At 41.2% G+C, this 105906-nt stretch overlaps 1 protein-coding gene across 8 annotated transcripts; it reads right to left on the bottom strand.

Moving 5' to 3' along the window:
- Positions 1 to 2412: 2412 nt before the first annotated feature.
- On the bottom strand, positions 2413 to 68225 carry USP28 (ubiquitin specific peptidase 28). 8 transcript variants are annotated; one of them, XM_044929733.1, is made up of 27 exons: positions 67956 to 68225; positions 52144 to 52189; positions 49372 to 49449; positions 48309 to 48438; positions 38578 to 38683; positions 37515 to 37674; positions 32223 to 32309; positions 31386 to 31523; positions 30416 to 30489; positions 29416 to 29495; positions 28102 to 28250; positions 25968 to 26095; positions 23134 to 23229; positions 18798 to 18977; positions 16042 to 16262; positions 15135 to 15205; positions 14056 to 14284; positions 11891 to 12085; positions 11162 to 11301; positions 10819 to 11004; positions 9757 to 9852; positions 8702 to 8880; positions 8527 to 8605; positions 7037 to 7116; positions 6380 to 6503; positions 4764 to 4959; positions 2413 to 3639 (listed from the first exon to the last, which is right to left on the bottom strand). In XM_044929733.1, exons 2-27 carry the CDS (start codon positions 52144 to 52146, stop codon positions 3464 to 3466), a joined length of 3381 nt encoding a protein of 1126 aa, XP_044785668.1. In that variant the 5' UTR covers positions 52147 to 52189; positions 67956 to 68225; the 3' UTR covers positions 2413 to 3463. The 8 variants fall into 8 exon arrangements, with proteins under 8 accessions (XP_044785668.1, XP_006060258.2, XP_025122653.1 ...); XM_006060196.3 differs by lacking the exon at positions 52144 to 52189; XM_025266868.2 differs by lacking the exon at positions 52144 to 52189 and having other exon boundaries at positions 29416 to 29492.
- Positions 68226 to 105906: the final 37681 nt, after the last annotated feature.

Genomic DNA, 105906 nt, shown 5'->3' with positions numbered 1-105906 from the left:
GCTTGGGTGGAGCGAGGCAGCAGCACCAGTCCCCCTGCCTTTGACTGGTGCATGGATGGCTAAGTTTTCTGTAACCTGAATGGGTGCCGGGGAAGGCAGTCTGGGTGGCACTGTCCGGAGCACTGCTGGAAGTGGGAGTGGCAAGAGCAGGAACTGAGAGGAGAGGTCAGTCAGAAAGTCCCAAAGCTGCACCAGGGAATGATGTGGAGGTTTTGCACAGGGTTCTCTGAAGACCCGTAAAATACCCCACACAAGAGCTAGTAACTGGATTCCTGCCATAAAAGAGCCAAGAAATTATTTTTTAAAACATTGATTGATTTGCTGTAGTGGGTCTTGGTTGTGGCATGTGGCCTCTAATTGTCCAACCCAATCAGGGAATTGATGTTTTCAAACTGTGGCACTGGAGAAGACTGTAGAGAGTCCCTTGGACTGCACGGAGATCAAACCAGTCCATCCTAAAGGAAATCAACACTGAATATTCATTGGAAGGACTGATGCTGAAGCTGAAGCTCCAATACTTTGGCCACCTGATGCGAAGAGCCGACTCATTGGAAAAGACCCTGATGCTGGGAAAGATTGAAGGCAGGAGGAGATGACAGAGGATGAGATGGTTGGACTGCATCCCCAACTCAATGGACATGAGTCTGAGCAAACTCCAGGAGATGGTGAAGGACAGGGAATCCTGATGTGCTGTAGTCCATGGGGTCGCAGCGTCGGACATGACTGAGTGACTGAACAATAGTTCTTAAAAGAGCTAACAAACCCCAACAGAAAAGGATTGCAATGCCAGTTAACCAGGGAGAGGCGAATCCCAGTCTCCAGGGAAGTCATGGAGAAGTCACGTAACCTGCCCAAACTCTTGAATCATTCCAGGTCAAGGGTCAGGTTGGTTCTTTTCCCACCTTGTCCCCAACATCCCTTCCGCTCATCCTTCTTTTTCACAACCCTTGAAATAAGTAAAACCATTCTTAGCCTGAGGCACTTTCCTGACCCTAAAAGAAATCAAGCAATACCTAAGGCAGCCCCAGCACCCCGCTGGGTGGTCTGAGCAGGTCCATCTCTACAGATGTCCACCTGTTCCTTTCTTCACCAACTACAGATTTTCAAAAGCTGATCAGGAAATAACTAATGTGAAAAGGCACAAAGCAAAAGATCTTACAAGACTTCCAAGGGCAGTCGAGTAGTTGTTAATAGCACAGGTTATGACATGAGACACACCGAAGACAAGTGTCCTGGCTCCACCACCTAGGACACCTGAGACCTTGGGCAAGCCAACAGTCATTATCATCCCAGGGCTGTTACATAACTGTGCACAGCACTCAGTAATGACAGGGATTTCACAGCAAAAGGCAAATGGTAAATAGTAAAAGGCTTCCCAGGTGGCACTAACGGTAAAGAACCCACCTGCCAATGCCAAGAGACACAGGTTTGCTCCCTACATTGGGAAGATCCCCTGGAGGAGGAAATGGCAACCCACTCCAGTATTCTTGCCTGGAGAATCCCATGGACAGAGGAGTCTGGAGGGTTACAGTCCATGGGGTCGCAAAGAGTCAGACATGACTGAAGCGACTTAGCACACACACAATCAATGAGTAAGAAAATCAATCAATTCCCCATGAAAAAAATCTTTGCAGTGAGCTTTAAAACACAAAAGCACCTCTGAATGTCTGTAAAAGACGGCTTAACCATTCATTTGACCAAAATATAAAATATTCAGCTTCAAGAAAATAACTTTTTTTGCCTTCTGAATCAAATTACAATGTGAATACACTTACATGCAATGCAACTAGCAAATGAGAGGAAATCAGACACCACTAGGTGTTGCTCAAGAAGTGACTTGCCTTTGTGAAATGGAGTATCCCCTGCCATATCTAGAAAGGAGGTCACAGCCAGCTGTGATTCAGGGCCTCCAAATGTTCATTTCTGAGCCCAGAGGACCCGAACAGGGAGAACAATGCCCCCAGATAGCTGAGATGCATAGGAAAGGAATGAGTTCAGTGAGCCCAGATGCTTGCACCTTCCCATAGAGAAGAGCGCTGAACTTCTTGTGATAGCTGGTTTTCCTTAATTATCAGTAATCTTTGATGTTCAGACTATCTACCTCTCTTTGCTACAAACTTCTATATACCTGACTCCTTTCCCCATTGCCTCCTTGGAGCAGTTTCTCGGGGCTACTTGAGAGGCTGCCTCCCAGGCTTGAAGTTCTAAAAATTCCCAAGGAATAAAACCACTCTCTGCTTTCAGGTTGTGACTATTTTTAGTTGACACTTTTCATTCCCATCAAGCTTCTTAACCCTTTTATCTGCCCTTTTCTCTGTAAGAAGAAAAAAACTGAAACATGACAAATGCTTACTGAGTCCATCCATTTCCAAAATAGAACATATATAAACAAAGGCCATACTGCATACCAAATGTAAAACAAACACTTTTATTGCACGTTTATAAAATCTGCATAGTTGTAGCAAGCCTTTGACCCTCCCACAATTCCCCTGGTAATCTTTAAAATTTGGTTAAAACACAATACCCAATCTGCAGCGTTTTAAAAATGGTCAACGGGATATTTCTCTCTCTACATATACATATATATATTCTTTTTCTTTTTACAAACCCACATCCCCTATTTCTTAAAAGGAAAAAAGGGGGTGGGGTGTCAAAATGTTCTTCTGGACCAGCAGCAGCCTTAGCCATGTGTTTTAGCCATTTTCAGATGCTAGAAAAATTTACCTTTAAATAGTTAACAACTCTGAAAATGTGATCTTTAGTCAAGTTTCACAATGCTGCTCTTCCATCTGATGTCCTTAATGCTTTCTCCTTTCTTTCACTCGGGACTGAGTATGAGGTTTTCTGGTTTATTTAAAAATATAAAATAAAATAGAAGGAAGAAAGGAGAGGCAGCCTTCTTTTGACTTTTCAGCCTCTTACTGCCACATGACCTTATGTTCTACCCACATGTGAAAGGGTGGTGGCTCACGAACAACCTATTTTTTCATCTCCTGTCAAGAGCCAGGCAACAACCCATTTTTTCATCTCCTCCCTTACAGCTAATTTTTTTTAATGTCATCTGTATCTGATAAAATAATGAGTAGCTGTTCATACAGTTCAGGTCCTGATGAATCACCCTTTTAGTCTGCTGTCAAAAATACTTATGCCTGAAGGATACTCTGAGGCTCAGAAAAACCCAGGCTGTCTTGCAGGGACAAGAGACATTTCAGGGCTTCTGCCACAAATCAACGCCTTAATACACCGGTTCCTGCCTTTTTTCGTGAAATCGCTTCTATGATTCTGTACCTAAAAAGTGGAGTTTTATTTTCAACCCTTCTTTACACACACAGCATAGTTAGGATCTGGATCTGAGTCTCACTTTCCCACCTAATCCCTTTCCCAGGGTAAACACTGTGACAACAGACTTCTGTGCAACAGACGGTCAACCAAAGACCAGGCTGGGTCTTGAACACGTGGGGGCTTATTTCACTGTCACAGCTGACACTCCTTGAATTGACTCCATGACAGCTGCAAATCGGCTACAAAGGTCATAGGGAGAATTGGGCCGAATAGTTGGAGGCTCCTTTAAGACAATGATTTCTGCAGAAGGATCTAGAAGTCTGGGTAGAAACTCCCCTAAGCACAGCTGCAGATTTTCTGTGGAGGGAAAATGGATGGTTAGCATACAGCTAAATAAATCTCTTGAGTTAAAACTAGTAAGTCTGCAACAACCTCCAAGTTCAAAGCATTGTTCTGGCCAGCTAATGACAAATGACGATTCCTTCAGACCAAATCAAGAGCAAAGACCTATTTGCCGACTAGAGCAAAGTTTTAGGTTGTTGTTTTAAGTCATCTGACATGCGGCAGGATAACACTATATACTCACTTCATTATGGACGTGTCTTCTAATCAATCATCCTTTAAAATTTGAGAAAGTACCATAAATATAATGTGCTGTGAACATACTACTGCCATAAAGAGAACGCTGGTCTTACCCTTCAATTAAAATGTACCAGTGTGTACACGGCATTAAGTAAAGCTGTAACGTCACACATAGTTTCAACAAAAACTGAAAACATTAAAATGAAATTCTTAGCTACTAATTATTATAGATTTTTTCAATAAATATCATAAACTTGAACACTTTGACAAATCAACAGAATATCTTTACATCAGCGAGCAACAAAGAGGCTTCATATTAGGACACATAACAACTTTCTAAGTCAACTAAACTCGCCTAAAAATATCTAGTTTTAGGCTCTCTCTCCAAAATGCTCTGGACAGGCATTAGTAAAACAGATTAGTAAAACATCCCATTTACTAATTTATTAACCTGGAAGGCATCACAGTTAATGAAATGTTTGTCTTGCAACTTCAAGTCACAGGGAAATTTAATTATGGCACCGACAGGTAATCAAGCAGCATAAACAGATTTTTTTTTTTATATTTAAACTACAAAGTTCAAGTTCAGATTTTGGCAGATGGAAAAGTAACAGCAGTCTAACATTGCTGGAGAGCAGTGATTTTTTTTTTCTAATAGTGCTGTGTGGCTGGCTGTGGAGGTGATTCAGCAACCAAGAGGAGGTAAGGGGAGGCTAAGGACAGGGGTTCAGGGTCCTGTTCCTTGTTTCAATACAACAGATGTAATTTTCATGCATTTATATGCTCGGGGATTCCAATCCCTTAAAAAGGGTTGACAACCAGTGCTCTAGAGTCCAACTGTCATTTCTAGAACTCTCAGGGGTCTTAGGAATTATTAGCAATGGCAACAAACAACACACCTGCGATATCTTGCCCAAGGTAAGAGCACCAGTGGTTTCTCATGACCTCAATGGCATCCAGGTCATCCTTGGAGATGTCATTATTAATGATAAGGTGAATACAGGGAATGATCAGCTCATTCATCACATTAATACCCTCTGTTACAGAGTGCTCATCGTTTGTTTCAAAGAGAGAAGCTGCTTTGGCATTCAGCTCCTATGGATAAAAAACAGTGGGGAAAAAAGTCTCAAAAAGAAGATAAATATTTAAACAAATAGTTCCCAAACTTCACTGTACATTGGAATTGCCCAGGATCCTTAAAAACCACAGACACCCTAACACACTCATGTCGATTTGATTGGTATTTGGCTGACCTAGGCACTGGGATTTTTTTTTTAATATGTCCCCAAGGTGATCCAAATGCAGCAAAGCCTCTTATCAAGTGGCCTAAACTTATAAGTCAAGGTCATACTTAACACCTGCTTCTATCAAAAGACCTATTTGATGGTTCTAACTCTTCACCAAAAATCAAAAATCACCTGCAGAAGACAAGGTGGTGCCCAGGCCCCTCACCAGGAGACTGGTTTAATCGTCTGGGGGAGGCCTGGGCACCAACATGTGAAAGCCCCTTAGGTGATTCTGACACACACCGGGAGCTGAGAGCCAGAGACGGAAAGAAGCCAAATCCTTATTACTGCCTTCCTGTGGCAGCTGAGCAGGACGTTCAAAACGTAATCTCTGGTGATTTAAAAAATAAAAGCATTTGCAGTCCATCAAATCTACAAGGCTCCCTTTTCAGCTTCAAAGTGCCCTGCCATATCTACAACTGACACAGGAATCCAAGTATAATAAGAAAACGAAGCTTCTGAGATGCATACATGTCACAACTTAATCTCTTCCATTTGGCATTAACAAGAGGTAGTGGCAGAAATGCAGGCCTGACTCCTCCTTGGTGGAGGGTGATCCTGCTGGGTGGCAGGGAGGCCCAATGCAAGCTTAGCCTGAGGTTAAGCCGTCTCTGCAGTTTTCTTAAGACAAGTACCTGGAGGGACCCCTGGGGAGGCAGACAGATTATGGGTGCACCTTCCCACGCAGCAGCCAAGTGCAAAATGACCGGGTTAGATCTCCTGTGGTTTATGACAAAAATGTTAACAGAACGGCAGGACCAATCCTTATGGTTCAAACCTTTTAAAAACTGGAGTCTCTTTAGACACCACTAAAGCTTCTCATCTACTAGCTTATTAGTTAGGGAACACAGAAAACACATGTTTATTAGATGCTTACTGTGTGCCAGGCACAGAGAAAAAGGCTGACTAAGAAGAGGGTCTATGCTCAAGGAACTCACAACCTAGCAGAGAGGCGTGTGATATATAAGCTGTGATGTGGCACACATGAAGAGCACCAAAAAGGGGAGATGCGGTTCTCACCTAACTTCTATCAGGGGCGGAAGAAGAATGATGTTCACTGAAGTAACTTATAATCTGTTTCAATGCAGAACTACTCTTGAGGGTTTAGAACAATCTAAAACCTGCAGGAGGTTATTTTTTTATGTTATATTTCTTCCTGGCTTCTAGGAACAGAGGTAAATAAATACAATAAAACACAAAAATCGTCAGGCTTTATAAAGAGTACACACCAGAAGGCATTTTCTTCGGTATAAAGCGATCACCGACTCCTTTACACCCCGCTGGGGCCCCTTCATCAGCAGAGTGGCATTACTTTGGTAGGCGTACACCAGGTAGGAAAGCGCTTCTTGGTACCTGAGAAAGTTATTGATGAAAAACAGTTCAGTGCTCCTTTCCCATACCCAGGGCTTAGTCCCCATCGCTCTCTAATACAAGAATGGAACCGGCTACAGGGATGGGAAAGTCTTAAGCATGGAGGCAGCATGGTGCAGGTGGAAAAGAGGGCCAAAGACCACAGCCAGCCTCAGCTCCTCTGCAAACTGGCCAAGAAGCTCAAGGCAGATCATGGCACTTCCCTGGACTTCTGTTTCTCCCAACTCTACAACAAGGAAGTGGACGAGAGGCTCACTGCGGTCCACACTGACTCTAAAATTCATTTTCTGAGTTCATTTTCATTTATCACAAAGAAAATTGGCCATTATATCTCTCAACCATGAAATCTATCATTATATAAAAGATGGAGACACATGTGTGATGTTCAGTGCAAACGTGAAGCAGAACACTGAGCAAGGTAGAGACACAGGGTGCGTGTGGAAGGGGCTGTGGTCCTTAGAGTTCCTGGTGGGCATCCACAACCAGTATGCTTGGCAACATGAGACGCCACTTACTTTCCTTTCTGATAGAGTTCCAGGCCTGTCAGCAGATACACAGACACCTTTCGGAACAAACTGTAATCTTCATGCCACTTCTGAAAAGGAATGACAGCCATTCGTGATTATGACCAAAACTACTTCTACCCTTTTCCCCACAGCAAGTTTCAAACTCAGTACTAATACTTACGGAGCTCATATGGCCCAGCACAAAAACAGGAGACACAAAAGCTTTCAGATAATAAAGTTCTGGACATTTATGATAAAAGTCTACCGCTGACCTTAATTTTCCATGTCCTGTTCCTGCCGCCGAGGAACAGAAATATTCACTTCACATGAGCTTTAGAATTTCAGATCTTAACTTCCAACACCCACGCCAAAGTCATTCAGCTCTGGTCTGAATGAATGGCCTCCCGAGTTCTGAGGAAGCCATTCAGACGAGGCAAGACAGAAGGTCAAGGCTGCTCCAATCTCAGGAACAACACTAACCTTGCCTGGGGGGGTGGGGGGTGGGGGCCAGGGGCGATGAGTAGGGCACACCGAGGCGGCGCACAACAGTGTCGGTACCTACATGATGTGTTTTGTTTCTGGAAATCTGTAGTTAAGCATGTATTTTAATGCATAAAAATTTAGTTTTGAATACAGAAATATTAGAAAACTGTATTATTTAAAGCAAACCAAAACCATGAAGTCACGAATTATATTGCCTAGGATAAGGCTGCTGCTGCTGCTAAGTCGCTTCAGTCATGTCCAACCCTGTGCGACCCCATAGACAGCAGCCCACCAGGCTCCCCCGTCCCTGGGATTCTCCAGGCAAGAACACTGGAGCGGGTTGCCATTTCCTTCTCCAAAGCATGAAAGTGAAAAGTGAAAGTGAAGTCGCTCAGTCCTGTCTGACTCTTGGCGACCCCATGGACTGCAGCCTACAGGCTCCTCCGTCCATGGGATTTTCCAGGCAAGCGTACTGGAGTGGGGTGCTACTGCCTTCTCTAAAGTGAGTATTTAAGGGAAATGAAGTGCTGATCAGCTGAAGAGAAGAATGGCATAAAGAAACTGGCCATTCAAAGGGTTAAGAAAAGATCATTCATTCTGACTCAGCTTTTTTTGAGAGGTGGTGGGAGTCTTGGTGATAATATAAAATTGTTTGCTTTATAGCTTATAAAGTTTATTAATATTACTACAAGTTGTACAAATTGGATTATAAATATATTGGTGCATATGTATAATTTACTATACGAGGAGGAACATATTGGAAAAGGAAATGGCAACCCACTCCAGTATTCTTGCCTGGAGAATCCCATGGACAGAGGAGTTTGGCAGGCTACAGTCCGTACGGTCCAAAGAGTTGGACACCACTGAAGTGACTTAGCACGCACGAGAAGAACACATAAATGACAGCCCCAAATGTTTCAACAGCTTGGCCTCCTTACCTTTTTATTTGTTTTTTAATTGTTAGGGTTGCCTTAGAAATTTATGTTTGCTTTGTAGATGTAAAGAGAAGACCTCACCTTGTACTCTTCCATATTCATGTCATCTGGACCAATCTCCTTCAGTTTTGCTTGAGCCACCTTCATAATACTGATCGATCTGTGGACAAAGTTAAGAAAGTAATGACCGTTTCCCCTTCAGAGGACTTAGTCAACATAGAAGGAAGGGTGGTTCACCGAAGTACTCCCTTCTCACCTTTCATCATAGCTAAGATTTTTATCGGCAAATTGTTCCAGAAGGGTCCGCTCTACTACCCTTTTAGGCGCTTCATTTTGGAAGAAGTAGATGAGCACGTGCTGAAGACGAGGATCACTGTGAGAGGTGGGGGTCTCCTTGGCGAGCTGATAAAGCCTGGAGTACTCTTCATGGAATGCCTATTGAAGACAGAATTGGTAGTCAGAAAGGGGGGCATGGTGGGCTTGTACACACAGAAACCGCTGCCTAAGGAGGTTTTCATCACTCTAAGAAGACTTCTAAGAAGTTCTTATTGAGGAATGACAGAGGCAACTGGAACCTATAATCTCTTTGCCTTTCAAAAGGACAAAACTCCTCTGGCACCAGAGACATCCTGTACTCACAAGAAAATCATTTTCCTCATACAGTGCTCAGAAGAACAAAAGTTTTAATTGTTTCAGGCGTTTATGAGTACCAAGGACCTGAAATTTAAAAATCCAAATGTATTTCTTTAAGAATCTTAAATTTTATTCAAGCACCTTAAAAAGCATGGCCTACTTTCTTATATTACGGCCTCCAAATTACAAAGGCAAGGTCTCACTCAGAGCTTTATTGATAGGCACCTGCTAAGAACCAGGCGGTTACCCCAGGCCAGGTGTGGCCTGAGCACCGAGGCTGTGTTAGCGCCACGAGAGGAGGCGTCAGTGCCGTGGACGGCTGGGCTGCTGGGCGGTTACCCCAGGCCAGGTGTGAGCTGAGCACCGAGGCCGTGCTAGCGCCACGAGAGGAGGCGCCGTCAGTGCCGTGGGACGGCCGGGCTGCTGGCCGGTTACCCCAGGCCAGCTGTGGCCTGAGTACCGAGGCCGTGCTAGCGCCACGAGAGGCGCCGTCAGTGCCGTGGACGGCTGGGCTGCTGGGCGGGCAGCGAAGGCAGTTTTACGTTTTACTTCAATGAAAGACATTGTTTTAGCATCTGATATAATCACTGCCCCATGATTATGATCCCTGTGGTATAAGGATTAAAATTTAATCCTAATTAAATGAGAATTTAAAAAACAAGACAAAACAAGAGATACCTTAATAAGCCCTGCTTCAGACCCATCTCGGTCAAAGGTCTGACGGGCTTTAGCTATGGCCAGGATGACCCCTTGCATGGCAGGGCTCAGCATCACCTACCACAAGAGGGCACAAAACACAGAGAGAAAGCAGAGAAGAAGGGTTCAGAAGAAGACTGTGAAAGAAAGGCGAACAGACCGCCGCAGGGAAGCGGGGCGGCGCGCTCCCCGGCTAGCAGCCACTGCAGGGGCAGGCTCGCACACCCCGCTCCACACCAGCGGCCCCTGGCCCTCTGCACGACCACAGACCTTGCCCATGACAAGCTATTCCTACAGACTCTCTCTAATTTAGCAGATGAATAAAGAGACATGTCTAAAAATACCTACGATGTGGCACTGCCTCACAATCAAGGGAAGTTACAGCTCTCAGAGGGGAAAGGTCTGAGGTGAGAATTCCACCTGAGTTCTGAGGTTTGGGTGTCCATCCTAAATACATCAGTCTTTCAGAGGTTTTATCTGGGTGAACAGCACATTTGAAACAGCCTGAAACTAGCAGGTGCACAAATAGGACTTCATAATGTGAAATCCTTGCAATGATTAAAAAAAAAAAAAAGCACCCCACAGAAAGCTGAGGCCAGGGTTCAGGACTGTCCGTGTGTGGCAACAGCTGCGAGGAGGCGGACAGCGAGCAGCCCAGCATCTGCAGCGCCTCCCGAGCTTCCGAGTTAGAACCAGGTCGACTCACGCTCGACCTGCTCACTAGACAACTGCAATTTTCATATTTGGAGGAAATGCAATGGACTAATATTACCAAAGACTCCTAATTTAAAAGGCAATTTTGTGTTCAGGATATGATGCATGGAACTAAACTCTACCTTTCTGAGCCACCTGGACTCCACGGTGGCCTTATAAGGACAGGTCTGAGTAGACCTGCTGGCAGCGGTGTGACTAAGGCCCTCTCGCCCACCACCTGTGTCTAGGAGAAAACACTGTTGCCACACACCTTACACAGCTATGCTCAGTCACGTGAGAAGGAAATACAAGACTGACAACAGACAGCTAGACCCTGACTCATCTCTGTACCTCCTCATCATATCCATCTGCATCAGATCTAACCAGAATCCTTCCCACACTGGGAATCTCGACTTCAGAGACCTCAGCGTTAGGCTGGGCGGCAGGCTCTGCGTCACGAGCCTGTGGGGGCTGCTCTGACTGCTCTGCAAGGTTTGCTTCCGGGGGCATAGGCTTCTTGGGTTCAGCTTCCTTAAGCTGTGGCAGCAGAATGGAGAGAAAGAGTAAGAAAAAAACAGAAATAAAGAGGGATTGGTTAAATGCAGCAGACACAGAATAACAGAAAAGTGAGAAAACTGTGGCAGTTATTGCTGAAAGCCCACCCTTCCGGATTCTGGGCTTCCCGGCCCCTCACCTCGCTCAGTGCAGCTTCTACGCCACTGTTCTCATAGGCATGCGCGGTGTTTGCAATCGCCTGGGCAGTCTGCTCCTTCACGATCACAGCATGCTCAGAGGACAGGCACCGAGCCCCGTGGGAAGAGGCTGCTGAAGATTCTGAGAAAGAACAGCAGGTACCAATCAGCAGCTGGTAGTAAAACCACTAGAACACTCTACAAGGCAAGCAGGACTGGATACAAAGTTTAATGTGCACGCCTTCTAACTAACCTTTTGAAAAAATTATGTAAATTTCCCCTAGAAACAAGTAGCTAAAAGAAACAGCTACTTCAGCAAGGAGTCACTGATGACTCTGTAAAGTTTAATGTGTTCCCGACGTTGTCGTATTGCTTCATGGCAAAAAGGCTTCCTATAAACAACTATCCGTTAGGAAGATCACTTTACAGAATAGTTTTCATAAAATCTACCTATTAATCTTACCATAGTTTCTCCTGCAACCTGGGAAACGAGCAAACACTAAACAGAGTGAAAGTCCAGGTAGCTAGCTGCTAATCCTTCTGCTATTACCTCTGCTCAGCAGAACTGACTGTCTAGAGCCACAAGCTAGGCTGTCAGGCTGTGCAACACCAACTCTGATCACACTCTGCAGAGTGTGGCATGGCTCACTCAGAGGACGCGCACGGGGCTGGCTACAGGAGTGCAGCGTGAACTCCCCGAAGTCACTGGCATAAACGGCCTGCTCAGATACCTTGAGATGGAGAGAAGTCCTGTGATGCTGAGCTGCTGGAAGAGGCCATCTGAGGAATTTTACAAGACTGCTCTTCTTCCCATTCCTCCACTTCCTGCTCAAACCTCCAGTTATCTTCCTGAATGTAATGCTTAAGTTCAACAGACAGGGCTTCCACTTCTCCTGACATCTGATCTAATTCATTTGGGGCCGCCTCTGAGGAAGAACAAAGACACAGTTAAAACAGAGTCCCACCAAGCAAAAGGTCTCAAGGAAACCAAAGCTCCTTTCCAGAAAAAAAGAAAGTAAGACACTTTGTCTTTTTTCTTACTTTTAATGAAAAATATGCACATAACCCATCCATTGTCCGGAGTACTGACAGTATCAGGCCAATGGTCGCAGTACCCCAGAAACAGTGGCTGGCATGTTGGAAGCGAGGGACACTGAATATTTGTTAAATGAATCAATCAATGGTAACAAGAGAGGATTTGGAATAGAGGCCAATCACAGACAAAGTAGCAAGAACAAACCAAACATTTCTTGGGAATTCAGAAAATCATTAGATTCAATGGAAATTTCAAGTTAAACAGTTTTATCAGTGTAAACAATGCCCCTATTACTGTTAAGAATATCCATCTCCAGGACTTCCCTGGTGGTGCAGTGGTTGGGACTCTGAGCTTCCACTGTAGGGGACATGGGTTTGATCCCTGGTGAGGGAAATAAGATCTCACGTGCAATATAGTGTGGTCAAAAAATAACAATAATAAACTGAATTAAATAACAAAGTATATCCATCTCAAGATGGTTGAAAATGAAAACGAAGACATTTATACTGCCTTAAAGTTCACATAATCAAGTGCTACCACAAAGCAAAGGGATACAAAGGTTAGATCAATAGGTCAATAATACCTGGGGTTCACTAAAGGCTATGATGAAAAATGACAAGGCTATCAATGACATATTCAATCTCATTTCCAACCTTACAACCGAAACAAATCATAAAAACATACAGAAGAGTAGCACATCCACATACTGGTTGCTGTTAACTAGTGTTTCAGTAAATGACAGCTCCCGCTTTTTGTCTATTTCTATAGATGAGCCGTACCCGTTATAACAAGGCCCCTATATACCACCCACAGCCAGCACAATCGTTTGTACAGAAACTCCCACGAGCAGCTGTTCCTGCCCTCACACTGCAAACACGCAATTAGGACGATCAGTTACTGTGAAGTGAGCATTCTCTCCATCCCCTACCCACCAAGCCCAAGAGAAAGATCACTTGCTGCCCAGACAAAATGCCTTGTATGTTTCCTTACTTATGCAGCACAGTGAAGTTTGAACATTAAAAGAAGACGCCTTGTATGATCTCAGATGTTAAAGAAGAAAGAAAGAGTAATATACATGGAAAACAGCACAGAATCTGGAACCAGAATATTTACTGGCTGTATGACAAGTACAGAACCTCAGCTGGAAAATGTGGGGGATAAGAATTTCTGCTCTGCCTCCTCTGTGTTAAGAGTTAATAAGTTATTAGAGAAATAAAGCTTGAAAGCATGCAGTAAGGAGGAAAGTACCAGCATAAATGATAATTATGATTACTGTTAGCATTAGTAGCAGTATTAGAAGTCTGAAAGCGCTGAGGCAAATCCACTTGTAAAATCTAGCTATTCTCCAAAAGGTGCAAAAAACACACACAAGAATGTCACTAAAAAAGGGAAAAACTAGAGGCAGCTTAAAAGTCTATCAACAGGAGGCTGGTTTAATAAATTATATATATATATCTTCCATGCAATGGAATTATTTTATAGTTGTTAATAGGAATAACTTGGTTCTATTTATAAAAATAGAGATTGCTAAGAAAAACAGTGAAAGAGATGCCAAACAGAATGGAAAAATATCCCATTTGGTGGGAAAAAATGGGGTGTACGTGAGATATCAATAAATAAAACCTAGCATCTGCACAGAACATTTCTAGAAGACTACCTTAGGAGCCTAAGAATGGATACTTATTAGGAAAGCAAACTTATTTTTCCTTTTTATTCTCTTTTATACAATTTGTATTTCTTAAACACATCATTACTTTCTAATAAATCCGAGTTTCTTTTTTTTTTAAACTGTAAGACTGTTCCCTTCCCTGAGAAGAACAACATCTCCCCAAGCCTGGCCTCTGCTTATAGTGTTTTTACCTGCATTGAAGTGGGGCAGCTTGTCGTTAATGTACATCAGGCAGTAAGCACTAACATTTCTCTGGCCTCCATAGGAATCTCTTTCAAGTTCTTCCCAGGAAGACTCGGTAACAGAGATGTCGTTGTACTTGAGCCAGACTTGTCGCGGCTGATTATAGACGTAGGCCCAGTAGTGCCCCGCGTTTGCCTGTCCTTCGTGAACAAGGACTGCGTGCAAGCGATAAGGCACCTGCAAGTCAGAAAGCGTTCACCGTGTTAGGTTAAAGCAAAGTCATCCGACAGGGGTTTACGTGACGAGAATTCCAGAGTGTACCCAACCATAAGACCTAAGAAAACTACCCATTTACACGTGTGTTTGATGTAGGGTTCACATCAACAAAACATCTTGTTGATTCAAGATGAACTAAAAAAAACACAGTAAATTTTTTTAAAGAATAGAAAAGAGAAAACGGTCAACACCCAAGATTCACATGGTGCATAACTATGGTTTCCCGTGACCCTAGAAACAGGGCTCTGCTCCCACGGTCACTCATTTACACAGAAGCCCGTGGAGGGCAGTCCCCTAACTGCAGCCTCTTTCCCGTCTATGCCCAGAATGTTTTTCTAAATAAAAACATATGTGGAAAGTAAGAATTTCTAGCATGCCTACCTCTTTTGGAATTAAGAGAGACATAAAGGTTAAAAATCATACTGCTAAATGAAGAATCATGAAGGATCATGGTACTTTGCAAAGGATGGGGAACCAGCCCCTGGTCAGGTTTCCTCCACTGTACTGCTTAATTACCATTTTATGAGAAATTTTATTAATATTTAACAACAAACCTTTCCAATACATGGAAAAAATACCATGTGGCACACTCAAGACAACTACATTTTACGTCCTGTTGGTGGTAGAAGGAAGATACACTGCTCTTTTTTAGCCTAAAATATAGAATACTACATATTTCTTTCCAAAATTAATTTTTATATCTTAGGGAAGTTTCCATTCAGTTTCAAAGAAAACCATCAACTTCTCTGTCTGTATCCCATTAGCACCATTAGAACATGCCTTGACTACTTCCCATCAATTTTCATTCTACCTGACGGAGGAGAGGATCACAGTACATCTGCTCAATAGTCTGGGTAGTGCTTGCAATACCGTTCTTTAAGTCTGTTAAAAAAGAAAACTCAGTTATACTGATTTCATCCCATGTCACACATGCAACTTTAGCTCTGCAAAGACTACAGCTTCTCTGTACCTGAGGTTTTCACCCTTTCAGCTTCTATGAACCATAAGGAAGCATGCAGTTTTAAAGCAGCTAGTCCTTTAGGTTACAAAGGCTTATAGTTTAATATAACTACATTAAGATTTCTAAAAAAAACTAGAGAGGAATCTAGATTTGTATCATTTACTTATTTATTGCTCCTAGATAAAAGGAGAAAGAAGGGGAGGACGAGAAACAAGACAAGACCAAAGGATTTTAGGAACAAAATACTGAATAATGTGATTTTACACTGCATGCATTAATTGAATATTCTTTGCCTCCTTAACTGTCAATAAAGCATACTGTATGTAGAAAAAATTTTTAAAGTGGAAATTCAGGAAACTGCAATTCTAAGTTTGGGTCAACTGAAGTCAGAGTTCAGATAAACTATAAGAAAAGAAATCCAGCAGACACAGAAAATTCTCTAAGATGAGTGGCATTGTATATCCAAGATACCCAGGAATTCCCAGAAAATTTGAGGAAGGAATCTAGGGAAGAACTTTTCATGGTTATATTACTAAAGCAAAGTGTCTGACACTCATTGTAATGTGTAATTACACTTTGTAATTACACATTACAAAGTGTAATCTCACAGGGAACAAAAAGTACCAAAGAGGTCAAATTCCTCAATTCAACAGAATCCATGGCCATGACAGGATGTGTCTCCAGGTGCCTAACTTGCATGCATTCACACAAACAGAAAAGGCAAAGAGTAACCCTCTGACAAGCAGAAAGAGCCAACCTTGTATATCCTGTTCAATCTCGTTCCTCCACCTCTGCAGGCAGGTCTTAACAAAGTTTATCTCCTCATCTGTGACTGTTCGAGGAGCTGGGTGTGCGGGCATTTCCATGGAAGAACGGGGAGGTGTAAGTGGCTGCTCTGCCATCCTAGACTTGTGTAGAGAATCTTCAGAGGAAGAAAAGGTTCCTTCAGCTTCCTGAGATGTGCTCTCTTCACTTGTACTGAAGGAAGATCAAAAAAAAAAGCTGAGATGATAACTTCCGAACTATGCGTGTGTGCTCAGTCGCTAAATTATGTCCGATTCTTTGGGACCTCATGGACTATAGCTCTGGAAGAGGACATGGCAACCCACTCCAGTATTCCTGCCTGGAGCATCCCATGGACAGAGGAGCCTGGCGGGCTACAGTCTATATGGTCACAAAGAATTGGTCAGATATGACTGAGGCGACTTAGCATACATGCATGGACTGTAGCCTGCCTGGCTCCTCTGTCCATGGGGTTTCCCAGGCAAGAATACAGGAGCAGGTTGCCATTTTCTCCTCCATTTCCAAAATACATCTTTGCCTAAATTAATGGACTCTGTAAAGCGAGCTGCTCTGTGGGAAAGCACAGCTACAATTTAGTGAGTGTTTACTCTATAAAGTTACTGAGCCAAACCTTTCCTTTACAGGCATCATCTCCTTTAACACAGCTTGCTGACGAGGCAGGTACTATCACCATTCCTATTTTACCAACTTTCAAACCTAAGATTCAGAGAAATAAAGCAGCGTTCCCAAGTTCACCCAGCTAGTAAAGGACAGGGAGGGATTACTCCCTGCCTCTCCCCCATATACAAAATCACGGAGCAAACCTCTTTTCCCTGAGGACCTATACATATGGGAAAACAAAGCCAATGTAAGCAAAAGAGGAAATGTTTCACTCTCAAAAAAGATTACACACATACACACACACAGATCAACTTTAAAATCTAATATCAGTATCATTTCATATTATTAAACAGATAAAACCACTTTTTAAAAATTAAAATCATTTCTATTTTACAATACTCACATCCACCTGAGTTTACAAGTCTATGGTACCTGCTCTCTAACCACTTGTAACAATGAACCTTCTTCTCAAGAAGAAAGGATGAGAAGGAACATGGAAAAGAGGAGATGGGGAGTGGAGTAGTTAAGGGATCAACTATTGTGTTTCCAAGAGGTAACTGACCAAAGTGAGATGGACAGGTGGATCCAGGAACAAAATACACAGAAGAAAAACAGCATCAGCTGTATACCCAACATGCAGGAACACAAACTAGGTGGCACTCTGGGAAAGCACAGGGTGCAGAACTTACAGGCAGACATAGCTCCACCGCATCTCAGCTAAACACCCAAGGAGACGGTAGCAGCCTCGGGTAAAGAATCTAACACCTCAGCTGAAAGAGGTGGATGTCAACCACTTTACACCATTGTTATAAACTGAGAATACTGTATGTAAAGTAACTGTTAATTTATCTACTAATTAACTACCGCCAAAAAAAACTGCACACAGACAAATCAGCAGGAATACAAACAAATCTAACGGTACTTAGGTTTCTGTTTCACACCAAAACTGAAGAACATAAACTTCCCAGTTCTGACTTAAACTCTCACTCCCCTTCCTCCCTGCCTCTCTCCCATATACAAAATAACGGAGCAAACCTCTTTTCCCTGAGGACCTATACATATGGGAAAACAAAGCCAATGTAAGCAAAAGAGGAAATGTCTCACTCTCAAAAAAGATTACACACATACACACACAGATCAACTTTAAAATCTAATATCAGTATCATTTCATATTATTAAACAGATAAAACCACTTTTTAAAAATTAAAATCATTTATATTTTACAAAGGACATGAAAACAGTCTACAAAAATCCAAACACACACACATAAGTAGAGTACAAAAGTAAAGGAACCCTCCCTCCACCCCATGCCTAGCGCCATCTCCTAGAGATAACTGCTATTACCATTTGGTAAGTTCTATCCAAATAGGCACTCTGCACACACGTGAATGAATGAATAGTAACACGTGTATGTGTGGGAGGGGCGGCAAAGCAATGATTGGGTTTCTTTTAAAAACATAAAAAAGTCTAAACTCTTCTATAGGCTCTAGTGTTTTTGCTAGCCAGGACACACAGATCACATTTGATTCGAGCTGGCCCCAATGGCTCCTCCAGACCACAAAGGCTGTTGCACGCAGCTGAGTCAGAAGAGAACCAAGGCTCGCGTGCCATGGCCTCTCTCTTTGCTGGATAAGCCGCTGGAGGTTGTCCTCTTCAATTTCTAGCCAGTTCTTTCTCTTATTCCAATTTTCTGCTTGTAAATAAGTTTCCCTTTGCTTGGTGTTTACTTAGACATGCAGACTCCTTCAGCAGACGAGTGAATGCCATGTTTTAGAAAATCAGCGGCTGACTTTTCCTCTGGGCAAGGCGTTTCATGGCAGTTAGCTTATAGCGACCTCCGAGCCAGGTGGGCCTGGCAGAGAATGAACACTGTTCCAGACAGTTCAAGACGTGTCTGTAAATTCCAACTATCCCTTGGGTGAGACGAATACACGGGTGGCAATAATTACAAACAGTTCACTTAAGTGGCAAAACCCTTCCGTGTAAGACAAAGAGCCCGTGGCCTGTGAGCTCTCACGGGGAGAGTGTTCGTCAGGTGGAGACATGGCACACGGCTCAGAGTAAGCCAAAATCACCAATATACACTATTTTAAAACTTGTTTCTGTTACCTTTCCTTGGATGTCAGGTCAGAAGTCAGGCAGTGTGCTGAAGAAAGTGGTTCTGTCATGCACGCATCACTTTGAGATGCAGAGCTCTCTGAGGCAGGTTTTGTACTAGCAAATTCAATTACGTATTTCAACATGTCTGGAAGCGGGAACCGGGCTGGGCCTGAGCCATACTTCACATACCTACGAGGCAGAGAAGATAGTACTCTAGTGCCAAGGCATCTTGTTCCTTCAGGCTCACTGCATTATTATATGGGGAGTCAACGGAAAGGCTTATCCCTAAAGGCTATACAATATTTAATACATTAATCTACAGAGCAAAAGTTTTCTAACTACGAAAGTGAAAACTGACAACAATCTGAATCTTTACACTTGACAGAAAGCATTTCAGGTGGGCTCCTATTCAAAGTCACACCAATGGTGCTTTCTCTTAATTCAAATCACATTTAGGCTCTACTCATAAAAGTAAACTCTATTTTTTAAAGGAAGAGAGATATATTATCATTACTCAAATCTGAAAATAATGCTGTTGAACTATCAGGTTGGTGCAAAAGTAACTGCAGTTTTGAGTTGCTGAAATTTGCCATTTGACGTTGGAATATATTCTTAAATAAACGTGGTTATGTTATACATTTTAATGTGCATTTCTTGCTTTATGTTTTTTTGCTAATGGCTTATTACTTGCTGTTTATTTTATATGTGTTTTAGACCATGGAAATGATGTTAGTCAGAAAGCAAATTCAAGCGATTTTCTTATTCGAGTTCAAAATAGGTCATAGAGCAGCTGAGACAACTCACAACATCAACAATGCATTTGGCCCAGGAATTTCTAACGAATGTACAGTGCAGTGGTGGTTCTAGAAGTCTGGCAAAGGAGACCAGAGCCTGAAAGATGAAGGACATAGTGGCCGGTCACCAGAAGTTGACAATGACCAATTGAGAGCATCACTGAAGCTGATTCTCTTACAACTACAGGGTAAGCTGCCCAAGAACTCAGTGTTGACCATTCGATGACTGTTTGGCATTTGAAGCAAATTAAAAAGGTAAAAAAGCTCAGAAAGTGGGTACCCTCATGAGCTGACTGAAAATCAAAAAACTTGTCACTCTCAAGTGTCATCTTCTCTTATTCTGCACAACAAACCATTTCCTACGGTTTGTGATGTGCAACAAAAAGTGGATTATACATGACAACCAGCGACAACCAGCTCAGTGGCTGGACAGAGAAGCAGCTCCAAAGCACTTTCCAAAGCCAAACTTGCACCAAAAAAGGTCATGGTCACTGGTGGTCTGCTGCCAATCTGATCCACTATAGCTTTCTGAATCCCAGTGAAACCATCACATCTGAGAAGCATGTTCAGCAAATGGATAAGATGAACTGGAAAGTGCAACGTCTGCAGCCAGCACTGGTCAACAGAACGGGCCCAATTCTTCTCCATGACAATGCCCAACCAAACGTCACACAAACAATGCTTCAAAGGCTGAACAAACTGGGCTACAAAGTTTTGCCTCATCTGCCATATTCACCTGACCTCTCGCCAACTGACAACCACTTCTTCAAGCATCTCAACAACATTTTGCAGGGAAAATGCTTCCACAACCAGCAGGATGCAGAAAATGCTTTCCAAGAGTTCATCGAATCCCAAGGTACAGATTTTTATGTTACGGGAATAAGCATACTTTTTTCTCGTTGGCAAAAATGTGTTGATTGTAATGGTTCCTACTTTGACTAATAAAGATGTGTTTGAGCCTAGTTATACTGATTTAAAATTCAGTGTCTGAAACCACAAATACTTTTGTACCAATCCAATGTACCCAAGGTTTTTTTTCTTTGCTGCGTTTTAGATCAAGTAATCTGCAATTAGGAAAAATGAGAGAGATAAAGCTGGAAATGGGAAGTAGGTGTTGACAAAGGTCAGAGTTTAAGTCCTATGTACACTATGATTCATGTACTCATTTAACAGTGCAGGCCAGGCATAAATTACTGAAGATTTCTTTGGAATCAGTAAATAATAAATGTCTTCAATATGTAATCAAAATAACTAATTATTTTAGTAATACCCAGTGTTCTGCCATTACTAGCACATGTTACACTAAGAAAAGAGATTTACTTTAGTGACTTCTCCAGCTCACTGCAGTACGTAAGGTGACTCGCTGGTACAGGTAAACTCTAATTCTGGGATTCCATTTACAAAAGGGGAGAGTCACTTCACATTTTTCTTCTCTGAATAAACTGAAAGAAACAGCCACAGAACTAGGGAGAAGTAAAATTGTCTGTTTCTATATCAAAAAGGACATTGTGAAATGAAAAATAAAATATAATGCAACTCAAAATCAACCACATGTTAGAGGATATGTAGCAAAGACACTTCATCCTCTCTAATTTAAAAGAGAAACAATGATTTCTCCTGTGGACGTGCCTGCCACAGAGAGTTTTGGCTTTCAAAGAAAAGGATGTTAAATATATAAAGCTAGAGGAACTTTAAATAACTGCTTCTAGTCCTTAGATGTGTATCTTTGGCTTAATTTCAGCTATCAACTTATCTAAACTTGACTGATCTTTCAAGATCTATTTTCTCCATGGTCTTCTTTCAGCATGTCGTTCCCTTTAACACTGAAGGAACATCTCCCATGTCTGAACTCCTTGTCTATCCCACAGACATGGTAAATGTCTTCTTAAGCAGTGTTTGTTGAAAGAATTTATTAATACATGACTGCCTTGGACCAAAGGAAACATCTTTCTAGTAGAATTGCAGCACTGATAATCTGTCATAAGATTTTAAGCCCTCATTTTACACCTCTAACTCTTCCCAGGTTTGTTGTATTTTTAACATGATATTTATACAAAATTTCAGGAACAAATTTTCCTTGAGAAACTTACCTTCAATTCTATGACATAATCATTTTCCAATTCTTCTAATGAATTCCTTTAGACCAACTACTTTATATAATGTATTAATTCAGTAGAATTAGAATGAAAGTGGTTTCAAAAAAGATGTCTACACTGTACACAAGAAATTCTATTTTTAATATGATATCAAGATACTTTTACAGAAGAAATGGTGAAGTTTTTTTTAAATAATAAAAGTAATACATATACCTAGTAAGAAAACTCAAATTCAAAAAAGGATAAAATAAACCATAAAAGCCATCCATTGCCACCTCAGTTCTACTACCTAATGGTATCCATTAGCAAGTTCCTTGCAAAGATTCCCAGAACTGTGTCACACATAGACAAGCAATTTTTCAAAAATAATTACTCAAGTAAAATTATCCAAAAATTTAAGTCACTTTATTTTAAAAAGAAAATCGTATTCATACTACAGAAAATACTCCTGTACGCTATTCAGAATGCCTAGCTCATTACTGGCAAATTGAGTATTTTTCAGCTAAAATACATCTGATATACCAGGTATGTTGTATGAAAACAATTATAACTTTCCAATCTTATAAAGTATCACTCAAACTTTTAAAGTAAAATATTGCTATAGGTATAAAGTACTGTAAATCACTTCCAAGAGTATCTGAGGACTCAATTTCCAGCTTAAGTCTATATTAAGACAACGAGATGATGGATCATAACAAGTCTTGGGTAAATTCTTCCTAAGTGAGAGGGAGGGAGCTGGTAAGTGGCACCCAGAGGTGCAGGGTCTTTCTCAGGCTAATATAGCAGGGTTTGCCTCTCAGGGAAATTACTGAGCTAGCAATGAAGCAGTCAGAGGTGGAGCAGTGGTAGCAGCAAAAATAATAAGTAGATAAAGGCAAAAAAAAAAAAAAAAGCCACTGACATTGTATGGAGTCTCCTTTCTAAAGACTAAATTAATAGTCTCTGACTAGAGAGAAGTTACACTGATTCCTTCTTAGGAAGTCATAGGGTGACTTCACAAAAGCAGTCAGCAAAAAGATGAACAATGACTTCTCCACAGGAGAAAGGACTTCGTATGTGTCAACAATACAAGCCCTCTCTCTGAGTCAGCGCTGCTGACGCGTTCTTCCCTTACCAGGCACTTCAAAAGCTGCTTTCTCACGACAACGGGGTTAGAGCTTTGTCCTAGTTACCTCTCCTGTGTTTGTGAACGAGACGGCAAGGAGAGCAGAAAAGGCAAGGAGCTATGAAGTCAGAGCTTGGCTTCTCTTCAGTATACTGTCAATAACGCACCATGTGACTTGGGTCAAAGGTGTCCTGGGACCACACTGCCCATCTTAAAGACTGTTCCACCTTTTCCTTATCCATTTAATGAAATATATTAGTTAATACTTAAACTCTGAATTAGTTTTTAGATAAAAGCAACTTATCCAATTTTAATACCCCATTCTAAGTACAAAGGTGTCTATGACTCACCTTTCCAGTTTCTGCTGCAGAATTTTTATTTCTTCTTTGAGTTTTCGAATACACTCTCGCTTACTTCGAACAAGCTCTTTGCTCCTGTACATATACCTAAGCAAATAATAATCCCACAAACACAACTTATATTTAAAAACATTAATAACACAAAGTTTCAGCAAACTTTGGATACAAGGAAACTACCTTAATCAGACACAGGGTTAGTTCTATGTTAGCTCTATGACAATACAGAGCTAACATCATATTTAATGATGAAAGACTAAAAGTCTTCCCCCCTAAGATCAGGATCAATCCAAGAAGGACCATTCTTGCCTCTTCTATTCAGTGTTTTTACTGGAGGCATAGTCAGTGCAATAAGGTGAAAAAAAAGAAATAAAAGTCATATAGATAGAAAAAGAAGTGAAACTGCCTTCATTTGCAGATAATAGGATCATGTACATAGGAAATCTCAAGGAATTTACAAAAATGTATCAGAACTAATAACTGAATTTATTAGTAATGCCAAAAGACATAAAGTCAATTAAAAAAGAAACAGAAAAAAATCTATTGCATTTCTATATACCTGTAAAGGACAAATGGAAAGTAAACTTTTTTTCCAAAGCCTTATAACATCAAAAGCAATAATTATTTAGGAATAAACAACCAGATATGTGCAAGAACTATACACAAAAAAATTATAAATCACTGCTGAGAGAAATTAACAAAGAGTTGAATAAATGAAGCTATACCATGCTCATGGACTAGAGGACTAAAAATTGCTAAAATGTCAATTTCCCCAAATTGATCTTTACATTCAACACAGTCTCAAATAGAATCCCAGTAGCTACCAGGGGTTTTGACAAGATGATTTTAATACTTAGATAGAAATGAACTGAGAATAGCCAACACATTGAAAAAAAAAAAAAAAACCACAGTAACACAGTAGGATATCTGATGTCAAGATTTATAATAAAATCACAGTAGCTAAGAGAGTGTGGCACCGGCATAAGATTACACAAGAGACAGAATAAAACCTCCAGAAAAAGACCCACAAATGTAAGTCCAACTAATTTTTTAAAAAAGTATCAAGGTAATTCAGTGGGGAAAAGGGAGCTGTTTAAACAAATGATGCTGATATATCTGGATATCCACATGCCGCCTGACTGCCTCCTGCAAAAATATCCCCTTACCTCATACCATATGTGAAAATAAACTCTAAATGGTCATAAACATGAACTTAAGAGTAAAGGTCACAAAATTTCTAGAAAAAAAGTATCAAAGACCTTTGTGACCCTGGGTTGGAAGACTTCTTATTTAGAATACAAAGAAGGCAACTGATATATTAGACTTCATCAAAAGTAAAAACTCCTGCTCTTCTAAAAATACTAGTAAAGAAATGGAAGAGACAAAGATAGATTTAAATTCCTATCTAAAATATATAAAGAAGTCTTACAACTCAGTATGAACACAATCAGCCAAACTAAAAAGTGGACAGAAGACACCTCCCCTAAGAAAACATATAAATGACCATTAATTACGCACACAAAAAGATGCTCAGTGTCATTACCATGGAAATACAAGTCAGAAGAAAAATAAAGATATTCCTATAAACCCAATGAACAGTGAAAATGAAAGTCGCTCAGTCATGTCTGACTCTGTGCAACCCCATGGACTAGCCCACTAGGCTCCTTTGTGCAGGGAGTTCTCCAGGCCAGAATACTGGAGTGGGTGCCAGCCATTCCCTTCTCCAGGAGATCTTCCTGACCCAGGGACTGAATCCAGGTCTCTCGCATTGCAGGTGGATTCTTTACCATCTGAGCCACCAAGAAAAGCCCCAACAAACCCAACAGAATGGCTAAAATTTTAAAGACTGATAATTCCAAATTCTGGTGAGGACTTAGAGCAAATGTAGCTTTCATACCCTGCTGATAAGGAACACAAAATTGTATAGCCACTTTAGAGAACAGTTTAGAAATTTCTTATAAAGTTAAAAACATACTTTTCATACAACCACCAGGAATCTCACTCCCAGGTATCTTACCCAGAAGCACTAAAAGCCACACCAAAACTTTTATGTGAAAATTCATATTCATAATAGCCTAAAACTGGATACATCTGAAATGTCCCTAAACTAGTTAATGGAAAAAATATTGTGGTACATCCATACAATGCAATACTACTCAATATTAAGAAAGAAATCACTGATGCATGCAACCACACACAATGAATTCCAAAAACATTATTCTAAGTGAAAGACAATGACCACAACAGGGTGCATAATGAATATTAATGTCCCTAATTGCAACACTTTATAAATGACAAAACTAGAGGGCCAGAGAATAAGTCAGTGGTTGCCTGAGGGTAGAGGGAAGGGACTGACTGTAAAGGGCATGGGTGATGGAAATAGTCTGTATCTTGACTGTGGTACTGGTTACTTGACTGCATATACTCATCAAAACTCATTGGCTGTACACTTAAGAATAGTAACATTTCTTTGTATGTAAACTATATGTTGATAAAACAGACTTAAAATTGTGTCTGTCTAGTATTTTTTTCAGGAATACAAATAGCATTCAGATGAGAAAGAAATACACGGCAGCTACTCCACATACTGTCCACCATCGCAGAGAGCAGCGCTTTCACCTAAAGCCTAGCTACTCAGATTGTGGTCCAGAGATCAGACAATAGCATCACCCTGAGGACTTCTTGGAAAGGCAAACTCTTGGGCCCCCACCTAGATCCACTGAATCCAAATTTGCATATTATCAAGACCTCCAGAAGAGTACTACGGACATTACATTAGCTTACTTCTGCTACAGCACATCAAGAAGACAATCAACCACAGAACTCACCTGTCCATATAAATGATCTGAGGAAATTCAAGCTTATTGTGAATTTTCTCTGGCTGACCCAGGGACTGATTGAACTCAAATCTTGAGAGTTCAAAGGTCAACACTGGAGGTAGCTTTGTAAACCAACGCTAAATCAAGAGTAGAAATACAGGAGATAAAAGTTTAGGAAACAGCAATAGCCAGATTTAAACTATCCCTCATTAGACTCTCTTTTGGTATAGAATTTATATTCAAATCAAACTCATACTGAAATTTTTTTTTTAATCCCAAATAGTTAAAACGCCCACACAGAATCATGCCTTCTTACAGAATATGGTTAAATGCTCAAGACCCCGAACTTACAAACCAGTGAACAAAATTTTAATTCAACTATTATCATCAGAAATAATGACCTTTAAATATGTGAACTGCACCAAAAATCTACATATCATTCACTACATCATCAGCATTTAAGAGGCTTAAAACCTGGAGAAAATAGCTAGCCCAACCAATGAATTCAAAATTGTCTAAAAAGACTAACATGTGTACACATCCTCTATACTACTTATTCACACACAATTTGAATCCCCTTTACTACTAAAAACAAAATTTGAAATAGCCTCATGATTCTGAGAGTTCTGAAAAAAATCTCTGAATTCCAAGAATTTATGGATATCACAAAGGACTTTGTCAAATCAACCTATTAAGTTAGCTTGAGTTTCAAGAAAAGAAAAGTACTGAGTTATTAAAAAAAGATCTCAACTGTCACTGATCATAGATGAGGAAAGACTAAACCAGGAAAGGCATTTCTGTTCAATTCACCTGTGTGGCAGAGGTTCATACCAATAACTTTAAAATGTTCCCTTTACCAAAGATGCAAAACAGCTATACTCCCTCCACGTACCCTTGTCGGCATGAGGTGAACCAGACAGTCTGCCTGACCTCCTCAGAGATAAATCTAAACAGGCACTGCTGCTAAGTCACTTCAGTCATGTTTGACTCTGTGCAACCCCAAAGATGGCAGCCCACCAGGCTCCCCAGTCCCTGGGATTCTCCAGGCAAGAACGCTGGAGCGGTTGCCATTTCCTTCTCCAATGCATGAAAGTGAAAAGTGAAAGGGAAGTCGCTCAGTCGTGTCCGACTCTTCGCAACCCCATGGACTGCAGCCCACCAGGCTCCTCCGTCCATGGGATTTTCCAGGCAAGAGTACTGGAGTGGGGTGCCATTGCCTTCTCCATCTATTTTTTTTAATAGAGAGGTCCGATTCTTGAATAAAAGTCTCCAGAGGTCCAAGCTGTGAATAAACACTCTTTCTCTTTTGTAAGAGCATGCGTCAGCGCTGTACAGATGGCACAGGTGTTATGCTTCCCAATCAGGAATCAACACGCTCCTTGAAAAGCCAGGGAGGCAATAGTTCTCTCCCTGTTCTAACACTGCTCTACAGCTAACGTACTTTGACAAGGCTTATGTTAGGCTCCCTGTTAAATTCGAGAAAGATTTTCCTCCTCTTATAAGTAATTACTGGACTGGACTCATAAAAACCACAATTCTGTTTCAAAATGTATGATGAAAGGAGAATAATTCAAGCTGTGTGGTGCTGGCAATTATGCTACAATGTAACTCACTAATTCTTAACCCAATGGGAATGTTGAGATATTAATTACCCTTACCCATCCTTCACCTTCCCCCTTTCTTTCCAACCCACAAAAACAAATAAATGAATCTTAAATTAAAAAAAATTTAAAGCAAAGGCAGAATTTACAACTGAGAACAGTAAATACTATAATAGGGAAGATATTCTAAATGGCATACCATAGGAATTAATCACTGTACTTTTACCCTCCGAAAATATGGAGGCAGTGGGTTCTCCCTACTCAGGTACAGGTAGGCTTCAACAGAAAGAGAGAAACTTGATCATACTTAAAACATCAGAGGCAGCATACAACCTTTATATGATTAACTCAAATTATACAAGAATTTAATTATCAAACACTAAGACTCACTACTCTTACCAACTCATGAGACACTTCAGACTAGTACAAGTCCTGCTAAGTGTAAAAAGTTATTTAATACATAATGTGAAAACAGTCTGCCCAAAAGCTCAGTCCTATTTAACTGGCTTTGTCATTGGCAAAAGCAAAAATATCCAACTCACCTCTTGTCCGTACTTCACTGAATGATCGGAAGGAAGCAGCTCAATGTCACCCTCCACCATGGCCCCTTCTAAACATTCGTCTAAGTTACGATAACCGTTTACCTGAAGGGGATACTGGCCGAAGGTCTCATTGTTACAAAAGGGCTTTCCTAGGCAAAGAGACAGATTGCTTTTTTAAAGGCATCACTACTGCTTTCTAAAGCTTTTTTCCTGGCACCACAGAAACAGTATCTTCTTAATTCAGCAATTTGCTGAAAACAGGTTAGAAGTATACATGGCCTTGATGAACCAGTGGATCCATTCACAGATCACTGACAACTGCTAACCTCACAAAAAAGAAAGACAACCAGAGGTAACATGCCTCCTAATCAAAGACCATCCCACCATCTACAGATTAGTCTCGACTAATTAAAAAGCCTTACCTGAATCTGGCCAAACTCTAGATCCAACTATCAATTTATGAAATGATGAGCAGAGAGGAATATGCTAAACTATATCACAGATAAGTGAGCAGCAAAATTTTAGACTGTAGAGAATATAAGAGAACAACCCAATTTCTTTAAAAAAAAAAAAAAAAAAATGTATTTCGAGGAAGAAAGAATGGGAGGACGGGATAGTCTGCAGATTCTGGAAAAAACTGAAAAGACAAATATCACCAGTCACAAACGAACCATATTTGATCCTGATTAACACAAACTGTAAAAAAGTATACACATAGGGAAGTGCACGTATCTTTACATACGTAAAATTATTTATTTATATACACAAAAAATTATAAAACAAATAGGGTATTTGAACACTTGGCTAGTTGTATACGACAGTAAAAAATGCTGTTTTGGGGAAGTGATGATAGTGGATTAGATTGTTTTAAGGAGGCTATCAGAAGGGTAAAAGATGACAAGGGTTAGATGCGGAATGACTGGCCATGTGTCCAATGTGCAGCTAGATAAGCCACTAGAAGAGATACACATTTTTTGGCAGTCTGACTCAATGGAACTTTGAGCTTAGGTATTATGTCTGAAAAAAACAGAGAAAACTGATAAATATCAGTGTACGTCTGATATTAATACCAGGTTTGGGCTGGGCAATATTATACAATTCAATATAACATCTCTGCAACAAACACTGTGCCCATTTTGCAGATGAAGAGACTGAGGATTCATGATCCAGGATCATGGAGCTTGTCCATGGTCACACACATCAAAGAGGCAGAACTAGTATTCAGACCTGCATTTGTCTGACTCTCAAGCCTCTCCACAGTAAATACACATGTGGTCACAAGTTGAGAATTAACATTTAGAGCGGAGGATTTACCTTCACGAATCCCTTCAGTGAGGAAAGTACCATAGAACAGCTGCACCATTGGATTTTCAGATTTGTTCCTGGGATTGCTACTTTTAAAACAAGGAAACAATTCTGTATCATTTGGATGAGGTAAGCAATATACTAAACCAAACAATCATTCAAAAACAAAAATAAAACATTTTCATTAACAGCCAGGTGTGGTCTAAAGGATTAGTTACCCACTGAACAAGTTTAGTTCAAAAACTCACTGATCAAGTATATGCCCAGCACTGTACTAAATTCTGGAGACACAAAGGCAAAGGCATGACTGCTGGTCTTAAGGAGCTGAAAGTCTAATAAGGAAGTCATACATGCAAATACATGTATGTGTGTCTACTCAGTAGATAACATCCATATCCAGGGACAGAAGTATATAAGGTGTAGAAGTTGTACAAAAGCCAAGAATGAGCCCCCTTGTGCAGTTTTTCAAATGAAAAAGTTTTCCTGGTGGCACAATAGAAATGGAAAGAGAAGTTTATTTCTATAATCCCTTCTTAAATGTACTGGAAAGCTGTTTTATGATACATACTTCTTCCATGTAGAGTTTAAAAAAAAAAAAGCTTAGGAAACAAATACCTCTGCATCTATATTTGGTAAGAGGTATTTATTTTCTTTGCCTTGAATTTTACTTCTGTCAGTGACTGAAACAATTAAATTCAATGTATTCATATTACAGCTCCATTCTCACATCAAGGATTGATTTGACCTTTCAATACATTTTACAGCACAGGTGTTGACTTTTGAAAGTTAATAGCTATGGCCCTTTTAGTAAAAAGTTACAGGTTAATGTGATTATCTATAGAGGGGAAAACCAAAGGCAAGGGGGATAAACAATGACAAATATGGGTGGTTACCCCATGGGGTTTGGTAAAAATCAGTAATTTCTACTTGAGAAGAATAGTCTTCTCCTGTATCATCACTCTCAGTGAACTGCTACGAGTAGGAGAATGCACAAATCCGCCGCACTCACTTAACATTAACAGCTAGCTGGAAGGCGTCCTCCAGCCAATCCAGGAGCTTGTGTGTGAACTCACTCACATCTTGCTGTAAGAGAGGCACAAAGTGCAGAAGAGTTAGACTCAACACTGTATGTGGGCAAATGAAACTCTGCCCTTACCCCACCGATGAGTAAGGCTCTATTACTGTGCAAGATTTTTTGTTCAGGTCCAAATATCATGAAGATACAAGAACACTGGAGCCCAAGGCTGCAGAGAGCACACAGGGTGAGCTAGGATCTCTGACTAGAAGGAAATGGAACGCAGCCCCTTCCAGCCACATCTATTTGTAACAAACTATCAAACACTTCCAGCTAGGCCTTTTAGAAAGGTTCAAAGAACAGACTGTAGTCCTCTAGAATGGGAGATCTGTGGGGAGAAAGGAAACATTTTCAAATGTTCTGAGAATTCTGTAGAACTGTAGGACCTTTAGACAGAGGGAAAAAAAAGTAATTGTATCAACAGTGCTAGTTTTGATTTTAATAGGAGAGAGGGAAAGGAATAGACTTGTGACTAGACAAGAAAGATTGCTCAGAAAAGCTACTGAACTCGGGTTTAGACAGTTTTAAAATGAGGATTTCGATCTGGGCTATTCCAAGACAAAGGTGCAGAAAAAGGACGGACTTTCTTTTCCTCGGTGACCCTTTGCCATGGCTCACTGAGGTATCTTCCAAACTCCTCCTTTCTAATTCAACAGTCCCTGGAAAACTCTCTTCTTTCTCCTACTTCTTTCCTTCAGCACTGCCAGCAAACTGTGCACAACACACACGTGCATGTACATTCTTCTTACCACCTGTTCCTTAAGCATTATAAAGGGCAAAAAAAGCAGGCACTGAAGTCCCACACCATCATGTTCACAGCTTATTCTACAGCGGAGACAAAGCAGCATCACAGTGATGGTCACAAGGCATCACTGCAAGCTCCAGGACTAGAGGCTTCCTGTACCTGCTGTTCCTCAGGTGATCGGAACGCTCCCTTTAAGAGGTCCAGGGCTGCTGAAGGGTCGACAAACTTGCGATTTGATCCCATCATCAGAGCAAACAAATATTGAAGCTCCTGCATAAACACGATATTTCTCTTTTCCTGCAGAAAAGATAGCCATATGTACTTATAACCTCGTATGTGGAAAATCAGAACGCGTAAAGAGAAAAGTTGTTAACAATCACTCCCTAATTTATATTTATGAAGATCTGGATCAGCGTCAGGTCTCAAATTGTTACCGGCATTCTGATAAGGGCTGTGGTGGGGACTGCCCTAAACTCAAGACTACCTGTGTACTGACAGCAGCCAGAGACAGAACACTGTCAGAAAGCAAAAGTGCTCCCTTTCTAAAGCCGCTGCCCTCCCTCCTGCTGGGAACAGCATCACCACGGTGAAACCTTGGCGGGGCAGGGTTGATCTGGGCAGGAGGCTACCCCCTTTGGCAAGAATGAGCTGAAATCTCTTCTATGATGGTCCAGGCCTCCAACGTCACGTCATCCACTCTGCATCACTCAGTGCAAATGGCTGAAGGAGCCTGAAGGAGACCCAGCGGCAGAAAAGCTAAGGTCACCAGAGTGACTCGTTGCTTTCTTAGAACTATTTTTCTCATTTTATTCCTGCTTAACTTCACGTTTTTGTAAATCCTTATTTCTTGTCACAAAGAAATAAAAGGGGTCATCAGGAAATGGAAACAAATGTTGCAGAAGCCAGAGAACATCACAGTCACCAGCTTTAACCAAAATCTAAAGGCCTTTGGGATGAAAGGGGCTGAACAGTGAAGACTCCTCAACACCAATTTACCGTGTGACTTGGACAATTTTCAAGTACGTTCTGTGGTAGACTATAGCTGAGGACAAGTCTTCGGAATTCAGGCAACTGAAACAGAGACTGAAATAAAGAAGGAAATGGATTAATAGCCTTTCTTTCAAAATAACTGCAGCAAAAAAATATTTTGTATCTTAAAAATATGTGTATAACCCATTAACTTGGTAATTCTATTCTAAGGAAATAATGGCTATGTATAAAAATTTAGCAGGAAGAATATTAATCCTTTTTAGAGAAAAACTAGAAGCAACCTAATGGCTAATAGGAAAAGATTAAATAAACTATAGCACACCTGCACAGCAGATTATTGCTGCTGCTGCTAAGACACTTCAGTCGTGTCCAACTCTGTGTGACCCCATAGACGGCAGCCCACCAGGCTCTCCCGTTCCTGGGATTCTCCAGGCAAGAATACTGGAGTGGGTTGCCATTTCCTTCTCCAATGCATGAAAGTGAAAAGTGAAAGGGAAGTCGCTCAGTTGTGTCCGACCCTCAGCGACCCCATGGACTGCAGCCCTCCAGGCTCCTCCGTCCATGGGATTTTCCAGGCAAGAGTACTGGAGTGGGTTGCCGTTGCCTTCTCCACAGCAGATTATTATACAGTCATTAATACTGTAGAAACAATGTTTTCATAAAATGGACAAGTACACAGTAAAAACAAAGTCTCCAAAGTGACATATATCAACATGGATGCATCTCAGAAACATTCAGTGTAGAAAAGTAAGAGTACTATGCTGTGTACATGAAGTTTAATCATATAAAACAACACGGTACACTATTAGGGTTACATACCCCTGTGGGTGTATCTAGGAAGGCGTGGAATGGGCACAACAGGGACTCAATAGTACAGGGATTTGAAACATTTCTTTCTAAAATTGGGTGGTGAGTACAGAGCTGTGTTCATTATTCTCCACTCTGTCTTAAGTACTGTATTTTAAGAAATTATAATAGTAGATATCTTGGACTGGCAGAATTAGGGAAAGGAATTCCTTTTTATTGCTTGTAAATTACACATTTTTCCAACTATGACTAACTCTATTTTCAAAGTTGATGTTTTAAAAAACCTCTTGTGTGGCCCTAACTCCTCATCCCAACATACTCCTCCAGTGAAAAAGCCTTCCAGCCCATAGACCGGAACTCTTGAAGGGGCAGCCTGGGTGGACAACAGGCCTCCAACCTCCCACACTCCATCACAAGCTCTACAGGTTTCAGCCAGTAGTACACCTGGACTGGGAACATCACAAGCTCTACTGGGATTCAGCCAACAGGAGGCGTGGACACCTGGCCTGGCAACTTCAGTCAGGTGAGGCTGGGATGGCAAAGTTCTGTCTGGAGCCAGGGCTCGGGAATGCTCAGCTCTGCCTGCCACCTGCTCTCTTCTCTTCCCACCTCCCCTGTCTACCTAGCCCATCTCCACTCCTTTCAGTTTCATCCCTGTTCTGCTAACAGGAAAGTTCCAGGAGTTCTCTTCCACCGTGAGAAAAAATGGTTTTACATTCCCAAGTCTCCTCACTGCACCTCTGCAGCTTCACCGAAGTCTGGTGTCCCGCAAAGATGCTGTGATTCTTAAAAACAACAACAGTGTGAGTTAACGTTGCTCACATTTCCCAATCCAATACTGACTGGCCGTCCACCATCTGCTGCTTCTCCTGAAGTCTTTCTAGCACTAATTACATCCTCCTCCTCCAGGCATCAGAGTTTAGAACTTCAGAATAATCTTTTGACTCCTTTCTTTTTACTAACCATTGACATCCAGTAAGAAGGCCGTTGCACTCTGCCTCTGGGGCACTATTTTATTCATAACCACCTCCTCTCCCTCAGTCCCAAGCACCTAATCCAACTCCCTGCTCTGCACACATCGTCTCCCTGCCTCCAGAACCTCCTCTCTACCAGCCCACTCTCCACACAGGTCCTTCTCACTATCTTTCTAATATGTGTGACCAAAACAGAGCTCCCGAGTCACTGAAGACTGTCACGTGGTGAGAGGTCTTCTGACTACCCCAAGTCCGCCATCCTTCCTAGGTGACTTTGGTCAACATCCAACCCATGGGACACCCTCTCAGCTCTGCCTTGGGAATAAATCAAGGTTCCAACCTCTCCTCCACTCCCACGGCCACCAGCCTGGCCCCGGCCAGCACGCCTCGTGGTGATGACTGCGGCAACCCCCTTCACACGTCTCAACACCTGCATCCTCACCCCTCCATTCTGCTCTCCTCAGGGGCCAGCGGGAGCCTTTGAAAACTCAAGCCCGAGTCCATCACTCCTCTGCTCAGAACCCGCATGACGCCGCCCCATGTCACTCAGAACAAAAGTCAAGTTACCTCTCCAGCAACACCTCCAATGACTCTCACCTCTACTCCGAGCATTTCAGCCACTCAGGACTCTGAAGTCCCCTGAACATGCCAAGCTCGCGCCCATGCTGGGGCCCTACGAGGAAGGTCCCATAGCCTGGAACACCCCCAACCCCTGCCCCCGCCCCCGGCAGCTATGGGCTCTCCCCCTTGCCTGCTGCCCAGGCATGTTCTCCAGTCTCAGCCCCTCAAGAGTCCTGGCCTGACCTCGCAGTCGATGTGGGAAACTCCTCCCGCCCTCCCAAGGCAGCTCCAGTCTCCCTCACCCTCCTCTCTTTCCCACCACACCGACCACAGTTTAACATAGTATAGAAACTTAGCTATCTAGTTACCTAGTTAAGTTTTCCAGCTATTTATTATTTTCTATTTACTGTTCCTTGTCCATCTTGCCTCATAAGAATCTACCTTCCTAAGGACAAGGCTCAGTCTGGGTTTGGTTCAATTCTGTATCTCAAGTGCTCAGAACAGCACTAGGCACACAGCAGCTGTCTGGCTTATATTCATGGAGGGAACACAGGTACTTTTGTTCAGCCCGGGGACCTCCGGCTGGCTCCCTGAGCATCTCACCTCTCATGACCTACTCCTCGGCTTCATCTCTACACCCTCATCCACACCCAGGATATGTCAGTACCTGAAACAACTGCCAGAGGTCAGACCACAAATTCAGAACACCCCCCTCCAGAACCATAACCTGTCCTCTGGCTCACGTGTTCAGTGGCCCACAGGACATCTGTGCTTTGACGTCTTCAGGAACCCAAGCAAGTAAGTATCTTCCTTGTCTCCCCAGTCATTACCTCCTTCCTGTCATCATTCTGCCCTCTCCCCAGCTTTGATCCCATGATCTCTAACCACCTTCATTAAATTCTCAAACTGCCCTTTCATTCTTTCATCTAACCCAGCAAATCCTCCAACGTAGATGAACTTAATTTTCCACTTAAGCAGTGTGGAGCACTGCCAAGAGAAAAAGTCTCGATAAAGCAGGGCACACTGATACCACTATGCGTTTAAGTCTATAAGCTCAAGCAGAGCTTCATATTTTTAGAAATTCTACTACTGTGGTCTGGTGCCAACTGGTTTCCCGCTGTTGCCAACTCTTTTAAACTTTCACCCTCTTAAAGAGATTCTGTCAACTTTTCCACGCTGTCTCAGAAAGTGGTGCTTATTTCAGAGGAAAAAATGACTATTTAGGAACCATTTCAACTTGAGTTAGCAGTCATCACTTCTTCCTTGTCCTCTGCTATTACTCTGCTGCCCTCTTGCTACTGGAGGCCAAGCCCTCCCCACACGCTCCTTGTCCCATCTTCCCATGCTTTCTCTGAAACTTTTCTCAGTTGTCTCCTCATCATCATCTCTCACAGGAGGGACGTCAACTCAGGCCAGGGTCTCAGTCTTGGTCAATCTCTCTCCCTCTCTCTCAAAAGGCAAGAACTGACTGGCATCCCTGATTCCCAATGAACGCCCTATAGCCTATTCTCAACACAGAAGCCAGTGAGCCACTTAAAGTGGAAGCAGACTCACAGGACTTGTCTGCTCCAAACCTTCCGACACCTACCACCTCTCATACTTCCCGAGTCCTCGCATGACCCCCAGCTTCCCCCGTACCCCCCACCACTGTCGTCACTGCTGTCTGTTCCTCCCCCTTGGTCACACTCAGTCCCAGCTTTCTCCCTATTTCTCAACGTACTAAGCTCCTGACCCTGAGTCTTTGTACTTGCCGTCCGCTCCGTCTGCAGCATTCTTTATGTCATCATAAGAAACGTTCTTCATGTAACTACATGGCCCATCCAATGCCTCGCCCAAGTCCAGCCTCTGCTCGGATGCTCACCGTGGCAGAAAGGCGTTACCCAAACCCCTTGAATGAACAGCACCCCTTTCCTCTCTAGTCCCTCTTACTCTCTTTCATCTCTATAGTCCTCAGCACCACCTGATGTGTAATTTGTATCCTGGATGTCCCACTCTCTTCAAACTCCCTGGGAGTGTGGGCCTTGTTTTATCTACTGCTGTTTCCCCAGCGCTACAACAGTGCCAGGCAAGGAGTCAGCTGAAGGAGCCCATGGGTTTTATGCGTGGAAGCAGAGGATTCAGTTTTTGCTGAGCAGTTGGGTTGCCGTCAAGTACTATGAAGGAGAAGCTTGCAGGATGGGGTCACGTGCTGCACTGCAGCCACGTTAAGTTTAAGAGGCAACACACTCCCCAGGGTAATTCATCCATCCATCCACGGGGCTTGATCACCAACTACAGGCTACTGATTCCCAGAATTTTATCTGCAGCCCAGGTCCTTTTACTGAACAACAGATTCACAAAGATAACTGCCTACCCAGTAGTTCCATGTGGACCCTACAACTCTGCATGTTTTAAAACTAACCAAACCCCACGTTTAACACACATGCAAATTATTCCTCCTCTGGTGTCAGATGGCGCTGCTGCCCACCTGGTAGCTCAAGTCAGAAATCTGGTCTCCCTCAGCCCTTCCTGCACATATCCCTGCTAGGCTGCCTGCCATGCCCTACACATCTGATCTCCTGAACACCTTGAGAATGTTTTTATTCCCACCTTTCACAGTTTATGCCACTTTTCCATTCCAGGCCGCGACCATTTCCTTCCTGCTTGGTCCCTTACAATAGCCTCTCAAAGACTGGTTTCTCCTTGTTAATTAACTCGTGCTCTGCTGTAATACACCACTCACTCAACCTATTTAAAAGCACAGAAGACTTTGTTTTCAGTACTGCCCACTTTAGACACCAGAGCATCTAGGTCCAAAACATAAGAAAGTAACCGAAATACAATCATACCATGGGGAAAATGCTCCAGTTTTATTTATCTTTCTCCATTTTTTTCAAAGCTGTTTTTCTCATATTTCAGCTTAATACATTACAAAACTGTCTCCAGAAGACACAGTTGTCTCTTAAAAATTTCATACCTGAATAACAGCACTAAACCAACATGTATTGCCAACATTTTTCAGCCCAACTGGCCAACCATCAACTCGTCTCCAGTCATTGGGATTGGGATTCTCTCCCCAGACTTCACAGCGTTTTCTCTTTGAGCGTTTAGTTTCTGCAGAGGTTGCCTCGTGCATCCTATATTGTGCCAACATACCACACATCAAAAAGAAAAGAGTTAAACAACAATAAGGAGGCTGTAGATAAGCTTTCATAGGAAATTCAAAATGCCAGGTATACTACTAACTGGGGTATCACTGGGCATATCATAACTTTAGTTTTACCATAAATGAAAAGTAAGGTTTAAACATAAAGTTGTCAAAATTCTTCCTAGCAGAGATTATTACCAGTAAGGCCCCTGATGGAACTGAGTTGAGACTCAAGACTATTAAAAGTTTTACATTTCAATGAAAGTGCCTTATTTCAGACTTGCCATTGAAAGAGGTAAGAGAGACACTCTGCGGAAGATAAGCGCCTCCAAACTGTTTAACACACATATCATGGTCCTAAGCAACTCAGCAACAGGAGGTGATCAACGTGTCTACAAACTAACATGCCACCCCTGAACTGGGTATTTGTGAACAATACCAACACTAAATCAGTACCAATTCAAAAAATACATCCCTCTAGTCACTTCTGAGACAGGGGAGTTAATGATAACTTTCATTTTCAAATAGCCAACAATGTAACTCTCAAAGTTTACAAAGGCTCAAGGTTTATGAACAGAATACCAACTCATAGACATCTTAAAAAAAAGAGAATATGTATTTATCAGATATTTGCACTAGCTTGGTTTCCATCCTATCAACTGAAAACTACAATACCTTGCAGTTTATACTCAACTCAAAGACGGCAGGCTGCAGTAAGACTCTTATCATATTTAGCTTCTTGAAAAGTGAACCAAAGAGTAAGTAAGCTAACATGAATTTAAATTTTCTAGTAAAAGAAGTTTCATTTAGGTGCAATTAAAGAAGTCTGGCAGAACTGTCTTTGACCTACACACTAAGGCGTGGAGCAAAGATTATAAATTAAGTCAATAACCTGTTAAGATCTCTTCCATCAGCTTGAATTTTGGGGGACTCCAGCAGACTCAAAGCAATGGCAGCCTGAAGATCATCCTTGCTATCGTGAGTAAGGTCTATCACTTCTGTAAGATAAACAGAAATTTAATTAGTCTACATGCAGGAAACACTGCCTTTCTGTCTATATTGTCTATATTGAAGGCAAAAAGGTAAAAGCAGTCACAAAATTAGGTCTCACTACAACGGCTCATCTGTGAAAAAACAACTTTATTACTCCTTGCCAGAGTCAAAGTAATAACTTACTGCCACACTGTAACCTTAAGATTAGCTCACAGTACAGTAATAACAAGCTGCTGAAGTGCAATGAATCAAATACCCCCTTTTGCAGCCTTACTTCACAGGGTCAGAAATATATCCCATACCTGTAGGTTAAATAGTGTACTTGTTGTAAAGTAGCAGCTAAAAGTTAAACATTCAAAAAAGGGGTACTTTCAATCTCACACAAACTACTCTAGAGAATAGGGAATATACTCCTCAACCCACTTTACACAGTCAGCATAACACCTTGTTACATCCCAAGCCAATCAAGGACAGAAGAGAAAGGCAAAATGGCAAGCTCACGCATGATCACAGATGTAAAAAGCCTAAATATAAGCAAACAGAATCCAGCTAACACACCACAAAAGATTATATATTAAGACCAAGCTGAATTCACTGTAGAAATGAAATACTGAGCTAATGTTAGAAAAGAGACCGGTAAAATTCATCATCTAAACAATTAAAGGAAAAAATGATCATCTCAATAGATACAGAAAAAAGTATTTGATAACATTCAACCTCTATCAAGGAATAAAAACTCCAAGCCAAGCAGGAAGAGAAAAAGTATTTTTAGACTGAGAAAGAATTATCCATGGAAAACCCACAGCAGACTTTATACTGAAATGTGAAATTTCCTTTAAAACCAAGAGTAAGATGAAGATGTCTCTTGTGAGGGCTTTTACTCACTGTGGCTCTCAAAGTTCCAGGTAGTGTGATAAGAAAATAAAAGTTTATGATAAAAAAATAAAAGAATGCAAAGTAAGAAACAAAACTCGTAATTCACATATACAATGAAGCCCAAAATAATCTATGGAAAATGGGCATAATGAATAATAAGAGGTGGTTAGATAAGCAATCAATGAACAAAAGTTAAATGAATTTCTATACATGAGCAATGAAATAATTTATAAAGAAAAAAATCACAAAGAACACAAAACTAATAATCAAGACCTTGTCTAGCAGCCTAAGAATAAATGTATGGATCAATGGAACAGAATTAGTGGAACCTAACTGACGGTCCAGGAATAAACTTCACGGTTGTAGTCAACTGATTTTCAACACAGGTACCAAGGCAATTCAACAGAGAAAAAAATATCTTTTTAACAAAAGGTGCTGGGACAATTGGATATCCACAGGCAAAAAAATGACTTTTAACTCTTTCCTCACATCATTTACAAAAATGAACTCAAAGAGTGGATCAAGCCCTCAAGATAAGAGGTAAAACAAAAGTCTTAAAATAGGTGAATCTTCATGACCTTGGATTAGACAATGGCATCTTCCAGATGACACTAAAAGTACAAGAGTTAAAGAAAAAACTGATAAATTTGACATCATCAAATAAATATCTTTGGGCTTCAAAGGATACCATCAGGATAGTGAAAAGACAACCCACTAAATAAGAGAAAAATTTTGCAAATCGTCTATCTGGTAAGGGAACTATGTACAGAATACATTAATTCCTGCAACTGAAAAATAAAAAGACCAACTTTAATATAATAAAATAATACATAATTTTAAAAAAAACTTTAAAAATGGGCAAAGAATTTCAATGGACAATTCTCCAAAGGAGATACACAAATGGCCAATAAGCACATGAAAAGATGTTTCACATCATTAGCCATTAGGAAATTCAAATCAAAACCACAATGAGATTAACATTTCACACCCACTTGGAAGGCTAAATAACAAGTGTCAGTGAAGATGTGGAGAAGTTAGAACCCTGTGTAGTGCCAGGGGGAATGTAAAGTCATGCAGTTGCTGGGGGAGCTAGAGGAATGGAGTTTGTCAGTTCTTCAAAACGTTAAACACAGAAAGTTTCCTGACATTGATTTTTTTGGATATGACACCAAAAAGCATAGACAAAAACAAAAATCAACAAACAGAGCTAAATCAAGCTTTGTAAAAAACTTTAAAAGCATGAAAGGACACAATCAAAAGAGGGAAAAGACAATCTACAGAATGGAAGAAAATATCTGCCTATCATATATCTGATAAAGAGTTAATATCCAGAATATATACAGAACTTTTACAACTCGACAACAGTAAAAACTCAACTAATCTGATTGTAAAATAGGCAACAGAGCTGAATAGACGTTTCTCTAAAGATGATGTAAGATGGCTAACAGGCATAGGAAAACATGCTCAGTGTCACTATCATCAGAGAAAGTGCACCGTAAAACCTCAATGTGCTGCTATCGCCCCACGTCCATTAGAATGGCCATCAAAAAACCAACCGAAAACTGGAAAATAACAAGTATTAGCGAGGATTTGGAGAAGCTGGAACTCTTCTGCAATGCTGGTAGGATTATAAAACAGTGCAAATGCTACGGGAAACAGTACAGAGGCTCCTCAAACAATTAAAAGTCGACTCCCATATGGTCTAGCGATCTCACTTCTGGGTACACATCGGGGTCTCAGAGCTATCTGCACATCCAAGTTCAAATGGCTCTACTCACACGAGTCAAGAGGTAGAGCAACCTCAATATCCATTGGCAGATAAATGGATAAACCAAATCTGGTATACACATAGAATTGAGTATTATTCAACCTGAAACAGAAAGGACATTCTAACATGCTACAATCTGAATGAGCATTAAAGACCTTATACTAAGTGAAACAAGCCAGGCACAAAAGGACAAATACTCTACGATCCCACTTATAAAAGGTACTTAAGAGTAGTCAAAATCATGGAAAACAGAAAGAACAGAGGTTGCTAGGAGAGGGAGTCATAGGGAATTGCTGTTGAATGGGTAGAGGTTTCAGTCTCACAAGACAGAGCACGAGCCGTGGAGGTGGATGGCGCTGACAGCTGCAGAATGACGCGATGCACATAATGCCAGTGAGCCGCACGCTCAAGCCGCTACGACAGGAGCGCTCGTGCTGTGCAATTTACCACAGGGAAAAACATTTGACAGAAAAGGAAGGAAATCCTGTCATATGCCATTGCATCGATGAACGTTGACAACAGTATGTTAAATGAGATAAGCTAGTCATAAAAACATAAATACTATATGATTCCACTTATACGAGGTATTTAAAGTAGTCCAATTCATAGAAGTAAAAAGCAGAAGGCTGTTACCAGGGGTGGGCTAGAGAGAGAAAAGAGTTGCTTAATGGGAATGAAGTGTCAGATTTACAAGATAGCTCTGGACATCTTTTACACAATAATGTGAATATACTTAACACTACTGAAATATACACTTAAAAATGCTTAAAATGTAAATTTTGTTAATGTGCTTTTACCACAACTGAAAAAAAGAATTCTAACTAATAAATTACAAGGTAATGATATATAAAATATTATCATTTTGAAATCTCCAATAAAATAAAGAATCTAAGCAATAATCACCAATGGTGGCTGGAAACACTAGGTGGGGAATTTTATGATAAACGAATCAAGCTGACAACCTGAACACACTAACAATTTTAACAACACAAAAAGGGGGTGACCAGACATTATTTGCTTCTTGATATGACAAAACAGGAGAAATATACACAATACTACCTATGACACTGTCATGCCAGATAAGCACCTAAATTAACAGGAAAGACAGAGGACATAAAACTTCAGTCAAGTACACCACAGGAATGCAAACAGCAAATTCCAGAATGTATGAAATACGACAAAAAAAGAGATGGGGAATTTATAGATAAAAGGAACCTTAAAATCATTTCAAACATATTTTAACATATATTTTTTATGGAAGTATAGTTGACTTACAATGTTTCAGGTGCACAGCAAGACGATTCAGTTATACAAATATACATACATTATTTTTGAAATTATTTTCCATCATAGGCTATTACAGGATATAGACTATAGCCCCCTGTGCCATAGAGTAAACCTTTGTTGCTTCATGCATTATCTGTTTTTTAATTAGAAATCAAGCATTCTATTCATATTAAGTCAAACAAGTGGAATCAAAATGTCATAATTTTTTTAGTTAGGCAAAAATTCATCCGTTTTTTAAAATATATATAATACATGTTTATATATATGTATACAAAAGATGTTCTACTACACCTGATAAAAGCTTGAGAAAGAAAATTTTAAAAAGAGATGGAAAAGTTGGAGAACATAAACTAAATGAAATGGGAGTACTGAATATGAAATAGAAAAAGTGAAACAAACTAGATAAAAGGCCATCACATAGTCCAGTTGTTTTTAATTTTAATTTTTTTTTTTACTTTCTTTCTTTTTTAACTTTACAATATTGTATTGGTTTTGCCATATATCAACATGAATCCACCACAGGTATACACGTGTTCCCCATCCTGAACCCTCCTTCCTCCTCCCTCCCTGTACCATCCCTCTGGGTCGTCCCAGTGCACCAGGTCTTTTGGACTCTGTGGGAGAAGGAGAGGGTGGGATGATTTGGGAGAATGGCATTGAAACATGTATAATATCATATATGAAACAAGTCGCCAGTCCAGGTTCGATGCACAATACTGGATGCTTGGGCTGGTGCACTGGGACGACCCAGAGTCCAGTTGTTTTTAAACATGACTGCTCATGAGAAACATATCTGGAGCTCTGGAGAAAATAAGCAATACCTGAGCATTTGTATTTTTCAAAAAATTTCAAGATAATTCTGGTATGCACCCGGATTTTAAAAACTGATTTTTTTCAAAGGTTTTTCTATTATATCCTAGTTTTGGTGATATCGAGCTCTACTATTTTTCTGTTGCCAATCATGATATAATGGTATTAAACGAGTTATAGTTACATAATCACAATAAAAGATGTTTATCTGTTTTCACAATCAATAGCCAGAAAAAGAAAAAAAAAAGATAATTACAATTGCAAGCCTTAATGGGAACATGATTAACTGAGTAATATAAAATAATTACATACAATTTGGGGGGTGGGGGTCAAAGCCGAGTGATGTGGTAAATGAAAGTGCATACAGGCACATGTTTTCATCTCTCCAGCAAGTCTATGTCTTTTGGTTGATGCATTTAATCCATTTACATTTAAGGTAATTATCGATATGTATGATCCTATTACCGTTTTCTTAATTGTTTTGGGTTTATTTTCTGTAGGTCTTTTCCTTCTCTTGTGTTTCCTGCCTAGAGAAGTTTCTTTAGCATTTGTTGTAAGGCTGGTTTGGTGGTGTTGAATTCTCTTAACTTTTGCTTGTTTGGAAAGCTTTTGATTTCTCCATTAAATCTGAAGGACAGTCTTGCTGAGTAGAGTATTCTTGGTTGTAGGTTTTTCCCTTTCATCACTTTAAATTTATCATGCCATTCCCTTCTGGCTTGCAGAGCTTCTGTTGAGAAATCAGCTGACAGCCTGATGAGAGTTCCCTTATAGTATTTTATTTGTCTTTAATTTTGTCAGTTTGATTACTATGTGTCTTGGTGTGTTCCTCCCTGGGTTTATCCTACCTGGGACACTCTGTGCTTCCTGGGCTTAGCTATTTCCTTTCCCATGCTCAGGAAGTTTTCAGCTATTATCTCTTTAAGTATTTTCTCAGATCCTTTCTCTCTTTTCTCCTTCGGAACCCCTATAATGTGAATGTTGGTGTGTTTAACATTGTCCCAGAGCTCTCTTAGGCTCTCTTCATTTCTTTTCTTTCTTTTTTCTATATTCTGTTCTGTGGCAGTGATTTCCACGACTCTGTCCTCCAGGTCTTTTATCCATTCTTCTGCCTCAGTTATTCTGCTGCTGATTCCTTCTAGTGTATTACTCATCTCTATTTGTCTGCTCTTTAGTTCTTTTAGGTCTCTGGTAAACATTTCTCGCATCTTCTCAATCTTTGTGTCCACTCTTTTCTGAGATCCTGGATCATCTTCATTATCATTATTCCGAATTATTTTTCTGGAAGGCTGCCTATCTCCGATCATTTAATTGTTTTTCTGAGATTCTATCTTGTCCCTTCACCTAAGACATAACTTTCTGCTTTTTCATCATGATTAACTTTCTGTAATATGGTTTTTGTTTTGGCCATCTGTGAGACTGTGCTACTTCTTGCTTCTTCTGTCCCCCCTCTGATGGCTGAGGCTTATGTAAGCTTCTTGATGGGAGAGTCTGGTGAAAAACTTGATGGGAAAAACTGGGTCTTGCTCTGTTGGGCAGGGCCTTGCTCTGTTGGGCAGGGCCTTGCTCAGTAAAGCTTTAATCCAATTATCTGCTGATGGCTGGGGTTGCACTCCCTCCCTTGTAGTTGTTTGGCCTGAGGTGACCCAGCCCTGGGGTCTACGGGCTCTACAGTAGGGATAATGGCAACCTCCAAGAGGGTTTACGCCAAGGGGGCCACTGGTGAGCCCCTGCCGACCCACGCCTCCACAGGAGGCCCTCCAACCCCAGCAGGGAGTTTTGGTTCAGCCTCCGGTGGGGTCACTGCTCCTCTTCTCTGGTCATGGTGTGCACAAAATTTTGTTTATGTCCTCCAAGACTGGAGTCTTTTTTTCCCCTCAGTCCTCTGGAAGTCCTATAATCAAATCCTGTTGGCCTTCAGGGTCAGATTCCCTGGCCTTCCAGTCCCTTTGTCAGATCCTATGGCTGGGAAGCCTGACAGGGGGTTCAGAACCTTCACAACACTGAGAGAACTTCTTTGGCATTATTGTTCTCCAGCCTGTGGGTCACCCACCCAGAAGATATGGGATTTGATTTTTTTCATGACTGTATGCCTCCTGCTGTCTAACCTTGGCTTCTTCTTTTTCTCTGGATGTGGAGTATGTTCTTTTGGTGGGTTCCAGTGTCATCCTGTCTGGCTGCAAATTTTTGCAGGTTGTCCTCCTGCAAAGCTAGTTGCAATTTTGGTCCTCTCACAGGAGGAGGATGAGTACACATCCTTCTATTATCTGCCATCTTGAACTAGACTTCAAACATAGCTTAATGTTTTATTTTATGTGGGTCATTATACTCTCAAACCAACTACCAACATATTGTTCATGAGACAAGCAGGGAAATTTCTACAATAGTATTTGATGAGATTAAGAAATTGTTATAATTTTTAAGTGTGATAATGTAGTAGTCATGGAAAAAAAGGTATTCTAGAATTTTTTTTAACTTAAGCACAAATTGTTATATGATCTAGCAATTCCACTCCTAGGTATATACCGCAAAGAATTAAAAACAAATGAAGAAAAATGGAAAACACAAAAATAATGTACAGAGCTAATACTGTACATCAGTGGTAAGTACTACCTTTTCAATAAAAGGTCCTGGGTAGTGAGGGGAGGTGCTGGGGGCAGTGATGGATCTAACTATATTTCTATCTTATTTCTTACCAAAATAATCCATTTCAGATGAATTAAATATTTAAATGTGAAAAGCAAAACATTACAATTTTAGAAGAAAATATAACAGAATATCCTATGATGTCATGGTATAGGAGCTCTTAAACAAAAAGCATAAACCACAACAGAAGATTAATAAATGAAAGCTATTTATTAGCTCATCACCACAGAGGAAAAACACAGGTCATCAACAAGAAGGTATTTGCAAAGCCCAAGTCCAGAAAGATGGATTCATATCAAGAAAATAAGGTCACTATCACTAAGAATATCAAGAATCAATACAAAGAAACAAACAGAAAAACCATAAGATACTAAGAGAAATGTCACATGAAGAAACATGAATGGTCAAAAGGGAAAAGATGACCAGTATCATTATTTAAGTTTTTAAAATTCTAGTTAATAACAAGAAAATCATTTTCTATCAAAAACACAAGCAACAATTTTATAATCTAACAATCCTAAGAGCAAGAGTTACCCTCAAACTCTATTCGTAGGAATATACATAGGTTAAAAAATCATTTCGGAAACTAATGTCACCAGCGCTGTGTGCTTAGTCGCTCAGTGCTCAGTTGTGTCCGACCCTTTGTGTCCCCACAGAACCAGGCCCCTCTGTCCACGGGGATTCTCCAGGCAAGAATACTGGAGTGCATTGCCTTTCCCTCCAGGGGATCCTCCCAACCCAGGGGTCAAACCCAGGATTTCCGCATTACAGGCGGATTCCTTACCATCTGAGACACCAAATACCTACTAAGATGAAGACTGGCATGTTTCAGTACTCACCGATTACATCGCGAGTTTTTAAACACTAAAGAAACTCTTGCATACATGCACCAAAGAACGCGAATCAAAATAGCTCACAGTAGATTTGTTCATAATGGCAAAAAAATTCAAAACAACTCCAAAGTCAAAACAAATATATCAATTCTCTTGTGTATTCAGACCAAGAAATACTACACATGAAAAGAAATAACTACAGGTATAGCCAACATGGATGCATCTCAACAAGAAAAATATGGATTGAAATAAGTCACTGTGCATTAAAAGACATATAAGAATGTTCACAGCAGCAGCACTCAGAATAGCTCGAAACTGCCCAAATATCCATTAATACCACCTGACCTAGCTGACAGATCCTCCTCCCAGAAGCCTCTCTGGTCTCCAGAGTACCACTCTCTGGGTCTTCCTGCTATGCCTCCATATACTCCTTCACTGCCCCCTCCACCTTCCCCAGACATCTCAACGTCGGAAGTACCTACTGCTGAGACACGAAACCTTTTCTCTTTTCTATATCCGCTCCCTAGGAGAGCTCATCCTTTCCCATAACTTTATGTACCATTTACAAGTTTATGATTTCAAGTTTTATCCAGGTCCAGCCCAGCTCTCTCCCTTAAATGGCACACTTGGATCTCCACTGTCTTTCTGACACTCCACCTTGATGTCTAACAGGCCTCTCAAATTTAATATTGCCAAAATCGATCTTCTCATTTTCCACCCCACATCTGCTCAGCGGTAATTATTCCCGTGTCAGTTAGGTACAACTCCACCCCTCCAGCTGCTTAGGAAACACCTGGAGTCATCTTTAACCCTTCTCTTTTTTGTCACAGCCCTCATCTCCTTTGTAAGCAGATCCTGTGCAGCGAGCACTGTCAGCCTTCCACCACCGCATCCTGGCCCACACTGCCCTCATCAGCAACAGCTTCCTGAATGGTGCTGGGCTCCTTCTCTGCCCCATGCTCACTACTCCCTCCCACAGTTCTGTTCTCAACATAGCAGCCAGAATCCTTAGGGAGTGGAAACCAGTTTACAGCATTCCTCTGCAGCAAACTCTCCAATGGCTGGTCCTCCAGCTCAGAGTACAAGCCAAGCAGCTATGAAGCCTCTGCATAATCTGCCTCCCGTTCACTCCCTCCATGGCCTCATCTCTCACAAGGCAGCAATTCTTGTTCCTTTTGTTCATCTCCAGTGCCTAAAAGAGTGCTTGGCACCTAACAGGGGCTCATTAAATAACTGCTGAATGAATGGAACCATTTAAGTGCTGAGAATTGTGCCTGGCACCTCATTATGGCTCAGTAATTAGCCATGATTACCATTATTTCCGAAGGGTTGATGTGATGGAAAGGACACTCACAGAAACTCATCTCTTAATTTCTGCTAGTTCAGAAAAGGGCCCAGCCAGGATATACCTACTTGCTAATTCCTCTTTGCTGGCAGCACTCCCCTCTTCTTCAGATGGTTCTGCAGCAGTCTCTTGGCTGGGCTCTTTAACTCTTTCATCAGTGAGAAGGCTGACGGCCTGGGTGATGTCACCATTACTGGCCTAAGTGGAGGGAAAAAAACAAATTTCAAAAGTCAAACATCACGGCATTTAAAATAAACAGCAGGTGAGTTTGGGGTTATAACTCCTTACTACCCTGGGGACATACTAAATCTAGGCATAATTCTAGGACATACGCTAGGAAACGTGAAGCGATGCCATCACACTCCCAGGTACAGGACGGGAGTGCCATGTGCTGATTTCCCACAACATGCAAACAAGAATGAAACCTCACTGCTTTGGATTCTTCTCCTCCCAGTTGCACAATGGCTAAGGCATATGTATCAGACTCCAAATGAAGTCAGCCCCTACAATAAAGGTGCCAAACAGTCATCATATTCTCTAGTGGTGACCATATTTCTATTTTGTTTCAACTTTTTAAACTTTCCTTAGGTAAAAATTCTAACGTATACAACAGAAGTGGGAACGTATAACTGAATCCCAAGTGCCCATCACTTGACTTCGATAGTCACTGACCCACAATCAATCTTATTTTATCTCTTCTGCCTCCTCTCCCCCAGATATTCTGAAGCAAATCCTAAGCATCTTATTACATTATCATCATTCAACATTTCAGAATGTATCTTAAAAAAAATATACAACCCACAGTGTTATCCTCACACAAATCACCAGTTTAAACTGCCCTGACTCATTTATTTTTTAGTTTGAATCAGGATCCATAAAAGGTCCATACAGGGCAGTTAGTTGATATGTATCTCAAATCTCTGCAGAGTTCCCTGCACTGTCTCTTCCATCCTCAACTTCTTCTTGCTCTTATAATTTATAGGTTGAAGATACTGGGTCATTTGACCTCTAGAACTTCTGTCCCTATACATGTGCACTTTCATTTTGGCATAAAAATAGCTTCGACTGACATAACTATGATATGAACAACTGTTCTAAAACCTGTTGACCCATAGAGGCCTTGAAACTAACCTTCAGAGCTTCATGAAGAAAAGAAGGGTCCTGAATGCCTGTGATTTCTCTCAGTTGATTTAACAGCATCTGGCAGCTCTGTATTTCAGAAACAAAATGAACACAAGACATGTGTCAATCAGAAAGCAAACCTGGATACATGTAACGAAGAGACATGAACATCTAGGGTAAACAGGCTTGAGAACTGCATTTCTTACTTTAAAAACCCAACAAGCTCCAAGCAACAAGGTACTGACTGTCAGACACACTGTGAAATGTCAAATGTAGTACTCTTTTAAAAGCTTAATCAGAAAATGCTTTTGATACTTGTGGAAGAAATACAAGAAACGAGTAAAACTACAAATGCATAAAACATTTAAATGTAATATCCTAGGCTTAATGGACACTTAAAGTGCCTCCTGTTTCTCTGTGAGCAGTGTGTAAGTAGGTCACTATAAGGAGTCCAGGGAATCTGCATGGATGTGAAGATGTGCTATTTTAAGCTGCACTGCACATGCCATTTGTGTGTGTCATTTTTCACTGACAATAAGTTTCCGATCATGTAATTAACAAACAACACCAACAACGTCACATTTGAAACTTTAGGTCTGATTGATTAAAAAGAAGTATAGATAAAGCCGGAATTTTCTGAATTATAAATAAAATTCCAGAGAGAATAAAGTATGGAGTGTTTTCTCTTCATTAATCTGAATCATGGCAAAACCTTCCGTGCTACAAGATCAGTTTATAACCCCTTTCAGCCTCAAAGTCTTCACTAAGCATTTGGTCCAGTTTTGCACAAAGACAAAAGTTAACATAAAACACCTATTTACAAGTAAGCTCAACTTAAACAGTCGGTTGGCCCAAGTGAAGACACAGTGATCTTTCAGATGAATACTAAAAACGAAATAGTTCAAATTTAGTCCAGCCAGCAGAAATCTAATTTATACTATTCTTAAGGTTATCCTAGAATGAAGCCCCGAATCAACAGCTGACGTTGACCACTAACTATCTTTCGGTTAGTGCTGTGTCTCCAAGAGGCAGTCTAGTTCCCTGCCAGCTGTAAGAGAAACAGTATCCTCTGTTCTTCAACAGCTGAGGGCCCAATGCAACACTGAAGTATCACGCACTAGAAAAAAACGAACTGAAACACCCCTGTGCAGTCCTCAGAAAAGCATTAACAGTCTTTCTGTTCTAGTCACAGGCCATGGTCATAGGCTTGAAATGGAACCCTACCCTGCTGAGCCCAGCAGTCCTGGAGGCTGGGCATCTGTCTCAGGCAGTCACTGCCTGGGCACTGGGAGAAGGACCTTCGCACTAAGAAGTGTCCAAAGCTAACCTTGGAAAACACTGAAAACACCCACCCAGCATGTGATGTTTAGAAAAGTAATGCATCAAAAACTCTGTTTTCAAATGAATCCTAATTCCGTGATCATATTGTGTAAAAGTGTGCAAATCTATATAGCTCAATCATACCCAATTTTCTAAAAAGTCCAAAATGACGTATCCAAAAAAGGATGGAAAAACAACTGGGAAGGGGAAATGGGTAGTGTATCAGCCTTGAACTGGAACCAAGAAGGGAAGAGTGGGATAGACAGACACACCTTCACCTCAGACCACTCGGTGTTTCAACAAAAGACAATGCCAGGTAGAATAACAGCTCACGCACACTGCTTACTTCCCACCAGGTGCTGTTCAAAGCACTTCAGAGGTATTAACTCATTTATCTCTCAGAACAAACCTGTGGGAGAGACACTGCGGCCGCCTGACAGAAGACTGAGGCACAGAGAGGTTGAGTAACTTACAGAAAGTTACTGCTAGTAAGGGTTGGAGCTGGGACTGGACCCCAGGCTGCCCGACCCCAGAGTCTGCACCCTAACCTCTATGCCATGCTGTATCTGAGAAGACGAAGAAAACAGGCAAAAACGCCGACTTAATGCAAAACAATGCAAGTATTTTATTCTTAAATTTTGACCTTGATCTTAGCAAGTTTCCTATTTTTATTTTAGCTGCCTTTATAGAAGCACAGTTTTGATTACTTAGTAGAACAATCAGTTCCAAATAAGCTACCATCAGGAGCTAGAGATGTAAACACTAGAGGAGACTGAATCTAAGGTGCCATCAGTTATAAAATGGTGCCACCAAAGAGAAAAACTGCTGCTAAACTATGACACAATACCTTCACGACAGTCCTAGGAGACACATGAACTGGTCACATCAGCTTCTTGTAGCTCCAAAATGTCTCATTTATGTTGAGAAACAGAACAAGTCACCCTGCTTCCAGGTGCATAGCCTGGCATGCGTTAGGTAATTCTTTTGCATATTTCTCAGCAGCAACATCAAAAAAGGCTTAAAACACCTACAGTATCTTCCTTTCTGAGGTCCCATGATGCATTCGATTGTAGTTTTGCAAGAAAATCTGAACTTGCAATCATTCCTCCAAAGACAAATATTTTACTTCACATAAAATCAAATCTGTTACCCTGCTGTTCTGTTTCTATGCTTTTCTTCATAGTTTTTGTTTCACTGTTGAATCATAGTGTTATCTTTTTAAAGTCGTTTTAGACAGCAAGTAAACTAACCATGCAGCACCAACAGGGTGTGTAAGCTGGCGTCCATGGTGGCAGGAACAGCTATGACCAAGCCCACATGTGTGTAGACCATGAAAACTACACCACATGTGCTATGTGGAGGACAGTAAATTAAGGAGCATCTCAATTTCAGAGATCTCAGAATGCCAAATAAGTGCTAATCAACGAAATATGGTATTCAAATGATTAGTAACTTACTAACCATTACATGTGGCCACAGGTTAAAGTCCCACTCCTCTGTCTCCACGCTGAAAGAGGTAGCAGCAGACATTAACACATCTAGAATACACTCAGGAAAGGAAACTCAGGTTCCCTTTTCTTTAAAGCTATTGGGCAGAGAGGACAATGACATAAAATCATTCTGTGCAGCTCCAAGAACAGTGTTATACTCATCTCATCTCCCTCAGGAACCCTGTGTGTGTGCTAAGTCACTTCAGTCTGACTCTGTGTGACCCTATGGACTGTAACCTGCCAGGCTCCTCTGTCCTCGGGGATTCTCCAGGCAAGAATATCGGAGTGGGTTGCTCTGCCTCCGCCAGGGGATCGTCCTGACCCGGGGATCAACCCGCGTCTCCCACGTCTCCTGCACTGGCAGGCAGGTTCTTGACCACTAGCGCCACCTGGGAAGCCCCATACTATTCAAGGACTCCAGCCCCTTACTATTCTCTGCCCTTTCTAACCTCCCATGCTGACGGAACAAACAAGCCTGTAAAGGAACGGGACCTACTCTCTTTACCTGCTATTTCTCACCATGTGGATCTGTTTATATGTGAAATTCCTGCCTCCATAAAGACAAGAATCACACAACACACTACCTAATGTGAATTACCCACAGGACCGTGCTGTTCACAGTTGTAACCAACACTTATTGAACGCCTTTCTGTCAGGAACTTTGGATGCCTCATACATCATGTAATCCCTGGAACAACCCTAAAATAGTCAAGGATCGTCTTCATTGTGCAAATTAGAAAACTACAGTTTATAAAATCAGTTTTGTCATCAAATATCTTAATTAAATGATTACTCAAAAATAACCATTAAGATTCTGAACAGCACATTTCACAAGGAATAAGCTATGCTATTGGCACACATGAACAACTGCTATTACATGACTCAGTCCTATAAATATTTAGCTGAACCTAAACTCTCAGTAGCACCCACAACCCAAATCCTGATCAGGGCTTCCCGGGTACAGACAGTAAGGAATCCACTGCAATGTAGGAGACTCAGGTGCGATCCCTGGGCCAGGAAGATCCCCTGGAGTAGGAAAAGGCAACCCACTCCAGTATTCTGACCTGTAGAATTCCATGGACAGAGGGGCCTGGTGGTGTATCTGACATTTTAATTTTACGACAACAGACAAGCTAAGCTCATTGTGCATAGATAACTCACAGTTTCTCCTCAACTTCACACGAAATTGATTTAAATATTAACTTCACCATAACTATGATGCTACAAATAAAGCACACACGCAAGAAGAGACAAGACAAAGCCTGTGCTCTAGTCATAATGAAGTCAAATAACTGGCAAGAGCCAACAGGTTTGCATTTCCTTAACTAAATACAGATTATTTTCATAAAACAAAGAGCACTCTCTTTTCTTGCCCAGAGGCAGTCAAGAAAGACAGGCACACACAAATCTCTAGAAAGAGCTCAGCTACTCCATGGTTTTGGTGCAAAGCTTCTCTCTACTGAGGTTCTCTTACAGCAAAGATGGCAACTCACCTCATCATAAACAATAAATAGGATTATTTGCATGTAAAAACATTAAGTTATCAAGTTTTGTAATAAACAACTGGCCTAATCCTACTGCAACTAAATTAAAACTCCTTGATGAGCAAACTACTGCGATTACTAATCTCACAATCTTCAAAATACCCAGTTTAGCACTGTGACAAGGGTGCTTTCTAGATGATTCCATTCCTTCAAACAGGAATGCTATTTTCACCATTCTGATGCACACATTTACTGATCTCGATTATCTATTTTTACAAGGACATTTCTAAATTTAAAACTAAGTAACTGATAAATGCTACTTTACTTCAAAGAAATACCAAGGTGTGCCTAATAAAATTCTCTAAAAAGTCAAAGATCTGGTTTTCTAATTTTAAAATAAACCTTAAATATCCAAGGAAAGCAAAGGGTAACTCTAGGAGTCAAAGAAAATACACAGCAGCAACTCCAGAAACCCAGGCTATATAACAGAGTCTTAACACAGTCTGAGACTGTCGCTAACCTTTCCAACTTCCACGGAAAAAGTCCGCAAAAGCCCTGCTATTTTTTCAGTTTTTATTCCAGTAAAAACTCTATGTTGGTACAATTTACTCATAATATGGAAATCTAAAGTGCCTTATGACTCCACAAATGACAAACAGCCATTTTTTTCCGGATAAAACTGGATCCCCTGAAATCGGTAACTTATTTTAATGGTGCACAACTTAGGTACATGATGAAAATCACTGTTTCAGTTCATCAACTGGCTTAAAGTTTTTAAAAAGCATTAAAAGCTTTTAAAAGTTAGTCAATCCTAAATGGTTTAGAGGGGTCTGAACTAATATTGAAAGCAAGGAAAAAGAACTAATCATTATTTACTCAAACTTTTTCATCTCTTTTGTCCACATTCACTGAGTAGAAAATTCTAACAGCACAACACAATATAAAATGAAAGGGAAATTTCCCTGGTCCTTCCATCCCGTTCCATGTCCCAGGAGTAATCACTATTAATAGTTTCTGACATCTTTCAGAAACGGTCTATGCACATGAATGTCTTCTTTCATACTATACATGAAGTCCTGCACCTATTTTTTCCCTTACTTTAGAATACACTAAGACAATATTTTTTCATTTCTTTAAATACATATATGCCTCAACCAAATACAAGAAACAGGTCCAGGAAACTAATGACAAGGTCTTATGAAATGCATCTTCAAAAATTTAAGAAAATGCCATTTAGCAATCTATTTGCTAAATGAGAAACTAAGAAAATACAGGAAAAGATATAAAACCAAGTTTACACACTTACAGTTTTAGAAACAAAATTCTATGTTATTATTAGATGGGCCTCAGTGTGTAGTTTCCATCTTTTATAAATAACAGGGACCAGAGAGGTGATGGAGAAGGCAATGGCAACCCACTCCAGCACTCTTGCCTGGAAAATCCCACGGACGGAGGAGCCTGGTGGGCTGCAGTCCATGGGGTCGCTAGGAGTCGGACACGACTGGGCGACTTCACTTTCACTTTTCACTTTCATGCATTGGAGAAGGAAATGGCAACCCACTCCAGTGTTCTTGCCTGGAGAATCCCAGGGACGGGGAAGCCGTCTATGGGGTCGCACAGAGTCAGACACAACTGAAGCGACTTAACAGCAGCAGCAGAGAGGTGATGTGGGATGGGATTATGAACAGCTCTAAATGTCAGGATGAGTTTAGACTTGATCTAATGAACAACATAAAATCATTACAGGCTCTTCAGCAGGGAAGAAATCTGAGGGGCAAAAAAGGCATTTTAAAGGGATTAATCTAGCACATGTTAACAGCTAGTTTAAAAGTGGTTAAAACTAGGAAAAGAAAGCTTAACCATGAGTTACAGAGCTACTGAATAAACCAAAGATGATGAAAGCAGTTGGAAGCTAGTAGGAAAAGCGGAATGGTAGAGTACAGTCTATGGGTTTTTCCAACGGCTCAGTGAGTAAATACACCTGCAATGCTGGAGACACAGGAGATGCAGGTTCGACCCCTGGGTTGGGAAGATCCCCTGGAGGAGAAACCCACTCCAGAATTCTTGCTGAAAAATCCAATGGACAGACGAGCCTGGCAGGCTACAGGCCATGGGGTCACAGGGCTAGACACAATTGAGCGACTAAGCACTAAGAGTATACTCTGTACATCTCAAAGAGTGAAGAGATGAAGCTTAGTCAAGTATTTGAAAATGGATGCCTAAGAGAATGTGACTGACAAAGACATAAAAAGAAACCATAAAAAAAATAATGTAGTACACCATAGTAACAGAATGAAGAGGGGGGGGAAAAGTCATCTTGATCAATGCAGAAAAAATACAACACATTTGATGATATAAATAATTGGGAAACTAGGAAAAGAACGGCATTTCCTCAATATGATGAAGGACCTGTATTTGAAAAAGAAACTCACAGTTAACATCATGCACAGTAGTGCAAGACTGAAAGAGTCCCCCTTAAAATCAGTATTAATACAAAGAAGCCCATTTTCACCAGTGTTATTCAACATTATACTAGAAGTTCTAGCCAGAACAATTAGGCAAGAAAAATAAATAAAAGACACCTACACTGGAAAGGAAAAAGCAAATCTCTATTTACAGATGACATGATATATAAAACACCAAAAAAATCCACTAGAGCTAATAAATAAATTCAGCAAAGTTGAAGAGCATAGGATCTATAGAAAAAAATCAGCTGTGTTTCTATACAGTAACAGTGTACAATCTAAACAGGAAATTAACAATTCCATTCATAATAGTTTCCAAAAGAACAACATACTTCGGAATAAATTTAACCAACTAGGTGAAAGATCTGTATACTAAAAACTACATAACACTGAGAAAAAACGTAAAGGAAACTTTCATAAATGGAAAAACATCCAAGGTAATGGACGGGAAGACCGTATTAAGGTTCTCCAGAAAAACAGAACCAACAGGGCGTGAGTGTGTGTGTGTGAAGAAATCCTGTGTTCATAGTTTCCAGTATATGTGAGTTAAGAAATTTATTATTACAAATTGGCTCTTGGGATTTTGGAAGCTGAGAAGTTCCAAGATCTACACTGGCTGGAGAACCAGCCAATGGGGTCATTTTAACCTGAGTTGGAAGCCTGAGAACCAGGAAAGCTGATGACATAACTTTCAGTCTGAGGGCAAGAGAAGACCTGCACCCAATTAGGTAGGTAATGTTTCCTCTTTATCAGCCTTTTCTGTTTAGGCTTTCAGTAGCTGGGATGAGGTCCAAAGACATCAGAGAGAGCAATCAGCTTTATTCACCCTACCGATTCAAATGCTAATCTCATCCAGAAGCACCCTCATAGACATAACCAGAATGTTTGACAAAACGTCTGGACACCTCCTGGTCTAGTCAAGCTGACACATAAAATGAACTATCACAAAGACTTAATATTAATACATCAATACTACCCAAAGTGATCTACAGATTCGATGCAATGTAAAAAAGATCAATTCCCATGATCATTTTTACAGAAATTAAACCGCTGACCCTCAAATCCATATGGAATTTCACAAGACGCTGAATAGCCAAAACAATATTGAACAAAGAGGACTCACACTCTAAGATTTCAAAAGTGACTGTGAAACGAGAGTACTCACAACAGTATAGTTCTGGCATAAGGACAAGCAGATAGGCAAATGAATTGGAACTGGGAGTCCAGAAGAGTGTCATAATCTCTGGTCAACTGATTTTTAAATTAAAAAAAAAATTCTATTATCTATTTATTGATTTAACTTCTGGCTGTGCTAGGTCTTCACTGCTGCACACAGGCCTTCTCTAGTTGCGGCAGATGGGGGCTACTTCTCGTTGCAGCGTGCAGGTTTCTCTCCGTGGTGGCTCCTCGTGCTGCGGGGCACGGGCTCTAGGCGCGGGGCCTCAGTAGTTGTGGCGTGTGGGCTTAGTTGCCCTGTGATATATGGGATCTTCCAGGACCACAGATGGGACCTGTGTCCCCTGCACTGGCAGGCAGACTGTTAACAACTGGACAACCAGGTAAGTCCTGGTCAACTGATTTTTGATAAGGATGTCAAGACTATTTGATGGGGAGAAAAAGCCTCTTCAAAAAATGGCATTCAGGATGGTATAAGGATAAGATTGACAGTATTTAAGAGCAAAATTTGCAACAAGTACTAAAATAGCCATAGAGATTTAATGTAAGGTTTACAGAACATCATCATAATGCACTATAGGTATGTGATGTGATAAATATCAGAAGAGCAAACATATTGTAATATATACACTTACCAAAGGAACATGATGTACACTTTATATTTACACACTCCACAAACAAAAATGGTGGTAGAACAACTAGATATACACTTGCAAAAGAATAAAGTTTGACCCCTACTTCACACAATATTCAAAAACTAACTCAAAATGGATCAACATCTAAAGTTTAAGAGTTAAAATTACAAAACTCTAACAAGAAAGTTAGAGGTAAATCTTCAGTATCTTGAATTTGACAATGGATTCTTTTTATATTATCCCCAAAGCACAAGTGACAGAAGAAAAAATAGGTAAGTGGCATTTCATCAAAATTAAAAACTTTTATGCAACAAAGGACATTATCAAGAAAGTGAAATGACAACCTACAGGATGAGAGTAAATATTTTCAAAACATAATTCTGATAAGGGTCTAGTATTTCAGATTATATTAAAATTCTTACAATTCAAAAACCAAAGACAAATAAACCCAATTCAAAAACGGGAAAAGGACCGAAACAGACATTTCCCCAAAGAAGAGATACAAATGATCAATAAGCATAAGAAAAGATGCTTAACAATAACTGCCATTAGGAAAATGCAAATCAAAACTAAACGAGATACCACTTCATAGGCAAAGATGACTCCTATAAAACGAAATAAAGCAAAAATGGAAAATTACAAGTTTGGGGAGGATATGGAGAAACTGGCACTTTGTGTGCTGCTGGTGGGAATGTAAAACAGTAAAGATGCTGTGGAAAAGTCTGACGGTTCTTCAAAACGTTATATATAGAATTACCCTATGAGCCAGCAATTCTACACTTAGGTATATACCCAAAATAACTGGAAGCAGGTATTCAAATATTTAGGGCTTTACATGTGGCTCAGTGGTAAAGAATCCACCTGCAATGCAGGAGACACAGGTTTGATCCCTGGGTCAGGGAGATGCCCTGGAGGAGAGCATGGCAACCCACTCCAGTATTCTTGGCTGGAGAATCCCAAGGACAGAGGAGCCTGGTGGCTACAGACCACGGAGTCACAAAGAGTCAGACATGACTGAAGTGACTTAGCATACACTCAAATATTTGAACATGAATGTTCACAGAAGTACTATTTGCAAAAGCCAAAAGGTGGGAAAAACTCAAATGTCCACCAATGGAAAAATTACATCTTACATCAGGTAGGGTGTAACAGATATATCTGTTATTCAGTCACTCAGTCGTGTTCAATTCTTTGCAACCTCATGGACTGCAGTATGCCAGGCTCCCCTGTCCTTCACTATCTCCTGGAATTCACTCAAACTCATGTCTATTCATGATGGCAATGCCATCCAACCCATCTCATTCTCTGCCAACCCCTTCTCCTGCTTTCAATCTTTCCCAGCATCATAGTCTTTTCCAATGAGTCAGCTATTCACATCAGGTGGACAAAGTATTAGAGCTTCAGCATCAGTCCTTCCAATGAATATTCAGGGTTGATTTCCTTTAGGACTGACTGGTTTGATCTCTATGCTATCCGAGGGACTCGCAAGATCTTCTCCAGCACCACAGTTCAAAAGCATCAATTCTATCCAAGGGACTCTCAAGAGTCTTCTCTGGTACCACGGTGCAAAGCATCAATCCTTCAGTGCTCAGTCTTTTTTACGGTCCAACTCTCACATCTGTACATGACTACTGAGGTTATTGATATTACTTCCTGCACTCTTGGTTCCAGTTTGTGCTTCATCCAGTCCGGCATTTCACATCATGTACTCTTCATATAAGTTAAATAAGCAGGGTGACAATATACAGCTTTGATGTACTCCTTTCCCAATTTGGAACCACTCCATTGTTCCATGTTTGGTTCTAGAGCTGAGTATTAGCCATTATTGAAAGGAATGAAGTACTGATACATGCTATAACTTGGATAAACTTCAATAAACTAAGTGAAAGACACAAGACACAAAAGGTCACATATTATACGATTCCATTTACATGAACTATCCAGAACAGGTAAAACGCAGAGACAGAAAGCAGATCAGTGTGGCCAGCGGGGAGAGTGGAGGGGAAACGGGGAGGGACTGCTTAGTAGAATATGGTTTTCTTTTGGGGTGATAAAAATATTTTGGACCCAGACAGAAGTGGTGGTTGTGCAATGTTGTGAATATACTAAATGTATACTTTAAAATATGTAATTTATATTATATGAATTTTACCTCAACTGAATAAAAACTGAGCTTTGCGTATGTACATGCATACACACAACAAAAAAGAAAAAAGACACCAGGAAAGTACTAACTTGGGCAGGAATATTGGAAAAAGGAAATATTTTCTTAGGATATCTCAAATTTAACCCACCAACCATCATGTAGCAGCTGCTAGCATCTGTTCACACAGATCTTTAATCTGGCTATGAATGTCTGGCATTTTGACCTCTGTTTTTATTAGAAAGCCTTGGTGGTGGAAATAGCACCAGGTAGCCCCGACTGCACCACACATTAGCCTCTGGGTAAATTTCAACTTTCTTGAGCATCAATTTCTACAGCTGGAAAATAAAGTATACCATAAGCTTTGACAGCACAGGTGTGACTGTGAAATGAAGTAATGCATACAGGAATTGTTATTAAAATGAAAAAATGAGTTTTTAAATGTAAAATACTGTGATCTGTCCATCTTAACAAAATTCATCTACAGATTGTAGTAAAAATACTGATATCCTAGAAAAATAATTGCCTTTGCCAGGGTTTTAGTTTTATTACTTACTAGTTGGGTCACTTTGCAAATTCTGCTTCACACTAAATTTTATTTCATAGGGTTGCTATATGGGTTCAATGAGAAATATATGTTAAAGTGCTCCATAAATTGTCAAGGTAGTCAAAAAGTTTGGTTCTAGAGAGACATGTACTGCAGCAGGCAAAGTCAGAATGGCATGAAGTCTTACCTGTGCCATGCTGCATGTGCTCAGCTGCTAAGCCATCTGACTCTGCCACCCTATGGACTGTAGCCTGTAGTCCCGCCAGGCTCCTCTGTCTGCGGGACTTTTCAGGCAAGAATACTGGAATGGGTAGCCATTACCTTCTTCAGGGGATCTTCCCGATCCAAGGCAGGAACGCTGCTTCTTCTGCCTTCATCTCCTGCATTCGCAGGTTGATTCTTTATCATTTGAGCCACCTGGGAAGCCCCTCAAACATGCTACTTAGAATTTATTCTTGAGTAAGTCATTTTTTCAAATGCAATACAGAGACAGACTTTGGTTTAAAATTTTCTTATTAGGACCTTGTAAGTTATATTAATATCTGAGGCTGAGTTTTCCCACAGTAATAAGACATAATAATTCATACCTTATAGGGTTTTTATAAAGATTAAAAATGTACCAAAAACTGGCATATGGCAGATGCTATGATTGTAAGTATGTATTTACAGGGCTGGTATAGTAACTGTGGGAAAAGGAGTGAGGCAGCACATGTTTATCTCAAGTAGAAATGCTCAAAAAGCATTCGGAAAAGGAGGTGTTGAAGTCGTCTGCAATTTGGGATCAGACATTGCAGATCTGGAAGCAGTTAATAAAAGGACAGTAACAACACAGAAAGCAAAGGTTCGCCCCGAGCAGAGAAGAAATGTAGAAAAGCCAGAAAAATAAAGGCCTCAGGGCCTTCCTTGGGGGTGCAGTGGCTGGGACTCTGAGCTTCCAATGCAAGTGGCCCAGGTTCTACCCTTGGTCAGAGAACCAGATCCCACATGCTGCATGTCACAACTAAAGATCCTGCGTGCGGCTAAGACCCAGTGCAGCCAAATACACACACACATACATACAAACAAACATACATAAAGCACAGGCCCCAAAGGTCCCAGGGCAGAGGGCTCAGGAAGTACAGTAGCGGCAACACTGGGCACACTTAACAGGACACGGAACCAAAGTCTGAGGCCAGGGTTCTGCCACAGACTGTGATCACAAATAAATCAACTCCCTAAACCAGTTACTATATTTGCAAAACCAAGAAAGCTGTAGTAAGGGATTTCCCTGGTGATGCAGTGGATAAAAATCACCTGCCAATGCAGGGGACAGAGGTTTGATCCCTGGCTCAACAAGATCCCACATGCCACTGAGTAGCTAAGCCCGAGTGCCACAACTACTGAAGCCCTCGCACTCTAGAGCAAAGGTGCAGTATGGAATTCCTTGGTGGTCCGATGGCGAGGACTTGGCACTTTCACTGTTAAGGGCACAGATTCAATCCTTGGTTGGGAACTGCTGCTGCTGCTAAGTCGCTTCAGTCGTGTCCGACTATGTGCGACCCCATAGACGGCACTGGAGTGGGTTGCCATTTCCTTCTCCAATGCATGAAAGTGAAAAGGGAAAGTGAAGTCACTCAGTCATGTCCGACTCTTCATAACCCCATGGACTGCAGCCTTCCAGGCTCCTCCGTCCATGGGATTTTCCAGGCAAGAGTACTGGAGTGGGGTGCCATTGCCTTCTCCATGGTTGGGAACTAAGATCCTACAAACTTGTGCAGCACGACTCCATCCCTCCACACAAAAAAGAGAAAGCTGTAGTACATAAATTCAAACATCTTTTCCAGGGCTAGTTTTCATAAGAAAGTTATAAAATGATGTCATCAGTTCAGAACTGAGGGCTTACTGTGGTACATCTGTGATGAGACCATGGTGAATGATTCAAGAAAACACGCTGGAATTTTTTTGTAAAAAGCAGAACAGTTGGTAATAACTAGCAACAAAATCAAGAGCCAAAATAACTATCAACCAAAAAGTGGCCATGAAAAATCATCACAAATCAAACCATGAAAATGGGACTTGAGAAAGAATTTAAATAAGCAAGGATGTAGAAAGAACTAGAACTGAAAGGTCACTGACCTGACCAGAAGGTGATTAGTCACTGGTCACCTCCAAGAGATCCATTTCACTTGCTACTAATACTAAAAGCCTACTGCTGGCAAGGCTCTCATTGGGTGCCCTCGGAGATGCTGATCACATAAAACCACTCACTGCCCTACAATCTAATCTTCTGTTGCCTGGTCAGCCTCTCTGTAGGCCTGTGGGCAATCAGCCCTCATCCTGCTGGAGCCTAAGTGATCCCCAGAGTCACCTGCTAACTTGACTTTTGCAAAGTTGCTGCTGCACCTCAAGTAAAATCTGGGAACCAACTCACTTCAGCCTGGGGAGGGGGGCCTCCCACCAGCCAAGAGCTAAACCTTGCCTGGGTCTGTATTTTTCAAATTACCCACAAGGAGCTGGAATTACATTGTAACTAGAAAACTGTTTTAGAGAAGAAACAGGTGGACTTACAAGAAAGTAAACAAAATGAAAGACAGTAAACAAAATTAAAGAACAAGGCAGAGACGATTTTGCTATTGTTGCTATTTTGTTTGAGGATTGAGGAGAAGTGTGCATAGCTGAAGGGAAAATGGGAATCCTTTGGAGGAGAAAATTGATCACTTTCACAAAGTTTATCACCCAGGGATCTTGTCAAAAAGCGATTCTGATTCTGCAGGTCTAGGGTGGAGGCCCAGACAGTGGTATGTTGATTTGTCCAGCCTACTTATTGCCTTAGTAGAAATATTTCAACTGAGATTTCAAGCTACTAACATGAGGTCACTGAACAGAGAGTTGGGAAGAAATGTATACAGTCACCTGGAGAGGCAGTACAAGTACAAGCTGGCTCCAGCACACCCAAATTTCTACATTTCTGACAAACTCTTAGGTGATATGGATGCTACTGGTCCATGGACCATATCCTGAGTCTCAAGGGCGCAGAAGGCAGTGAAGGTACCTGGGAATTAGGCTAGGATAAAGATCAAAGAAAACTTAGGCAAATGAGGAGAAACATCATCTAAACCAGGGTTTCTTAAGCCCCATTGACATTCTGGGCCAGACAACTTCTTGTTTTGGGGAAGGGGGGGCTCTCTGTACACTGCAGGATATTTAGCAGCATTCTTGGCTTCCACTCACTAGATGACAGGAGTATTCTTCCCTAGGAGTCACAATCAAAAAGGTTTCTAGACACCACTGATTTAGATTCATCTCTAAAAGAGGGGAGAAGGGAAGAGTACATCTTCCACTAAGAGAAAAAAGATTCTGAAGTGGGGAGGACCCCAAGCACGAGACAGAGAGCTCTTTAGGTATCAGTTAGCTCATTCAAGTAGAAAGGAAGGTAATCTACTGAGAAAGACTGCAATGAGAACTGAAAATTTAAAACATCAGGAAGAGAGTTCTACAGAGTAATAGGTTCTGACCCAAGACCATGGGTCCATCAACTAAGTAGGATCAGAGATTTCTTGAGCTCTTGGGAGTTAGAAGTCCCTGGGTTCAACCTTGGCTGTACCCTTTACTAGGTAAGTAACCTTGTGCAAATTATTTAACAAGAAATAAGAAAACTTCCTGAAGCTGTCCTAAGTACCGAGATAATATGTTAAGTTGTGAGCACAGTCTGGCATATAGTACATGATCAATCAAGGTTATCTACTACATATTATAAGCATCATTATTCTCCTTGAAAAATATGTTTCATCTGGCTATTGCTTTCTCTGATGAAAGAAAACACATGGCAAGATCTTGCCTAGTGAGGTGTTACTTGTCAATGAGTTTTATAAATTTACTAAAAGTACTGTGTGAGTAGGAACTGTTTGTAGCTGGAGGCATGAGAGCTGTGGATGCCAACCAAGCACTCACTTACTGATGTTCCAAAAATTACAAGTAATGAGACAAGATAAAAGAGAGTGTAAAACCAATAAATCAAAAGAAGGCACTAAATTTTCTCAGAAACAGGTTTTCATAGGGCTTCCGTTAGCAGGATGTATGATGAGCCTTAGTATAGCTGCCAAGGTTGACAGGTTTATAAGAGCCAATCTGACTTCAAATTACATGTCCTACTGAGGTAGGAGACCGAGGGTCTCTGGGCCAGACACCTGGTGGTTGTCAAGTGGAGTAAAACTAAGCCTTTGTTCTCAACCAGACACTCTAAGGACAAAGCTAGTGGTAAAAGCTGAGTGCTGCTAAAGCAGGGATAAGGTGCCCACTCCTGAGGTCAAGGAAGACTTCCCTGTCTGCACATGAGAAGGAATGCTTTTGGGGGTTGAAAAGGGAGGGGACCCCATTCCATAGTAAGTGTGGACATGCACCCACAGGCCTCTACAGTGGGAACCGTCTCAGCAAAAAGTTGCACACGCATCTTGGGCAGGATCCATGGGCCAGTCAGGCATGGACAGAGAAACAAGATAATCGGTCAGAGGTAAACAAAGACCTGGAAGGACAGTCCTACATAAATGATTTATATCACCTCCTCACTGCTCCTCCTCATCCCGGACGGCCGCACATCTCTCTGGGTGTGTCTCTGAACGCCTGCACTCCTCTGCAGGTGTGCATCGCTGCCTGACTTCTGACTTACCGCACAGCTCCTCATTAGAGAGGATGCCCGCACGCTGTCCGGTGTGTATCTCCGCCCTGATTCTGAGCTGGATAAACAAGCTGTTTTCCTGTGTGCTCTCCCATATACTGTGCTGTGTCTCTAATATTAAACTTTGTATCTGTTTTTATATGTTTTGCCTCCTTGAAATATTCTTGCTTCAAACAGGGGCAAGAGCCAGCGCCACTTTGACTCTAGCCTCTAGCCCTTGGTGGTCCAGTGGCTAGGACTCTTGGTTTTCATCCAGGTTACCCAGGTTTAATTCCTAAGCAGAGAACTAAGATCTCTCTTCAGGACTGCTCAATGCTCTCCCTCCGAGAGCACTACAGTAACATTAAACGCTGCTGCTGGGTTTTCATCTAAGTCAAGAACTGATTTAAATGGTGCATGCTAACTCGCTTCAGTCTCGTCTGACTCTTTGTGATCCCATGGACTGTAGCCCGCCGGGCTCCTCTGTCCATGAGATTCTCCAGGCAAGAATACTGGAGTGGGCTGTCATGCTCTCCTCCAGACAATTTTCCCAACCCAGGGATCGAACCTGCATCTCTCAAGACTCCTGCATTAGCAGGTGGATTCTTTACCACTAGCGCCACCTGGGAAGCTGCGATTTAAATGGCACCTACCTCTTTTAGACTCAAGTGCAGACTGAAAACAGATTTCAAGAGTACTGAGTTTTCGTCCCACTCAAGTTCTTTGAGGCTGTAACAGATTCTGCCTGTACCATGTACGCTGACCAATAAGGGAAAGGAAGCACTCTAAGTTTTAAATAGCTGCTGAGTGTCAGGGGAGGAGAGCTCCCCTCAATTAGAACCTTTTTTCTAGAACCTCTAGAAATTCAAGATCCTTTAAGGACAATGAAGAATTGCTTCACAGAATTTAAAATAGAGTTCATTCTAACATGAAACTTAAGATGAAGAAAATACCAAAATTTTTCCTCAGAGATGAGAAAGGTACTTCTCATATAAGACTCCTTCATTCTAGCCTGCTAACTTCGGGCATTTTACATTAGAAAAAACCAAAAGGGCAAACATTATCAAGCATTCCAAGCTTATCATCTGTCTGTATGGGGCGAATCGCTGGGAAGAACAGTAAATGTCACCACTCTGCAGGTTGCCAGGAATCAGGTCCTCCAGCCAGCCACAGCCACTGGAGTTCCAAAGCTTTCCCAAAATAGCTATGACTTATATACAAGTGTTCATCAAACACCTCACACATGAACGCTTAAACCGAGAAGGCTGAGACAGTGGTCATCTCTCAAACTGCGGCAGAGGTAAATGCAGTTGCTGCTGACCAAAAGGCACATGGTCTCAACCAACTAATTTAAATATGACTTGCTCTCCCTTAAAATAGTCTCTTCTCTAAATCAACATGAGGATCTCAAAACTAAGACTTTCCCACCTGCTTTTAAGTCACTGTCCTTTAAACAAACAGAACTGATTTGTGAAAGGAGAGAAAATCCTGACTCACATTCCAAGGGTCATTTGTAAACGCCTAACAATATTTCTATTAGAAATCAGCACATGAAACACCATGCCTACTTTCATTTTGGAGCCCAGGACCTGGAGGTATCTTTTACTACAGGAATTTAAAAAGGAAGTGCGGTCACTTTATACTCTATTGGTCTCTTGAGTGATCGAAGAGGGTGGAAAAAAGGGGCGTAAAAGGTTTCTCACATGGAGGTATCTGACAGCTCTGTACTGTAAATAGATAGTTGATGAAATTCCTCACTTCCAAACTCGCATTTAAATACTTGGTACAAGTTTCCCATTCTGTCTTGAAAAAGTGCATCGCTTGAGGGGTGACGGGCTAGTGTTAAGTTAGAACATTCCAAAGTAACATTAGAAGACATTCTCAAATTGCCCACTTCCCAAGGTTTTTTTTTTTTTTTTTCCACAGACATTAGCCTTTTTTCTCTCAAACCAGTGTTCTTTTCCTCTCACCTTCTTAGCCCAGAATCCCTGTATTGATTTCAATCTTCTTAGATACTAGGACTAGGAAAGCATTATCAGCATACCTTCTATTCATCACGGTGTTCCTCCCCCTTCCTTAAAAATCTACAGTGATGAATGCAGTAATGGGGAGGCTGCTTTCTGCTTAAAAATATGGGGGTTGGGGAGGGAAATGTAGAAGGTAGGAAGTGGTAACAAGGACCCTTGGTCTTTCACAAGGTGTAGATAAAATCCTCGCTTTAACTTAGATAACTTCGGTCTACTTTCGACTCTTAAAACAACACTGCCCTAAAACGGATTCGAAAAAAAAAAAAAAAAAATCCAGCAAAGCTGCCCCTTTCCGAAGTTTCGCGGGGGCCAGGAGCGCTCTCTTTAGAGATCCCTGATGCAGACAGCAGCCCACGTCCAGCCCTTTATTTTTGATATCCCAAATTAGCTAATCTCCCTCGAACTTCAGCCCGTCTCCGGACCCCAAGAAGAGTCCTCAATCTCTGCGAGCGAGCCTTGCAGAGACTTCAGCTTCCTCCCGGAGCCCGGTGCTCACTCCGGCCGGAGCGCTGCCCTCGCCCCCGCCGGGCCCGGGCGCCCTCCGCAGCCCCGCGCCCCATCTCCGCAGGCCCTCCCGCCTGCGCCCCGCGCAGCTCCCGCCTGGGCCCCGCACCCCTACCCCGTGGGACCCGGAGCCCGCCCCCCGGTTCGCGCTCGCCGCCGCGAGGCCCACCGAGCCGTGGCGGTCGGTCGCTCCGGCCGCGTCGTCCTGCTGCAGCTCCGCAGTCATGGCCGAGACGCCCCTCCGTGGGTCACCCTCCTCCCGCCGCCGCTGCCGCCGGCCCAGCCTCGCCGGAGGAGGAGGAGGAGGTGAAGGAGGAGGCTCCGCCTCCGCCCTCCACCCCACTCGAGCCCCGCCTCCGCCCCGCCGCGCGCCGGAGGCTCAGCCCACACGCTCTGCCCCCGGCCTGCGCGCGCACGCGAGGCGCGCGGCTGCGGGCCGAGCCGCTCTGCGTGCTCCCGCGTACGCCGGGCTCTGACCCCGCGCAGGTCACGTGACCCCGGCCCCGCCCGCGCCTAATGGGCAACTTGTACGTCGGTCGGGCCGTCTGCGGCCCGGAAGTGGTGGTGCCGAGCTGGGACCCTCCTTTCCGAAGTCTCTTTCTCCGATGTCCGCCCTCAAAATCTCCTCCTTTTTCGGACTCACCGCCGGCTCAAGACTCCTCACAGACGAGTTAACGCTGCTCCCTGTTTTGGGAACCTGTCTTAGGGAACGGGTAATAGAGGATGTCCTACCTCACGGTGGAGTCGTTTACAAGTCCAGTGACACGAAAAATGTTTCGTCCTGAAGAAAAGGGAAGACTGAGACTCGACGGAGTGGGCAGACGTCTAAAGTTAACCGAACGGACCAGAACTTGTGTTCACTGATGATTGGGGAGGTACCCTGACACCGACCTGGGCGTGGGGAGCAAGAATCGCCACATTGTCCCATTTTAGATTTTCTGACTTTCAAACTAAAATTTTGTAGTATTTTGTTAAGCTTGAGCCGGATACATATGATGGCATATAAAGAGCTAAGGTGCCCTCAATTTATTTTGCAACAATTTGGAAATGGTAACTGCTAAACCCTACTTCACATTCAGATGTACCACTTGGCTGTTCCAAATCTGTGTGGAGGCTGGGTAGGGAAGGATCTCTTTTAGAGCGTACAGCTGATATCGTTGCCCTGGTCAAAGCCCTTGGGCAGCACCTTCAGTGTGAATTTTATGTGGATGGTGGCCTTTCCTGTGCCCCTGGCATTGTTGTTCATGTGATTGTGATGTTTCACCAGTAGGCCTTCCTAGTCTGCATGTGAGCAGTTTGAGGCAAAAGGAAACAGGTACAGATCAGGTGCGTCTCCCATGGGAGACCCGATTATTCTCAGGAGCCTGGGCCATGACTGCTGCTACTTCCTTCACCTGGAGATTCAGGGGGTCCCCATTCCTGGCAGGTAAAAACTTGCAGCGTAATCCTAATCTTCCACATAAAACGGGTGTGTATTTATGTCTGATGGTTGTAGGACTTTTTATGCTTGTGGCTTTGTCTCTTTTTTTTTTTTTTTTTTTTCCCCTCGTGTAATCCTGTATTCCTGGCCTCAACTTGGAGAAGAGGGGGTCACTGCAAAACAAACTGATTTCTCAGTCCAGTTTATTTGCAGCATTGGGTACTTCTGCATTGCTCCTAGAGCAGCTCCTATGTGCCTTTGCAATTTTTAGGAAATTTCTTATTTAATGTGTTTAAATGAGCTGGAAACTTATAAATCTTGTTAATGAAAATTTCCTTAAAAGACCACCAGAGATCTATACTCCTATATCTGAAAGATGTATGTACAGCCGTTTGGTAAATAGAGGTCTCTTTTTGAGTTTTGAGTAAACGTCTTTGTGCTATATGGTTCTAAACAGTTCTCCAGATGTAATAAATTTGATAGAATCTGAGAGCTGTATGTGTGGTAAATCCTCTTAGCCCCCTTGGGTTTAACTGCCACCTGATCCCAGACATGGTAATCAGCTAGAGACACCCTGTCCAACCAGAGTATTTCATGACCACTGTATATCATCGCTTTGCCATGAGTTGTCAATCTTTATGGTGATCATATATCAAAAGTAGGTATCTTGGAAAGTGCTGTCACTGCAGAAAACCCCTTCTCATTTTCCCTTAAACCCATACTTGAAGCTCCAGATTAATTGCATTATTATATTCAGGAAAAAAAGAAATAATAACAAGCAATAGCAAATACTTGTTTAAAAAGGGAATCATTTCCAGAGTATTTTCCCAAAGGAAAAAATTGAAAAAAAAATGTTCCTTTCCTGGAAAAGTTTTTGTCCCAGTGCTGAATTATTTTCTGAATCAGTGGATTTATACTTCTGCTTCTGATTTACCTCAATTCCAAGGTATAGTTTCTTTTAATAAAATGATCCCACTGCGGTGTTACTGACTACTAGTTTGGAGCTTGTGTGGGCTAAATGAGAATGAAGGGGAAATGTTAGAAAAAGAAAAGCGAAAAGGAAACAAAGATGTTTACATATATTTCGTCTCTGCTTCACCCTGTGAATAGTTTTGCCACTGGCTTCAGAGCAACTGGATTTGAAAGCTGCTGGCTGAGGCTGATTGACAGGTGTGAATGTTTTTTGAGCTATGAATTCCTTTCCAGGAATGATCTGGTGGGGAAGAGCCAGCTTCTCAGCAGTTAGGAAATGGTCTTTCTTACTATGGAGGAAAGAATATGGATATTTCTGTTACAACCCCTAGATAAAAGAGTTGGATGATGTATAAGGTTAAATATAGATGTTAAAAAATATTTGAGGAAAGGCTTTCATTTTGCCAGTCAATAAATGGGTTTCCAACCTTTGTGAAATGTATCCTGTAGGCAGTGTAGTTTGTGGAGAAGTCAAACAACTTTCAGTGAAATTAATGAGTTCATTTTATAATAATTTGAGAAGTATTTGGTCTTGGTATTCAAAATAACATCAAATTTCCTTCTTTTTGTATCTCTAGAAAAGACAGAGAAACACTTTTAAAAAAAGCTTCTAAAATCTATTTTCATGAAATTTATGAAAACCTTAAACTCTTGGGATTCAGTTTTTCTAAGAAAGTAAAAACAACTTTAGTCTCCAGATAAAAAGATAAAAATAGACAACTAGAAATAAGTCCATTTTTGCAAACTTCAGTTTTGACAGCATTGTAACCCAGTGGGGATAAGATGGATTTTAAATAAATAGTCCTCATTTCTTCATATAAAAGTTAGTTTTGGACTCTTAGGTTATAAACAAATGTAATCAAAGGCTTAAATATAAAAAAGCAAAATTTAAAACTTATGAAACATTTCATTGGAAAATCTCTATCCTTAAGGCATGGGGAACTTTCTTAAATCAGAGACAAAAGCATAGTCCATAAAAGAAAAGATTGATAGCTTAAATATATTAAAATTAAGAATTTCTTATCAAAAAGTACCACAGGAAAAATGAAGATACCAACAAACTGGGAAAAATATTTACAACACATATAATTGATAACATATTGGGGCTAGGACAAATCTCTAGTTTCATTTGACATGATTAACATATTGGGCCCGATAATTCTTTACTGTGGAGACTGCTTTATAGGATGCTTTAGCATCATCTCTGATCTCAACCTGTTACAAGCTTCCCCTGCCAAGTTGTATGACCATTAAAAATGTCTCCAGACATTGCCTAATGTTTCCTAAGGGGCAATTTCTCCTCCATTTGAGAATCACATATTTAAACTACATGAAAAATGATATGTCAGACAAAGACAAATATTCTACATAATGTGGAATCTAAAAAATAAATGAATGAATATGACAAAACAAACAGATTCAGATATAGAGAACAAATCTAGTGTTGCCAGTGGAGGGAAGAAAAGAGGGGCAAGATAGGGGTAGGGGATTAAGAGAGAACACTATGTATAAAATATATAAGCAACAAGGATATATTATACAACAGGGAAATATAGCCATTATTTTGTAATGACTTTTTTATAGTTTTTTAATTATATTTTTAATTGAAGGATAATTACAATATTGTGTTTCTGCCATACATCGACATGAATCAGTCATAGGTGTACCGATGTCTCCTCCCTCTTGAACCTCCTTTCCACCTCTCATCCCATCCCACCCCTCTAGGTTGTCACAGAACACCAAGTGTGAGATCCCTGCATCATATGCAAGTTCCCATGGCTATTTCACATGTGGTAATGTATTTGTTTCACTGTTACTCTGTCAATTTGTCCTTCCCTCTCACTCCCCTCCAGCGTCCACAAGTCTTCTTTATGTCTGCGTCTCCATTGCTGCCCTGCAAATAGGTTCATCAGTACCATCTTTCTAGATTCCATATATATGTCTTTATAGACATTTGTTTCTCTGAATTAATTCACATTGTATAATAAGTTCATCTACCTTATTAGAACTGACTCAAATGTGTTCCTTTTTATGGCTAAGTAATATTCCATTGTATATAAGCATCACAACTTCTTTATTCATTCATCTGTTGATGGACATCTAGGTTGCTTCCATGTCCTAGCTATTGTAAATAGTGCTGCAGTGAACATTGGGGTACATATGTCTTTTTCATTTATGGTTTCCTCAGGGTATATGCCTAGTAGTGGGATTGTTGGATCATATGGTAGTTTTCTTCCTGGTTTCTTAAGGAATCTCCATAGTGTTCTCTATAGTGGCTGTGTCAATTTACAGTCCCACCAACAGTGCAAGAGGGTTGCCTTTATTCCACACCCTCTCCAGCATTATTGTTTGTAGATTTTCTGCTGATGACCATTCTGACCAGTGCAAGGTGACACCACTGAAGTTTAGATCTGCATTTCTCTAATAATGAGTGATACTGAGCATCTTTCCATGTGTGTGTTAGCCATTTGTATGTCTTTGGAAAATGTCTGTTCAAGTCTTCTGCCCACCTTTTGACTGGATGAGCTGCTTGTATATTTTGGAGATTAATCCTTTGTTGTAATAACTTGAAATAGAGTGAAGTCTATTAAAATATTGAATTACTATGCTGTAAACCTGAAACTAATATAATATTGTAAATCAACTATATTTTAATTAAAGATAAGTAAATTAAGTGAAAAACTCGTACAAATTAAAAGACAATGCAATAGAAAAAAAAAAATGCTAAAGGCCTAAGCCAAGCATTTCACAGAAAAGGAAATAGAATCATACAAAAAGGAGCTGAGGACTTCCCTGGTGGGTGCTTCTACTGCAGGGGGTACAAATTCTATCTCTGGTTGAGTAAGTAAGATTCTGCATGCCATGCAGGGCGTGACCAAAAATAAATTTTTAAAGGTTCTAAACTCACTGGTAATCAGGAGCACATGAATTAAAATGCATCATTTCATGCATTCAACTGAAAAAATACTTTAAGTCCACATTAACAAGTGTTGGTGAGAATGCAGAGCAATGGAAGAACACGTTACACTGTTTAGTAGTGTAAAATAGCACAACCACTTTGGAAAACACTTTGACATTAGCTACTAAAATTGGACTTCCCTAGTGGCTCAGCGGTAAAGAATCCATCTGCTGATGCAGGAGTCACAGGTTTGATTTCTGGGTCAGAAAGATCTCTTGGGGAAGAAAACGTCATCCCACTCCAGTATTCTTGCCTGGGAAATCCCATGGACAGAGGAGCCTGGCAGGCTACAGTCTGTAGGGTGGCAGAGAGTTGGACACAACTTAGCAATTAAATAACAACTAAACTTTGAAGTCATGCGTGGCTCATGGCCAACCGTTCCTCCCCTAAATAAGTATCCTAGAAAGATTCTTGAACATTTTTACCAAAATATATGTACAAAAATGTTCATAACACTTTGAACAGCAGGCAAAACAGGAAACAACCTAAAAAAATCAACAGTATATAAGTATATAAATTGCTCAAATCTTGTATAGACATTCAGTGGAACATCATACAACATCAAAAAGGAATGAATGATAGCCATGCAATAACATGAATGAAGCTCAGGATCATGGTCTTGTGGATGAAAAGCAAAGCGCAGACGATGACATACAGTATGACTCCATTTATACAAATTTTTTAAATGTTAATATTTTGTCTATGGAGACAAACATGATTAAACTACAAATAAAAGCAAGAACACTATAAACCCAAAATTCAGAATAGAAGTTGAGACAGAAGTGATGGGATGGGGAAGAGTCATATAAGGACCTTCAAAGATACTGATAATGTTCTATTTTCATAAGTCAGGTGGTAGATACATGAGTATTCATTAAATCATTTTATATGTGTTCTATAACAATGAAAGATCAGAAGTACACTAATCAAAAAATAAAGCTCAAAAGCAAACCATCCTCATTCTCTAATAGCATTTCTGTGGTCCTCACAAAACTGACAAAAATCTCAAATTTACAGAAAATAAAAATATTATGTGATTGATAAGGCAGTCTTGCCTAATAAGTAGAAATTGTAAGTTGACTATCTTCAAGATAAACAAAAATTACCATTCCATTTTATGTAGGATGTGCCAAAAATCCAGATTATAGATTTTAGCAAGTCTACATTGTAAAATATTTTCCCTTTTAGCTCCCAGCTCTTTGCAAAAGATGTCTGTGGGTTGACTGAAAAACAAAACACACAGGTGCAGTTGAGAATTGTGTTTAATTCTGTAGCTTTAATGAGAGCTATAGCCTAGGATACAGCCATGTTCTGAGGAATTGTTCCAAGGACGTAAGGGAAAAGGATATATAGGATTTTTTGCAAAAAGGAAAAAGTAGTCAAGCATTGAAAGATTACTGCTAATCACAAAAAAAGACATCTCAAGATGATTTTAGTATTTTTCTATGTAGGAAAGATATAAGAGTCCGGGCTTACTGAAATTATTCCTTTGATATACATCTTATCAACAACCTCAGATATGCAGATGATACCGGTCTAATGGCAGAAAGTGAAGTACTAAATTGCCCCTTGATGAGGGTGAAAGTGGAGAGTGAAAAAGCTGGCTTGAAAGTCAACATTCAAAAAACTAAGATCATGGCACCCAGTCCCATCACTTCATGGCAAATAGAAGAGGAAAAAGTGGAAGCAGTGACATTTTACTTTCTTGGGCTCCAGAATCATTGTGGATCATGACTACAGCCATGAAATTAAGACACTTGCTCCTTGGAAGGAAAGCTATGACAAGCCTAGACTATATTATAAAAGCAGAGACATCACTTTGCTGACAAATGCCCATATATTCAAAGCTTTGGTTTTTCCAGTAGTCATGTACAGATGTGAGAGTTGGACCATGACGACTGAGCACCAAAAAACTGATGCTTTCCAATTGTGGTGCAGTAGAAGACTCTTTTAGAGTCCCTTGGACTGTAAGGAGATCAAACCAGTCAATCCTAAAGGAAATCAACCCTGAATATTCTTTGGAAGGACTGGTGCTAGAGCTGAAGCACCAGTAGTTTGGCCATCTGATGCGAAGAGCCGACTCATTAGAAAGACCCCAGGAAATGATGCTAGGAAAGATTGAAGGCAGAAAGAGAAGGGGGCGGCAGAGATTGAGATAGATAGTATCACCAACTCACTCAGTGGACATGAATTTGAGCAAACTCTGGAAATAGTGGAGGAGTGAGGAGCCTGGTGTGCTACAGTCCATGGGGTCACAAGTCAAACACCACTTAGTGACTGAACAACAACATGTGTGCTATCGAGGGTCAGAATCTTTTCTCTGCCTAAAATTCCCCTCAGGGCACAACAGGTGGCTTTATGGCCGCTACATACTTTGTTTACTGAAATGGCAGGCGGAGGGAGGAGGGAGGAGGGTTCAGGATGGGGAACACATGTATACCTGTGGCGGATTCATTTTGATATTTGGCAAAATTAATACAATTATGTAAAGTTTAAAAATAAAAAAATGCAGGTGGGACCTACTTTGTCCACATGTGTCATAGTTGGGACCTTGCTTCAAAAACAAAAACATGACTTGGGATAAAAACCAGAAAGCTACCACCCAGGAAAAGCAAATAGAAACTTCTATAATGCAGCAAGTACTGTGATATAAATTTGGGCTCCAGGTGACTTAATTTTTTTTCACTCAGGATCACTATTAAAGTAAAAAATATTCCTCTTCAAAATATCAGAATGGAAAGAATGGATGAGGCAGAAGTGACATATAAATTTTGCTTTTTTTTTTTAATGATCAGATACTTGACTCTTGAAGTAGGGGGCATTTTTAAAGGAAGTGATAGCTAACTTTACTGAGCACTATGGACTAGGTGATGTTCTGAGTGCTTTGCGTGTGTTACTCATTTCATCCTCCCAAGTAAGTTCGATTGTTTTTTTTTAATACCTGCTTCACAAGTGAGTAAACCACCACAGAAAGGTTTATTTACCCAAAGACTCTACTAATAAAGGTAGAGACAGGATTTTAAGCTAAGCAATCTCTTTCTCTATCTATAGCCTGAGGTGAGATATAAAGATTCTGGTTTAGAGAAACCCTAGCTTCGAAAGATGAACAATTAAGAGAACAAAAAGCCTTCAAAGACTTCTCTGAGGAGGTGCTATTTGAGTTGAGAAAGACAATGGGGATCTTGGCACACAGAAGACCATTTGCTGTTGGGGTGACCACAGGTCCCAGATTGCTGGTGCAATTCTAATTTAACCCTATTTTCCAAGCATGATTGTTAGTAGCTCCACCTTTCTCAAATGTATAGGTTTGGGTGATAAATTATATATTCTATCTATTTATGGAGCATTTTAACCTGAATTTAAGCAGTGATCCTAGGGAATCTTAACCATAGTATTTCCCGAAGTATTTCTGAGCGTGTATCATTCACAGCTAGAAGGAATAGAGGGTAGCCTGCTGCTGCTGCTAAGTCACTTCAGTCGTGTCCGACTCTGTGCGACCCCATAGATGGCAGCCCACTGGGCTCCCCCATCCCTGGGATTCTCCAGGCAAGAACACTGGAGTGGGTTGCCATTTCCTTCTCCAATGCATGAAAGTGAAAAGTGCAAGTGAAGTCGTTCAGTCGTGTCCGACTCTTAGCAACCCCATGGACTGCAGCCCACCAGGCTCCTCTGTCCATGGGATTTTCCAGGCAAGAGTACTGGAGTAGGGTGCCATCGCTTTCTCCGGAGGGTAGCCTAGAGTGAGTGAATTCCCTGCCTGGAGTCCCATGCCCTTAAGGGGCTGTAACTCTTTCACTTTTGTAAGCTAACCTTTATTGGCAAGGGCTAGATGGCCTCAAGGCCAGCCCTGAAGAGATGGAGACATTGTGGAGTTGGGGAGAGGGTGGATAAATAAATGGTCTCTGCCTCAGGGGTAAAAGCTAAGGGCAGAAATTAAATGGGGCTTTCAGCCCCAGGGGTTCACTGGTGGCTCAGGCAGTAAGGAATCTGCCTGCAATGCAGAAGACCTGGGTTTGATCCCTGCGTCAGGAAAATCCCCTGGAGGAGGGCATGACAACCTGTTCCAGTATTCTTGCCTGGAGAATCCCATGGACTGAGGAGGCTTGGAGGGCTACAGTTCATAGGGTAGCAAAGAGTCGGACACAAGTGAGCAACTAACACTTTTCAGCTCCCATTGGAGAGGAAAGTTTAGAATTTCAGACCTGAGGAGGCAAAGGTGAGAACACTGGAGGCTCTGAAACAATTATTTGTTGTACTTATTGTCTCTAACACTTCTCCAGAGTAATCCCTAGCAAGCAGCTTAAAACCAAAGGAACAGGGTGCTGAATAGACTGGAACCCAGCCGTTTTTGTGAGGAACTGCAGCACTATAGAATGGGTATCAGTGGCTTCAGGGAGTTCACGTATTGTCTTCCTGGGGCCACCAGATTAGAGAGGTGATCTCTGCAAATCAAGGAGCTCTTGTACCAAGGAGTAAAAAGCTTTGGGAAAGTATTTCCACTTAAAATTGTTAGTCATGTTGGGACTTTAGTGGTCCTCAGGTTAAGAATCTGCCTTCCAGGGCAGGGGATGCAAGTTCAGTCCCTCGTCAGAGAACTAAGATCCCACATGCCAGGGGGTAACTAGGCTAGTGTGCCAGAAGTAGAGAGCCCGCCCATGCAGGCAAAATTAAAGATAAAATCGTCAGTCTTGTTATTTGAAGAAGAGGATTCTCAATTTTTGTTCCCTCAACTTCATGAAAAGATGAGCAGTGATCCTAGTAACTTATTTTATGCTAAATCGTTATTTTGATGGCAAGTCAAGGAGAATGGGCAGAGGGCAAACCAACGCTGTGATTTGTTTCTGAGCTCATCTGATGAACATGAAAATACTGTGACATGAACTGACACTTGAAAAAGTTTTTATTTTTACAAATGCTAAATATGCATTGTTCAAACTAGATAGGGTAAAGAGCCCCTACTCCATTCGCCTGCAGACATTACCGAGTAAGTCTGCACAATCAGAGCAGATTCTAGAGATTTCCTGAAGCAGAAGTTTGTTAGAGTGACATTTGTGTTTCCTTTCTTGGTTAGCTGTATTTAGTCATGCTAGAAAAACTATGGTACATCTTATGCCTTTTCCATTCTCGTTCACGTGTTCGTTGGGAATCTCTATTGGTAAAATCTAAAAAACTGAACCATTCAAGGATAAGATATCTTTATCTTAAACTAACCTACTAGAGCTATTGTCTCTTTTACAAATGACATTAAAAGTAGTTTTATTTTTCTCACCAAAGAATTTATATTTTAAATTTTTACTTATTATAGTTCTTATCTATTTTTACTTTCAGGTTTGAAAATTCATAATAATGAATCATTATTTTATGATTATATTCAGTTCACAGCAAGTGATACTTTCCTTCTGTATTACTGATAGAGAGTTGACTTTTTTTTTTGGCTGCACTGGATCCTCTTTGCTGCCTGCAGGCTTTCTCTGGTTGCAGTGAGCCGGGGCCTCTCTCCAGTTGCAGGGCATCAGCTCTCACTGTGGTCGCTTCCGTCGTTAGGGAGAACAGACTCTAGGCTTTAGGAACACGGTCTCTGGAGTTGTGCCTCATGACTTAGTTGCCCTATGGCACGTGGGATCTTCCTGGACCAGAGATCCAACCTGTGTCTCTTGCATTGGCAGATGGATTCTTAAGCACTGAACCACTAGGGAAGTCCTAGACTTTTCAAATAAACGTAAATGAAAGTGTAGCAATCAAGAGTACTGCTTTTGACACAGAGGAATAAAATCTTAACAAACCTACCCTCCAACAGATAACAACTCTAAACTCTGGACAAAAAACAACCACTTGAAGGATCTGAGCATTAAATATAGGTCTTAAAAGGGAATCAAAACGTGAAAGAAAGTTCTGAGAAAGGGTGTGTGCCCCATTAGGCAGCATTATCCTAACAACAGGCTATAATTTCAGCATGACACAGGGTGGTTGAAGCACTTACAGAAAACCAATCAGATTTCTGGCCTGATGAACCATAAACTAGAGCTTGGGATATTTAAATACAGCCACTCAAAAGCGAGAAAGGGAATTGTGAGAAGGAGAAAAGTAGAGTATTCTTGGGTTTTTGTGTAGATTCTGCCCAGGTCTCTGGCTGACTCTTCTCCCATAGACACTAAGCGCCTCAAAAAGGACAAAAAAAAAAAAAAAAAAAAAAAAAATCAGCTGAGCTTTGAGCTGTTACCCACCCTAGAAGAAATAGTTTAAAGTTTGAATATAACCAAATCAATTTCACTGCTAAAACAAACATGTTAACACATACACATCTTTTCTTCCTTTTAAATATAACAGAATCTAGTCTGAACAATATAACAATGTGTAGCATACAATTAAAAAGTACCAGATATATAAAGAACCAGGAAAATGTGACCCATTCCCAAAAGACAGTCAGTTCAGATCAAGATGTTAGAATTATCAGATAAATGTTCAATGAAGTAAAGGAAAACAAACATAATAAATAAAAAATTAGAAAACCCCAACAGATAACAAAATATAAACAAGACCAAAATGAAAAATTTAGAATTTAAAACATTCAGTATTTGAAATAAAAGAGTAATTGAATTGGCTTTATAACATGCTACATATTTATGTAAAGGAAAAAGTATAATATTTTATTATAGTGTATATAATATGTGTAGATGGAATACATATGACAATAACAGGAGCTAATAAATTGAACTAAGTGATTACAAAGTTACTACATTTCATGGGAAGAAACAGTCCTAACTCTAAAAGTGGACTGTGGAAATTTAAGAATGGATATTTTAATCCCTAGTGCAATCACTAAGAAAATTAATTAAAAGGCATAGCTAAAATGTCAATTGTAATTCAGTTGCTCAGTCATGTACCACTCTGTGACCCCATGGACTGCAGCATGCCAGGCCTCCCTGCCCTCACCATCTCCCGGAGTTTGCTCAAGCTCATGTCCACTGCATTGGTGATACCATCCAGCCATCTCATCCTCTGATGCCCTCTTCTGCCCTCAGTCTTTCCCAGCATCAGGGACTTTTCCAGTGAGTTGGCTGTTCAAATCAGGAGACCAAAATGCTGGAGCTTCAGCTTCAGCATCAGTCCTTCCAATGAGTATTCAGGGAAGATTTCCTTTAAGATTGACTGGTTTGATCTTGTTGTCCAAGGGACTTTTAGGAGTCTTCTCCAGCACCACATTTCAAAGGCATCAGTTCTTTGGTGCTCTGCCTTCTTTATGGTCCAGCTCTCACAACCGTACGTGACAACTGGGAAGACCATAGCCTTGACTACACGGGCCTTTGTCGGCAGAGTGATGTCTCTGCTTTTCAACACACTGTCTAGATTTGTCACAGCTTTCCTGCCAAGAAGCAATCGTCTTCTGATTTTATGGCTGCAGTCACCATCCACAGTGATTTCAGAGCCCAAGAAGAGGAAATCTGTCACTGCTTCCACTGTTTCCCCTTCTATTTGCTATGAAGTAGTGGTGAAGAGGAATAAAAAACTTGCACCCACTAGAAATAACCTCATGCTCCTTCTGCTTCTGCAACTAAGCTAACTCCTTGCAAAGTCATGTAAGTTCCATAGTTTTGGGGGAAACAAACTTACAACAATACTAGGAGCTGAACCTTACCTCACTCACCCTTGTCAATTACCCAGCCCCTGTAATCCTGCTTAACAATGTTTATTTGTGTAAAGGTCAGGCATCCCCTCTGCTCTCTCCTAACCCGCTGTTCCCACCTGCATGAAACCCCTAGTTTGAACTAGCGTATTAACAGTCAACACTGCCCACTAAAGTCTGGGATCATGCACTGTCTATTAAAACTCTAACTCCTTTGTTCCGGGCTCAGAGATGGAAGTGTTATGCCTCTGGGCCCACCGGTGTAATAAACCTGAGTTCTCCAACTCTTCAAGTTGGTTTCTAGGTTTCTAGATCAACTCTGCAAGAATGAGGCCGGATGCTGGGATCTTAGCTTTTTTTTTTTTTTTTTTTTTTGCTTTTTTTTTTCACTCTCCTCTTTCACCCTCATCAAGAGGTTTTTTAGTTCCACTTCACTTTCTGCCACTAGAGTGGTATCATCTAATATCTGAGGTTGTTGATGTTTCTCCCACCTATCTTGATTCCAGTTTGTAACTCATCCAGCCTGGCATTTCTCATGATGTGTTCAGTGTACAGGTTAAATAAACAGGAAGACAACAGACAGCCCTGTCATACTCCTTTATCAATCCTAAACCAATCAGTTGTTCTATACAGGGTTCTAACTGCTGCATCTTGACCCTCATGCAGGTTTCTCAGGAGACAGGTGAGATGGTCTGGTATTTTCATCTCTTTAAGAGCTTTCCACAGTTTGTTATGATCCATGCAATCAAAGGCTTTAGCATAGTCAATGAAACAGGTAGATGTTTTTCTTGAGTTCCCTTGCTTCCTCTATGATCCAACAAATGCTTGCAATTTGATCTCTGGTTCCTCTGCCTTTTCTAAACCCAGCTTTAATACCTGGAAGCTCTTGGTTCATGTAACACTGAAGCCTAGAATGCAAAATTTTAAGCATGACCTTACTAGCATGGAGATGAGTGCAATTGTCTGATGGTTTGAACATTCTTATATGTCCCTGGTAGCTCAAAAAGCCAACAGGTATCTTAAACAGGAGTTTTAAAAGTAAAAAACTGAAAAAGAAGGCAGAAAAGGAGGAACAATAAATGAGACAAATATAGAAAGCAAGTCATAAAATGGGAGACCTAAATCCAACTGAATCAATAATTACTTAAAATGTTAATGGAGCAAACATAACAATCAAAGACATAAATTAACAAAATGTAATTAAAAGCAAGACCCAACTAAGCTTTACACAAGAGATGTACTTTAAATATAAAAACATATGTAAATGGATGGAAAAAGAAGAGATATACCAATATACCATGTGCAATGGGCTAAATGTTTTTGTCCCCTTTAAAATTCATATGCTGTTAACCCCCAGTGTAATGGTATTGGGAAGTGGGACCTCTGGGAAAGTAATTAAGTCATGAGGGTAGCACTGTCATGAATGAAATTAGTGCCCTTATAAAAGAGGCTGTAGAGCACTCTCTAGTCCTCTTTCAACTATATAAGGATACAAGTAGTCTGCCACCCAGAAGAGGGCCTTCACCAAAGCTTGACCATGTTGGCACCCTGATCTGGACATTGATCCTTTAAAACTGAGAAATAGGTTTCTATTGTTTATAAGCCACCTAGTCTATGGTATTCTATCATAGCAGCTCAAAATGATGAAAGACATCCTGCAACATAACCATAGGAAGGCTAGAGTGGCTATTAATATTGGACAAAATAGATCTTATGACACAGAGGGTCATTTTATACTGGAGAAAGCATCAAACTAATCAGGAAGCTGTGAAAGTGAAAGTGTGAGTCGCTCAGTCGTGTCTGACTCTCTGCCACCCCTGGACTGTAACCTGCCAGGCTCCTCAGTCCATGGAATTCTCCAGGCAAGCATACCAGGGTGGGTAGCCATTCCCTTCTCCAGAGGATCTTCCCAACCCAGGGATTGAACCCAGTTTTCCTGCATTGTAGGCAGATTCTTTACCATCTGAGTCATCAGGGAAACATATAATAATCATAAATGGGTATGTGCCTAATAACAGAGCTTCAGAAATACATGAAACAAAAATTGAAAGAACAAAAGGGTGGAGGAACATACAATTCTACAATAGTGGTAGGAGATTTTAACATCTTATAGGAAGAGGTAGAACAAGAGACTCCCCCCAAAAAATCAGCAAAAATATAATCTGAACATACTGTCAACCACCTTGATCTAATTGATGTTCATAGAATGCTACATCCAACCAGAGAATACACATTCCTTTCTAGAGGTGCTTTCACAACAGTAAATCATATGCTATGCATTAAAAAAACTCTCAAAATGAAATTATTATAATCATATAAGGTGTGATCTTTGACCAAAACAAGAACTAGAAATCATAAGCAGTAAAAAATTTAGAAAACATCCAAAAATTTTAAACCAGCAACATTTTATTTATTTTTTATTTTTATTTATTTTTTAATACAGCAACTCATTTTAAATGATACATGGCTCAAGAAATAAATCACAAGAGAAATTAGAAAATATTTAAAACTTAAAAATAGTAAATCCACAGTCTATCAAAATTTGTACGATGCCATTTATACGGTGCCAAGAGGAAATGTATGGTTTTAAATGCTCATGTTAGAAAAAGGAAAAAGGTCTTAAATCAATGACCTAATGTTCCACTATAAAACTGTGAGACAGTCAAAAAAGAAGAGCAAAATAAACTCAAAGTAAGTGTAAGGAAGGAAATAATAAAGATAAGAGGATAAGACAATGAAATAGAAAACAGACAAAAGAAAGAAAATAGCGAAGCCAAAACTCTGGCTCATTGAAACCAGGCATAGAACGAACATACCTCAACATAATAAAAGCCATATATGAGAAACCCACAGCAAACATTTATCCTCAATTGTGAAAAATTGAAAGCATTTCCTCTAAAATCAAGAACAAGACAAGGGTGCCCATGCTCACCACTACTATTAAACATAGTTTTGGAAGTCCTAGCCACAGCAATCAGAGAAGAAAAAAATAAAAGGAATTCAGATTGGAAAAGAAGAAGTAAAACTCTCACTGTTTTCAGATGACATGATCTTTATCTAGAAAGAAAACCCCAAAGACACCACCAGAAAATTACTAGAGCTAATCAATGATATAGTAAAGTTGCAGGATATAAAATTGACACAGAAATCCCTTGCATTCCTATACACTAGCAATGAGAAAACAGAAAGAGAAATTAAGGAAACAATCCAATTCACCATTGCAATGAAAAGAATAAAATACTTAGGAATAAATTTACCTAAAGAAACAAAAAACCTATATATAGAAAACTATAAAACACTGATGAAAGAAATCAAAGATGACACAATTATATGGAAAAATATACCATGTTTGTGGATTGGAAGAATCAATATAGTGAAAATGAATATACCACCCAAAGCAGTCTATAGATTCAATGCAATCCCTATCAAGCTACCAATGGTATTTTTCACAGAACTAGAACGACTATTTTCACAGTTTGTATGGAAACACAAAAAACCTCGAATAGCCAAAGCAATCTTGAGAAAAAAAGAATGGAACTGGAGGAATCAACCCACATGACTACAGACTATACTACAAAGTTATAATTATCAAGACAGCATGGTACTGGCACAAAGACAGAAATATAGATCAATGGAACAAAATAGAAAGTCCATAGATAAATCCACAAACCTAAAGACACTCTATCTTTGACAAAGGAGGCAAAAATATACAATGGAGAAAACTGGCCAACCACCAATAAAAGAATGAAACTAGAACACTTTATAACACCATATACAAAAATAAACTCAAAATGGATTAAAGATCTAAATGTAAGATAAGAAACTCTTAGAGGAAAATATAGGCAGAACACTCTTTGACAAAAATCACAGCAAGATCCTCTATGACCCACCTCCCAGGGTAATGGAAATAAAGACAAAAATAAATAAATGGGACCTAATTAAACTTAAGCTTTTGCATAATGAAGGAAACTATAAGCAAGGTGTAAAGGCAGTCATGAGAATGGGAGAAAATAATAGCTGCTGCTGCTGCTAGGTCACTTCAGTTGTGTCCGACTCTGTGCGACCCCATAGACGGCAGCCTACCAGGCTCCCCCATCCCTAGGATTCTCCAGGCAAGAACACTGGAGTGGGTTGCCATTTCCTTCTCCAATGCATGAAAGTGAAAAGTGAAAGCGAAGTCGCTCAGTCGTGTCCGACTCTTAGCGACCCCATGGACTGCAGCCTACCAGGCTGCTCCGTCCATGGGATTTTCCAGGCAAGAGTACTGGAGTGGGGTGCCATTGCCTTCTCCAAAATAATAGCAGATGAAACAACTGATAAAGAATTAATCTCCAAGCAGCTCCAATGAACTAATCTCCAATTAATATACAAGTAGCTCATGCAGCTCAATACCAGAAAAATAAATGACCCAATCAAAAAGTGGGCCAAAGAACTAAACAGACATTTCTCCAAAGAAGACATACAGATGGTTAACAAACACATGAAAAGATGCTCAACATAACTCATTACCAGAGAAATGCAAATCAAAACCACAATGAGGTACCATCTCAGGCTGATTAGAATGGCGGCCATCAAAGAGTCTACAGACAATAAGTGCTGGAGAGGTTGTGGAGAAAAGGGAACCCTGTTACACTGTTGGTGGGAATGCAAACCAGTATAGCCACAATGGGGAGAAGTGTGGAGATTCCTTAAAAAACTGGAGCTAGAACTGCCATCAGTTCAGTTCAGTTCTGTTGCTCAGTCGTGTCCAACTCTTTGCAACCCCATGGATTGCAGCACACCAGGCTTCCCTGTCCATCAGCAACTCCCAAAGCTTGCTCAAACTCACGTCCATTGAGTCAATAATGCTGTCCAACCATCTCATCCTCTGTCATCCCCTTCTTCTCCTGCCCTCAATCTTTCCCAGCATCAGGGTCTTTTCCAGTGAGTCAGTTCTCCACATCAGGTGGCCAAAGTATTGGAGTTTCAGCTTCAGCATCATTCCTTCCAATGAATATTCAGGACTGATTTCCTTTAGGATTGACTGGTTTGATCTCCTTGCAGTCCAAGGAACTCTCAAGAGTCTTCTCTAACACCATGGTTCAAAAGCATCAATTTGGAACTGCCATATGACCCAGCAGTCCCACTGCTGGGCATACACACCAAGGAAACCAGACTGAAAGAGACACATGTACCCCAATGTTCATTGCAGCACTGTTTACAATGGCTAAGACATGGAAGCAACCTGGATGTACATTGGCAGACGAATGGATAAGGAAGTTGTGGTACATATACACAATGGAATATTAGTCAGCTATAAAAAATAACACGTTTGAGTCAGTTCTAATGAGGTGGACGAAACTGGAGCCTATTATACAGAGTGAAGTAAGCCAGAAAGAAAAACACCAATACAGTATATTAACACGTATATATGGAATTTAGAAAGATGGTAATGACGACCCTATATGCAGGACAGCAAAACAGACACAGATGTAAAGAACAGACTTTTGGACTATGTGGGAGAAGACGAGGGCGGGACGATATGAGAGATTAGCATTGAAACATGTATATTACCATAGGTAAATAGATAACCAGTGCAAGTTCGATACATGAAGCAGGGCACTCAAAGCTGGTGCTCTGGGACAACCCAGAGGGAAGGGGTGGGGAGGGAGGTAAGAGGGGGGTTCAGGATGGGGGAACACATGTATACCCGTGGCTGATTCATGTCGATGTATGGCAAAAAACCAAAACAATTTTGTAAAGTAATTAGCCTCCAATTAATTAATTTGTTTGAAAAAAAGGAAGCATACGTTGGAAATTTGATAACCCTCATGAATTGTGTTCCCCTCAAATTTACACATTGAGGCTCTAATCTGTAGTGTGACTGTATTTGAAGATAGGGCATGGAAGGAAATAATTAAATGAGGTCATAAGAGTGGAGCCCTAATCCTATGACTGGTATCCTCATAAGAAGAGGAGGAGACACCAATGGCGTGTGTGTACAGAGAAAGGGTCATGTGAGAACAGAGTAAGAAGGAGGCAATCTACAGACCAAGGAGTGAGGCCTTAGGAGAAACAAACTAGGCATACCTTGATACTGCACTTACAGATTACAAAAATAGAAGAAAATAAATTTCTGTTGTTTAAACCACTCCGTCTGTAATAAGGGCTATATAATGACATGAGACAGTGGTTATATGCAATGCAGAAAGTGAGCGCCAGGAATAAATCACTTTGATCTTGGATTTCACAGCCTCTAGAGTTATGAGAAATAAACCTCTAAGTCACCAAGTCCATGATATTTTTATTATATCATGAAATAATAAAGTCAGCCTAAGCTAAGACAGATAGAAAGATTCAGTAATTGTTATATTCTTTTCAAATTCATCTATGGATTCAACATAATTTCATCAAAATCTCTGGAGGTATTTTTTGGTGGAAATTGATAAGCTGATTCTAAAACTTGCACAAGCATACCTTATTTTATTGCTCTTACCTTTATTGTGCTTTGCAAATACTGTGTTTTTATAAGTTGAATCTGTGGCAACCCTGCATCCAGCAAATCTATTGATGCCATTTTTCCAACAGCGTTGGCTCCCTTCATGTCTCTGTGTCACATCCGGGTAATTCTCACAATAGTGCAAAGTTTTTCATTATTATTATATTTGTTATGTGATCTCTAATGTTACTATTGCAAAAAGATTACTACTAACTGAAAATTGAGATGATGGTTACCAATTTTTTTTAGCAATTAAGAATTTTAAAATTAATATGTATACTTTTTTTTTTAGAAATAATGCTACTGCACACTTAATGGTCTATAGTATAGTGCAAACAAAGTTTGCATGTGCCCTGGGAAACCAAAAAATTCATGTGACTTTCTTTATTATGATAGTCACTTTGTTGCAGTGGTCTGGAACTAAAGCCACATATCTCTGAGTTATGCCTATATAGAAACATGGAGGAGATAGAATAACTAATACAGTCTTGAAAAAGAATAACAAATTGGAGACCTTATACTATGTAATTTCAAGTCATGTGGTGTTGGCAAAAGGATATGCCAGTGACTCTCCCCAGGGACAATTTTGTCCCCCAGGAGACATTTGACAATACGTGGAGACATTTTTATTTGTCACAATTAGGGAATGGGTACTACAGGCATCTAATGAGCAGAGAGGTCAGGGACACTGCTAAATATCCTATTACATAATGCACGAGGGGCTTCCCAGATGGTGTTAGTGGTAAAGAACCCACCTGCCAATGCAGGAGATGCAAGAGATGCAGGTTTGACCCGTGGGTTTGGAAGATCCCCTGGAGGAGGGCATGGCAACCCACTTCAGTATTCTTGCCTGGAAAATCCCACTCAAGCAGAGGAGCCTGGCTGGCTGTAGTCCATGGGGTTGCAAAGAGTTGGCCACAACTGTGCACGCGCACACACACAGTAGCTACATGTCACACTTGAAGTGTGACTAGTACAGGGCCCTGACTTTTAAATTTTATTTCATCTACAGTTCAGTTCAGTTCAGTTCAGTCGCTCAGTCATGTCTGACTCTTTGCGACCCCATGAAGTGCAGCACGCCAGGCCTCCCTGTCCATCACCAACTCCTGGAGTTTACCCAGACTCATGTCCATCGAGTCGGTGATGCCGTCCTGCCATCTCATCCTCTGTCGTCCCCTTCTCCTCCTGCCCCCAATCCCTCCCAGCATCAGGGTCTTTTCCAATGAGTCAACTCTTCGCATGAAGTGGCCTAAGTATTGGAGTTTCAGCTTCAGCATCAGTCCTTCCAAAGAACACCCAGGACGGTCTCCTTTAGAATGGACTGGTTGGATCTCTTGCAGTCCAAGGGACTCTCAAGAGTCTTCTCCAACACCACAGTTCAAAAGCATCAATTCTTCGGCACTTAGCTTTCTTCACAGTCCAACTCTCACATCCATACATAACCACTGGAAAAACCATAGCCTTGACTAGATGGACCTTTGTTGGCAAAGTGATGTCTCTGCTTTTGAATATGCTATCTAGGTTGGTTATAACTTTCCTTCCAAGGAGCAAGCGTCTTTTAATTTCATGGCTGCAGTCACCATCTGCAGTGATTTTGGAGCCCCCCCAAAAAATAAAGCCAGCCACTGTTTCCACTGTTTCCCCATATATTTCCCATGACATGATGGGACCAGATGCCATGACCTTCATTTTCTGAATGTTGAGCTTTAGGCCAACTTTTTCACTCTCACTTTCCTCAAGAGGCTTTTGAGTTCCTCTTCACTTTCTGCCATAAGGGTGGTGTCATCTGCATATCTGAGGTCATTGATATTTCTCCCAGCAAACTTGATTCCAGCTTGTGTTTCTTCCAGTCCAGCATTTCTCATGATGTACTCTGCATATAAGTTAAATAAGCAGGGTGACAATATACAGCCTTGACGTACTCCTTTTCCTATTTGGAACCAGTCTGTTGTTCCATGTCCATGTTGCTTCCTGACCTGCATATAGGTTTCTCAAGAGGCAGGTCAAGTGGTCTGGTATTCCCATCTCTTTCAGAATTTTCCAGTTTATTGTTATCCACACAGTCAAAGGCTTTGGCATAGTCAATAAAGCAGAAATAGATGTTTTTCTGGAACTCTCTTGCTTTTTCCATGACCCAGCAGATGTTGCCAATTTGATCTCTTGTTCCACTGCCTTTTCTAAAACCAGCTTGAACATCTGGAAGTTCACGGTTCACGTATTGCTGAAGCCTGGCTTGGAGAATTTTGAGCATTACTTTACTAGCGTGTGAGATGAATGCAATTGTGTGGTAATTTGAGCATTCTTTGACATTGCTTTTCTTTGGGATTGGAACGAAAACTGACCTTTTCCAGTCCTGTGGCCACTTGCTGAGTTTTCCAAATTTGCTGGCATATTGAGTGCAGCATGTTCACAACATCATCTTTCAGGATTTGAACTAGCTCAACTGTAATTCCATCACCTCCACTAGCTTTGTTCATAGTGATGCTTCCTAAGGCCCACTTGACTTCACATTCCAGGATGTCTGGCTCTAGGTGAGTGATCACACCATCATGATTATCTGGGTCATGAAGATCTTTTTTGTACAGTTCTTCTGTGTATTCTTGCCATCTCTTAATATCTTCTGATTTTGTTAGGTCCATACTATTTCTGTCCTTTATCAAGCCCATCTTTGCATGAAATGTTCCCTTGGTACCACATAGAAGTGCCCGGGCTGTGACAGACCACACAGAAGCGTGGCCAAGAGGAGCTACCCCACACCTGAGGTCAGGGGCGGCTGCCGAGAGGAGCAACCCCACGTCCAAGGAGCGGCGGCTGCGTGGGCGCAGGAGGGCCGAGAGGAGCTACTCCACGTTCAAGGTCAGGAGGGGCGGCCATGAGAAGATACCCCCCGTCCAAGGTAAGGAGCAGCGGCTGCGCTTTGCTGGAGCAGCCGTGAAGAGATACCCCATGTCCAAGGTAAGAGAAACCCAAGTAAGACGGTAGGTGTTGTGAGAGGGCATCAGAGGGCAGACACGCTGAAACCATAATCACAGAAAACTAGCCGGTCTGATCACACGGACCATAGCCTTGTCTAACTCAATGAAACTAAGCCATGCCTTGTGGTGCCACCCAAGATGGGCGGGTCATGGTGGAGACATCTGACAGAATGTGGTCCACTGGAGAAGGGAATGGCAAACCACTTCAGTATTCTTGCCTTGAGAACCCCATGAGCAGTATGAAAAGGCAAAATGATAGGATACTGAAAGAGGAACTCCCCAGGTCAGTAGGTGCCCAATATGCTATCAGTGGAGATCAGTGGAGAAATGACTCCAGAAAGAATAAAGGAATGGAGCCAAAGCAAAAACAATACCCAGTTGTGGATGTGACTGGTGATAGAAGCAAGGTCTGATTTGTAAAGAGCAATATGGTATAGGAACCTGGAATATTAGGTCCATGAATCAAGGCAAATTGAAAGTGGTCAAACAAGAGATGGCAAGAGTGAACATCGACATTCTAGGAATCAGCGAACTAAGAGGGACTGGAATGGGTGAATTTAATTCAGATGACCATTATATCTACTACTGTGGGCAGGAATCCCTTAGGAGAATTGGAGTAGCCATTATGGTCAACAAAAGAATCTGAATTGTAGTACTTGGATGCAATCTCAAAAACGACAGAATGATCTCTGTTCGTTTCCAAGGCAAACCATTCAATATCACAGTAATCCAAGCCTATGCCCCAACCAGTAATGCTGAAGAAGCTGAAGTTGAATGGTTCTATGAAGACCTACAAGACCTTTTAGAACTAACACCCAAAAAAGATGTCCTTTTTATTATAGGGGACTGCAGTGCAAAAGTAGGAAGTCAAGAAACACCTGGAGTAACAGGCAAATTTGGCCTTGGAGTACAGAATGAAGCAGGGCAAAGACTAAGAGTTCTGCCAAGAGAACACACTGGTCATAGCAAATACCCTCTTCCAACAACACAAGAGAAGACTCTACACATGGACATCACCAGATGGTCAACACCGAAATCAGGTTGATTATATTCTTTGCAGCCCAAGATGGAGAAGCTTTATACAGTCAGCAAAAACAAGACCGGGAGCTGACTGTGGCTCAGATCATGAACTCCTTATTGCCAAATTCAGACTTAAATTGAAGAAAGTAGGGAAAACCACTAGACCATTCAGGTATGACCTAAATCAAATCCCTTATTTTATCTTAGTGAATTTAAATTTAAATAGCAACGTTAGTTAGTGGCTGCCATAGGGGATAGTGCAAGTCTATGCAGAGAGCTGAATGGGTGGGTAAGGAGTAGGAAAACAGTGGCACGGCACGTAATTTGGGCAAAAATTACAAGTCCCTGTTGTGTGAGGTGGATTACTTTATAAAGCATTTTCCTTCATAGTGAGAGCCAGGCTGTCTGAGCTGTGGCTTCTTGAGACCTGGCACTGGGAGGAGTGGTTGGACGGGGAGTCAGGTGGGTGGTGCAGGGGTAAAGAATCTGCCTGCCACTGCAAGAGATATAAGAGATGTGGGTTTGATCCCTGGGTTGGGAAAATCCCCTGGAGTAGGAAATGGCAACCCGCTCCAGTATTCTTGCCCGGAAAATTCCATGGACAGAGGAACCCGGCAGGTCCATGGGGTTGCAGAGAGTCGGACACATCAGAAGGGACTTAGCACGCACGCATAATGCACAGGACAACAAACCTCTCCACAAGAAAGAATTATTGGCTCAAGACGTCAGCAGTGCTGAAACGGAGAGGCCTTGTGAAATTGAGAAGCCTTGTGATAGACAAATATATCAATGCAACAGCACAAAAGAGTCCAGAAATAAATTTACAAAGTCAATTGATTTTCAGAAAAGTGCTGATCCAATTCACTGAAAAAGCATTTTCAATAAATGATGATTAAAAATAGATATTTGTATAAAAACAATGAATATTATATACATAATATTATAGTATTACACATATTAATATTATAGTATTATGCTATATATTATATACAACAACTAATTCCATATTGGCCAAAGATCTAAATGTAAAACCACTGTGGTGGCTCAGTGGTAAAGGATCTGCTCGCCGATGCAGGAGACAGGGGTTTGATCCTTGGTCCGGGAAGGTCCCACATGCTGTGGAGTAACTTAGCCTGTGCACCACAGCTATTGAATCTGTGCTCTAGAGCTGGGAAACTGCAACTGCTGAGCCTATGTGCATAACTACTGAAGCCTGTGCTCCACAACAAGAGAAGCCATCGTGGTGAGAAGCTTGCACAGCAACGAACACTCAGCACAGCCAAAAATAAATAAATAAAATTATTTTTAATGTAAAACTAAAATTTCAATGCTTCTAGAGACAAGACAACATAAGAGAGTATCTTTTCTACCTAGACACAGGCAAATATTTGTTTGACAGAACATAAAGAATGCTCAAACTACCGCACAATTGCACTCATCTCATATGCTAGTAAAGTAATGCTCAAAATTCTCCAAGCCAGGCTTCAGCAATACGTGAATTGTGAACTTCCTGATGTTCAAGCTGGTTTTAGAAAAGGCAGAGGAACCAGAGATCAAATTGCCAACATCTGCTGGATCATGGAAAAAGCAAGAGAGTTCCAGAAAAACATCTATTTCTGCTTTATTGACTATGCCAAAGCCTTTGACTGTGTGGATCACAATAAACTGTGGGAAATTCTGAAAGAGATGGGAATACCAGACCACCTGACCTGCCTCTTGAGAAACCTGTATGCAGGTCAGGAAGCAACTGGACATGGAACAACAGACTGGTTCCAAATAGGAAAAGGAGTACGTCAAGGCTGTATATTGTCTCCCTGCTTATTTAACTTATATGCAGAGTACATCATGAGAAATGCTGCGCTGGAGGAAGTACAAGCTGGAATCAAGATTGCTGGGAGAAACATCAATGACCTCAGATATGCAGATGACACCACCCTTATGGCAGAAAGTGAAGAGGAACTCAAAAGCCTCTTGAGGAAAGTGAAAGAGGAGAGTGAAAAGGTTGGCTTAAAGCTCAACGTTCAGAAAACGAAGATCATGGCATCTGGTCCCATCACTTCATGGGAAATAGATGGGGAAACAGTGGAAACAGTGTCAGACTTTATTTTTTTAGGCTCTGAAATCACTGCAGATGGTGACTGCAGCCATGAAATTAAAAGGAAGGAAAGTTATGACCAACCTAGATAGCATATTAAAAAGCAGAGACATTACTTTGCCAACAAAGGTTCGTCTAGTCAAGGCTATGGTTTTTCCAGTGGTCATGTATGGATGTGAAAGCTGGACTGTGAAGAAAGCTGAGTGCCGAAGAATTGATGTTTTTGAACTGTGGTGTTGGAGAAGACTCTTGAGAGTCCCTTGAACTGCAAGGAGATCCAACCAGTCCATCCTAAAGGAGATCAGTCCTGGGTGTTCTTTGGAAGGACTGATGCTAAAGCTGAAACTTCAATACTTTGGCCACCTCATGCGAAGAGTTGACTCATTGGAAGGAGGAGAAGGGAACAACAGAGGATGAGATGGCTGGATGACATCACCGACTCAATGGACATGAGTTTGGGTAAACTCTGGGAGTTGGTGATGGACAGGGAGGCCTGGTGTGCTGCGATTCATGGGGTCGCAAAGAGTCAGACACGACTGAGCTACTGAACTGAACTGAAAGTACATTTAACATAAAAGAAGAAATTCATATATTGGCTTCATCAAAATGAAAATTTTCTGTTCCTCAAAAAACTATTAAGAAAAGCTACAAAGTCAGAGAACATATTTACAATACATGTATCTTATAAAATTATTTATAACCTGATATATAAGGAATGCCTACAGATTATTAAGAAAAAGACGGCTCAATTTTAAAATGGGCAAGACACTTGAACACATACTTTACAAAGTAAGATATATGAATAACCAATATATCATTAGTCACCAGGGAAATACAAATTAAAACTACAATGTGATATTACTACCCACCCACTAGAATGACTAAAATTAAAAAGACTTTATTAAGTTTTGGAAAAGATATGAAGCTCAAACTCATATACATTACTGGTGGAAGTAAAAGGTGGTAAAACCACATTGGAACACTGAGAGTTTCTTCTGTTTTAAACATACACATATTCTAAATAACTAGCAATCCATTCCCAGGTTTTTACCTGGGAGAAATAAAAAGTGTGCATCCATAAAAAGACTTGAATAAGAATGTCCATAGTGTCTTTATTCATAATAGTCCCAAATTGGAAATAACTGAAATGTTTATTGATAGGAGATTAGATAAACAAATTGTGTCATATCCAGGTAATAAAATATTGCTCAGCAATAAAAATCAAAGGATTATTGTTATACATAACAACATTTATAAATATAAAACAATATATTTGAATTTCAAAAACAAAAACAATGTAATTGAATTTCAAAACCATTTAATTGTGAAAAAGAAGACTGGCATGAAAGAATACACTGTATATGATTCTAATTATATAAAATTCTGAAGGCAAAGATGTGTTAAACAGAGTAGAAAAAGAACATGAAGAAAAATTCTGGAAATGTGCTTGATTGGGATATTGGTTGCTGCTGCTAAGTCGCTTCAGTCGTGTCTGACTCTGTGCGACCCCATAGACGGCAGCCCACCAGGGATTCTCCAGGCAAGAACACTGGAGTGGGTTGCCATTTCCTTCTTCAATGCATGAAAGTGAAAAGTGAAAGTGAAGTAGCTCAGTCGTGTCCGACTCTGTCCATGGAATTCTCCAGGCAAGAGTACTGGAGTGGGTTGCCATTGCCTTCTCTGGGGATATTCATTACATGCTGGGAGAGACTGAAGGCATGAAGGGAAGGGGGGCAACAGAGGATGAGATGGTTGGATGGCATCATCGTCTCAATGGACATGAGTCTAGAAGAAAACATAGGCAAACACTTTTGATAGGATAATGCAAATAAAATTTCATAGCAAATTTCAATGCAAATGCAAATAAAAATTCATAACAATTTTTTTTTTTTGGATCTGACGACTCAGGCAAAGGGAGAAAAAAGCAAAAATAAAATAAGACTTAATTAAACCTAAAAGCTGTTGCACAGCAAAGGATATCATCAGCAAAATTAAAAGACAACCTACTGAATGGGAGAAATATTTTCAAATGATATGTCTGATAAGGGGTAAATATCCAAAATATATAAACAGCTTATATAATTCAATAATAAAAAACTAAGAACATGATCAGAAAATAGTAGACCTGAATAGGTATTTTTCCAAAGATGTCATACATATGGCCAAAAAGCAAAAGAGAAATTGCTCAGTGTTACCAGTTACCAGGTAAATGCAAATCAAAATTACAATAAGATATCACTTCACATCTGTCAGAATGACTATTATCAAAAAGACCACAAATAACAAATGTTGGTGAGGATGTGGAGAAAAGGGAGCTCTCATAAACCATTGGTGGGAATATAAATTGATGTAGTCTCTTTGAAAAACAGTATGGTGGTTCCTCTAAAACCTAAAAATAGAACTACCATATGATCCAGCAGTTTCACTCCTGGGTGTATATCCAAAAGAAAGAAAACTAATTCAAAAAGATACATACATCCCTGTGTTCATAACAGCATTATTTACAATAGTCAAGATATGGAAACCACCTAAATGCCTATCAACATATGAATAGATATAGACATGTAGAATGGAATACTACTCAGCCACAAAAAAGAGGGAAAATTTGCCATCTGCAACAACATGGAGAGACCTGTAGAATATTATGCTTAGTTCCAATGCAGGGAGAATGGGTTGGATCACTGGTTGGGAAGCTAAGATTCTACATGCCTTGCGACCAAAAAAACAAAACATAAAAAACAGAAGCAATACTGCAACAAATTCAATAAAGACTTTAAAAGTGGTCTGCATAAAAAAAAAATCTTTAAAAAAATTTTTATAAAACCAAAAAAAAAAATCCCAATCTGAATCCATGCTAATTTTAATAAATAAGATTTTTTGCTAGGAACTTACCAATTTTTCTGAAGTTTGTAGCTTTAGATTTCCTCTGAGGACTATTTATATAATCTGGAGCAAATTCAATCTCTAAGAGTCTTTGAAAGTTACAGACTAAGGATATGAAGGGTTGGCATATTTAGCAGTGATGGAGCAGCCAAGAATTTTAGTTTGAAGGATCATACTAGGCTTGTTTCATTACAATCAATAAAAGCAAGTTGAATAAATAAATAAATAAAGGAGCAGACACTGTTATGAGCTGACTTATGTATATCCCCCACCCCCCACCAAATTCACATGTAGAGGTCCTAACCCGCAGTACCTTAGAATGCTACTATATGGAGAATATATGGAGCCAGGGCCTTTCAAGAGGTAATTAAGTTAAAATGGGGTCTTTAGGGTGGCTGTTAGTCCAATACGACTGGAATCCTTATAAAGAGAGAAGATCAGGACACAGAAAAAAAGGCCAAGGGGCAGCAATGTGAAGACACAGTGAGAACGTAGCTCCCTGCAAGCCACGTAGCTCCCTGCAAGCCACGGAGAGAGGACTCAGAAGAAAGCAACGCTACCGACACCTTGACCTTGGACTTCCTACCTCTAGAACTCTGAGAAAATAAACGTCTACCGTTTAAGCGCTCCCCCCACCCGGTCTGTAGTATTGTGTTACGACAGCCCTTGCAGACTGTACATATATTATCTGACAAGCCTCAGAGTTGAATCCAACAGTCATTTATTGAATATCCACTGTACCATTTGACTATGCCCCGTGCTGGCTGGATGATGCAGGCAAGGTCTCTCTCCCTTAAGGGGCCTCTAGTTTGGCGAGGCAGACAATCATGGTGGTGAAGAATAATTTCACACAGGCTCAGAAATGTATATGCACCATCAGCTCACATCCTTTACCTAACTGAAAGATATTTGCGGCATAAACTTAGCACCTTGCCAAACTAACATGGGTTTGGTTTTTTTTTTTTCTATTTTCTGTGCCAGACCTTTAGTTGCGGCACGTGGGATCTAGTTCCTGACCAAGGATCAAACCTCAGCCCCCTGCACTGCGATTGCGGAGTCTTAGCCACTGGACTACCAAGGAAGTCCCTACCATAATTTTAACAAAGGCTTTTGACTTCCCTGGTGGCTCAGATGGTAAAGCATCTGCCTACAATGTGGGACACCCGGGTTCGATCCCTGAGTCAGGAAGATCCCCTGGAGAAGGAAATGGCACCCCACTCCAGTACTCTTGCCTGGAAAATCACATGGACAGAGGAGCCTGGTAGGCTACAGTCCATGGGGTCGCAAAGAGTCGGATACGACTGAGCGACTTAATTTTCACTTTTTAGTTGCAAGCAAGAGAAACCAGCACAAAACAGCTCCCAGTGAAAAGGAGCAGCAAGGGCTTTTTTTTTGAACCACAGGCAACAATCTCTTGGTGGTGTAGCTGGGCCACACAAGCTTTGAAGCCAGTTCTTGGAGACATGTCAGCAATCAAGGTCATTCCTCTACTTGCTGCACACTGGCTTCTCATCCTTGACCTCTCTACAGGTCTGTTTTCTTCTCAGTCTCAGTTGTTCATCATTCCTTGCTTCTCTGTGGAAATGGACATCCACCCCCCACCCCCGCTAACCCAGCCCTGGGTCCATGACACTTTTCCAGTCCCAGCACCACTAACCAATTGGCTGGTAACTTATTGCCCAAGTTCTGGGAGAGAGTCTAGTGGTCCACTGGGACCATCCCTTGTCCTTTTGGCTCGGATCAGGGTGGGTGGGAGTACAGTCCACGCATGGCCATTGGAACTGGAGAAGAAGGCCATCCTTGAAGGGAAGTGAGACAGGGCAAACATCTCGACAGTTTCTGTTTACAAGAATCAGAGTAGAATTCAATAATATTGAATGAAGGGAAATTCATTCCATCCATCTGTAAGTGAATCTATTTGCTTTGATTTAAACATGTGATTTTCAGACCTGATTGCACATGTCACCTGTGGAGTTTCAAAAACATGCCAGTGCCGGGTCCCACCTTTTACCATAACATCGGAGTCTGTGAAGGTGGGGCCCATGTAATTTTTTTTTTTAAGTTTTTAAATACTCCAGTGATTCCCGACGTGCTGCCAGGATTGCAAACTTCTTGTTTAGGCTTCATGCCATTATAGTTGAGACTTCAGATTTTGGATTTCATATCTTATTCTTAAATGATGTGATCAAGTTAGAAATCATGTACCTCTGCTAAAATTTCATCAGAAATGCAGATGACACCACCCTTATGGCAGAAAGCAAAGAGAAGCTAAAGAGCCTCTTGGTGAAAGTTAAAGAGGAGACTGGAAAAGCTGGCTTAAAACTCAACATTCAAAAAACTAAGATCATGGCATCCAGTCCCATCACTTCATGGCATATACATGGGGAAATAATGGATAACAGTCAGACTTTATTTTCTTGGGCTCCAAAATCAATCACTGTGGACAATGACTGCAGCCATGAAATTAAAAGACACTTACTCCTTGGAAGAGAAGCTATGACAAACCTAGATAGCATATTAAAAAGCAGAGACATTACTCTCCCAACAAAGGGCCGTATAGTCAAAGCTATGGCGTTTCCAGTAGTCATGTATGGATGTGAGAGTTGGACCATAAAGAAAGATGAGCGCCGAAGAACTGATGCTTGTGATCTATGGTATTGGAGAAGACTCTTGAGAGTCCCTTGAACTGCAAGGAGATCCAACCAGTCAATCCTAAAGGAAATCAATCCTGAATATTCATTGGAAGGACTGATGCTGAAGCTGAAGCTCCAATACTTTGGCCACCTGATGCAAAGTGCCAACTCAGTTAAAAAGACCCTGATACTGGGAAAGATAGAAGGCAGGAGGAGAAGGGGCTGGCAGAGGATGAGAGAGTTGGATGGCATCACTGACTCAATGGACATGAGTTTGAGCACGTTCTGGGAGATGGTGAAGGACACATAAAGTCTGGCGTGCTGCAGTCCATGGGGTCACAAAGAATCAGACACGACTGAGCGACTGAACAAGAACAACAACTGCTAAAATTTATAGCAAAATCATCATTGAGTATTTTGGGGCAAGAAGAGCTTCCTTTGGCAGGGGCTAGTAGCTCAGTTGATAAAGAATCTGCGTGCAGTGCAGGAGACCTGGGTTCAATTCCTTGGTCAGGAAGATCCCCTGGAGAAGGAAATGGCAACCCACTGCACTATTCTTGCCTGGAGAATCCCATGAACAGAGGAGCCTGGTGGGCTACAGTCCATGGGGTCGCAAGAGTTGGCGACTTAGCGACTAAACCACCACCATTATTAATTTGAAGGTAACTTTTTATATTTCTATACGATTTGTTGTTGTTTTTTAATTGCTAAGTTGTGTCTGACTCTTTTGTGACCCCATGGACTGTAGCCTGCCAAGCTTAGGTTCTGGAAAAGTTGATTATCAGTTTCTTTGGAATGTAATAGTCTTCTGGATAAATAATAAAATTAGTGCCTCCCACAAATCTTCTCAGACTCTGCAGTGGAAACCTCCAGCAGTCTTCCCAGATCTCAGATTTCTCTTCACTGTTTCTGGGCTCCCTTCTCTGAACTTCTGTGTTCTATTGCTTCCAAATGCCAATACCTGGAACTTTCATAGGCTTCCCAAGTGGCGCTGGTGGCAAAGAATCCACCTGCCCATGTAGGAGACACTAGAAACGTGGGTTCGATCCCTGGTCGAAAAGACCCCTGGGAGTAGACAATGGCAACCTACTCCTGTCTTCTTGCCTGGGAAATCCCATGAATAGAGGAGCCTGGTGGCCTACAGTCCATGGGTCACAAAGAGTCATATGGGACTGAGCATACACGCACATACACACACGTAAACATTTAATTAAAGGGGGCTTCCCAGCTGACTCAGTGGTAAAGATCTGCCTGTCAATTCAGGAGCCGTAGAAGACTGGGGTTCGATCTCTGGGTCAGGAAGATCCCCTGGAGGAGGCAATGGCAACCCACTCCAGTATTCTTGCATGGGAAATCCCAAAGACAGACGAGCCTGGCGGGCTACAGTCCATGGAGTCGCAAAGAGTCAGACACAACTGAGCAGGCATGCAGTCAGTTAGAACTTTCATAGAGCTTCCCTTGGACTATTGAAGTTTGTCTGCCCAAGAAAAGAGCAGGAAATGCCTGGGAGTTCACCCCTGACCACCCCACCCCACCCCCACTCCCCCTACCCCCGCTGAAAGCCAATCACTGACAGGTGTGGTGTGCCAGCCAGGCTCCCTTACTAATGAACAGTCTTTTAGTATCATTTTCACTGCCATGTCAAGCTAAAGCCATTGTTTCTCCCTAGTTATTTCTATTGTGAGTATTTCTATAATAAATATGAGTTCACAAATTCTTATCTCGAATATATTAATAAAAAACAATTTAAGACAGTCAACTTTACGTAATTGTATTCTTTCTGTGTAATATTATCCCCTTCATGGATCGCAGTCTTGTCGTGGCTAGGGGGTTTGCATAACTCAGTGAAGCTGTGAGCGATACTGTCCAGGGCCACCCAAGACAGACGGGTCATAGTGAAGAGTTCTCACAAAACGTGGTCTGCTGGAGGAGGGAGATGCAAACCACTCCAGTATTCCTGCCTCGAGAACCCCGCCCCACGGACAGCATGAAAGACAAAAAGGTAGGACGCCGAAAGATGAGCCCCTGGATCGGAAGGCGTCCAATGTGCTGCTGGAAAAGAGTGGAGGGCGATTACTGACATGCATTCAGTAACACTATTTATAACCTTCCAGATAAAGAGCATCAAGGCTTTACGTCTTCCTGCTCTTAGGAACAGAGTAGGGAAGTAACCCCTTGAGAAGTCACCGAATCACTGGGAAATTCCCAGGAACAAAGCGTTCGGAGGAAGGAGAGTAAGTAAACGAGCAGGGAGGGATTGGTTGAGATTTGTAAACAGCGTGGAAGTAGATTAGATAGGTTGGTGTGAGTTGATGTTGGGGAATATAAAGAGGGATATTCAGAACAAAGAAAAAAGAGTGGTAACACGAACAGAGGCCAGATGGGACTTGAAAATCACTTAAAATTGCACCGTGTAATAAAATAGAAGACAGCTTGGCGTTTCCTGGGGCTGCAGTTATGACTGCTGCCGCAAGGAGGCGCGCTCTGACCACACTCACTTTGCTCTCCTGAGAGCGTTTCATTTTCCCTCTCTGCAGTCTTCAAGGGCTCTAACTAGAGGTCTGTCACACTCCAGCCATAGTCAGCCAGCCTATTATTAGTGCCAAGTCTTCCTCCTGGAGCAATGACAGTGTAAATTTCAGCAGTGGCAGAAAGGGGACAAATACAGCTGTTGTGAGTTTTAGGATAATTGCTACAGGCCATTTGGAGACAGCTTTATAATAACAGCACTTAACATCAACTTACACAATATTTCACTTTTCGGTTTATTTTTCCCCCTTGACACTTTTTAACACGAACTTGTTTATCCACTCAACTCATGTGAACCTGGAATTCTTTGCCCCCTAGTTTTACAAAGTGAGGCTTGCAGCCCCCTGAAAAGTATGTGCTTTTTTTTTTTCCTTCTCTTTTAAAAAAAATTTTTTTTTTATTGGAGTATAGTTGATTTACAGTGTTGTGTTTGTATGTACATATTTTAGGATTCTTCTCCCATAGTATTGAGTAGATTTCCCGGTGATTTCACTAGGTTCTTACTGATTATCTACTTTATATATATGTGTGTGCGCGTGCTTAGTCGCTCAGTCGTGTTCGACTCTTTTCAACCCTGTGGACTGTAACTCACCAGGCTCCTCCGTCCATGAGAATCTTCTAGGCAAGAATACTAGAGTGGATTTCCATGCCTTCCTCCAGGGGGTCTTCCCCACCCAGGTATTCAAACCCATGTCTCTTATGGATCCTGCATTGACAGGTGGGTTCTTTGCTACCAGCCCACCTGTATAGCAGTGTGTATATGTCAGTTCCAAACTCCCAGTTTATCCCTCTTCCTCCTTTCTCCTTTGGTAACCGTAAGTTTGTTTTTTATGTCTTTGAGTCTATTTTTGTTTTATAAATACGTTCATTTGTATCATTTTTTTTAGCTTACACATTTAAGCAGTATCATATGATATTTGTCTTTCTCTGTCTTAATTCACTTAGCATGATAATCCCTAGGTCCATCCAAGTTGCTACGAATGGTGTTATTTAGTGCTACCGTGCTCTTTCATCTCACTGTCCAGCCTTTTCGTGTGCTATTCCTTCTGCTCTCCAAGGTCTCTCCTCCCCTAGCTGACTATGATCTTCACCCAGAACAAATGCCATTTGTGAAAAATCCTCTCCTCACCTCCCCCACATCCACGCTCTTCCCCCATCCTCCCCACCCGGCCCTCCCAGAACCAAACGGCATGTGGGATCTTAGCTTCCTGATCAGAAATCAAACCTGTGGCCCCTGCAGTGGAAGCATGGAGTCTTTACTGGACCACTAGAGAAGTGCTCTTTTATTCCATCTTCCCCGGTTCACCCATATGCTGGCATTTATCTCACTGTATTCTAGGTGTTTCTTATCCATTACCTCCACCCCAAGATCCTTGAACCCTCTTATCTTTAGGTCTCCAGTGTCTACCACAGTTCTCCATACAGTGAATGGATGAACAAGTAAAACAAGCTCTAGAAGGTCAAATCTCTTGCCCATCTTGAGTCTAAAGCAGAGACTGAAATATCTAAATTTAGACTCAAACCAGAAAAATCTTACTGGCCTCTGTTATTGATCATTTATTTCCAGGCCTCTCCATTCCTGAATGAACCTAAACAGGAAGTCCTGGGCTCTGTGGTGAGCCACAGGTCACAGGAGACTCCCCAGTGAGGGCACAGCAAGACTTCAAGGCTCATGACCTGTGCATAAGGCCTGGCCAGCATGGCACACTGAGCAAGGCTCTTGGCCTGACTGTGCAGCCTAAGCAGTTTCCTGCAACTGCTCTTGTGGGGAGCATACACAGAAACAGCAAGCGCACAGTTCTATATTCCTGTCTTTGGGGGGGACATCTCGCTCCTGATGACCACAAGACCCCTGAATTTTAAGCCGCCTCTGAGAGAGTCAAAGAGAGGCATGAACTTCCTGCATTTGTGTCCCACGTTTATCCTTTGCGTGACTTGCTGGTAGGTTCTGGAACAAACCAAATAAAAGCAATCTTGATCTAAACCCAAATCATCTTTTCCCCCCATCCTTTATGAGGTGGATAGTGAAAGAAGAGCGTATTGGATGTGGTTGTGAAAAAGCTACGCCCTTCTTGGTACCATCTTTCTTGCATAAACCAAAATTCTTTTCTGTCTATTGATTAATTCCTTCCTCCCTCTCCTCTTTCCATCCTTCTCAAACATTTAATGAGCACTTACTAGGTACCAAGCTCTGTGCTGGAGACAGAAAGATGAATAAGATACAGTGCTCTGCCTACAAGGACTCCACAGAATCCTGAAAGAGATAGGAGAGTAAACAAGTAATCATAATGCACTTGAATAAGTGCTGTCATGGAGGGGTCTGTGAAGCCTTGTAAGTTCAAGGCATTGGGCCCTAGTGTGTTAGTGGGTGTATAGTAACCAGCTGGTGGGAGGGACCCTGATTTTTAGTGTTTGCTGGTTCCCATGTAGCACATACTCCCAGCATGGCTGATTTCAAACTACTAACTAATATCATTGAATGCAGAGTTTGGAAGGGATGTACACAGTTCCACCCAACCCTTTTTTTTTGTCACTCTGGATGCTTTCAGGATCTTAGTTCCCCAACCAGGGATCGAACCCATGGCCCCTGCAGTGGCAGCGTGGAGTCCTAACCACTGGACCACCAGGGAAGTCCCCACTGTTGGCCCGTTTGATGCAGTAAGAGCCCGTTTCAGTACACCACCATGATTTCTGCCCTGTGAGATTCTGAGCAGAGAATTTTATTCCTTGCTGTGCCTGGGTTTCTGACCTAGAGAACTTTGAGGTCACAAATGAGCTTTGTTTTAAGTTGCTAAGTGTGTGGTAATTTCTTGTGCAACCATAGAAAACTAAAGAGAGCCTATTATACCCTTTTTACAGATATGAAGAATGAAGCTTAGAAGCAATAGCAGTTTGACCAAGGCCATGAGCAGCTAACAAATGATGCAGTTAGGAGGCAAAATAAGGTATGTCTGACTCCAAAGTCTGGAACCTTAGCTCCTATGGTCTCATAGAAGACCATGTCACATAACCACAAAAGGTCAGGGTCATGAGGGGTCACCTTATTTGTTTATTTTTGTTTATTTTTAGGGACCAGAAAATGCACATTAGTATTAAAAAATGAAATCCTGTGCGAGGAAAAAAATCAAATGTTGAATGTAGCCTTGAAGTGGTTACCTTGATATTTATATCAGAGGACAATGCTATGGAGCAGAAGAAATTTCATATGGGACTCTACTCATTAAATATTTGAGTTTGGCTTCAGTGACCATTTCTGCTTTCCTCCTCCAGCCTGACCAGATGTGCTCAGAAAATTCGGTTCCCCCTGAATATGTACATCTGTCAAAATTCCTGTCAATTTTAGCATGACTGCCAAGGGAGTGAACAAAGAGAGTTAGCGATTAACTTCAAAGAACTTTGTTGGAGAGGAATAAAGATATTTAAGGCCTATTTTGTGAACTAATTGCATTTGCATATTTATGGGATTTACTGATATAGCAGTAATTAAAAACTATTTAGTAGTCTTAAAGGACACATAACTCAGTTGCTGTTTGCATAATAAACACTTCCTTATTATGTTTGCATAATAAACCGTCTCCCCCTGCTTCTTCAAAAGACTGGCCCATCTAAAGGGTGTCATATCTTACTTGGAAATAATGGAAAACAAAGTGTGCAAGGGCTCATGGGAATGTGGAGAGGGGACCTCTGAAATAAATATATTTCTAGGTGCTCTCTTAATGGTTGATCTGGCCTGAACTGCTATTAGAGAATGGCAGATTTAAACCTCAAATTGTCTTTCTTTTTCCCAGGTGATATTTAAGAAGCCTGACTGTGTATCGCCTGACAGTTCCACTTTTTTTACTTTAATACCCTGATTTGTTTGAAGTGCCCGAACAGGGTTCACCTTGTACTCATCCTTCCTAAAGAGATGTCTTGTGTGTGTGCTCAGTCGTGTCTGACTCTTTGTGACCCCACGGACTGTAGCCCACCAGGCTCCTCTGTGCATGGTATTTTCCAGATGAGAATACTGGAGTGGGTTGCCATTTCCTCCTCCAGGGATCTTCCTGACCTAGGGATCAAACCTGTGTCTCCTGCATTGGCAAGCAGATTCTTTACCACTTGAGTTGCCTGGGAAGCCCCCTAAAGATATTTTTAAGGATGCTTTTGAACTGTGGTTTTGGTGAAGACTCTTGAGAGTCCCTTGAAATACAAGGAGATCAAACCAGTCAGTCCTAAAGGAAATCAGTCCTGAATATTCATTGGAAGGACTGATGCTGAAGCTGAAACTCCAATACTTTGGCCACCTCATGCAAAGGGCTGACTCATTGGAAAAGACCCTGATGCTGGGAAAGATTGAAGGCAGGAGGAGAAGGGGATGACAGAGGATGAAATGGTTGGGTGGCATCATGATGGATATGAGTTTGAGCAAGCTGTGGGAGTTGGTGATGGACAGGGAAGCCTGGCGTGCTGCAGTCCATGGGGTCACAGAGTCGGACACGACTGAGTGACTGAACTGAACTGAAGGAGAGTGAAATCTTTGACTAATGGGTTGT

Source organism: Bubalus bubalis, chromosome 16, assembly GCF_019923935.1.
Source record: "Bubalus bubalis isolate 160015118507 breed Murrah chromosome 16, NDDB_SH_1, whole genome shotgun sequence".
In the NCBI taxonomy this organism is placed as follows: Eukaryota; Metazoa; Chordata; class Mammalia; order Artiodactyla; family Bovidae; genus Bubalus; species Bubalus bubalis.
Note: the sequence above shows the minus strand (reverse complement) of the source record. Positions and strands in the feature narration are given on the sequence as shown.

What these genes read in the sequence shown, in the direction of transcription:
- USP28 (XM_006060196.3), bottom strand. Translation starts at nt 68,012, where the DNA reads ATGACTGCGGAGCTGCAGCAGGACGACGCGGCCGGAGCGACCGACCGC. An exon ending in GGACTTCTCTCCATCTCAAG is followed by an intron (nt 11,302 to 11,890) that starts GTATCTGAGCAG and finishes GTTCTTTCTCAG; the next exon opens with AATCTTCAGCAGCCTCTTCC. An exon ending in ACCGAAGAAAATGCCTTCTG is followed by an intron (nt 4,960 to 6,379) that starts GTGTGTACTCTT and finishes TTTTATCCATAG; the next exon opens with GAGCTGAATGCCAAAGCAGC.